At 41.0% G+C, this 144179-nt stretch overlaps 1 protein-coding gene across 9 annotated transcripts; it reads left to right on the plus strand.

Moving 5' to 3' along the window:
- The first annotated feature begins 1457 nt into the window (after positions 1 to 1457).
- On the plus strand, positions 1458 to 70575 carry CTBP1 (C-terminal binding protein 1). Of its 9 annotated transcripts, none has more exons than XM_080343916.1 (10): positions 2846 to 2903; positions 28067 to 28283; positions 31627 to 31781; positions 44120 to 44264; positions 47985 to 48191; positions 54233 to 54447; positions 58342 to 58472; positions 60584 to 60711; positions 62810 to 62927; positions 69109 to 70574. In XM_080343916.1, the coding sequence occupies exons 2-10, from the start codon at positions 28277 to 28279 to the stop codon at positions 69293 to 69295; spliced, it is 1293 nt and encodes a 430-aa protein (XP_080200042.1). In that variant the 5' UTR covers positions 2846 to 2903; positions 28067 to 28276; the 3' UTR covers positions 69296 to 70574. The 9 variants fall into 9 exon arrangements, with proteins under 9 accessions (XP_080200039.1, XP_080200038.1, XP_080200042.1 ...); XM_080343914.1 differs by lacking the exon at positions 28067 to 28283 and adding an exon at positions 26628 to 26718 and having other exon boundaries at positions 2877 to 2903; XM_080343918.1 differs by lacking the exon at positions 28067 to 28283 and adding an exon at positions 3645 to 3726 and having other exon boundaries at positions 2888 to 2903.
- Positions 70576 to 144179: the final 73604 nt, after the last annotated feature.

The following is a 144179-nucleotide window of genomic DNA, read 5'->3' on the forward strand; positions in this document are numbered from 1 at the left end:
GGGAGCTGGAGGTGAGTTGGAAAAGGCTGCCTGTGAGCTAAAGTCCTTTACTTGGGCTCTGAAGGGATTCCTGAAATCCATGCGATTTGGAGGCTGAAACCACCATTTATAACCTTTTGGTTCAAATATTCCCCAAACAAACAAAACACCTCAAAAAACACAGGAAAATCTGCAGGTAGAAGCACAGAAGAGATGATGTGCGCCTAGTATTAGCCATGTCATTTATCAAAGTGAATTACTAATGAATGCTGCGCAGAAGCCCCTGTAACTATTTGTATTAGCTACCTCTAGTATACCAATCACCACAGGTAGCGTAGGTATTGCAAACCGATCCTGCAGAATCCAAAGAAACCCTCTAAAAATCTTATTCTCTACCCCTTCCCTTTCCACACGCTAGTTTTTAAAAATCACCTGAATTAACTCTGGGATTGTCCCGCAAAACAATTAAAAATGTGCAAGAGGAGGTGCTGAAACTTGGCATGGGGAGCTTGGAGCTTCCAAGGTGTGGACAGACAGACACCAAGCCGCGGACAGATGGACGTCAGCCTCACTCCCCTCAGCGAGGACACCCCAAAATCCTCTGGCGGACCCGGCACCTCAGCCACCCGCTTGTCCTCGCCTCAAAGTCACAGAATCACAGAATGTCAGGGATTGGAAGGGACATTGAAAGCTCATCCAGTCCAATCCCCCCATGGAGCAGGAACACCCAGATGAGGTTACAAGTCAGCAGGAGCTTTGCCATTTCCCTCCACCTGAAGAGAACCAGGCCCGATATACCGCCGAGCTCAGGAAATTGCACCAGTATTTTACTATTACCAGAGGTTGACCTGTCCTTCCCCCCCCCAGTCGTTATCTGAGGGGTCCCTGGCACCTCTGAGGGGTCCCTGGCACCTCTGAGGTGCTGCTCTGGCAGCGCGGGCTTTGGGGCTGTTTGCAGCTGACAGAAACCGCGCGTTTTATTTGTGGAAAAAAAGCAAGAAACGGTGTTTTCGCTCGGCGGGTTCCTCTGTGGGGAGGGGACGGAACGAGCGAACGCCCCGTGTGCTTCCCGCCGCGGCTCCGCTTCCCGAAGGAGGACGAGGCGGGGCGGCTGTACGAGAGGCGGAAAAGTTTGTCAGATGGATGGAGCCGGATCTGCCGGCGCTGAGGAGCAGGAAAACTCGCGGCCATGGCGGCGCCGCCCTCACCCGCTCCGCACCCGGGCGGGGCCGCCATCAGCTGAGCCAGCCGGCCGCGGGGGGCGCCGCCATGACTTTGGTTGTCGTCCGCCGCCGCCACCGCTGCTTCGGCGGGGAGGCCAATGGCGGGCTGTGGGGGGGACCCCCGTGACCGCTGACCTCGGCGCTTCAGCACAGCCGCTGCTTCCCGGCCTTTCTTGTCACCGAAAAGGCGTCTGTTGGTTCCAGCAGCCTTAAGCATGATACAAATTGTGATTAATTTGGTGCCGCCAACAGTATTGGCCCTTTTTGTTGCCCGTGGGGCTTCCCAAGGGAGTGGGTCCCAGCGTTGCGTCCCGGGGACCCGCCGTGCGGGGACGGGGACGTGAGCTGCGGATGGGGACACCCAGGGGCGCTGTGCTGCGGGACAGCGGCAGCTGACATTAATAAATCGGTGCTTTTTCATTGAGGGACTGAGGGTGAGGAGGGTCCAGCTATGATTGCCCAGCGCTTTGGGCTTGATGGGAGTTGGCAAGAACATCCCCGATGCAGAAGAATATTGGTGTTTAGCTGATTTGCTGCTTTATGTTTCTTTAAACTCATCCCTGTTGGCCACTGAGTGACACAGGAGGCACTACAGCTCCACTACACTCACTAGAAGCAAAACTAGAGTGTTCATTCTTTCTTTTTTCCTTTCTTTCTCTTTCTCTCTCCCCTTTCTTCCTTTCTTTCTCTTTCTTTTTTTTCTTTCTTTTTTTCTCTCTCTCTCCCTTTTCTTCCTTTTTTTTTCTTTCTCTCTTTTCTTCCTTTCTTTTTCTTTCTCTCCCTTTTCTTCCTTTCTTTTTCTTTCTCTCCCTTTTCTTCCTTTTTCTTTCTCTCTCTCCCTTTTCTTCCTTTCTTTTTCTTTCTCTCTCTCCCTTTTCTTCCTTTTTTTTTCTTTCTCTCTCCCTTTTCTTCCTTTCTTTTTCTTTCTCTCTCTCCCTTTTCTTCCTTTCGTTTTCTTTCTCTCTCTCCCTTTTCTTTCTCTCTCTCCCTTTTCTTCCTTTTCTTTCTCTCTCTCCCTTTTCTTCCTTTCTTTTTCTCTCTCCCTTTTCTTCCTTTTCTTTCTTTTTTTTTCTCTCTCTCTCCCTTTTCTTCCTTTTTCATCCCTGTTCATCTATAAGGGGGGAAAGCCTGAGCTGAATCACACACAATAATGGAACACCAGAAGCACTGGTGCTTTTGGGAGGGTGTCGCACACATGTGCCCTTAACTTCGCTGAAGTTTTAAACGAAACAAACCCGGGTACACCAAGCCCTTAAAATCAGCTTCAGCTTTCGGTGCTCGTGGGCCCGCTTCCGCCCGCCCCGCTCTCTTCCTCCCTTTCCCTGCCTTTCCTAGAACCAGCAGATCGAGTCGGGGCGCGGCGGAGAAAGAGGCGGCGGCGGCCGCCGCCCCCTCCTTTACGCGCTCCCCGCCCAGCGGAGGCGCGCGTGCGCGCGGCGGGCGGAGGGGGGGACGCGCGGGGCGGGCATGCGCGCGGGCGCGCGCCCAGGCGCCTCAGTTCAGGGGCGCCCACGGAGCGGCCGCCATATGCCGCGGCGGCTGGAGCGCGGCCCGCCAGCCTCGCCGTCGCGGAGCGGCCGAGCCCCTTCTCCCGGCCTCCTCCTCCTCCTCCTCCTCCTCCTCCTCCTCCTCCCAGCGGCGGGCCCGGCCGGAGCGTTTCAATGGGAAGTTCTCACTTACTAAACAAGGGCTTGCCTCTAGGTAACCGCCTCGCGTCGCGCCGCGCCGGCCTGGTCGCGGCGGTGGGGACCGGGGGGGGGGCGGTGAGGGGAGGGAAGAGGCGGGTGGGGGGTGTGTGCGAGGGGGAGGGGGGCGCGATCGGCCCCCGGCGCGCTTTGTGTGCCCGGCAGCGGCCCCTCCGCGCAGCCCCCGCGCTGCCCTGGCGGCGAAACTTTGCCCGGGAGCTGCTGGGGGAGGCGAATAAATAAATAGAAATAAATAAAGAGGAATAAAAATTAAAAGCGCAGTCGGAGGATTAGAATTCGGCTGAGGGTACAATCATTTTTAAATTAAAAAAAAAAAAAAAGTGAAACGGCGCTAAAACTGAACTCAGAATATTAATTTGGGGTGGGTTTTGGTTTTTTTCGGGTTTTTTTGCTCTTTTTCCCCCGGTCCCGTTCGCCCTTGGGGTGAGCAGTGCCCTGGCGTTGAACTGCGGGGAGACGCTGGTGAAGTGCCATGGAGGGAAGAAAAAAACCCCAAACAACAACCAAAAAAAGCTGTGCTAATATTTCAATAAACAGGAAGTTTAAAAGCAGCGTTTTATTGCTGTAAAAAAGTGCTTAAGGGCCTGGTTGTTGAAATGATTTTGCTGAATGTGTGGACGGGTTATGTGTCTGAGAGGTAAGGTTCTTTGTAAATTTCTCTTTTCCTTTTTTTCCTTTATTTTATCTTAAATATTGTGCTAGCAAACGCGTTTATGGATTGCTGCTATTTTTTAAGGTAGCATGAATAATACGCGTGGGGTGATGTTACAGATATGCCTCCAGAACTGCTTGGCATAAATTATCATGCTAATCTGAAGGTAATTTTTTTTTTTAATTTCCTTTCTTCCACCAGACATAAGGAGACAGAATGTCGATTGTGTTTATAAACATTATCATTTTGTAAGCAAATGATACCGAAATAAGGCTACAAAGCAGAGAATGAGCCTGTTTACCATGTAGTTATGAGTCAGTCTGCTGTGCTGCTTTGTCTTCCTCTAAAAAATTAAATTTGAAAGTCAGGATTTCAGTTGTACCGATCTGGACAGAATAGTGGTAGAAAACACTGTTACCAGCAGTGATTTTAAGAATTTCACCTGTTGTAGCTTAAATTTAACATCACTTTATATTTTAATAACTGTTGTGCTTACGAGGAAGAATGTTTGCTTTTAGGCCATGATGGAACAGCTAAAGATAATTATCCCTTTAGCCTCATTGGAAATAATGAGGCCTAATAAACTAAAGTGAATGTGTACTTTTTTCCCAGTGCATTAAAATTATCACATTGGTGATGTACATATGTGTTTCAAGTGCATCACACTGATTCCTTCTCCTGGGTCTTAGAAGATGTAAATATTCTTATTTATTAGCATTCGAGCCCCTTGGCAAGTAGCCTGGTGCCCTTATTAAAATATTTTAAATCTCATTATTTAACCCCACTAGGAGGGGAACAAGAAGATACTAAGAAAAATAAAATCTATATTTCATTCATTTTAGCTGAAATCCCATTTTAAGAGTCTATATCCTTTATAAATAAAAAGGGTTCAAAGGCTCACAGTAGTAGGAAGATAATTGTCCAGTGCATCTCTTTGTTCTGTGTTCTTATCTGTTTTATCTATTTTTAGCTGTGCGTTGGTGAAGCAGGCATGTAAAATTAGCAGCCCAAACAGCTAACTTTAGTACGATATTTTATAACGTTGCTCTTTATTGACCTCCAAAGGCAGCAAGGTTTCAGTATTGGAGTTCCTTAATGTTTGACAAATAATATCCCCTTTGGTTTATTATTATGTCAGCCTTCCCGAGAGTAAGGTAGTAACAGCATATTTTGTCCATTTCGATTTTACTGGTGTATTTCAAACCAAAATGAAATAAAGAACCCGCTGCCTCCAACCTGCCAAATTTTTTTGTTCTGAACAAGAAATTGGTGGTTTTGGGGTGGCTGCAATTCATAAACAGAAAAGAGAAATCAGGAGATTTGAACTATTCTCTCATTTTTGTCATTGTTCATGTAAAATAGTACTTGGGATATGAATGGAGTTTCTCTTTTTATTTTGTGGCATCGAGGGCATAAATTGGTGTGGGGTCAGTGATGTGTTCTCTGTCTTTCTGTAAACCCCCCCATAACATAGATCCAGTATTTCTCCATCAAGTTATGTGTTATTTTATTACTGAATTGGTAAAAAAAATAGTAATTATCCTGAGAATTGCTGTAGTCACACTCAGTAGAAGAGTTTAGTCAATGAAACTGCTATTTTGTAATGAAACTACTACAGTCACCTTTGAATTTTTCAGTTCGGTGTTGTCATGTAATAAGGATTAGCTGGAGCATGCAGCTTTTGAGCATGCAGTATACGACCTGTAAAAAAGCTCATCATTGTAAATATTGTATCTTCTGTGATGCTTTATCATAATGTGGAGTTCCTGATAGCGTGACAAAACAAATTGCAAGTGTCCTTACGTTTGTCAGTTTGGTTAGCTCTTAACCCGTCCTTCTGTATCATAAAGATAAACGGCATGTGCCCTTTGTTAAAAATGTGCAGTGCTTCAGTTTACTAATCTCTCTGTTTCTAAGAGTTATTGTTTTATTTACAATGTAAACAGAGCGGTCGCAGTACTTAGCCAGGAGCGTGATCCGAGAGATTAGGATTGGGCTGGATACTGTGAAGTGTTATTATACAAATACAGCAGCACGCTTGCCAACGTTTTTAAATGTAGGATCAGTCCCTCCTTAGCGAAGAACATCTACTGCTGATCGGTGACTAAACTGGCTTGTCTCTTTTGGGGAGAAAGTTGACATTATCCTGAACTATCTGTTTACATGAATACCATAAGAATTTAAAAAAAAAAAACAAAACCAAAACCCAACTTATTTTACAAGAAAGTAGTTTAAACAGGGCTAAGTGTATGGCAAGGCACAGATTTAAATGGCTGTTAAGTAAAGATGCTGAGAAGCAACATGATCTCTAATTTGCTTATGTGAAATATAACACTGAAACCACGCAAATGTTTTGCACTACAATTGCTTGTTGCCATTTCGTCTTTTCTTAGCTGTGATGAATTGCTAATAACTAGGGTTTCCTGAAGCTTATCTGGAGAAGTTGGCTACTTTTGTGTTAGAGACCTGACTTTTAGAGTAATATTCAGGTTTTTGCCTCCCGAGCCAGCGGGGAGCATTGATGAGGTGATACTCTCCAGCATGTGTCAAGCTTTCAAATCCCTGAGCAGTTGGCAGGAGAGCAGCAGAGCAGCCTCGTCTGGGGCTCCCTGACCTTCTGGCCCCATAATTATTTATTTAGTGAGAGAGTGGAGATGGAGTTACACGTTTAATGCATGTCCTAAAACTTAAGGTGAGGATAAAAGTTGTAGTACATAGCCCTTTAGCCTTAGCTGCTCTGCAGCACGTGCTTTCTCTCTACCAGACAGTGTAGCAGCGGATTTACTGTTTGGGAAGAGGGAAGTTCCAGCTGTGTTTTGGGGTCTCTTTCTCCCCTACAGCCTTGAGAGCAAAGATGATGATTCATCTTAATCTACGTTTTGATCAGGAAAAGATAGCAAATGTGCATTGCAGATAAATCTAAAATTAACATTTCCTGCTGAAATATCAGCCTTTGCTCCCTCACCAGCATTCCTCTGGGAAGACTGGAGAAACATAGCAGCAGCATTTCCAGTTCTGGTGGGCGTTATAGGATCTCTGAGCTGTGATTACGACACGATCTTTTGTGAGGCACAGGAATCCTCAGCCCATCTCCCCAAAAGATTAGTGTGCTCAGAAATGTTTTGGGAATCTGGTAGCATGAATGCATTGCCTGAAATTGATGTGCGACCTTATGTGGTTGTGTTGTGGGGAGGGGGAAGAGGAGTAAGTGTTTCAGAAATTGTTTATGGTGTGAAAAATGGTTCAGTGAGTTCCTGGATTAGGCTTTTTTAACTGCTTCTTGGGCTCCGTCCTTTGATGCTCAGCTTTGGTTTGGTGGTTGAAATGAGTGAAAACTTCAAATTGTTTTTAAACCCAATCAGAGACCTATCCAGTTCCTCAAGGAACACGAGACAGTCCCTGGGTTGGTCTAGTTTGTGCTGCCTTGTAGGTGATATCACAGCCCGGGCAGGGAGCGTTTGGGGCTCATGTTGGGGACAGTTAGCGTTTGGGGTGCGTTGAGCCTCTGTCACACCCCAGATGTGGGACAGGAGCTGGCAGAGGGATGGCCACCCAGACCGAGGGCTCTGCCTCTGTGGGTGCTGCAACAGGCAGTGCCTTTAAAAAGAAAAAAAGTTAAGTAATAACAATTAAGAAAAGCTCACAAGGTAAATTTGTATTCCAAATAAAAAGAAATCACTCGAAAGAAACATCTGGAAAATATCTCTATATTAGATGAACAGGTTAATTTTTTTTGATGCGCAAAACGTAGCATGTTTTTATTTGCCATAGCATAACCATTTAATTTTTGAGGGAGATGATTATAAATTAACTTGTCTCTTCTGTGAAATATTTTTGTCATTTCATCACAAACATATCATGTTTCCTATATTATTATTCTGTTTACTAATTATCTAGTTTGTGTCTAATCAACGAAATTGGAAATTGACATTGTCTTGGGTTTGTGGTTTTTTTTTTTCCTTTTAAACTAAACATTGTTACTGCTATAGTGTGTTTCATGTTGGTCTTTATTTTGGGTGACCATTGCTTAGCTCTGCATTTTCATCTTTTATTATACCTGCCTTTTTCAAGGGGTTTTTGGAGGATCCTTTGTGCAGTGTAGGAAGCCAGAAGGGATTGTCTACAGAAGTCAGAAAAAAACTGCCCTTGGGGCTGGGGACAGTCATTCAAAGTTGTTGAAAGCTGGGAGGTTTTTTAGTATAAAGCTTTTTATTTCTGTGACATACGAAAGCTTTGTAGCTCCAGTATTAAAACATGAGGTAATATGATTACATAATTTTGCTTTATGTTAGGTATCTGAAGGCTTATTTTAATAGTTGTATTACAGGCCAGTGGACATCCCTTACCCGAGCCCAAATCACTTTCAACGAGTAGTGTCACCACCGTTACATAAGTCTGGAATGAAAGTCGCTCATGCTTTCTGACTCTGTGTGTGTGCCAGAACTTGCCACGTTACCCCTCCTCTCTTTCAGTCTTTTTTAGGGGAGCCCTGATGCCAACTTAGCAAAAAAAAAAAAAGAAACAGAAGCAGATAAATGTTTCTTACTTGAGTCACAATTCCAAATTCCTTTTTGCAGTCCAAACTTCTGATTGTTGGATGTGCACTAATGCTTTTCCTGAACAGCCCTTATATTTTTTGACAGATTCCATGTTCTGCTGTTGTATGTGGACACACCCTGTGATAAGGTCTGTCCCAGCGGGGTGTGCTAGGAGCTTTGCAATTCATTCTCACAATGAATGCAACCTGAATGCGCAACCTGACAAGAGCATAACTATTTTGCTGCCTTTTAAAGCAAACGTTGCTTTTGCCACCTTCTGCGCTCGGTTGATGCGTGACCTTCAGAAGCAAGTGGTGTCTGTAGCTGGGAAACCGTGCTGGGCAGTCCAGTGTTCTGCATGTTTGCCTGAATGTGTCTGGTCTTCTGCAAAAGCGATGTAGGCTGGATGGTCAGAGCAGGGCCTAAACACAAGTAGGTAGTGGTTTAGAAAAGCCTGGTTGTAAGGGCAGCAGAAGAGTGGTCCTGCTTTCTGTTCTGCTTATGTCAGAGCCATGTGGGGGATTGTCCCTCCCACCCTCCAAACAAGATCAATAGGAATTAATTAGCCTGCGTCTGCCTTCTGATGACAGCAGGAGTGGCAAATCCGACTCTCCCGGGCTCTCCCTGCTGCCGTATCCCTTTCCTATGGCAGGAACACGCGCTGTGTGCCGCAAAGCCTTGAACATGCCCAAGGTGCTGTCGTGCATCACGCTCAGCCAGTGCACTAGGGAGCCAGAACACAGAAGAAACCCGGGAGAGAAGCAGCAGCGTGGGTTATTTTCATCATCTTCTACTACATGCATTTATTTTTTTTTCACTCTGCAGAATGTCATCGTAGCCCCTGGGTGAGTCAGAAGTTGAGAGAAGGAGCCAGAAAGGAGCTGTAGTGAGCTGAGCGCTGCCAGTCCCATTGGGCTGATCTGCAGGAGGGTTTGCTGGCGGGAGCGCTGCCTCGGGCAGCTATTACTCACACGGACAGTCAGCGAGAGGTGCCACTGGGGGCTGGCACACAGTCGTATCTTTGCCATTGGTGCGCATCCCGGTATCTTTAATTCATAATTGCAGAATTGCTGTTGGCTTCTGTAAGATTTTTACCTGAACATGGATTCTCAGAATTAGGCTTCTGTTTAAGCCAAACTGTCCAAAATTACCATTGCTGCTTTCATATTTTCAGCACGGCACTCTCAGCCCTATAAAGAAAATGTATAGCTTAGCAGAAACAGTGGCGTGGAGCACTTCATCAAAATTCCCAGATGAGTCAAGTTTCATTAGATGGTGGCAGCCAGTTTGTCTCTCGCTGAGTACAGAGCTTTAGTCTTTGCACAGTCACGCAGGACAAAAGTGTTTAGTAGAGATAACCACAAGCCAGTCTCCAAACTCTTAAACTGATATTTAAATGTTTTTTTTCTCTTTAATGTGTTCTACCAGATACGTTGAGCTGTTTATTTTCAACCAGATAATGAGCGTTTTTGCATTTGTGGTCTACCAACCATCTTAATGTGTCTAGTGCTCCACTGAATAGTATTAATGTGTATCACAACCTTTCTCATGCTTATTTTCCTGTTCATACAATTGGCATTCCTAAGAAGTGATCTTCAGTAACTCAGTGTTTTGTGTGTACTGTTCCCAGTGTTAACGTACTATTTATTGACTTAGAAAGGTCATTAAGATACTGACCAAAGCCACTGTGGTGTTTTAGATTTTATTTTGTGTTCTCAACGAAATTCTCTCCAGCGTGTTACATACAAGTCAGCCTCTGCTGGTTGTGCTTCTTTCCTAGACTGCCTTGTGCCAAGGTTACTGTCTTTCATTTCTCCTGACACTTTTTGGTGGGGAAAGTCTTGGTCATTTTGGTTTGTTTGCATTAGCTTTCAGCATCCTTTAAGATGAAAAAAATGCAATATCAATTTTCAGTGTGTCTGTAAACCAGCTACTTGCACCCTCAATCAGGATTTGTAGTTAAAACTGCAGTCAGTTTATTCCTTGGTTCTGTCAAATTTTCATTGTCTTTTCTGCTTCTGTGAGACTGTCAAAAGCCCATTTGACTTGTGTTGAATTTGCAGATAGTTCTTAACGTGGAACCTTTTCTTGTTATCCTGAAACTAAAGTGGCTTCCTACATCTATTCTGGATGAGATTCAAGGTCAGCAGTTTAGCCACCAAAGCACAACTTAATCCTTTGTGAACTGGGAATGCAGCACAACCAGACAGCAGATTTTTATTTTTATTTTTTACAAGCAAAAGCATCATCTAAGAAAATAACCTTTTATCTGTTCAGAGCTGGATGTATTTTGGCCACGTCAGTCTAGATAAAAAGCATGTCTTGCATTTTTTAAAAGCTTGTGGGAGGAGGCTCGCAATAGAGGCTCCATTGTGCTCTGGGTACTGAGAGTACAGGAAATCACAAATTAGCTATGACGAGAGTATTGCAGGGGAGTTTTAAGTTTACTTAATTCTCATAGTATTGTATGGTTTTCAAAGAGTTTCACAATACATTGCCTTTTGGGTTTGGTGGTGTGTGTTGTTTGTGTTTGGCAGTTCAAGGCTTTCTTACCACGTCTTTGTTCAGAAGGTTTCATGTTTTGAACCCTTGAATCCAGATGACTTTCCTTCTTACTGTAAATACAGAGGCACACAAATACACTTGGTATTTATCTCATGACCACCCTGCAGCCATCTAAAATTTAAATCTAGCATTATGTATTCAGCAGTGAGAACTTTCTCCTTAGAGCAAGCAATAGAAAAGGATTTAAAATAGGAATTTGAAGTAAGCTGTGGGCACAACTCTTCCTTTCCTAGCAGATTTTGATCCTGTGCAATATTAGTTATTCAGGTTCCAGTTGATGTAGAAGAAAATTGGAATAGGCTTAGAAATCTGTAGGATCCTGTCTGCATCCTGCATACTAAGCCAAAGTTATTCCAGGATAGCACTTCTGCTAAAAATTTGCCCAACGATTAGTTTGGCTCAGTACTTGTAGTTGAGGAACAAGTTCTGTCACTCAGATGGAAGAACTAGGATTATGAGGACTCTCCAAAATAATGGATCTTATGTTCTTAGTCCAGTGGATAAAGAAAGTACAGTGTACTGCATTGAATTGCTAATTTAGAACCTGAAGTACTGTGAATATTACAGTTTCGCATTTATTTTCATAACTTTGCTAGCATCTTTCCTCTGGACTTGTTAAATTTTATTAGTGATTTCTCTGAGCTTTGTGGCTTTGTTTTAAAAAAATAGAGTAAAAAAACCCAATCTGTTAACAAATACATAAATAGTAAATGTTTTCTTATACCCATAAAGAAATAAACCAAACCCCACAACAACCCAAGAAGTTGAAAATAAAGTCTAGGGGTTTTTTTACTGTCTTGGGGCTGCTATCTTATAGAAATGATAGATTTTTTTAAACTGTGGTTTACACAAGTCTGGCAACAATTGAAATGCCCTAAAGATGTATTGGCAGGATTGCATTTTTTTGTGCAGAAAGAAAAAGAGCCTCAAAAAATTATCTAATTCTCTCTCAGATTTTCAAAGAGAATTAGTGAAGGTTAGTTTTCATTTTAGAAGACTAATTCCAGAAAGAGCATTAGAAAGTGATTATTTTTATAAATAGTAAATAACATAATCTGTTATATCTAAGATTTCTTTGATCACAGAAATGCATAGTGAAAGAAGCAGTCCATGAATAAACCATATGATACCTGGGAAATTGCTCACATTTAATTAACTCCAATTTTAAATCAAGTTAGTTAAGCTAGTGCAAGCATGTCTGAACTCTTGTTCAAGTGTAAATTAGGCTTATTTCACATTTGCATTAAGATATTTAGGAATCAGCAAAACCAAATCAAAATGTGGTACTTTGCAACACCTTTGTATTGCGTATTTGTGTTCTGGTTTCCAAGCGTACTTTAGCATAAATACAAGTTCTTTGTGTGGGATTCGTAGCTCTCTGCAGAAGGAACTGTGCTGAAGCACCTGTGTTGGGAAATTAATGCCCTATATGAGAACTAAATCGCCTTGAAGTCCTTCTCTTTTTTAATTTGATTGTACAAGAAGTTTCACTTTACTTAAAATGTAAGTATTGAAGTTAAATGAGGTGCAGTGTGTCTGACTCAGAGGGCAAATTTGGTCTGATTGTTGACAGGAGAATTGAAGGAGCAGGGAGCAGAGACAACAATGCTGGCAAATGTACTACATGGTGGTAGAATGTCCCACGTGGTCTTGTTGGTCATCCCACACTTGCGAGTAGCATCAGGAGTGACCTGGGATAATTCACTTTATTTCTCTGTGCATTCAGTGCGGGTGGTGACGGTCGGGTTACTTGGGAAAGCTCTCTGGGATCTGCTGGAAATGGCATCAAATTAAAGTAGGATTCTGTTGTTAATGGTGCTCTGAGTATGTGTTTGGTAGGTCTTGTTTAACATGGGGAAATGGTTTGGGGAGGCAGGGTGTTTTCCATTGTGAACTGAGTTAAGGTAAATGCACTTAGTAAAAAAGAAACAGCTTGTGGCTTGACCAAACACTGCACTGGACAAAACGTTCTGCTGTGATCGAATGGCTTTTTTCAAATTAAAAATGTACTTTACAGCATTAAAGCTCTTCCTCTTTAAACAGCAAAAAAACCCACTCCTGTGTATTTGAATTGGGAAGTTGTATTTCACCAGTTAGCTTAAGAAAACACATGTGCAAACAAACCAGCAAAATGCTGTTAAGTGATGGGGCTACAGCTCCATGCACTGTGCACTGAGATATGGAGATGTTATACACTGAGTGCTCGTGCTCCTGCTGAGATACGAAGCTTGGAGCAGAGACATGATTGTAGAGCTATTTTTACTTAACAGTTGAACTTTGGAAGAGAAGTAGTAGGGGATAATTTCTTTCAGTTTGGGTTTGCACATTGTACAACTATTAAAAACTTCAAGACGACTGTTGAGTAAAGAGAGCTACTTGAAGTGCCAGATGGAAAAGAGCAAGAAAAATGCCTTCTGTTTAAAACAGAAGAATTTTGCTCGTTTGTTTTGGGGTCTTCTCCAGTCCGCAGAGTTGCCCTGCCCAGCAGGCAACTGCTGTGTTGCAGTTGCTGTCATGGGGTCCATTCGGATATTAGATACGTAGCAAGATGTGTTTCTCTCTCATTAATTGTCTGACAGAACGCAGGCTCCAGGTGGCATCCAGGTCTGCACCACGGCTTCAGGCTGCGTTGCTGAAATTAGGACGCCACTTTTTTTAGTTCCTGCTTGCATTATCCAGTAAGTGCCTTTACGGACACTGCAAACATTTCTGCTATTCTAGAAATGCCCTGGCTTTCTCGAAAGCTGTCGTGGTTTTGTGAAATATGATATTAGCTGTTTGGTTTGGATGCAAGACCCCTCGATTCATTCTTTTGCAGAGTAGTCGAGCATATTATGTCCATTTTATATGGATTTAGTTCAAGGCCTGTGTTAGTTTCTACATAACTTGGTATAATTGGAAAATGTGAAAAATGAGGAGTATTCTTCAGTTGGCTAAAATTTTTAAAGGGCGTTTTTTCCTGCCTGCATCTGGAAGCCAGCCAGGTGAAAGTTAACATTCCCACAATACCTTTTCTGTGGGATAATGGGCAAGTTCAGGGCAGCATTCTTTCTTTCATTTATATAAACAGCCTGTGCTGGCCAATGCTATGGGAGAAGTGTTGCCGAACATGAAATTGTTGCTGTTTGCCCTTGCATTTGTTGCTTTGTTGACAGTGATTTTTTTCTTTTAATTTCATTATTGTTCTCTTGTTTATATTTAAATAATATGGAGTCTAATGCTCTGTTACCATTTAGGATCTTGCCTAAGGCAATGCTGTATGAAAAATTGATGTTCTCTACGGACGATTTCATACACAGTAGAGAAGCGATACAGCTCTTACAAAACCAACTTTCAGAAGCTTTCAAAAAGTAAAAAGGTGTTTGTCAAAGAGATTCTACTGTTGTACAATAGATGAAAAGAAGTGAAGGTCTCAGAAGCTGAACTGACCTTTCATCTTACTCAGCTTTGCCACTTCTGCTCCTTCCACAACATTGCAGGAATAAATTGTCAGGGCAGCACGGGGTTGGCTGTGTGGGTACTGGCTGCTTTGTGCCTGCATGGCAGCTTTCAGCTGCCACTACTGTTTGCAGGAGGGGTAATTTTTGTAATAGTAAGGATTGATATGAGTTATGAATTCTGACGGGGAAAAAATCTATTTTAATATCTTTATACTTGCAGAGTTGCTGAACAGTTTATGTACTGCAAAGGTTATTGTGAAGTGCATAACTTTGCATATATAGTTTTACCAGTTAGGGATATTCAATGTGTCCTAAGTGTATGTGTAGATAGATATAGATATTGTTTGGGGTTTTTTTGAGGATCCCAAACAGAGATATAGTGTGTTCTGCTTCAAAGTACTACTTTACACATGAAGAACTCTGCAGAAATACCCTGTTTCCCTGAAAAGAAGACCTAGCATGATTTTTCAGGATGTTCAAAATATAAGCCCTACTCCAAAAATAAGCCATGGTTATAGTTAATAAAAATGTCTTTAAATAGTGTCCAGGCAGCTATACCTGTAAAAAAGCAAGCATCTTTTGGAGCAAAAATTAGGTAACAACTTGGCTTATTTTGGGGGAAACAGAGTAGTGGCCTCTCCACTCAGATGAATTATAATTTTTTAGCTTTGACAAAAACTACAGTAATGCTGGGTCAGTTAGCTGCGGCCAAACTGAGATAACGGTTGAGGAAAGGTAAGCAGAAACATAGAATTTCAGAAATGCTAAATATTTACAGCTTTCTTGGACTGTGCTATAAACACTGTTATTATTTAAAAGTCTTAAGAGGTTTTCAGTGTAGGTTTTTTCTACCAGATTTTTTTTTCCTTTTACCTTTAAATGGCAGTGTCTTTCCTAGAAAATATATGGCTTTAATTATCAATGCTTGTTTGAAAGAGCAGCAAGCAACAGTCACATCTAAACATTCAATTCTTAGTGAATTCTCAGTTGTCAGAGGAAGACAGTCTTGTGAAACCTTCAATCTTTCATGCTCTGTGGAAAGGCTGGGACATAGCCATATAATTATTTTGTTTCATCCACTGATGTCATTGAGGTCCCTACAGAGACTGAAACTGGTAAGTGAACCTGGAAAGCATTTTATGTGAACTCTGCATTTTTCCATGTCACACGATCTGTCTGTTCACAGAAACATGAGGTCTGGAGGATTAGTACAAGGATGGATATTTCCAATTTTCTGTTCTCTATTCATGCAAAATGCAGTAAAACAGTAAAATGCAAAGGCACTAACATGCATTAGTCGTGGGATTTCCAACTTCCAGTTCTGTGCCCGTAATTTTTCATCCATTTTAAACCTCTAATGTCTTTTAATACATTTTCAAGAACTAAATAGGAAGAAAAGCAGTGTTGCTTACTTGATAAAGACATACTAAGAAGCAGAAATTTATTGGCCTGTCTACAGTTTCTATTTGTTTGGAACACTGTTTTTATGGACCTTTGAGTTGGAAGTTATTTATTTCTCTAGGTTTTAAAGAACAAGTACTTGAACTGCTGGTTTTATTGCATGTAAATGTCAGTATCTTGGAACTGCCTGCATTTAGATCTGGAACATTCTTTTTTATTTAATATTCCTAAGCTTCCTTGCTTAAAATAAGTCTTTTATTCCCATGTATAGATGAATACATGTATGGCCCATATATGTTAACTTAGTTGTTTACTACAGAAAGCGGTAGCATGTTTTTATGAGTTGTGAAGCTGAAGTCGCTTATACACATTCAAAATTTTGATTAAATTAGATTTGTATGTTCATATTGTTATTGGAGCTCCTTGTGTGCAGATACGTATCTGTTCATTCTCAATGTGCTTGGGTTTGCAACCAGACCTCCTCAGATAAAGACAAAAATTAAAATCCTAATGAAAGATACTCAATAGTAACTTGCGCTTTCGTGTCTACCAACTGTGAAACCTCCGTAAGAATTGCTACTATTGTACGAGTGTTCCCTCCTTCTTAATAGAGGTGTTCTGTATCCCATTTTTCTTGTTGACTAGAGAATGACAGCTTTTACAAGTATTGTAATGATGAAGTTCCATTAGCTGTGTACCATTCGCGTCTTAAATTGCATCCTTTGTTGTGTTCTTTGCTATTTTTGTAAAATAGTTGGGTATGGTCAGGATCTCAATTTCCAGCACTTCTGCTTTCTTTTTATTTTCTTATTTTGTAGGTTATTCATTTTTTTTTTTTTTTTTTGGTTGAATTATATGTATTTCTGTGATCAGTTGGCATGGAAACATGGATGCTTTATAGACCAGTTGCTTTTAGCATTAATTTGCAGGTACTTGTTTGCGAATGTGAAAATGGAAACCATTTATGTTCTTCATCATTCCCCATCATTAATACTTGCATGCTTTCCAATGCAACGTAAATTATCTTTCCTTCTGTCTTAAGAGTGGAAAATGTACTTTTTTTTAGAACAGGAAAAAAAAATACTCTGTATATTGAACTAGATGATCTTTTGAGATCCCTTCCAATCCCTAACGTTCTGTGATTCTGTGATGTGCACAGTAATAAAAAGACTGTACTATGTATAAAAATTTGTATATGTATAACTCAACAGCACTAGTGAAACAAAGATTAACACCAAATCTTAGTTGAAGCCCAGAAGGCACGTTAACACTTTTCAACAATGTGAAGTCACACCAGTCATTTTCTTTTTTATTAATGCATTTATTGATGTTACCCTTCCTTTTTTATTTGAAGAGTGCAATATTTCCTTGTAGAGTTTTGCTGAATTCCGCTTGAAAAAGGTTGGTGGTTTGCTTTGATTAGTACTGATGAAATTAGGGAAATAATTTCCCTGATAATTTGTGACTTCAGTGGAGTTTGCAACTTCTGAAATGCCTCAATACTGGCAGAGGTGAACTCATAGACTTGTGTGTAGTGACTGCAGCCGTGTTCATGGGGACACGATGCTGTGCTGCAACGACTGCTGCTTGGAGAACACACAGTGCTACTGCAAGTCTTCACCCTGAAGAACAGTTATACTGTGAGCATTTGTCCACATTTATAGACATTTGAAACTGTACCTGAATACATACTATTTTAAGTATAGATAACTCAGTATCTAATTTAAGACTTGCTATAACCAGGTGCAGACTGTCTGCTTTCAGTGTATTAATAGTTGCTTTCAAGTTCTTTAGGGTGAGATTTAATCTCGTTCCAATTCCCAATAGCTACAGACTGTTGTCTGAACAGCATTATGCAGACTGAATATGCAGAATAAAAATAAGATTTGAGTTAATTTACTTTGGCTCATAGTTCTCCATGCAAAAACCAAATTAAATTGATACTACTCATTTTACATATTTGATAAACAATCAGTTTGTCTGGCCTATTTGAGTCCATTGTGGCACTGCTTTTTCTTTATTCCCTAAGATTCACACAGTTCAATTTCAAAAGCATAAGTCTATGCAGGATTTGACAAATTTCAGTGCAAAACCAGCAGATCTGCAGATTAGGAATACATTCTTTGTGCCACTGGTCCTCTTTTATGAATTTCCTGGTGTTACTCAGCAACTGTATGGCTCATTCCCTCTGGACAATTGAAAAAAACCCAGAAAACAAACCCTATAGGTATAAACCCTATGGTTTCATATTTAGTATTGTCTTTAAATAACTTCAGTGGAAAAATAAATAGTTTGCTTCATGCCAAACCCTTTTACTGAAACTGTTCAGACCTTTCTTGTAGTTACTTGCAAGTGGTTTTCTCTGAGGTTAATAAGGAGAGTTGAGTACAGAAGATGAGGGCTTTTTGTCTTGCTTTCAGCAGCTTGCAGATCAGATTTTTACCGACCATGACGCAGCTGTGAGATGGTGTTGGGCTGTGCCTCTTCCTGTGGGACGGTATCTCATGATATGCACCGAATAAAAACGTTTCTCTCCTCTCCCCGTTTCCCCTCCATTCTCTCTGTTAACACAGAAGAGTGAAAAACAAACAGGTCCCACCCTTTTGTCATCTCGGTGTCCTTGTCAGAGTAACTGGAGACAAGATGCACTTCTGTGGCTGTTGTAAATGACTTTTTCCTCCCCACCCTTCCCTGCACTCCTGGTCCGGGAAAGGCAGCAAGGAGAACCGCACTGAGGGCAGGAGGTGGATCCAAGACACTTCTAATTAACTTAATCCCCATATAGAACTGTAACTTTTCTGGCTTAGATTGATTTCTTCTTTCATGTTCTCTCTGGAACTAAATCTTCAGTAATCCACATAGCCTACATGTTTCTAATTCTTTAACCAGGTTGTTGTCCATGCTGCAGCACTCACAACTCATTTGTCCTGACTGATGCTAAATGTAAGTTCACGCAGCGCTTGCCAGTTGCGTTGTATTGTTTTGTGATATGGTGGCCCCAAAATTCAGGACAAAGCGAATAATTTGAGTGAATCTCTCCCAGGTAGCATGGACAAGAGGAAATGACCTGAAGTTGTGCCAGGGAGGTTTAGATTGGAGATTAGGAAAAAATTCTTCACAGAAGGGGTTGTGAGGCATTGGAACAGACTGCCCAGGGCAGTGGTGGAGTCACCATCCCTGGAGGGGTTTAGAAGGCATTTAGACCAGGTTTTTAGGGATATGGTTTAGTGCTAGAGTTAGTTTAGGTTATGGTTGGACTCGATGATCCTGAGGATCTCCCAACCAAAATGATTCTATACTTGCGTGGTCCTCACAGTGTTGGAAGAGATTCTTTCTTGAATTCATTTATCTGCAGGTTGGGTGCAGAACTCATGGAAAGAAAAGGTTTCCCTGCTGTTGGGAAGCCCTCCCATAGTCTGCTTGTCAAGTCTACCGAGAGAATTATGCTACTAGTTGTGTTGTCCTTTAAATACTTCTGACACTGCTGCTGTTTAATTATCCTTACGTGAGATAGTTACCGTGTTTTAAGGAACAAATAGTCCAGCTTAAGTTTGGTATTCTTATCTAACCATTCTGGAAAGTACCTGTAGAAGAAATATGAAAAGAAATGTTATCAAAACATAGGTGTCAAAGTGTCACTAGAAGAAGTTTGTATCCTTAAAGGAAAATAAACAACCAAAACTTTTATTAACTGTGCAGTTGTCTGTAACTCCGTTCGCTTTGCAGGACATTTGGCTACTGTGAGATTGTTATAGGCATTGGATGAAGTCAGAGAACAACCAAGTCATCTGCAAGGTAGCAATGCAATAAAAGGTATCTTAATGATATTTTGTCAAAAAGTTGATGTGTTGCAACTTGCTGCAAGGTAGTTTTATAGTCATGAGCATTTAAAAGCATTTGGAAAGCAAATTTCTGATAAAAATCCTGATGGGAAGCCTGGATGCTCTTGGTATTCTTAACTTTGAGTTGCAGCTCAGAAAAGCCTCTGAGGGTCACATTTTACAGTATTGTGGTGATGTAGACGTGATAAGAAATAATGCTAATTATTTTTCAAAAAATATGAGAACATACAGGTGGAGTTGCCTCTTGAAGCATGGAGCTCTTTGACCAGCTCCAGCTTATTCGCTATTATGTACCTTATTTTAATCCTGTTTAGGGTGCAGACCTAATAAATGACCCTCACCTGGGCTACTTGAGGGTGTGGAATTTCTGCTACAGTGTTATTTTACAGATTTCATCTGCTATTCTCAGCACTTATTTTTTGGGGTTTGGGGTTTTTTTGTCTTCCTTTTGTACCTGGATTGACTCTCCTGATTCAGGAGAGGTAGAAGGAATGAAGAGATTGCTCTGAAGAAAACGCTGTAAGAGATACCATTTCCTCTGAAATTAGTTTTGCTATCGAAGTACCTAATAAGAAAAAGAGAGTGGTAGTAACCAAAGTTAGGGAGCAGAAATAATCACTCGTTTTTTGCAGTGATATGCCTGTGCTGGTTTGGTTTGCTTTACACCCATAAACCAGGGAAGATGAATCTGTTATGAAGCCCTGTTGCTCTGTTGTTATTTCTTGATCTCGAGAGCAAGGATCAGCTTGATGTTCTCCCATCTCATTCTGGAAAACAGTCATAATGCTGTCTCTGTTTCTGGAAGCGATCCGAGAGCTGCTGTCTCACACTGGGCAAGCACTGAGCTGTCATTCCCTCCCAGTTTTTCAGAAATTACAGCCAGCAGGAAGCAGTTGGACTTGCTTTCCAGTATCTTTCTCTTTGCCATGCCTGTTTTCTGAATAACAGAATGAATTCTAAGATCTTCATTGAGTTTACTTGCATGAAGTCAGTGATCCTTTGATTGTCTTTGGTTGATAAAATTCCAAATCACTTGAGTGTTTCTGGTGACTCTGTGCTTTTAGAAATAGAATGCTTCTGCAGGCGTTTCAGCACGCTGCTGTTTATCCTGCTACTGACATCCCTCCTGTTCCTAGTTTCAAAAAAATGTAGAAAAAACACAGACTGAGGTTTCTTATTTTGGAAATTCTTTATTACCTCTAGTACGCTGGTCTGGTTTCCATTTCAATTGTTTCTCAGTCAGTTGTCAATCTTTATTTTGTTTTGAAAGGGAGTTGCCAGGGTCCATTTTTCTTCTAACTGTCCATTTTTCACAAGCTGCGAGGCTGCAAAGTCTGATGCTGTCACTGCGAGAGGGGGAGATGACATTTGTGTGACGCACATATGCGCCGTGGGCAGATTTTGTAAATGTCTCTGCCTGCAGATTGGGGGGGACATGGGAACTGTAACAAGTTTATTTTTTTTTTAAGATAAAGCATACATGAAAAGGGCTAGAATAAAACCACAAACCGCCAACTTCATTTGCTGAGAAATGTAATCGTGAATTCATTTTCCAAAATACAGTGCTCAATCAAACCGAGAATGTGCAGTTGGAGAGAGAACCTGTTAAGAAATCTCCCGTGTGTGAAGAATGAAGGGTACCCATTTGCCTTAAGATTTTATAACTCTTAATAATGGAGTCAATAATTCTTTCTAGAATACTTTCTCAACTGATGTTTTTAGCATCGATAAATATTTTACGCAATTTACAGAGAGAATGTGATTTGTGCCCTGAAAAATTAATAATTTGAAGCCTTTATCTGCAGACAAAGCATTTTTATGCGCCTGAGTAGACCCTTTTCAAGTTGAAAATGGTTAAACTACAGAGATGAAAAGAAACATTATGAAGCCTAGTGAAAAATGCAAATATGGGTCTTTTTTAAACACTTCGACTTTTCACCAGTTCAGTGACAACAACTTTAAAGTGTTCAAAAACCTTCTCTAAACCCCTTTAGTATGTGGTATGTGTGGGAAGAAATATTTTGCTTCTCTCGTCAAGTCCTTGCGAATAACTCCTGATTTTAACTGTATTTTTCAGTAGAGCTTTAACTGCGATATTGGGACCAGAGCCTTTGTAATTGAAACTCAAAACTCCACTTGAAGAAAAGCTCAGTAGAATGGTTCTCTTGCATCATATGCTTTTATTATATTATGATTAAATGTAACATGATAATATAAACCCAGCTTTTGCCTTAAACTGCCTGTTTTATTTGGCACTTTGACTGTTGTTACTGGCCCGTTCTCAGTGAGCTTGTCATTTTTATACATCCTATTTACTTACCTTCAAAATTAACATGTTTTCAGAAAGTTCTATTTATTCAAGTTTGGTTCAGCTGCAGACGACCCAGGATGGGAGGAACAGGACTTTGATATGAGTATGTTCCTGGCTTTCCAGTTTTCTTCTTTGTACAACAAAATTGTTCTCTAGTTTGTAATCATTGTCAACTGTTTTGTTTGCATGGACAGAGAACAGCAGAGGTTGGTGAGTGGCTGTGGGAGGAACCCTGAAGGAAAAGGGGGGAAAAAAGAGCTTTCAGGAGCCCTTTGTGCTGGTTCAGAGTTGCTTTGGTTTTCAGAACAACATAATGGAGCGTAACTCAAGAGAGAGTTTATTATTCTCATTTATCAGAAACCTTAAAATTATGTTGAATGAACCCTGGTCTTAAAAGTCTGGTGTGTGTATATATATATATGTATATCCAGCATATAAACGTGTATATATATATATATATATATATATGTTTATTTGTTTTTTAGAAAGTGTTTTTGCTGTGTATCTTAGAGAAGTTTTTAGCTCTCCTCCCCTCTTCCTATCCCTAAGCAAAAGAGTCATAGTATCATTTTTTTCAGTATAAGGATTACCGACACATAGAGCACTGTGATGTTCACCTGAGAGGAGGGTGAATCACATTACATGCTTTCCCAAAATTAAAAAAAAATATTAAAAAAATCAGAAGTTGCAAATAAAATGGAGAGGTCAGTGTTCAATATGTAAAATACTTCCATACTGTTATTTTTGTTGTCATTTGAGTGTGTTCTGGCCTTAAAAAAAATAAAAACTTTTGGAACTAATTTCATTATCCAAGGCCCCACATTTGTGTATCTTCAGACTTTTTGATAAGGAAAATAAGGAGTGCCGCAGGTAATAGTTTAACGTTCTTGGGTCAAAGTACAGGTGTGCTGTTGGAGAAATTGCTTTCAGTGTTTGGGTTCAGAATGAATGAAGCCTTTGATGTTGGCTCCACTTGAGTAATTTGGTTTCTTTCCCTGAGACAGCATCCTGATCAACATCTAAAATATGAGAAAAGCAGCACAGAGCGTAGCCATTAGAACAGGCTGCATTCAGAGATTGTATTCTGTAATAAATCTGAGGCAGTGTCTTTAAAACATAATGTGGAATTAGTACTCAGAAAGCAGTTGTATTGACAGTGCTAAAAAGTAATATATTTTTTCCCAAAGCTATACTTAGAGCTCAGGCGGTGGTTTAAAACAAACAAAAAAAACCCCAAACCTGCTGTAATAAAATAACTTGCTGTAGGAGAAACACTTTTGGAAGAGAGGAAAAAAAATTACTCTTTTTTTCTTTCTTTATTCATAGTTCAAATAAATAATATTTTACAGGCAAATCAAGAGTCATTGCTTGAGTGTACTACATTTTAAATTAACGTTATGTGTCTGTTCAGCTTTTATCAAAATCGCAGCCAAGATGCCAGTTCTGATAACATTTAAAAAAGAAAAAGTGATGTTTGCGTGCTTTTCTACATTGAATCCATGGGTAAAAGAGCAAGGATAAGGGCTGCTGATGTACTTCATAGGGCAGCACAGCCCTGTTTCACCAGCCCCTTCTGGACTTGCATTCTGTATCCTGCAGTATCGTCCTCAAAATCTCCAGGGCTGTGTCTTCCGTGGAAAGAGTTTTAGTAAGTCTTGGCATGATATGTGTTGTTACTGGAATGGCTCGGGGAGTTAATCATTCTGCTCTTATTACAATTGCTGAAGCGGATTGTTTTTCTGGTTCCTGTCAGTAGGAGTTTTCTGGCTTTTTTTTTTTTGAAGTCACACCCACCAACCCATAAAGTTTATGGGCTGAAATATAAGCTCAATTGCATTTTGAAGTAGAGTTTGGGCATATATTAAGGTGGATTTCCCCCTGTTGCTGTTATCCGCCTATTCCATGGTTGCTTTCCTGGGAGAAGATGACAGTGGACGTATACCCAGATGTATATCCAGCATATGGTGCTCTGTGGGAAAGTCTTTGCAGGCTTGGTTGATGCCGTCAGTTCTGTAGTTTAGATACTACTCTATCAGGGAGACTGATGTCTGTACTTACGGGCAAGTGTGGCTGCTGGAGTGTCATAATTCTCAAGTTCTCTGAGTCTTAATTTGTAGGTGCTGTCCTGAGCTTCACTGCGGTGATTCTGTGAGTTCTGTCGTCGGTGGTTGTGCCGGAGTGTCAGCAGGCAGGGACATTTCACAGCTCAAAGAAACTTGTGGGATAAGTAGCAAAGTTGGCAGCCTTAGCCAGAATTTCTCTGGAGCTGGGATTGATGGGAGTGTACTCGACTAGGACAGCTCCACCATTGCTGATGCATTTATTTCCTACCCCCTTCCTTATTACTCAATAAAGCTGTACGTACTTGAGACAGAGCGACGTATTTACTGTGGACAGGCACTGAAATGCTGCATATCCAAGGAAAGCTCGTCTTACAAAATCTTTTCCCTTTCTCTGGAGTTTGCTTTCATGTAACCCTTCCTTGAAAACAGCACTTCTGCACCATTGTATTCTGTGTATGTGTTATTGCTGATACTTCAGCTTTCTCCTTGTCTTACCTGACATAGCAGTTACTGAATATTGTCCTTTGGTTTGCTTTTTGAAATACGATAGTCAACTAAAACACTTTACAGCCATGCATTATGCTACTACTGCTTGTTCCTTTGACACTGAGTGTGATTCATATTGTTTTCAGTCTTATTTTGAAAAATATTAGTTAAGATTAGGCATACCATAATAGCATGTTCCGACTGTGTAATTTGAGTAATTTTTTGACAGATGTGAAATACTTCCAGTTTTCATTTGGATATTTGAAATACATGAGTAGTAACAGAAAAAGTTGCTAGGTGATTTTGTTTCCTCTCCATAGAATTTATTTCCGATCATAGGCTTTCAAGATGTGCCTTGTGGGACCTCCTTTTTTTTGTACCCTAACAGCCATTTAGGAATTTGTGTGCATGCTCACAGATGTTAGACAAATAACAGCAGAGTTACTAGGTGTTTAAAAGAGACTGCATAGGAATCACTATTTAAAATCACAATGGAAATCCATTTAGTTGTATTTATCAGACTAATATCTGAGAATAGTAAGTTTGCTTGCTATGTGAATATGGAAAAGTAATGAGGAATCGTCACTGCCAGGTTCCAGTAATGGCAAGGAAATGTGGGGTTTTCTAACTGGAAATCATTGACTTACTTTGTTTCAATTGTACCAAAAGGGAGAATCGAGTAAGACAGTTGTCTCAAAATAGTCTGCATTGAGGCGTTTGTGTTTTATGCTGTAGCAATCGCTTGGATACCCAGGCTCATTTCTCACAGGTGGTAAAATAATGATGTGATATGTGCATAAATCTAAGTACACTGGAAGTCTATGGAGCAGGGTGGTAATTACATACTAGTGGTGTTAGTTATATATTTTGTGTAAGGGAATGAGCTGTGAATGTCCTGGAGAGCGGCTGGGTGTATTTCAGCCTTTGCTGTTAGGCAGAGGATATCGGTGGGTGTGACAGCTTTGCACATCGTTGGGCTCACACAGTGCCGGAAACCACTTTTATTTTTCTTGGTTTCTTGCAAATAGAAAAGAAAAGAAGGAAGGTGACTTGTTTTTACTGCATATGGGTAAATAGAAAGGATGGAGTGCAATAGTGTTCATCAGCTCTGCTCTTCCAGTAACATTTCACTGTTTGTCATTAATCTCTGAGCCTTGTGGACTTAACAAAGACTACACATACACTCTAGGTGAAGCTTATGCTTAGTTTTCTCTTGTATGTATACCGTGAAGTCCAGATCTTATTACTTTGAAAATCAACTTGGGATTGTTCCTGTTAATTTCAGTAAGACCTGTAGCAGGTTCCTAAAATCTTAGGAAGCACATTTTTTACGTTAAATGAGAAAAGAACAAAATTAAATGTAATCTTCTGAGTAATTCAGGCTTCTGAGGGTAGCTGTCTCCTTTTTGTACATACCTCTTGTTGGCGTTCTTTATTTAAAAATATTCTCTCCTGTGCCCCCTCCCCCCCCCCAAATCCCACATCCAAAATCATAGGAGATTGCATCCCGCTCTTACTGAATGCAGTGACAAAAGATCTTGGCTCTGATTCTGGTGGAATCAGGAGATTTTTGTATTGCATATTCTAAATATGCTCAATGTCAAGGTTGGTAAGCACACTTTGCATGCATCCTTTTTACTGATCCGTGCACCTGCATTGTACTTTAAACTTTATTTCTACTTGACTGCTTTTAGAGTTTTGCTCCACCTTGAATCTAAATGTTGCTTGAGGTCATGGTGCACAAAACAATGAGGCTCCCAAAACAAAGTCTGAAATTTGAACTGTCAGGGACATTAAAATATGTTTTTAAAGGACGTCATTTCTGGGAATTTTGATAGTGCATATTGGCAAATCTAATTTATGACAGCTTCTGTGTTCATGTTATGAGTGGGATATTTTTTGTTTGTTTTGACAACTCGTTCTTTTCTTGAATTAATATTAGCATTTATTTTAAAAAAAAAAACAACATGTAAATTTTGTTGAGGGTTTATGGTAAATAACTGACAGCTCTGACTGAATTTGCAGCCTAGGTAAGAATATAAAGTTAAAGCAAATGCCATACGGAATTAGTCTCATGTTACATGCGCAAGATTGTAAATCAGTTGCATGTCCAGCCTGTCATTTTCATGTCTTATTTTTGTAAATACTGATCAGGTATCTCAGTAGTTCGCGTTTTGTTAAAATCTTAAATCACTTTGTTCTACAGTGTGCAAGTGAAGTTTTGTAGGACATTTTGTAAAAGGACATTGTCAAGGGAGTTTTCCTGCTTTTTTAATCTTTGCCCTTGTGGGAATCCACAGAAACGTGGAAACAAAAACTGTCCTTTTCCAGGCTGCTGCCCTCCGGTTCATGTGCGTATTGGTTTGTCATTATAGGGTTACTGATAAGTGTTGTGCTTTTTGGCATTGATGTATTTTTCAGAAAAAAGGATTGAAGCATTTGTTTTGAAAAAAAAGAAAAACACATTTAAAGAAATACATGGACTTTGCAAACAGATTTAAGAAAATGAAAGGTAGGTCAAATTTGGGGCCTACAAACCTGACAGTGTCCTTTACTTTTAACATGTACATCTTATATGAGAGACAATCGTGATCCTAATGATGTTATATTAATCAGCAGAAACAAAAAAAAAAAAGTGAAAATGACATTGTTAAATAGCTTACCTTGTTGCTTTTTGCTATGTTTTCTAGTGTTAGCAGATAGTCACAGCCAACTTCAAGGTCTCTGTTATTTGTGCTATGTGATCAGTTACTGTCCATTCATAACCCAAAAGGTTCGAAATACAGGGTGTTTCAAAAAGATGGACCCCGTTTTAAAGATACAGTGATTTCAAATTGGGTCCTTCTTTTTGAAACATCATAACAGGCTAGTAAGGGAGAGCTTTTTTGTCCTCCGGTTGTGAGGATGTCGAATGGTTTTGACCTCAGTTGTCCCCCTTGGAGCATGGCACACAGAGATGAATCTCTGTTTCAGGAACACCAGGAGGTGCAGTTGGGATTTGGGAGGAGGGAGGAAACTAGCCTGCTTAAGGACGACTCTTTTTTTTCTTTAAAGTTCAAAAAAAATACATTTTATGCTGAGGTTGGTGTGATAATTTGTAAGTCCCTGTGCTGCCAGAGGTATGGAGGTAAATAACTCAAGAGCTGCCCTCTGCAGTTTTGGTTACAAAGCTGGGTGATAAGTTCATTAAAGAGCAGCTACTCCAAATTGTTTCTGAAACGGCAGTCTTCTGTAGTGTGTATGTAGCGGGTAACTGCTCTGTCTGTGTGTGCACATTATACCTTGTACTGCTTTAGAAAAATTCCAGCAGTCACTGGCACAGTAGCTGTTGGTGGGGCAGGAGCTTCACCTGCCAGATTATCTCCGTATTGCAGGGAAAACAAACAAACAAACAAACCCACCCCACTAATAACTGGATTAGAGCTGTCAGGGGAAACAATGTTGTTTTTGTTAAAATACATTTAGATAACCTTAAGGGCCTGACTTACACCCCAGAAAACCCCAGCAAGCTCAGAGTTAAGGCTTCTCACTCCATCTGGGGTACTCGCTGGAGCACTTGGCTCTTCAGCACGGGTGGTGGTGGAGATCACACACTGTCCTCAGATCCTTGCTCACCTGTGCAAAACATGTGCAGATCGTTCCAGGTACGTCCATTCAGTCACCTGCAGTCCTGCGCCCTGTCACCCTCCACTGCTGTCCCCGCTGTGGTGACAGCGCAGCCGGCGTGGTGGAAAGCCAGCTGCAAAAGGGGAAGGGTGTAGATGCAGTGAGAAGCTTTAACTTTAGAGTTTCCTGGCTTCTGTGAGCACCAGTCAGACCCTTAATGTTGTTTTAATGTATTGTTTGTGTTTAATTTTTAGTAAAAATTTGAACGCCATCCAGGCTACAGAGGTTGCAGTGGATAAGAAGTTTAAAAGCTTTGATTCAAGATTACAGGAGGCTGCAAGAAAAATTAAAGACATGGAAATGAGGATGGAATGACAGGCTGCTATTTTGCCTCAGAATACTGAAGATTGTAAAGCATTGAGAAATCGAATTCATGACCCTGGAAATCAAGCTCAGATTAAGAAATGTCAGGTTGGTAGGGGTTCCTGAAAGTCTGAAGTTAGGATAAACTGAGATTGTTTTCCCATAACACAAGTTCTAGGGTGTGGGGGTGGATGGTATAATTTTTATTATCTGTGTTATGTGAAATGCTATACCATATACTTCAATAAGCCAGCTAAGTGAAATTATTTTTTTAAATCAGTTTCACATTTGTGGTGTTGAATGTCACTTTTGACCGGTTTACAGTTATTCCTTTCTGGCACTGGGTTGCATGATTTACTGTTAATGCAGGCAGGGAAAATACTGCTCTTAAATACACATTGCTTTATCCTGCCACTCCAAGGGCCTGCTGCAAAGCCAAACACATGGTGCAGTATGACATTTCTAGATAAGAAACAGGCAGAACATATCTAAATGGGGGAAGAAGAAGTTTTTTGTTCAAAGGGTTCTGATTCATAGTGAAAATGTGTCTTTCCAAATGTGAACTTTGAATAGTGGCTGCCACTGATTAAATTACTGTAAGTTTACATAAGTGTTGAGTTATTGTCTGCGATTCAGTGATACGGTATTTAGGCAGAAAGATTGTGCAACAGGAAATATGCTGAAGTTCAGAAAGGATTTTGGTAAGCAAAGGTTTGTAGGGGTTTCATGGTCAAGGTCACTGTGGGTGTGTTTGAGTTCTGGGGATTTAAAGCCTGAGATTTGGGGAGGGTTTATTCTTCTAGTTGGTGTTGACTGTCTGGGCTCCATCTGGCCCATGCCATAGCACCAACATTAGACACGAGAACCCAGAGTGAAATCAATAGATACACTGGCATGAGGGGAAAACCAGACGACACCTTTATGTATTTGAGAGAAATCAGTATTTTGGAGGCTTGTGTTTTGTGATACTGTGCTTCATGGTTTTCTGAGATAACTCTAGTCAGAAAACTGTTTCTTAAAAGTGGCAGGTTTTCGTCTCATGTTCTGTTATCTGTTTGGACTGTGCGCTCTTCTGTTGACAGAGGTGCTTTAGTTGTCACACTGAGGGAATAATCTGTGCCATATTTGTCCTCATTCATCTTCAACAATTTTAATATCGAAGTTCTGGGTTTGTTGTGTTTTTGTTGTTTTGTTTTTTTCTTTTTTTTTTAAATTTTATTTTAGCTAGAATTCAGACTTGTTAAAATCCTGACTTTGCTGGACTGACTATTAAGACAATGACCAAAACATTTCCGTAGCAAAAATGAGCACGGTTATTCTATGAAATATGAATAGGACTTGCAGTGTCATTTTTACATTTGCTTCAAGGCATAATTGCATTTTACTGATGCTATTACATATACTATTTTGAAAGAAACATGAATGAGTCTAAAGCATGCTTTATTTTAGGATGTTCCTAAGTAAATTTAATGTGGGGTTTTATAGTTCAGTTCCCATTAAAGGATAGTAGTTATTCTCTGGATAACTATGTAGCTTTGCATTGTGTATTCATATAGCATTTGTGTCCTGTACCACATTATAAGTGTGTGGTTTATTCACTAAAAATGACTATGAGGGTTATGTGGCCATTTCTGGTTCAAACAGGTAACAGTTGTAAGTTAGGAAGGTGCATGATTTTCAAAAATTGTATTAAGGCGGCTTCCATTTAATTACTGAAAGAATCTGTGTGCCACAATTATTTCTCAGCATGTCTATCTCAGAGGTTAGGAATTGATGGTTTTAAGAGAGAGAATAGTTTTCATGGAAGTTGTACCCATGGAAATCTTTGAATACCTTTCCCGTCTGCTGTGGTGAGAGCTGCAGGGTCAGTCCGTTGGCACCATCACTTGTTGCGAGATGCTGGGACTAGAACAAAAAAGAACCAAATGTAGTGACTCTGCTTTGGTCTTCAAGTATAGCAAACTGTTTGAATAGGTAAAGAACTTAAATGCCCGATTGCAGGAGGGCTTGGCCATCACCCTGACTTAGAGATGGATGTGACATTTATCGGGTGAAGGCTGGATGGCTGAAACCAGGAGGGTGAGAGTCTCCTCAGCTGTATTTCTCTGGCCCCAGACCTGAGCTTGGTCCAGGTGGGGAAGGTATATGTTGCATCTCTTGTGAATGTCTCTTTTCCCAGCAGCTGTTTTTGTTCACCAGCTATCTTGTACAGCTGGGATTTCCCATCCACTTAAATGCAGATGACGGTCTTTCAGAGCTTGCTTTCTGACATAGGCTGGGACTTGAAATGCAGGGATTTCTTACAGAAGGTAGCTCAGTCTTTTACATTAGTGCTGGACTAACTTGTATTATCAAGCAATAAGCAATGTTTTTAAATTCACGCTGCACCAAAAACGTTGAAATTTGCATACAAGAAATATCTAGCCTGCTTCACTTTGCAGTGTTTAAAACTACTTATTTGAAAAGAGGAAAAAAATCGTGTACTTTTTTTTTGTTTTGCTTTTCCTTATCTCTTCAGGAAGTCCCTTTTTTCCCACCCACGCTTAACTACTTTAGTGTAAATGTAATGGTTTAATACTATTCCCTTGAGTACTTTTGTGTATTTATAGCATCTATACCGTTAAAAAGATGCTAAGTATCTTGTTATAAGGGTTACTTTTCATTTTAAGACTCCATAAAGAGGATATAAATTAAGTCTGCACTTCCAACTGATTTTTTCCTTCCCCCAGATATCCAAAATGTATTTTTTGGTCACTCTGCAATGTTTCAAGCATGATGTTGATTTAGGGAGGGACATTTTGTTCATATTTTGTAAGAGTTTTCAATTGTGAATTAAGTTTGATGTGTTTGTTTGTCTGAGCTGGACAGAATAGTTTTGTAAAACTTTTAAGTCTAAGCAGACCTACATAGATCAGCAGTTTAGCCTGTACACTTGGACAGTAAATTCAAAATGTTGCTGTTGTAGGCTTTTTTCCAGTTAAGTTTTAGTTTCAGCAGAGCATCATTGTGTATGTAAATTGAATACTGAAACCCTCACTGACTGGCTTATGATATTCCATAAGCTACACTCCTACAAGCCTGGACAAGCTATTTGTCACTCTGTCTAGAGCTCACAAAGGTGTGGAATCCAATCAAAACATAAGCCTTGGCTAAGATTGCACAGACACTTCTTACTAATGCAGTAAGGATGTCTCTTTAAAAAAATATAAATATATACTTTTCCCATAGTGGTTTTATCCCTCTTGCACTGCTCAGCATTCTGAGCCTCCATGGCATTTTTTTTTAGGTCTTCTGTGTTTGGTTGATTGCTAACGATAAACTCGTTCCTGATTTACTAGCTTCAGTCCTTGAAATCCTTTTCTGCCATCAGAATGAACAGACTAGCTATAACCTATGTTTGTAAGGTACGTTTGCGTGGCATGAATAACAAGTCTTCTCTGTTTCTTTGTAGGCATTCGACCTCCGATCATGAATGGGCCCATGCACCCGCGCCCTTTGGTAGCTTTGCTGGATGGCAGGGATTGTACAGTAGAAATGCCTATTCTGAAGGATGTAGCCACAGTGGCATTTTGTGATGCTCAGTCAACACAAGAAATTCATGAAAAGGTAATATTTACAGGTATAATTCAAATATTTTAGGAAACAGACATTAAAGAGTATGAACAGAGACAGTGTTGTGTTAGCCATGACGATGTGTTTAGCTATTACGTCTTAGTTAATGGTTGATTACCTTAGTGAGTGAGTTACTGGTCATTGTGATTAAACAAAGATGAAAGTATCTGTGTTGAAATGCACTTTTGTGCAGTGTATCTTTCTCTGGATGTTGTCCATATGCTTACCTACTGAATTAGATTCATGGAGAGAGTTACCTCTGGGAAAACTGCATTTTTACATGGTATTTTGAAATGCTTCCCGGAAACACTGTTGCTCAGCCTTCAGCTGGAAAGTCAGATCTCGGGGTTGGATTGGCCATGTGGAGAGCTTCAGACTTCTCTGTTTAGCCAAGGAATTGTGCAAACCAGGTTAGGAGGCCTTGTACACGGAGAATTGCCACCACAGGAGAGTTTCAAAATAAATGCTAACCCAAAGTGTATCTAGTAAATTAATTTAAAAATGTGTTTTAACTGTGTGGTATTCCAGAAGTTCACACCCATAGTGGTGGTTTGGGAGCTCTAAAACAGCCAGTGGTTCTTACTGTTGTCAAAGGTTTCCTCATTTACTTAGAGGGAAACCCATTTTTTGTGATGATAGCTGAGGGAGCCAGCTGGCCCAGACGCATACATTTTTCTCGTTCAAAACTTCTTCTCAGCATGAAGGCCTCATACCTACCTCAAATCCTTTCTACTGTCCTGACAGCAATAGACCATTTTCACATCCATATTTCTGTAGAGGTAGAATTAATTTTGGTGAAGTTGTTGGCTAGCAGAGGAAGCTTCGTATGCCAAATATTCTTTCACCTGATAAAAGATGAAACCAGCCTTGCAGCTCCTATAGAGGTAAAAAATGTAATAAATACGACAGCAGGGGAGGAGCCAAATGCAGGGGAGGGCAATCGGGGGACCCTTCCGTGGGAATTTATTTTCTTGTTCTCCAGCAAAGATCAGGATAGACAACTACAGATCCAGGTATTATCATAAAGGCTTGTTAGGTCACTATCTGTATCCAGTTTTGTGCATGTGGCACTAGCAAGTGTGATTCTGGAGTTAGAGTTGTGTCAACCAATCTGAATTGCATCAGTATTTGTGTTTACTGATACCTTGTTAGACTTGTCTTGCACTAAATAGCAGCTCTTGGGCTCATGACAGGTTTTCAGAAGCTTTTCATTATTTTGAATTCTCAACTGTTTAAATTGTTTATTTACTTTTTATGTTCTTGTAATACATAGCAGTGTTAAACATTATAAAGTCTCTGTCTATGATGAAAGATTTAATCTTTTCTGTAAATGCATTCTTACAAAGGCAGCTACTTGAAAATAATACCAATACTAACTTTTGTTATCAGGTAAATCAATCCCATCTTCTGTAGACCACTTCATGTTAACACCTTCCTGGTGAGAATCCATCAACCAACTATTCTGCTTCTTATTTCTTAAGAAAAATATTTCTTTTCTGCAAAAATAATTTTTGTTGTTAAAACTTCCAAATTGTGTAAGTGGTAGGTAGTAGGGGAGGTTTGTGTGTGTGTTTTGGGTTATGGTTGGTTCTCTCTCTTTTTAGAAAATAAAGAGAAGGCTAAAGAGTTGTGCTGTATCAACACAGTGAACTGGAACTGCCGATTCTCACGGTTCAGGCAAACACCAGACATGAGTCCCCCCTCTTGAAGTCCTGTCTATAGATCCTTGGTCAATATCTCTGCAGGCTTTCAGGTTTCCTCTCTTACCTCTCGGCACAAGAATAAGCTGCTGCCAAGAATGATATTTAAGGTCGTTTTCTGCTGCATCAGTACTGGCTTAATGTCACTACCTTGTTTTGTTGAGCTGCGTTTTAGATAGAATAAAATTCTAATGTGAATAGGAAAATGGAAAAAAATAATTCCTACTAGGGAATAATCTGCATTCCAAACACCCTTTTTCTCTGTTCATTAGTTTTTTCTCACAGGATAGTTGAAACTAGACTTCTTAGATGATTCTTGAAATATAGGCCAGATTGAGTTGACAGTATTACAGGTCTGATCTCATGGGGTTTTTTAATGTGTTTATACTGTCACATAGAAGACCATCTTCACAGTGGATTGTCAATGGGGTTGCATAAAAACCTGAACTTCTAGTTTGTTGTGACACTATATTTTGAAACAGAAGGATTTTACCAAAATGTAATGCTAATTTCAACCTTCTCTTTAACGTGTTGAAAAAGACCAGTGTTTTTGCTGTGCATCCAGTAAAGACTCATCAATGTTGTGGCAGTGAATGAGAACCAAGCAGTAACTAACGTGAGAACAAATGCAAAGATGTGAAAACTTCTCCATCTTCATTGGTAACTGGAGATTCATAGAAATGGATACAGTTTCAGGGTGGGGTTTTTTTGTTTGTTTGTTTTTTAATAATAATTTTTAAAAAGTAAAGTTCAAAGACAATCATAAGTATTACACTGGAGAAATACTCAACCCAAGCTTTTTTCTCTCACTTCCCTTTTATCTTTTTACATATCAAAAGCAAATATGTGATATAATGCCTTATTTTTGAGTATTTATTTGAATTATGTAGAAAAGTTGCTTTTATCTTACGGTTTTCCTATCTCACACCACTGCCAGAAGCTCAATACACGAAATAGCTGGATTCCTTTTACAAGGACTAAATAGCATGCAGAGAATAAGTAACATCAATGCTGTTGCACTTTTTTTAGTAGATAACAGCAGTCGGCTCTTCAGGTGAACATTGACAACTGCACCACCTGAGTAGTTTTATGATTTGCTTACTGAAATAAACATAATTTATGTCTGATATGTCAAGACTGGGGAATTCCTGTGTAGCACAAATGCTTTGCCTTGGCAACACGCAGTGTTCTGTGTTATCAGTGAGGTGCGGTAAATGAACTTTGCAGATCTCGAGACTGAGAGTCAGTCTGTGTATCTGTAATTGTAGCTTCAGAAAAGCGTTGAAATAAGTGCTGAGTAACAGAGGGAATCTGTTGTTGATCTTCACAAGAGTGTGTGTATTTAGCTGGTGATACTAAAGCTTGCGTCCTTTGAATTATTTTGATATAATAAAAACCATTCTTAATGAGCTAAGTAATACATCTGGAAAATATATTTTTACTGGCTGCCAGTACCTTGCCATAATACAGATTTTTGACTAATCCAAATGGTGGTGCAGTCCTAAACAAGTTGGGTTTGCAAAGTACTGCTGTTCTACCAGGTAATACATTTCTGGAAAAAAAAGTTACAGACCTTAATTTGTTATCTTGTTGTATTACTGTAACATAGGTTGGCTGATCAGTTTTATGAAGTGCTGAGCACCATTCACTTCCATGTGAAAAGTGTTCATTTCCATTGTTCATCTCCAGTGAAGAATGTCTGTTTTCCATATACCTTTTCAGTTATAGTAAAGAAACATCCGTGTTTTAGTACTGCTTGTGTAATACCTTATTTGGGAATGGGGCTTTACTAAATACAAAATTGTTTTCAAGGGAAATTTTAAATTTAGATGTCGCATATTTAAAGCAACATCTAAAATATTCATGTATTTATGAATGCACATTCCTGGCCACACCAAGTGATGTTGTCCTGTTAATTAAAATACACATTTTGATAATGGATGTTAATTTGCAAGAGGCTGGTCCCCATTATAAAAGATGACTGAAAAATCAGGAAAAGGTTTAGTGTTGAGATGAGCTTGCTAAAAGCAGAAGGTGGAATTGGATTTTTTTCTTTCATATATGTCCTGTCTTTAAGAGGAGACACCAAATTTGATAGGATAGCAGAGAAATAGATATTAAGGTGGTCTGAAGCTGCAGGAGGCAGGCTGGGAAATTTGAGGTGGAATTTGTTGCTGATGCTGTTTTTTCATAGAGAAACAAGGAGACTGAGAGATTTTAACACATACAGAAAGGAAAAGAAATTATTATATGAATGCCACTTGTATACAGGGTCAGAACCATTTGCTGACGTCCTGCTTATACCTTATTGTGTATGCTCATTAAATAAAGTGTTCTCCAAATTGGTTAATGCACAAGTTGCAGTTCTGTAGCGATTTTCTTATGCCCTAGAAAAACTGGTTTGTTTTCAAGCCAGTCTGAAAGGATGCAATGTATATGTTTGTGCTTTGGCTCCTCAGGCCTGTTTTAGTGTAGATGTTATACGTGGCTGTGTGAAGTTGGGCATTACGTTTGTCAAACTAAGTTCACTGCACCCTGTCAGGAAACTTGTATCATTTAAGGTGAAAATTACTTTAAGAATTTGGTGGTTAAATTTCTTTCTTAGAGATCACGTTACTGTCAATACAAGTTACCGTGTTTAAATATTTTTTATCTTACGGTTAATTGTGTGTAAATCAGTCTTTCCAGTAACCATCTCAGACCACCTCCAAATGTACATGGTGTTTTGGTTTGTTCTGCCAAATATATGTGTTCATACATAAAAAATTTGCTTACTTCCATCCTCATTCTAGGTCGAATTACAGTTTTTGGTCTTATGTCTTTTCCCCCCTCTTTTTTCCCCAATGCCTTTTCTTTTCAGTGCTGTTCACAGTTTTCTGCTTTTTCCTGGCTCCTTGGCACCCTACCCAGTACTTGTGATTTCTTCAGTATTGCTCCTTCCTTCCGCTTTTGTACCTTCATCACTGACTCCAGCACAGCCTTCAGGTCTTTGTGCTGCCTAAGGTTTTTGGAGTTCAGATTCTCTACTCTTCAGGCTTCCTGACTTCTGTATATTCTGTAACACGGAGCACACTGAATGTAAACATCATATGCAGGATCTGGTAATAGACATCTTGACCAGGCAGAGAGAAAATGAAGTGATCCTTGCAAACCCAAAGGAAAAAGCCAAGAAGCACAGCTGATTAGGGATGGTCTATAATTAAAACTCACAGGCTAGGCAGAAGTTTGTTTGAAGTTGTGTATGTTTTCTTTTTTTTTCTATGTACTTATTTGGCTTCTTACATCTTGTTTCAAATGGTCTAGAAGACAAAAATGTGTGTGTTTTTGACTGTATTTGCTGCTTTATGCAGATACACAGTTTACCAGAACATGAAAGAGAATGGGATACTCTGATGAAAATGGGAATCTATCTATCTGGTAAACCTGTGCTCTGGCCTTACAAGTGATTGGGTTAAGTTAGAGTGTATTGGATCCTTTGACTCTTGTTATGAAAGCACAAAATAGGTTAATCTTCACAGGAATACTACATGTCCATATTTTTAGTTAAAAAAAAAAGTTCCTATTCAGCTGTGTAGGACTTGAAATTTTTCCAATCACACTTTTATATAGGAATTAAACATAGAAACATTTCAAGTCATTGCAGTTTTATTGAGGACTGCTTGAAAGAAGAGCTGAAGACCTTTTATAGTGCAACAAATGTTTTTTGAAACTGATACAAACAAATCGAGAATGGTGCTGTTGTTCAGCTGAGGCTTTGATTTGTTCCTATTATATCAATGGTTAAGTAAGATAATTCTTCCAGCTTCAGATTCTTCTTTGTTTAGGAGTAAAGCTGCAATCTTGCATTTATATCATCAGTGCTGTTTATACTCATCATGCAGTTGCAGCATTTTAGTTTTCCATCAAAATTAAATTATCAAAGAATATAGATTGGAAGGAAGCTGCCTTGTTCTAAACAGTAGTATATACTTGGGAATAAGTTGTTGCCTCAGGGCTCATCCAAAACCTCGTAATTTTACTGAAGTGTTTGAATGAGCCTTGGATAAGTTTCCTTATGACTTTACAAAAGGAAACCCTAAATGCTTTTACTGCACCTCATTATACATCCAAGTAGTTAACATACAGTGTCTCCTCAGAACTGGTACCCTTTAAAAACCAGACTGGGGGTGCTGCTGTACCCTGAAAGCACTGTGGATCAGTCATACAGACACATTAGGGTCTAACATTTGTGGTTATCAACAAGCTTTTTACTTTATTTCCCGCTACCAGGTGTTACTAAGGATCTTTGAGGCTTGAAAATTGCTGGTGATTATTAACAGGTTTTTTGAGACAGAGTTGCGTGGGTTGCTGCATTGTCATCAGTGACTTTCACGGCACAATGAGCCTTCAGTTATTGAATCCGTCATAGCACCTTGAGCTGGAATGGTACATAATTCTGCCTCGTTAATAGATCGTGCAAGTTGACACACAGAACTGCTGTTAAAAACAAAGGTTTTTCATTTTCATTCATTTTCATTTACTAAATCTTATTTAGTAAAATTGTTTTCAGAGTCTATATTCTGAAATGGACTTCTGTCAGAAAACTACTGCGTATAATCCTCAGTAAGTCCTGGCTTGAAAGACTGAGTATAGTTTTTAAAAGGAAGCTTGCTATAGGGTATGCAGGTTATATGTATAGAGTCATGTGTATGTATTTTCCAACAGTGTGTAATAATAAAGCTAGAAATACACAGTTACATGTCCTGCGTGTACATATGTAGGCTATCCTGTGTGTGTGTGTATGGTTTTTTATAGCGCTTTTTTGGGGACCATGCAAGGAAGTTTTGTTTATGTTTGTGTCAAATGTTTATACTTTTTGTATCTACGTACAGTATAAACCTAAGTATTAATATTTAAGGTCTACACTAGACAGTATCCTGGCTGAATAAAGTGCGTATCATCAAATGGGCAGGTTACTGGCAGCACCGCAGATCATGGGAACCTAGCGTGGAGCTGATAGTCTTGTAAAGAGAAACAAGAGCTCATAAAGCACAGCACAAACTAGAGAGATTTGGATTCCTATTAAATACCCTTTGAACACACTGGCTTTTCTTTTGACTTTTAGCGCCATTAGTTTCACATAGAGCCTCTGTAATGTTGTACTGAGGCTTTGAGAGCAGCTACATTCTGCAGCAGCGTTCCTGGCTGTTGATTACAGATTCGTTGTGTAGCTGCTTCTTGCAAGTCAAATAATGCTCAGTTCAGGTAAAGTACATTTTTTTTTTTCTCTAATCCAATATGCAAAATATCTCAAGTCTGTTGATGATACTGGAACTTTTTTTTTTTTTTGAGATGACACATCAAGCTCCCAAGTGCAAGAAATGTAATACCCTGTAGCTGCTAGAACCAGATGAAGTATGGCACTTTCTAGTGATGATTTTCTAGAAATATTTTTTTAAAAAATGCAATATTGTCATATGCAATATGTAATTTATAAATGTTTTATCTCTGCATTGAAGTAGTTTGGCATTTTACATACTACGTTGTGTTGCTGTACTCTAGATTTGATCTGTAAGCCTCTGAGATTAATCTCTCATAGTAACATCTAGTAGTGTATGTTTAGATGACCAAAGGGGAGGCCTGGTTGTTCTGTACTTAGCATGTTATGATATGTTTATGCTTTTTTGTAAAAATCACAGAATCACAGAATCGACTGGGTTGGAAGAGACCTCAGAGGTCATCGAGTCCAACCCTTGGTCCAACTCCAGTCCATTTACTAGATCATGGCACTGAGTGCCATGTCCAATCTCAGTTTAAAAACCTCCAGGGACGGTGAGTCCAGCACCTCCCTGGGCAGCCATTCCAATGCCTGACCACTCTCTCTGTAAAGAATTGCTTTCTAATATCCAGCCTAAATTTCCCCTGGCAGAGTTGAAGCCCATGGCCCCTTGTCCTATTGCTGACTGCCTGGGAGAAGAGACCAGTCCCACCTGGCTAGAACTGCCCTTCAGGTAGTTATAGAGAGTGATGAGGTCATGAGATGCTAAGAGTTTTTCCACAAATAATGTGAGGCGCGTGTATCACGATGACTATGTGATAGTTGGCATGATGGCTAAAGGAGCTGGTGCAGAAAGACCAGTCTGAGCAGTTGAGATGGGAAGGGATGTCACCTCGTTGAGGAGGGTATGAAAAAGGCTTTCAGCAAGCAGTGGGCTGTAGCTTCACCTGGAAGTAAGTCTGAACGTATTCAAATTATGCAGAGGGGCCATATAATAATTTGGTAACAGAAGGAAGCCAGCTCGTGCCCTTTGTTTCAACTTTTTATCTCAGATCCTTTCTTCTTCAAAAGCCCAAGTGTAGCCTGATGAAAGCAGGAGTGGCTGGTGACGGTATGCAGCAAACTCTGCTTATTCTCTCAGATTTTGCCTCTTGCCTTTCCTCGTCTGACTGCCATGTATATGGGCTCATCTGAAATTTCTAGCTTGCTCGTTAAATGTTATGTCACTCAAATTATAAGAGTTGATCCTCTTTGCAATAAAACTGAGCTAGGATTTGGTGAATGTTGTATCAATCAAGTTCATTAAAGAAAATGATTTTTAAAATGCATATATTTATTACTCTTTAGCAACCCATGACAGAACCCAAGGGAATGGTAGGAAGATGTGCCAGGGGAGGTTTAGGTTGGACATCAGATAAATGTTCTTCACCCAGAGGTGCTGGATACTGAACAGGCTCCCCAGGGAGGTGTCACAGCCCCAAGCCTGACAGTGTTCAGGAAGAGACTGGACAACACCCTCAGACACATGGTGTGAACTGCGGGGTTGTCACACGCAGGGACAGGAGCTGGACTCGATGATCCTTGTGGGCCCCTTCCAACTCAGAACATTCTATGAATCTATGATATTCCCTGTTTCTCTCATGCGTCCACCACTGGGTGTGTTTCTGTAAGGGATCAGTAAATTACTCTTAGGCAGTTATTTCTTCTAAAGATTATTTCATTTTCCAGAACTGCTCACATTTATGATGGATTTTGATTTCATGTGTTACACTTGGTTTTAGTTCAAGTTTTGATTTTACTCATTGACAAGCTTGTCAGAGTTGCTTGTGTGCTTTTAATGTATGAGAATATGCTTTATATGAATAATTCCAAAATACAGAAACTTTCACTATTAATATTTTTAATCTGTAAGCGGCATTATTGACAGTCATCAGTGATGAATGTTTTGAACCTCAGATTTTCTGCTATAATTTTGTCTTTTTGGCCAGTTGCAGAAAGCAGTAACATAATTTAATTATCAAATTTATGTGAAATAATACATAGTCACAGAAGATTACATTTTTGGCAGTGCATTTCCTTGCTAACTGGTCCATAATCCTAGAAGAGGCTCAAACACTGAAAAGAAAATTCAGAAAGATTTTTCATTTGCATCTGATTGTTCCATATCCCATACAATAGGTAAATAACTGCCTGTGGAAATGACCAGTGTCAGCATTCAGCCACGGCTGAGAAATATGTTTCCTTTCATGGAACACATTCCCAGGCTCCCCAGTATTTTTCTGTCTCCTCCTAGTGCCAAGCCATAACAGAGATGGACCCAAAAATGTAGCAAAATGGATCCAGATCAGTGCTCTTAGAGTCTGAATTACAATCTTGACTGGCCGGGTTAATAAAATATGCATGACTGTGAAGGGAAAAGCTGCTTCCCAAATGAAATAATGTGATTTTAAAACACAAATGTCTGAGCTACTTAAGCTGTCCTTTAGCTCTGATTAATGCAGTCCTTAACGTAGTAGCCGCTTTTTGTTTGCACATCTAAAACTACACAACATTAGCCTTTTCCAGTCTTGGAGAAGAGGGAAACAAGGGTCTGGCTGTGATATGAGCCTCAGGTGGGTCATCGTGAGCTCTGAGCTACTTTAGGTTTTGCCCTTCTGACAGCTAAACAGAGGACGTTTTCTTCTGCATCACGACCGTGTACAGCAACCCTGGCAGGAACAGAGGAGATGTATGGAATGAAGCTCAGAAGAGAGGACATGGCTAATTGAAGAGGACCAGGATATCCTAAAGAATTTGAGGACCTTGAGGCTTGAAGTAACAAATGTTGTGACCCAGAGGAAGAAGTGTCAGAAACACATCCTTTAGGGAGAAGGAATAAGATTTACGTGTTAGTCAAGGGATCAGCTGGTAGTGCGACAGTGGTCACGCAGAAGTGTCGCACATCATATGAGACTTCATGGGATTTCTAGTACAGAGAAAGCTGCTGACACTGGTAGTGTTGGTGTAACACAGTGGGGAGACCTTTAGTAGCACAGTGGCTGCCAATGTGATCACGCACACGAGTGCACAGAATCACTGGATCATTTTGGCTGGAAAAGACCCTTAAGATCCTTAAGTCCAACCATTAACCTGCCAAGTCCACCTCTAGACCATGTCCATGAGAACCTCATCTACCTTAGACTTCTTTAACAGCAGTGGGAAAGTGTTAGACTGATCAATGGGGTGGAAGGACATCATCCTAGACCAGACTAGAAGGACTAGGCTTGTGAAGTCTGGTCAGGCAAATGCTGAGAGGGGGATATGATCATTAATTAAAAATACATTTGGATTATGAACACCAAGGATGGAAGGTATGGTTAAAAAAGGGCAACAGTGGTGCCAGAACAAATTGGTACAAACTAGGTAGTGAATGACTTTAGGCTGGAAATCAGAAGTAGCTTCCATATCATTGGAGCTGTGAGATTTTGGAAAATCTTCTTTTAGGAATGAACAGGACAAAACCTAAGAGCATTTTAGTTGGACGATGAGGTTATAAGAGGGACTGTTTCTTCTGTAGACTGACTGTAATGTTGCTATAGAAGCAAAACCAATAAAGTTTTGTTTTGTTTTGTTTTTAACCCTACATAACAGCTCAAGGAAACAGGTTTTGAAGAGCGCAGTTTTTCTGATTGGTGACTGCTAGATGTAATCTCCAAAGGAATTGTTACTACCATTAGAATCAAGGAGTTTTGTGTGTGTTTAATTGTTTAGAAGATCAGAGCCCACAGCTGTTCTTTGAATTAGGTTGTAACCACATTCTTTAAGGATGATTAATTTCTTTTTTTTTTTTTTTTTTTCAGTTCTTACAAGTAAATCCAAATTGTACTCAAAGGGTTCTGGTCTTTATCTGACTTAGAACTGGGGTTTCCAGTCCAGAAACACCTTATGAAATAGTATAAATTATTTTGTGAAGTATTCAGTAAGGTTTCCTTTCATTTTTATGGAGTTTATTTTTCTTTTAACATTTTTCTTTGTGTATTTTAAGTTTAAAAATTACTGCCGTAGATCTTGGGTTCCAACAGTTGCAGTCCTCTGTGCCTGGGACTGGTTTGCTGCAATGCAATACATTGATGCCAATTATTGTTACTGATCTTTCAGTACCCTCGAAAATGCTCGTATGAGCAGAAATAACTCAGATGACAGAGTCTGTACATGTACTTAAAGTCTGTTGAATAAGAAATTTAGTGTCTGCAGAACTTCCATGTGAAGTCATGGGAACCTCTTGAAGTCATCACAGCCAGCTTAGATGTTGAAATGAATTGTGCTTGTTTTGTGTCGTGTAGAACGATTTGGATGTTAAGTAGTGCCTTGAAGGTGGAAACACAGTGTTTTGAAGAAGTGAAATCATACAGTTTGCATATAGAGGAAAATATTTTCTGCTTTCTGAACAATAAACTCGGCTCAACTGTGTGGGGCGCAGCGTCACGGCTTGTTTGGCAGCAGAATTCAAAACTGCTGGGTTCTCTCCACACCCCGTCCTCTTAACCTCTCTTGGGTAGGCTGGGTGGACTCTGACATAATTTGAAAGATATTTAGACCTTTCAGATCCTGTCCGTTTATTTTTGCTATTTTGGCTCTTTCTCTCTCACAAGGGTTTGTTTTGTTGTTTTTCCTTTTGTAACAGTGTTGCTTTGGTACAACTTGTTATTTCTTACAGACACTGTTTTTTCTGGATGATGCCTAGTTGAGCATCTCAGTTGAACCAATTCATACGACATCTAGTTTTCCATCAGTGCGAGCCTAGACAGTTGCAGTACCAATAAACTGAGGGACAAACACTTTGTCTTTTTATATGAATCGTCAGATTTCAGTCGCTGTTGTCTGAGGGTTTTGTCATGATCGCTGAATGTTTTCTATTCAGGTACTGAGTGGTTCAACAGCGCAGTGAGCGCTCGTACCACTGCGTGTGGGGTGAAGAGATGTTGCTCTGTGACTCCATTCAAACCGGAATGTCAGCTGCCGGAGCATAAAAATATTGCCTGTGTAAAGGGAATGCTCGCTCCCATGTTGTGTTTCATCTGCAGGTGCAGTCTGGCGATGCTTGTATTTAGGGTGAAATATTGCAGAGCATCTCCTGTGAAATTAGAAGAGTTTTCCCTCTTAATAAGAACACAAATATAGGTCACTTAGTTCTTTTAAAGCTAATGTCATCACGCTGGAATGGTTACATCAGACGAAAAAGACTAACAAGAGCCTGGAAGATATTTGAAGAAATAACCTTTAAAACAAAAGACCTGGATTTAATGCTTATACAGTCTTTTTATACCTGAAAATATGTATAAGTGATTAACCTGAGGTCCTATTAAAAAAATAAATTATTTTCTTCCATTTTATAGGTACTAAATGAAGCAGTGGGTGCACTGATGTATCACACTATTACTTTAACACGAGAAGACCTGGAGAAATTTAAAGCACTTCGAATAATCGTCCGAATTGGCAGTGGTTTTGATAATATTGACATCAAATCTGCTGGAGATTTAGGTATGACTATCAAAGACATTATTTTACATCTTTTACTTGCCTTCAGAAACCTGATAGCATCCAAGTCTTTTCATTAATGTTTTGTGTAGAATTTATACTAACATAGTATGTAAGCTGTATAATTTTCTCATCAAAGTGTTTAAAAGTCGTTATGGAGATACTGTCATTAGTTAATTAAGTGATAATATTAACAGCTTTGTGACACGATGACAATCCACCTGTTCAATATTAATCCATGGAGTGGGGCCATAATTTTTTCATCTCTTTCTTTTTTACCCCAGTTGTATATTTTAACTACTACTGCTGTAATCCAGTCACAAAATATAATTCCATCACTATAGCATACTCCTTCTGTTTGAATAAAAAATGAGATCATTATCAACTGTCTGAGCCTTATTTATGATGCATGAGATTTAGTACTAAACCACTCCATAAAACAGAAATATGGATTTTATAGGAGATTTAGTTGTAGCTGCTTCAGAATAAATTCAGATACTGGAACTATGCGGAGATGGTGCTTAGTGTTTCACTGTAAAAAAGCAACAGTCTGGTTTGTACTTTTCTTACTTAAAGGTGAGAAACCATCTCTTACCTATAATCTACAGGTCAAACTACCACTCGGAATAAATGTCTGCGTATTCTTCATTTCTAAGATTGAGATCACCAAGTATGTTTCTCATTATGCTCTGCAAAGATCTTGGAAACATTTATTTTAATGTGACAGTGCTGCATTCCTACATATTGTAACTAGTGCCACCATTCAGCACCTGTGTCCTGAACCCCAGAAAACCTCTCTATATATGTAGAGATTGGCCTAGGGTAAAATCTGGATCAAAAACCAAAACCTAGTTCCAGCTCAAAGGCCCCAAGCAGTCAGAAGTCTGGTTTGTGCGGGGAATCCCTGGTAACAGGAACATCTTGGCAGGTTTATTGGCTGTTTCTGCAAGTCTTCGTGCTGGATTGTAATCCAAGTTTATGATTTAAATACATCCACATTAATGCTTCAAGGCGGAGTGCAGCAGATTTGGGAAACTGTCATTCACATGAAATGCTAAATGGCCACATTCCCAATCATTCATTTCCTATTTTGTGATTAGACTGAATTGCACATTTAGGATCCATCCTGTTTGTGCATTCCAGTACTTATGAAATAAAATTGTCCACTCTTTTAACAGCCAATAAATGCTGGAAGGTTTACTGTGAAAAACTTCTGATTTTAATAGGGTGAAATGGTTGGAATTAAATACCAACTCACCACTACTGGGACAAATCACTTTGTATTTTCTGAACTAGTACAAATAATGTACATCTCAAGGAGGTAATATGAGAGTTAATCGCTCTTTGTAAAAAGCTTTGATTCACTCTTGAATTATAGAGTTAGACCGTGAAGTCCAACATATTCCTGAACTTGGTAGTAAGTTTTGAGTTATTTTTCAAGGAGCTGTCTCAGGGGCTTTTTACCAGCTTTTCCTATTATCTTCAAGCTCACACTTTTCTTAAAATGCATGAAAACATACGTTGCTTGGATAAAATCTTTAAGATCTGGTCTCCTTTTTCTCCAGTTTATTAACTGTTGACTAGAAAATCTGTACAAGCTGTGAGTGTAGCTGGATGCAGGTGAAGTGGGAGTCAAGGTGATGCCCGTAGACTCCTGAGTTTTCCATCACTGAGCTTCACACAAGATCACAGAGAGCACTGGGAAAAGGGGAGAGGAAAGGCGAGCTAGAAGCAACGGATATGATAATGTGCCATGTTCTTCTATGTGAAATGTCTCTTCTTCATATCCTTGCCTCTTGCTGCCTTTTGTGCTTCACCATGTGTCTGCCTTTCAGAAATTAGCTGGTTTTAAAGTTGAGGGAAAACAGGGAAAAGGAAATTCCTACAGTTCAGGGGAGATATTTATCTAATTCTTCTCCAGTTTTCCTAAGGAAACCTATTAGGGAGGAAGTTATAAGGTGAGTTTAATTCCTTATTTCTCTTCCCACATACGTTATATAAGTCTTTAAGCTCCCTTTAAACAAAAGCATTATGTTTAAAGAATTATATTGAAGCATTATTTTGTTGCTGCCAGCTATCAGAAGATACTCTTGTTAAATTTGTTTTGCCATCTAAAACCTGCATTTGTGCTCCATTAAAGACTTGTATAAGTAAATGCGGCTGTTTTAAATGATGCACTTAAAGGAATGTTATTTTTCAGTCTTGTACATTTACCCCCACTCATGCTTTTTTCCCGTTTTTATAAAAAGGTGAGTTTCATACTAGCATTGATGTTAACAGGATGCCAAGATTAATATCCCAGCCAATTATGCTGTTTTATCTTTGTCAGTCTAAGAGCAGTGACTCAGCAGACACTGTATCTCAAAAGCAAAGACAAATAGTTCTGCAGGTTCCTTATGTTGTTGTTTACTGATCTGAAGAAAGCTGTAAAAGAGTGCTGGGCAGCAGAATAAAGGCATTTGAATGTAAAACATAGATAAATATGGTATAAACTTATTATTTGTCAGATTATTGATATTACTATTATTTAAGATAATTTTTTTCTTCCTTGCTTCGCAAGATATACTGGTGTCATTGAATATTTATTTATGTAAAAACCTAAACAACTAGACAGCAAAAACAGTAGTAGGGTGTTTTCTAGTCTACAGAACACTTTTTTATACTGCGTACTGATTGTGATCTCGATCAGCAAAACCGAGACACAGACATTGGTGGAAGCTTATGATTAGAGCAAGAACATGAAGTAAACAGAAAGAATGAAGAGAAACAAGTCAAAAAGGACATAAACAGTTTCAAGGAAACATTTTGCTTAACTGCTGTATATTGAGTAGCAGAAGGTAAAGAGCAGAATGGGATAACTTGCATGCAATTATAATCACTTGTTCCTTTTTTGAAGTAATATTGTGAGTCTTGAATCAATCCAATGTGGAAATCTGTAACAGTCTTTTAGCTGCTTGGTGTTAAGCCCTTTTCAACTAGGAACTTTTCAGCTCTTAGGAACACAGCCGTAATTTTACATTATCTTTACATGCCATGAAGAAGTAGATTTTATTTTTCCCTATTGACCATGAAATAGGTTATCTCGTTAATTTGAAGGTCCAGGAAACGACTTGGATTCGTTGTGTTGTTATTCTACAAACCCATGTGCAGCATGAAACAAATTGTCGTGATTACCCATACATGAATTGGAAATACTAAGTGTCATTCTGTGAGGGCTTTGAGGAGTTTCTGGTATTATAAATTATTTTATCTCTTTTATAGCTTGTATAGATGGCTTTGGGGAGGGTATCTGCTCAGTGGTGGAAGGCTAACTCACGCAATTAAATCTAAACAATGGTCATTAAGGGCACTGTTGAGAGCCAGGAGGATTTCTCTTTGTTATTCAAAACATCAAGCTCAGTGTGCATGTGAAACATTTACCAGGACTACTTTAATATCTGACATCTTCAGTGCTTTCCTTTTATGGTTTCAGTGATTGATTTATTGTTTGCCTTAGTTTGCAAATACCATACATTGTAATAAAAAGCCAGAAAAAAAGTTTGTACATATTTATCAACTAATGTCAAGTATTCTCTCTGCCATTACAATCAGAAACTTAGTATTTGTGCAAAACAAGTGTTGAAATACCTGTAAATTTAAACATCATACTCCTCAATTGCTGTTAAATGGGAAGAAGTAAGAAACATTTGGCAACTGGTGTCCTTTCCCCCCGGTTCGTTGCAGGGATCGCAGTATGTAACGTGCCAGCTGCCTCAGTGGAAGAAACAGCAGATTCTACCATGTGCCACATTCTGAACCTGTACAGGCGAACCACCTGGCTGCACCAGGCTCTGCGAGAAGGGACGAGAGTACAGAGCGTCGAACAGATCCGGGAAGTGGCTTCTGGAGCTGCCAGGATCAGAGGGGAGACCTTGGGCATTATTGGATTAGGTACGTTGGCTTGAGAGGTGGTTTAATCCTCCTCGCCTTCCATTGCTTTAAAAAAATTGCGAAGATTTGAGCTGTAGAAGTGGAACGCCTAGTTCGCTCCTCTGGGTAATAGCACCTCTTTCCTGGTGTTTATATGATAGGTCTCAAATGTTTTCCCCTTAGACAACACTATTTCCCTTAGAAAACTTTCTGTTGCTGATACCCTCTCAGTTCTTTGAATTCCTGTACATCTTTCTGTTGCTGTATTGTCTGCTGTCAGGAACACGGGTTGTAAGAGGAGACACCGTCGCTTCTCTTTTCTGTGACAAGGATCTTGCTTCTTCAGCCCAGTGTCACATGGATATGTTGTATTTCTTGTCTGTTGTCACATCTGGTTCTGAGTGCGCTTTTTTCCCTCTACTGTTTTTAACATATCTGAAGAGTCTTTGCTGCAGTAACAGCCTGCAGAGCAGTTATTCTGTGCATTTGGTTGAGCTGCAGCTTCAATTGTACTCCAGCTCAAATGAGAGGAAAAATACAGGCAAGAAAGTTTGAAATGTTTCCAGACCTAATAAAATCACCTACTTACCTCTCTGAATGGCCCTGAATGTGTTTCAGCATCTAACAGATGGATGGGCTTGCTTGAGATGAATTAATTACTGTCTGTTACACAAGTAGAGAAGAAAAACAAGCAAGTCAGATTCTATATAAAAATTATTCAGTCATGTGCTTGTCTTATCAAAGATCTGATAGATTGTGGATATAATTGCTGTGGTATTCATCCACAGGAATTAATAATACGATTTTGACAACAAGGCATCATACTTAAATGACTGTTCCTGTTACACATTGCTGTCAAATAACTCAAGTCACGAACTCTTAGTTTTGGAAGCTGAAAATAGCTTAGTGTTACATGGTACTCATTTAAATGAGTATGCAGCACACCAAAAACATCTTCGCAGTCAAAGAACTGCCTTTAAAATATGACTTTCAAGAAGACAGTAACGAAGTTGGCTTTTTCAAATCTATACCCATGTAATCATGCACCTCATGATTATTGCACTTACAGTTGCAGCATCTGTACATAAATAATCGACAGTCACCTGCAGTGTCTTTAAAAATGGAAATGCTTACCTGCTTTTTGGAATTTCATCCTTGCTCACGTGCTATGTGCATATTTGCTGGAGATATCTGTCCTGTTGGCAGTGCATTTTTTTTAATGCACAAATTCCAGACTGAGATTATAAGTGAATTTTGTGTGTGTTGGTTTTGTTGTGAATAACAGAAAAGCATCCAGAAACAAATGGATAGTCAGGTTGTCAATATGTGTATAAAGCTACATAAATTCTAGGTTTTAGTTTTAAAAAGCAAGGGTTTATGTGCATGATACACTAAAACGCTACTAAAATCTGATTTTAAAGGTGCACATCTGTTACAGTTCTTAACTAGCCATCTTCTTTAGCCTTTTATTGTTCCTATTTATTTTCATACAAGAGAGTATTCAGAACATGAAGGACAATTAAGTTCAAACTCAGTTTTGAACACTTCCACTGTTTCTTTTTGTGCAGGTGTGTGAATAGGCGTAACATTTTGATTTTGACCTGTTCTAGCAAACTCCTATGTAACTACCTTGTTTCCCTGAAAATAAGACAGGGTCTTATATTAATTTTTGCTCCAAAACTTACTACTTTCTTAAATGTATAGCTGCATGGACACTATTTAAATTGACCTTTTTTTCAAATGAACTATAACTAGGGCTTATTTTTTGAATAGGGCTTATATTTCGAGCATCCTCAAAAATCCTGAAAAAGCATGCTAGGGCTTATTTTTCGGGAAACAGGGTATGTTTTAATGAAGAATAAAAATGTTGTCTTAGAAGATATGGAAATAGGGCTGCACTGGACTTGGCATTTGAGCAATCCAGGCACTCAGGCTGTGATATACTCATTTTCCTATTACTGATCATTGCAAGAGGCCACCTGTCTCTAGTTTAAAACTAAAATGTGTATTTGCAACCGCCTTCAAAAGACTGTTGCCCTTAGGTTATGTTTCTTTAATAGTGGCTTCTTCCCACATCTGTAGTTTTACCTCAGTTTATTATTTTATTATGTCGACGCGTCAACATCAGAAGTGATGAACCACTGGGAGGCTATGAAGTGAATGTATTGTGCACAAAATAAACTTTTTGTTTGGTTGGTTTTATTTCTTAAAGGACTTTTCCAACCTGAATGATTCTGTGATTCTAATTTTCATCATCTGGAACTAAGTCCTCCTTTAGTTCTGTGTAGTATCGTTGTTTCTGTCTTTTCTCATTAATTTGCGTCCGAGATCACATCATATCTGAACCATAGCTATATTTCTCTGTTGTTCTCTTCAACTTGCGGTCTCTTCAGCAGTGAGTTGCTTAAATGTATCACTTTGCTGCTGAGCTAACTCCAGACCTTCCTCATGTCTGTTCTGGGCTTTTCTTGTGGTTTGCCAAAGAGAAACACCCCAGCTCTTGCCTGTCTCTGTTTCATTCCCTCCAAAGCTTCTCTACTCCCTTCCTTATCCACTGGTCTGGCCAAGTTTCATGACTCGTTTTCCTTTTTCTTTCCATCCCCAACTCTCTTTTCTTTGCCTTGTCTCATGCATATTCCTCCTTCGACACTTGATCTAGCCTACTTAATCCTATTACGCGGTGCTCCTCCTTTAAAGTTAACCCCGTCTCTCATCCGCTGCTTGTACTGAGCTGGCAGATAAGCAGAGACTCAACAGCGTGATGCCTCCTTCATGTGCTCGTTGGTACCATCCGTCATTGTTGTGTTGTTTGGTTTGTCTCTGAGCTCCTTAGGGCAGAGCCTGTGATTCTTGCTGTCTTTAGGAAGTGCGTGATTCTTTGAGCCTTACATAAATAATAATATCACATCATTAAACATCTGTCTTTGTCACTTTTAATCTTTATTATTATCCAGTGTCCTATATTTCAAGTGATGCATCACAAGCTTGGATAGTAAGCCCTGCTACCTTTTCACCTTATATCTACACATTTAGGGTTTTTTTAAAGGAGAATATTTATGAACAGCAGCAAGTACTTGAATGAATAGATAGCTGAACCTGCTTCTGCTGTAATGATGATTTTACAGCAGCGAAGGCAGTGAAGTCACACTCCCTTCCCCTTCCTTCCCAGCTACAAATGCTGATGACTAATAGCTAATGCATTTCCGCACTCGAGAGAGGTGAAATTCCGCCAAATACATTTGTCTCCGTATCGTAATGAATGTCATCACTCATTTTGTCTTTCCTCACCTGCTGTATTCTCTCAACAGTCCCACAGTCCTGACTAGATGTTGCCAAGAGTACTGATCTGCATTGTCAGACAATATTAAGGCTTAAGAGTTGGGTGGTATTACCATGCAATAAGTGATGTACCCTTAGCGGTCTCACTCGCTCTCTTCATGTGCTCAGCAGCAAATAGAATAAAGCGGCACTCTCTGCATTCCAGAGTTTTCCAGGAGGAAGTAAAAATTACCCAGATTCTCCATTAGTGTTACATAGACAGGAAGGAGCTGCTATACGTGAAAGTGCCTTTTCTTTACATGGAAGTCTGCGGGCAGGTAGTCAACATTTCCACAGTATCAACTTGGTAATATCAGCGTAGGATGCACGTTCTTTGCCCAGAGGCTGGGTGGGACATTGGCAACTGCAGCTACTCTGCTGTCACGCTCAAATCAGCAAGGTCAAGGTCAGAGACACCTGTGAACTGGGTGAGTCAGAAGACTTTGAGGGAGTCGATGGGTCAGACTGTAGCAGGAGACCTGGTTGGTTTTGATGAGTCTCTCCTAACGCTTCTGCTGTCACTGAAATGACGCACAGGCTTTGAATAAATCTCCGAATTTTAAAATAGGCTTTTACTACTTTCTGCTTTTTTTTGCAATTGTATGCAACATTAATTTTCTGCATTCTTCCATACTACAGACCAAGAAGTTCATTTAATATTTTGAACTTCGGAATTTGCCTTCCCTGGAAACAGCCATGAATATTCATAGCAATCACACATGCTTTTGAGATAGAGTTGTCCCAAAGATGGGATGCTTTGTGTGCTGTTCTGTTGCTCTTGATCTGCTGTGGTAGGTTTTGAGCCACCCTCATATCCAGGAGAGTCTTTTTATTTCCTGAAAAACTCTTATATAATAAGTAATAGGTTTGTGTTTGTACTTTATTGTCAGACTGTAGTTTAAAAAGGAATTGGCAAATTATGTATGTCCACCTGTATATTTGTCTAACGACTGAGACTAATTATGAATTGTCAGTTGCAGAAGAGTTTTATCCCACAAAATAATTGTAAAAAGACAATTCTGGCTGGAAATACACGTGTGTGATTCCCAAGTGTTTCAGAAGGAAACTTTGCACACAATGGGGAAGGCTGTGGTTTATTAGCCTGGTTGCAATGAATGGAAAGTGTAGCTTTAACTGGAGAGTCTGTTGTAAGAGATTTCACTGTCATGAATCCCCTCAGGTATTAGTGTTGTAAAGAGTGTAAAAAAGAACAGATGACAGAATGTTGCATGTGAAAATGACTGGAGCTGGAGTAGAAGCCCTACGTTTCCTTTAAAAAAAAGAAATAAATTGTTTACAATTGTGTGACCGATTCCTTGAGCTGTGAACATGCCAAAATTTGAAAATAATTCAGTGTCTGTGCTGAAAATAGTCTAATTCAAGTTTATAAAAAAAACAGCTTAGAAAGCAAACAAATAACCTGTACACAAGTATTGAAATAATGCATTTAGAAGAATATTTTAACTTGGTGTCCCCAAAGAAAAGCAGACAGCCCCCATCAGATTGACACGCTGTTTAATATTCCAAGCACATCTATCGCTAAGCACTGCAGAACTGCTGCGTTCAGGTTAAATGATCAACAAAAAAACCTTTCTTCCTGTGGCTTCTTAAGTTTATTCAAAGAGAAACTGAAAAGCAGAGGGAAATCCCTTCAAGGCAATTGGAAAGAGACGGGATTTCCCTATGTTAATTTGATGCTTTTTTGAACAAACTCAGATGTTACAAAAGAAAACTTGTTGACTTTTTTTTTTTTAAAGGATACATGATGATTATGGCGTGCCTACTGATGCTTTTGAAATGCCTTTTTCTGACATTCGTAATACAGTAACGTGTCTAGTGTATAGTCTTGTAACCTGAAAAGTGTGTCATTTCTTGTTCTTCCAAGTATCCTTAGTCATGAGATGTATTCACTGTTTTTTCTCAGTGTTTTACTGGTAGTGTGTCAAAAGGAAATACGTACCTCCTGATAGAAATACGTACCTCCTGATACATGTGATGCCTAAAGGCAATTTCAGGCACAACCGGGAAAAATGACAGTCAGGAAAGTGGAACAGAGAGAAATGAAGGTCCATGTGAATAGCAAATGGTACCACACTCTTCTGAACTAGGTGCCATATGATGGACTGTATTTATTCATCATTTAGGTAGATGGTTGCAAAATTTCTGAAAGACCTTAGATGACAGGATTCTAGCAGGCATTTTAATGCCAAGAGGATGTTATTCAAAATGAAAGAAAATACCAGTTCAGAAAGGAGATTCCGTGCATTGAGAGTGGTTGAGCTTCAGATTAAACAAATTGTCTTTTATTGCATCCATTTTTGAGGATTAATTTTATAGCTTTTTATTAAAGCCAGCTGGTCCGTCATGGGTAAGAATAAGTCCTTGGCGGGATGTGTTCACAAGCAGTCGTGTTTTGCCATAAACAGGCCCAGCAGACGAACCCTTGCATTACACAGATTATTGCAGATTACGTGACATCTTCTGGCCTTTCAGATCTCTGATTGCAAAGGGTGCAAACCTGCTGCTTTATTTCAAACAAAGGTGGCGTGAAACAGCCTATATGTAACATTCCTGATCATAACGATGATTTCAAGTGAGATGGGAACCGCTTCTTCATTTTTATCTTCTTCCCGTTGCTGTACCAAACATCACGGTTTGGTACAAGCGTTTGCAATAGACAGGAGGAGGCTACCTTACACCAGCTGCTTCGCATCTGTTCTCATCGCGTATTTATCTTGTTCTAGGGCGTGTTGGACAAGCAGTAGCGCTACGTGCCAAAGCCTTTGGCTTCAGCGTGATTTTCTATGACCCGTACCTGTCGGACGGCATGGAACGCGCGCTGGGGCTGCAGCGGGTGAGCACTTTGCAGGACCTGCTGTTCCACAGTGACTGTGTTACCCTGCACTGCAACTTGAATGAACACAATCATCATCTTATTAACGACTTCACCATAAAGCAGGTAATAATCTCTGTGGACACCCTCCACACACTGGTGCTGGTTGCTGACACTGCATAGCATTTATCTGCGTAAACAGGCAGATTCTTATTTGAAAGGAATTTCTCTTTTGCTGCTTTGAGATCAAGCAGGTGTATAAGTGATTAAGAAATAGGTGGTGGCTTATTATTATTGCTTTTATTGTCTTTTTTTACTCAGTAACATTGCACTTGTGGAAAATAATTTGCTCTTCTTAATTTTGCTCAGATTTAATAAAGTTGCGTTTATGTAAAAGCACTTTTCCTATGTCTTCTAGTAGCTACTTCCTTGACCTGTGTACTTTCAGGTAGTAGTTCTACCTCTCACTCTTGTTCCTCAGTTTCAGTTCTTTAGATGCATTTTAAGGATTATGACTAAATGGCTCCCCCCTGTGCGCAGTCCTGATGCTTGCAGAGCGCTTCTTGGATGGATCACATTCACAGCATTCCATTATTTGGAAAAATAATGTTTCTTGGAATTAATACTAACCTCTCTCTAAAGTTTTAAGTAATATTAAAATAATTTCAAAATCTAGGTGTAGGAACTAGTCCATTATTGACTAATTTGATAGTAAGCATTTTCATTAAATGTCTAGATTCTGACTCCAAATTCAGTGTAGGTAACAGCAAGAAATATAACATGGAGATGTAAGAATGTAGGTATTGTGCAGAAAAGTTGATTTTGCTGTTCTTTACACCTGCAGTGTCTGTATGTGTTGGTAACAATGACAGCAGCACTCTTGCAGTAAAATCGTTGCTTGACTTCTGAGAAGTAGTTTGTACCTACTACTCTTGAATTTTAGGAGAACTTAAGTAGTTACTGAATGTGCTCCACAGTCATGGGATCACAGCAGAACAGTGCCCATGTAACACACTTATTGATTCGACAGTTTGGGGATTTTGCAGATCCATCTCAACATAAAATCAGGGTTTGGGATTTAAACTCTAAAAAAAGCTAAGTAGTTTAAAATGCAAATCTCTAAGAGGACACAGGTCTGTCACCCTGCCCTGAACATTCTCTTTTGTTGTGTGCTCAGGTACATTTAATGGTTATTACATGGCTAGATGCCTTTGCAAACAGACATCTAGACCCAAACAGAATCATGCTGAATTCAGGGACCACCTGGAGGCTTAGCAGCGGTCACTTCGTGTACTATGAAACTTGGGCCAGTGTCTCAGGAGGTGTTTCAGTGGAGGTGGATAAATGTGATGAGCTTTGGAGAGGGCTTAGTGCATTAATCAGAGAAATAAACCAACTAAAAGAGGTTAAAACTGAGTGATAGCATGAAATGCCTATGATAAAGTCTGTACTGGAAAGGATATCGTAAGCATTTATCTCTCTATTCGTTATCCTTCATGAGTAAAGCAAAGACTAAAATGGCAGAAGATAGTTCTTGCTTTGGATAAAGTTTGAATGGAGCAGTCTGTGCTGTAACAGCTGATGTGAAAGACATAAAGTTGTAACACCTCTGACTGCTTGTTTTTGTAGAACACATCTTCTGAGTATGTGTCAAAGAGACGAAAAGCTTTTTTTAGGCTGACAGATGTTAGAGTTGGCCTAAAATTTTCAGAGAGCATGGCATGCCACTGTTGTCCAATATTGCATGCTCATGTAATAACCAGTTTTTAAACAGAGAAGTGTGGCTCATCTCATTTCACTGAAGTATCACCCTGAATTTTGTCTGGAATCTGAAAGTATGTAACCTTAAAATGTCTTTGAAAATTTGGTGTCAGTCTTTTCTTTGAGTAGCTTTTCCCTTTAATTAGGGAGCATTGTGCCCAACCATCATGCTTGGCCTTGTACTCTCAGCATAGCTCACAGAAGTGTTTCAGGCTTGTGTTTATTGAACCCAGGGCAGTCGAGTGCTCTTAAGAGAAGCTGAGGTCATCTTTAGTTTTGCAAATATGAGAAAAAGACGCTGCAGTTTAAACGCTCTACATTTTTACAGCAGCTGTGCAGGTTTGGTGTAGGTGAATTTACCAGATCTCAGCAGTTCTAGCTGTGAAGCTCTTTCAAGTTTCCACCCATTAAGGGTCATCTCCAGCTGCATCCATCCACCCTTGTAGTTTTGTCATGAGTCACGTAATTCATTCCCATTAGAGTGCGTTTATGCAGCCATGTTCTGTTTGATTTGGACTTGCCTTAGTACTAGCTTCAGAGTTTTGTAAATAAGTCTTAAAATGAAAACTCAAGCAAGGTTATTAAGATTGGACAGACGATTTTAGCAAGGTTCACTTTGATTAAAGTTTTCAAGTCCTTCAAAGGGCATATAAATACACTAGGCTATACTTAAAACTCAAATTATCTATTTGAAGAGCACAGAAATAGGAAGGGTGTATAAACTCCCACAAGCCTCTGTGGTGATTGTCACTTGGGCGAGCCTTCCTGCGCTAGTTTTGATCTAGTTCTCAGCTGACTTAAGCAGTGGAGATGCTATGGTAGTTCCCATCAGGAATGTCTTGTAGTAGCAACTACAAGATCATTCCTTAAGATCAGGCCACCGTTTCCTCACTGCTCTAATTGCCAAGTTAATTACAGAAAACTAAAAGAAGTGTCCCTTAGTTCTGCTCCTGGAGGTGGACTTTGGTTTTGCTGTAGAGACCAGTAGATGGTTCTCTTGCAAGCCCAGGAATTTGCAAATGGAGAGAGGCAGGGCCACCCTAAACCTAGTGAGATGGCCACCAAAATATGGTGGTGTTTTTTCTTACAAGCTTACTGCAAGCATAAACATGTTAATTGTTTAATATTCCCTGTGATCTCATGTAAAAAAATCTCGTAGCAGACTTTAATCCAAACCTCCTTGTTGTGCATGAATTTGGCATTTCAAATCAGTCTTTCAGAGTAAGGATCCATTTACATAAGCTTGAGTTTGATGTGTAGGTTTCAAGTAGTTGACTTGGCGTCAAAATGTTGGGGTTTTCTTGTTCTTATGGTGAGAGATGGAGTCAGTATGAAATGAGGTTTCTATCGTTCATCTTGGCTATGGTTCCTGCTCTTCGTATGCTCACCTTCCCACACAGAAATGCTTCTGAGACCAGAAGCTGTTTGAGACATCTGGTAAAAGATGAAGTATTAGGGTGGCTGCAAGCAGGATATAGTAATTTATCTTTTTTTTCCGTACCATCTCTCTTATTTAAACCACCACTTTGTTTTCATGTTGTGGATATATTATGGTGTAAATTCTTGTAGTTCTCCCCACACAGTGTCATCTACAATGTTAATGTGTACAAAGCACAGCACAGCTTCTCTCCTGGGCACACAGCGTTCTCAACCAAATTCATTTTCATGCCTTGTAATTGAATAATATAAGAATTCTTTAGACCTTTATTTGAAAAGTCTCACAGGGAGGAGGAAGCTGAAGAAACAAAAATGAATAAAACATAGATGTACTGTGTTTGGCAACTGAAGGGAAAAGTGTTTGAAAATCCAAAAGCATTGGTTTTTCTGAAAAAATCATGTAGGCTTTTACTTGTGTGAAAGTTGAAAATCACAAAATATGAATTTGTTTAAGAATGTGTTGTAGTTTCTATCTCATGCAATTTCACAGTGAAACAAAAAGGCATAAAATGATCTGTCACTTTCATATGCACAGTTGCGTCTTTTGATCATGTTACTGCACAATATCTGAAACAACGCTTCTGTTAAAAGACACTACTTACAAGAAACAAAAGGTTATTGAGTGCTGTGAAATAGCATTTTACGTTAGAAGCATCACATTTTGTGGTACTTTCTAATGGAAAGGGAAGACAAACTGTTACAGGTTAAACCAGCTGAATAGCCTTTGTTGTAATGGATGCTTCGTTTGAGTAAAAAATAATGCCACAACTATTTTATTTCATTTATTTTTATTTCATCATTCTTGTTTTTAACTTTCCCTAGATGAGACAAGGGGCTTTCCTGGTCAACACAGCTCGAGGTGGGTTAGTAGACGAAAAAGCACTTGCACAGGCCCTGAAGGAAGGAAGGATACGAGGGGCAGCCTTAGATGTACATGAGTCAGAACCATTCAGGTGCTTTTCCTTTTCTTTTTATTTTGTTCACTTTCTTATTTTTAAGTCTTAGTGCATGATACAATCAACAGCAACAAGTAAATGGAGTTTTCCCTTCATTTGGTAGCTAAATACTCCTTAGCAAAGCAACGCGAATCTGTGCAGCACTGGACTAATGAAAATGTAGATATGGAGCTTGTGTATATGGTCAGAAGTGAAAACAGTGACTTCCAAGATCTAATTCCTTTTAAAAAAATGTAAAAATCCAGTGGGTTTATATAGTGGAAATAGAAGGGACTTGGGTTCAAATCCCAAGCATGGCTTTGAGTAGAGTGTTCCTTTGTCATTGGTGCAACACTGGAGGCAACTAATGTTGATGTCCGAACAGACTTTTTCAGAAGGCAAAATGTTGAGATTTGGTGTGAGAAATAACTACTTCAGGACACTTTACTGCAGGTAAAGCCATGTTTTTGTCCAGATTGCCTCTGCAGGAAAGCCATAAATGTAATAGGTTGCAAAAAAAGTTAAGGAAGTTAGAGCGCAGATTTGGGTTTGTTTTGCCCTTTATCGGGGGAGTAGTAACTCTGCTGTCGTGAGCAGAGCTGGTGGCACAAGCTTTGGTTTTTGGATGGCACCGAGAAGTCCAGCATTTTAGGCAGAAATACACCACTCGCCATAGTGGCGTTGGTATTACGATATCAACGCTCCTAGTCAGAAATGAGCCTGTTTGATATGTCCTTGGGTCTTGAGCCTGATTTCTGAGTTACGAGTCATGAGAACAGAATGATGTAGCTCAGTTTTAGTGTGTAACAAGGTATTTTTCAGTTGTTCACCCTGGGCAGGGAGAAATGTTAATTTTAATTGGAATGATCCACATAAGTTTTTGAAAAAGAACAGATTCAGTACTTGACAACAGGTTGTAAAGACTGTAGAGAGGACAATCTCTCTCGTATCAGCTTGGGGGAGTAATAGAAGCTTTAAAAAAAAAGAATAGTATTATTTTAGGGTAGAATTTTTATATATCTACTGAGACACAATACCACATCACAGAAATTTATGTATGCATACCTTTACTTCTAAATGTAGTCACAATGCAGTAATGCTATGCAATGCCAGAGCCCAACAGCTCGTGGGACTTTGGGCTACGGACGTTCTTCCAATTCAGAGCTCAGATCTGCACCAGCAGAACATTGCACCTCTAGGAAGCCACATTTACTGCATGGAGATGCCATCTGCAGAGATTCAGCTGCAGGATTACAGCCACAATTTCCTTTGGCTTCAGTGCTGCGTGTCTATCTGATCGCAGCGTGCAACTCTTTATTCAAGAGTTTTGCCAGATATTCTGATGTTTATTGAACTACAGATGAAATCTGTTGGTTTATGAGTTCTGACCAACTCTGAAAACACACTTTTGTCTTAAAATATTCTCCTCTTGTTACAATTGACTAAGTTTATTAAAACTGGAAATAAATAGGAGGAGTAAGTTTCAGTTACTTTCAGATTTTTTACTCTGTGACAGCACTTTTACACAGGTTTATTGCTTTGCCTGAAAATCAATGTGTAAAGTAATTTTCCTTCTTTCTGTGAAGTTTCTGTAAATGAACAGGAAAGAAAAAATAGTTAAAAAGAACAAAAAACAACAGTTGCCAAAAAAAAGTTGAGGCTGCTGAGAGTAAGATTTTTATTTAAGTGACTAAACGTCACATTGACAGTGACTCTTGAGAGGACAGAGCTTTGTTGGCTAATGCAGTAAAGCTGTGATGCAGTGGACAAATAGAATGGCATCCTGAATTGATTTGGGTCTTGCTTCATGCATTTCTGCACCAGAACTGCAGCGGCAGTGGTTGTAGTGAGGAATAAGTGCATAGGACAGAAGCTAATGTTGCTACTTTATTTAATTCTACCCTTTTGAGTCTATGAGAAGTGATTGTTGCTTATTTATACCATGAATAGTGTATTAAATTAACTGACAGATTAAACCCAACAACGAGTAGAAATACAGTTCTGTTGTAGAAATTAATCTGTGTATGTACAAATCCATCTGGCCCCCCCCTTTTTTCCCTCCCCTTTTCTCCCTCTTCCCCAGCCCCCAATATTTTTGTCATTTAATCCTGTTTTAAATCTTCATTTAGCTTTAGTCAGGGCCCCTTGAAGGATGCACCAAACCTGATCTGTACCCCACACGCAGCCTGGTATAGCGAACAAGCCTCAATTGAGATGCGGGAGGAAGCAGCACGGGAGATCCGAAGGGCGATCACAGGTACTAACTCACCTCAGTAGCTCCTTCACTGTGTTTTTCTTTTTTTTTGACAAACTTTTTCATTCTTTAGTCTTGAAAGATGCTGAAAAGAACCAACCTTAGGTTTTGTTGGCCACTTCTGATACTTGGAATATAGAAACTAACAGATCCCCACCAAGTGTGTTCTCAGAACGGATCATTTTTGGAGGTTCATTGCAATTACAGCGAAGGCAGGCGCTGCAAAATAAGTACTTTTTCCATACAACATAAATGTACTTATATGTGAAAAACTTGCATGTGTTTCGTTGTTGCTTGTAAATATTACACATTTGATGGGTTTGACTGCAAGTAACCCAGATATTGCTGATAATATTTCATAGGTTTCCCTAGGTGCCCCCTTGTATTTGTCTTGAGCAGTTCAATTTCCTTTAATTTTCTCCCTTTGGCTCCTTTGTATTTTCCGAAGTTCATCCAAATTTGTCTTGGAGGATGATGTGGAATTTCTGTGTATTTAAAGCTGTGATGCTCAGAGATAAAGCATCTAGAGCTTTATGCTGTTCCTAGTAATTCTCATATCCCAACAACTCGTTCTCTATGTCAAAACAAAGTTTTCCGTGTTTTGTTTGGAGGGTGCTCTAGTTTAGATGTTCCTCTCTTTAAAGCATTTCTAAAGAAGTCTGGCATTTTAAAGAGCAAAGTCTCTTTGTTATATAACTACCATGTAATTGTAAACTGTTCACATAAGAGAAAACAGTTATGTCTTGAACATGCACTGCTAATAAATAAAATGAGAAGAGGGAGCCATTTGGCATTAGTTTGAATCCCTTGTAGCCTGAAATAAAAGGGAGGATTTTCATAGTGGAAAATGATTCATTAAGCACTAATGTTCTTTCTTTAGTGGAACTTCGCTGTTTCCCCCCTGGCGATATAGGCTGAATGCTCTGCGGACATGAGGGGCCATCTGTGTCACCTTGAGAGCAGTTCAGTGCCAGCACATTCTCTGTTACACAAAAAGCACCCGCAGTGGCCTTTTCTAGAGGAGCTGGGCAATTTAGTTTCATTTATAGCCTGTGCAGACAGAAGATGCTCCTCGGGATGGTGATTAAAGGCACCTCCTGAACTCCTGATCTGAGTTGCCCTTTACAGGACTATTTATTGGTGTTTTAGGGGTAATCTGAGGAGTCGGACCATCCCTTTGCTGTAATTGGTCCTTGTGCTTATACTCCAGAAGAGCTCTCATATTAATAGTATATTCATTAAGTTCTTGTGTAACTATTACCTGCTCCCAAACAGCTCTGGGAGTCATTGCAGACACCAGCGTACGATACATACTTGAGTGATAATCGATGCGCAAATAAGCATTAACAGGCTAAGATCTGAAAACTAAATAAAAGTCAGCTATACGGAGCTATTTTTGTGTTCAATACTGTGCAATAGCCCAAACATCTGTGCCTAGGAAGACAGTTCTATACATTCTTGAAGTGTGTGATTGTGCTATCAGCCTTCTAAATCGTTGATTTGTATTGAAGCTGTCAGCACTTCAGTGTTTGCACGTGGTTTGTAGTTAAGATTAAACCGAGGCCAACAGTAGGGAGGTGAGGGTGACATTGAATTGTGGTGAAACAAACGCAGGAAAGATAAAGGAAATGTGGAATAAAGCTGAATATGTGAAAGCCATAGGGAAACACAGAGGGGAAAGGGTGTGGAGAGAGAGAAGCTAATTGGAAAAAGGTGTACAAGGAAGGAATGCAGGCTGTGACCACCATCTGACAATAAATATGTTGTTCTGCTTTTCCAAAAAAAAGTCAGTGATATTCTGCTCTATAAAATAGAAAGTAAATATCTTTGAATATATTTTTGGGCACCAAAACATTCAAAGTATTAAATAAGGAGAACTGCAGAAAATGGTAATGGAACAAATGGGAAGGCAAGCGTGGCAAGTGAAAAGATCTTCATGAAATAAGCTTAACATAAATACTCTTTTGTAAGGGGAGACTAGTAGCACATGCCTACAGAAGTTAGCAAATATTTATAACTATTTTTAGCGTAAATACTTTGAGAGCAGAAGGCACGCAATTATTTTTAATATTTTAATTTCCTCTCCCTCACTGCATCCCAGGTCGTATTCCAGACAGCCTGAAAAACTGTGTTAACAAAGATCATTTGACTGCAGCTACACATTGGGCCAGCATGGATCCTGGAGTGGTTCATCCAGAGCTTAATGGTGCTGCATACAGGTAAGCTTGCTGCCGGTGTGAAAGAAATACCTCCTTAATTTGGAGGTAGGTGTTCCAGAGTAAATAAAAGACCTTCCTATTAATAAATGAAGTGGTTTGAGATTAGACCCCAGTATTCACAATTGTTGCATTGGGGAGAATGATCTCATTTTGCTAGTCGAAGTCAGTCATGCAGTGCCTAAGTATGTTTCCTTTTCTTATCTTTTTTCTGTGTAGCTAGTAATATCTGAACAATGTACAGTTTTCTGTATATTCCAGTAAAACAATTCTGGTCATGTCCAGTGAGTGCAGTGGAAGTTTATGTTCCTTTTGCTGGAGGTAATGATGCAGCAGTAGCTTACAGAAGGACTTGCAATAATAAACTATTGTTCCGTGGTTTTGTGGCCTCCAGATATGAGAGAACAAATAATTCAGTAGTGGATACAGTGGAATAGCCTATGGTGATTATGAAAATACGTTCAAAGTAGTGTTTTCTAAATTATGCATTTAATTTTTAAACAAAAGCATTTGAGGGACTTGATCTGTGTATTCTCAATCAACTGTGAAAGCAGCTCTTAATAATTAATAGAAAGGGGCAGTTTTTTTACATGTAATATGTAGGGTCAGTAGTTTGTTTGCTTGAGAGTCTTTCTTTGTCCCTTTATCCCTAGCAGCTGTTCTAGTAGCAGATTTTTCCTCATAGCCAGCTTCACGCAATTTTTATTTACAAAAAACATCCGCAATTTTGTATCTTCCAGTACGGTATTTACTCCTAAGTAGGATGAAGGTGGCTGACAAAGCCCCGGTCAGCTGCTTCCCTCAGTGCTTTGAGGGAAGGGACAGTGCAAGTCCTTTTGTTATTTTTTTTAATACTGCTTTGTCCCAATCTTTCTGCTGTCCTTCATACATTTCTTTGTCCTTCTTCAGGAGACCCACCCCAAACTTTCAATAGATGTAGGATTTTTTATGCATGTGTTACCCCGTATGAGAACCCAGCCGTGCAATGCCAAGAAGTGACACAAAGCTCTTGTGTCCCAGTGACTTCTAACAGAAAGGGACAGAGAGGTGACAGGAGAGCATCACCACCCTCTGCTGTCATCTCCTTATCAGCAGCTCTAAGCACACCAGAGGAAAAGAACAACTCGGATTTATCAGCGTGTGTGTATCTTGAATCGCATCGAGATCTTTATTTTTTGAAAAAGCCCCCCTAGCCCTAAATATCTGCAGAAGGGTGGTTTTTATTTGCTTAAATGTAAAGTTCAGGCGCGTGTGTTCTCTTCAACACAGTGTGTTGTATTAACGCCCTCAATTTTTGGAGAGCTGGGGCAGGAGCACAACTGGCCACTCCAACCCTCTCGTGGTGCTTGGGAACGGGGCTGCGTGCCCCAAATAAAATGCAGTTGTTTGTGCTCATTTTGGGGGGTCAGAAGGCCAGGAGAAGCAGGCTTCACCGCTAGAGAGGGATTTTAACTTAGGAATGATTTGGAAATTAATGGTTTACAAGGTGAAGACAGTATGTATTTAATTTAAGGAGGATAAGCACAGAACTGAATGCCTTTTTCAGACATTGTTTCAATCAATTTTTTTCAACAAAGGAAGTTCATCTTAAATAATTTTCAACTTGAAAATTATTTTCAAGTACAAAATAAAACTCATTTTGGGAACTTTGAGAGAGAAGTTATACAACAAATGTTAAACATCTTTTTGGAGAGATGGTAGAATAGTGGTTGAGTGTGACCAAAGGCAGTTAATGTTTTGTGCAGTATAAAATACGCAGAACTTGAAGCTCAGGCTTTATGAAGAAATTGGTTTCAGTAGCAGTGTTTGATGATGCTTAATTTCTACCTGGATTAAGTACAGAATGTGAATTGATTGTTCAAAACAAATTTTTCTGTCTTTGCAATCCAAGATTACGTTCAACTAACACAGTTGTGGAGTCTTTTACAGGCAGTGTGATGTTTCAGATGTGCTAATACCTGTATCATACTCATGTAACTGCACTAGAAGATAAGACCCGGATAATTTTTTATATGGTAAAAAATGCAAATTGCTCATTTGGTGAACTAAGGACACTATTTTATTCTGGATATGTCATTTACTTGTGTTTTGATGTAGGTCAGAGCTCTTTAAATTATCAGATATTATCACGAGCAAAGAACACTGAGTATCCATCAGCAGAATATAATCTAGATCTTCTGAATATCGTGGTATTCTGTGGAAAACAAAACCATTGATGTGTGACATGCAATACGCTGTCCCAACACGAAAGGTGAAGTGAACAGGACCTATCCCAAGAGTGAAGATGAACAGTATTCCTTAGAAGGAACTATTTGTAGTAGTCTTGGTGAAGCAGTGTAACATACCTGCTCTGGTGTTATCGCTGTTTATTTGTTCCTGAGCTGCCTGTTAAAGAACCCCGATCCATGACCTGTGTCACAGAGCCTGCAGGTTGTAGGCAAAATAAAACCCCACAGCCAGAAAACAGTGATTGTGCAATTTCTAGATGCGTCGACCTATCTCTCTGCCTTCTAACAGTCAGAAGATGAGAATATCCAGGTACTGGAAAGGTGCTTGGGTGAGAATAGTCAGATGTTGGTAATTCAGGAGTTGTTTCATGTTGAGGTGTTTCACTGGTGATTTTCCAACCGTCTTGTAAGATAAAAACATGCACTGTAACTTTTAAGCTCTTTTGGGACAGATTGAGTTTCTTGAACAGAGCTTAATGTGGTGAGTTCAAGATGCTTCTGTAGTTTAAAAAATACAATAGGTTAAAAAATACATAGAAATTCCAGTTGTCTTTCAGTTGTAATTAAGAGGGCTATAGGATTGTTCTTCATAATTGTGAGGGAAGGGGAAGGAACAGTAAGAATTAGCAGAGGAGTTGTGATCTCTCACTTCTGCTTTCACAAAAATTTAATTCAGTGGACGTTTTACCTGCAAAATGTTTCAGTTTATTGCTGCCAGAGGAGGAAGATTGGGAGCAACTTCATGAAGTGCTGGAGGGAATGTATTTGCTGGTTTAGAATAGAAAAGGAATGAGTAGCAGCATTAGGGAAGGTTATGTGGGGTAGAAATACCCACGTGTAAAGGCTGCTGAGTTTATGTGTTCTCATTTCGGAGGTACAATTTGAACAACGCTGATGATTAAATTAAAAAGGGACAAAAATTTCAAGAAGAGAATGGCAAAATAGGGTTAGGAGCTGTCAAGCACAATACAGTTTCTGTAGAGAGGAACGTTCTCTTTTTGGCTCCTGTCGCTGTGTAGCTTTAGGACAAGAAAAACAGTCGTGGGGCTTTTGGCTGTTACTAAAAGTCTGTAGGAAGGTGTGTCTGAGGATTTGGGCTGGCAGGTAGAATCCCAATTATTAAACCTCGGTGTCCAAGGGAAGTATTTTTATATACAGAAGGAGTATCTGGAGTCAAAACAGAATTGCAGATACGTACTTGAACTGCTTCATGTGCTCATAAGGTAACTGCTAATGCTCCTGACCCAGCACTGTCCATTTTCATGAGGGGCAGATCTCACTGTTCTTCCTGAGGGAAACACAGTTGTAGAATTGTCTGTCTCTCTGATTTCTGCTGGCTCTGGTGCGTTGATGCTCAGGGAATATGCTGTTAGAAAGTAGTGATGCTGTGTTGGAAACGATTGCCGTGTTGGGCTTTTAAATGGAAGCTTTTGTCACGTTGTGTTGTGGTTTTTGCAAAGCACCTAGAGTAACACATAAGCTGTTTCAAAATCAAATTTAAAGGAATAAAACAACACCAAATCCGACAGTTTTCATAGGAATTGAAGAAAATTTGATTAATAAAATTCAAATTGAGGTACTGAAACAAGCAACGAATTCCATTAGCAACCACAAATTAATTCTCTGGAGAATTAATTAGCATAGGAAACCCTGCAAATATGTGCACAGTTGGGAGCAGAGTTGTGTCCTACAGGTGGTGGGATCGTCCACAAGCTGGTTATCCATCCCAGGTACAGCCTGTGCTGTGATGTGTAGGAATCTTTCCCCGGATGACCAGCCCGGCGTACGGTATCTCAATGTGCCGCGTCGGACAGCCGTGCCGAGCCCCTTTGACATAATAAATGTGCTTTCCTGCAGCTTTTTGCCTCCTCTGAGTTTTGTGTAGGTTCTGAATTTATTTTCTATGAGTTTGAAGGAACTTAGGATGAGCACCACTGATACACTTTACATCAGAGAAGGTGCTACTGGAACGGGATGAAATTCCCTGATGCATTGAGCACCAGTGGGAAAGCAAAATAATGTGATATTTGAAAAAAGCTTGACTAGACTACAAGTGCCTTTTCTCCCATTTATTTCCAAGTAAATACTAGGCTAGCAAATGCCACAGTGAGTAAGTGGTAGTTTTGTGTGTTTAGGCTTTTAAATGGATAACGCTCTCATTAGGGTGCTTGTGTGAGCAGAATACAGCAGAGAACGGGGGATGAGTGTCCAGCGTTATGATGGGGAAGCAAAGGGACAGTGTGAGTGGCCAGCGTGAGATAACTTGCAAACTGATATTGAGGTACTTGGCTAAAAAAAACCCCTTATTTCCATTAAAAGCTGTGTTTATTAATCACATCTGAACTTCAGGACTGAAACAGTGTATTGGTTTCAGCCCAATAATATCAGAGTTGTCATAAAATCAAGCTGAATCAGAGGGTGATTTTCGTGTATTTAGGCCTTAATGTTCATCCAGGAGTAACAAATATTTAAAACGATGCGTAGTGGTTTGTGTTGGGATCTCTCCTTCGTGCAATCTGCCTAAAGCACTGGTCCTGTATACCTACTGCTGGTTCGCTTTCAAACAGGTACAGTGGCAAGTTTGGTGCTGAAAAAGTCACTTGGGTTTAATAGGCTTGAATTTGTTGTCTTAAGAATGTGTGGGTATGGTTGCTCTTTTGGGGCTACGATTGCAAGATCAGTTTAAAGAAATATTTCTTCAAACCACAACAATTTCTGTGTGAGAATGAAGGTGTGGTGGGGGGGTAAAATCCCTGGAAAAGTCATAGGACAGAGGTATTCCATGGACAAGTTTGCTGATGACACCAAGCTGGGAGGAGTGGCTGACACGCCAGAGGCTGTGCTGCCATCAGAGACCTGGACAGGCTGGAGAGTTGGGCTGGGAATAACCTAATGAAGTTTAACAAGGGAAAGTGTAAGAGTCCTGCATCTGGGCAGGAACAACCTCAGGTTCCAGTATAGGCTGGGAAATTACATATTAGAGAGCAGTGTAGGGGAAAGGGACCTGGGGGTCCTGGCGGACAGCAGGATGACCATGAGCCAGCACTGTGCCCTTGTGGCCAGGAAGGCCAATGGTACCTGGGGTGGATTAGAAGGGGGGTAGTCAGTAGATCGAGAGAGGTCCTCCTTCCCCTCTACTCTGCCCTGGGGAGACCACACCTGGAATATTGTGTCCAGTTCTGGGCCCCTCAGTTCCAGCAGGACAGGGAACTGCTGGAGAGAGTCCAGCGCAGGGCAACAAAGATGCTGAAGGGAGTGGAGCATCTGCCTTATGAGGAAAGGCTGAGGGAGCTGGGGCTCTGGAGCTTGGAGAAGAGGAGACTGAGGGGTGACCTTATTAATGTTTATAAATATATAAAGGGTGAGTGCCACGAGGATGGAGCCAGGCTCTTCTCGGTGGCAAACAATGATAGGACAAGGGGTAATGGGATCAAGCTGGAACACAAGAGGTTCCACTTAAATTTGAGAAGAAACTTCTTCATAGTGAGGGTGGCAGAGCCTGGAACAGGCTGCCCAGGGGGGTTGTGGAGTCTCCTTCTCTGCAGACATTCAAACCCGCCTGGATATGTTCCTGTGCGACCTCACCTAGGCGTTCCTGCTCCAGCAGGGGAGATTGGACTGGATGAGCTTTTGAGGTCCCTTCCAATCCCAAACATACTGTGATACTGTGACTGAGCCTTAATTACTTCTTGTTGAGGTTTACCGTGAGAGGAGCGATACTTCCAGGTCATTTCTGTTGCTATTTAATCTGAAGAAACAATCTAGGAAACCTTTCTCGTTTGGGTAAAATACAGCACCTCTTGCTTTATTTCGCAGCATCTGCATGTGGTATCTCATTTGGAGCTTAACCAGCGGGTCTGAGAACAAAAGCAGCATCTGTAGATGGAGGAGGAGGCCGGGTGGGCTTTCTGGCCGGTTGTCTCTTGGTTCTAACGTATGTTCTTGTCCTCTCTCAGCAGGTATCCCCCGGGCGTTGTCAGCGTGGCTTCCACTGGCATACCTGCGGCGGTAGAAGGAATAGTCCCCAACCCCATGTCCTTGTCACACGGCCTCCCTGCTGTCGCCCACCCGCCCCACGCTCCTTCCCCCGGCCAAACTGTCAAACCAGAAGCTGATAGAGACCACCCAAGCGACCAATTGTAGCCTACGACAACAGCATTCCCGACAGCGGAGATTTCAGCTTCAGCGTAAGGAAAACAAACAAAACAAAACCAAACCCTGGATTTTGATTAAAGGCAAAAACCATGAACTTACAGGAGGAGAGGATTCTTGGTTTAGAAACTGGTCCAATATACAGTATAAAAGGAAAAGGTGGGAGACAAAAAGAAGATTTGGAAACATTTTTTTCCTCCGTATAAATTGTAGTTTGTCCCTGTCCAGTGGACTGATTCACTGTTTCTGTGTCCTATGGGTTCTTTGTTAAGCAAGAGAAGTTAGTAGTTAATTATATCATGAATGTACTTGTCTGTGTACAGTTTTTAGAACATTAAAAAAGGTTTGTTTGCTTAGCTGTCAACAAGGCAAAACATAAGGGAGGCATTCAGCAAACCAATTTTGAGATTAAAAATCCTTTCTATTCTATGTTAAAACATGCCCAAAAACGAGGCAGTTGGCAAACTTCTCAGGACAATGAATTTTTCCCATTTTTCTTTCTACGCCACACAGTGCATTGTTTTTTCTACCTGCTTGTCTTATTTTTTAGAATAATTTAGTAAACAAAAGAAAACCAGTTTCTCCTGATTTTGGCATGAATTCACTTCTTTCAAAACGAAGACAACCTTGCAAAGAGATTTTGAGGAAAAAAACAGGTTTTGTATAAACGAGCGTTGTGCTTTTTGTCACCAGTTAAAGTATATATTATTGGTGGTATGCGAAAAAGGCACTAGACTACTGAAAAGTAGCAGCATTTCATTGCCTACATTGATTCCTTCCTGGTAATGTGGTAGGCTAGCAATATTTTTGGTTAAAATCATGTTTGTGACTGTAACCATTTGTATGAATTATTTTAAAGAAATAAAAATCCCAGACAAATATCATATGTGTAAAAATTTTTATTTCTAGTAACTGTTTATTCAACTTTTATTAGGTTTCTTAGCTGTAATTTTTAAACAGATGCTGTCAAGTATTTCATTTCTAGCTTTACTTTGCTCTCTGTTGTTTGTAATACTGTCTTGGAAGCTTGAAAAATAATAAAAGAAAAACCTCTTTCCATACCATTTTCCCTTTACATTTTGTAAATGTTGATCCTTTTTTTCCTGTGTTTCTAATGGAGTTTGAAATTTAAGGTGGATTTTGATTTGTACACCGGCATCATCAGCTACAATATGGTAACAGCGTTTATGCCACCACTGTGGGCAGAGCAGAAGGAGGTACAACAGCAACACAACAGTAATAATAATAATAATAAACGTCTTTTGCCGAAGTCCAACATGAGAAGTGTCCATTGTTTTCTTTGCTTTTGTGCTGGTGGAAGCGTGCAGCAAGATGTAATTGTATTTGTTTTGTTGAAGGAGTTTGTTTCTTTGAATAGGAAAGTGGTTTTAAGGCAAGTTGGATTTCAGCTGGAAGCTGATTTGGCTGTTCCTGACATTTAATAAAAAATCAAATCAAATAAAATTAGCTGTTGCAAGAAGGAAATCCAGGATGGGCAGAAGTGAACCTGGACCCACATCCCCTTGGTAGTTTCTTATCTGTTTGTTCACTGTTAATCTGAACTAGTAATTGCACTGAAATTTGGTGAGTTGTTTTTGTGGGATCTCTGGCAAATCACTGTCCCCCATTCCCACGGGGCTCCCCTTCCATTAGGAAAATGTGCGGAGGCTGTGGAGTCGGGGAAACTCACAGCTCTGTGCCCAAGGAGCGCTAAAGAAGGTGAGATTTGGTCTCAGTGGAAGCGTTGGAAGGTTTTTGCCTTGAACATTTAGAGCCTGAACTGTCATCTATTACAATGTGGCGGTGAAACCATTCCTGTTCCCTCCATGAAACAGAACAGCAGCCCTCAAGCTTCAGGTTACCCCAGCACAGACACTTCTTGAAGCTCCATGGCCAAAAAACTTGCAAAACCCAAATGCAGCCTGCAGTTGAACTAGGCTTAATATTTCCTTGATAATTCGTGTTTTGACATGCTGCTTTGTCAGGCCAAAGATGGTGCTTTAACATATGTAGAACAAACACTGAACAGCTGGCTGCAAAGAATTGCCGACGGTCTCATTTGCAACCAGATTTCCCGAGGAAAACTAAGAGGTGTGTTTGTTGGTTTTGTTAGTGTTTGTTTTTTGGTCGGTTGGGGTTTTTTGGGGGGAGCTGGTGGTTGGTTGGTTTGTGTTTTATTCTCTTGCTTCAGTTTGGATGTAGCTCATGTGAGTAAGTGGTGTTGCCAGTGAATCAATACATTGATGACCTAGAAATGAAGACACCGGTATTTATTGTGTGCACTTCTTGCGCTCAGTTGTGTATTTCTGAGCTGTCGTCTGTGCTTGCTCAGGCACGTTTTCAGGATTTGAGCCTGAAATGCTGCAGCGCTGGGTGCAATAGGGCCGTGCTGATATATTTATGCTAGTGCTTGAGATTTTTCTGCGGATTGCACAGTCCAGTTTCCAGCTTCTGTTGGAGCAGAAAGGAAAAGCCACCCTGGCAATGAACGGACTGATGGGGAATAGTCTGAAAAGCTGAAAAAAAATTTAGAAAGGAAAGACTTTTGAGTAAATTTTAAATTGGAAAAGTGTGCTGTAATAAACAAAGGCTATTATGCCAGGCTAACCTTACATCTTATCACTGCTTTTCTGGGTAGCAGAGATGTGATACGATTTCCCCTGTCTGGTAAAGGATGTGCTGAATAGAGACATGAAAATGCCCTTGGTGGGAAGATACAAAGCGGGGAAGGCAGCGGCAGAAGAGACACAGGAGGTGACCCGAGACCTCAGGAGATGAGCTGAGAGGTGACCAAGGAGGTGGCCAAAGTGTTACTTCAACCAGTCGGGGGCTTTTGATGATATTCATTGAATTAAAGATGTTGGCCAAGAAAAAGTCCAACAATACTGAAGCCGGTGCTGCGTCAAGGGGTGTAGGTACCCCCAGTACATGGAGGGTCCGGAGCCTGTGCAAGAAGTGGATGATATCAAAGAAGGGGCTGTTAGAAGTGGAGAGATGCAAGTTGTGCCGACGCAAAGTCGGGTAGTTGAACGTTTAAAACTTGTTAGAAAAAGGAGCCATAAGTGATTTTTCCATGGTAGGATGGATTGATCACCACAGTGGGGGCAGCCCTGGGAAAGAACAGTGATGCAGATGTATCCAGAGCAGTATTTTTGGTAGGGGTGAGAATGGATCAGAGATGCTACACAGGACCTGGAGCATTTGACGTGTCAATGTGTTTTCACAAGGGTGAGCTTGAGCCCAAGTCACAGCCAAAGTCTCGACATGACCAAAGGTGCACAGGGCTTCTCATGCCAGGGGAAAATGGAGCAACGTGGCCTTTTCAGCTTAAAGCAAAGGCTGAGTCGGGGAAATTACTATAAATAGTAAATGCTGAGGGGGAAGGAGAAATGTTAAAAAATGCTGGTGTGTGAACAGACAAGCAGAAATGGGGGTTTGGACACGACCTCTGTCAGCAGGGAGGGCCGGGGACAGGTTTCCAGTTGGGGTGGCTGGGACTCAGTCCTGAAGTCCCTGCCGCTTGGGTTGGGTTATTTGTTCTGGTGTCGCGTTGTGTTTGGTTTGATTTTTTGTTGTGGGTTGTTTGTTTTTCTTTTCCCTTCATAACTTTGTTTTCACACTCCAAAATGTGAGAATGCTTGTTAAAGGTCATACAAGGTTACTACCAAGCCAACAACTAGAGGCCTTTTCCATTCAGGGTAAAACACTTCAGCTTCCTTTATAACAAGCCTCAAGGCTTTTTCCTTTAGTATATTTTGGGTTTTTTTTCTTTTTTAGAAAACGCTTTGTTATTTTCTGGTCCAGCCTCCCAACTCAGATGATCAGGGCTGGCTTTGCAGATGGCTCTGGCTGCTGTGCCGGCTGTTACCAGCTCACTCCTGGCCTCAGACTGAGAGAGTTTCTTCTCCTCTCGTTTAATCTCGGTGGATGCTTCGATACTGTCAGCTGTTCTGCTCGAAGGAGAAGGCGGCACTGCCGGTATTTCCTCTATTCGGTTCACTCCAACCTTTCTGCCTTTTGTAAATTGAAAAGCCAGGCATTGATTTTAAGGGCAGAGAGTAATATCAGATCATTTTATCTGGCCGCTTACTAAAGCTGTTAAATGTAATATGCTTCCTTAAACCTGATACTGTGTTTTGGCTTAGGTAAATCTGAAAAAAATCTCTGGTCTTTCTATTAAAATGTCAAGTGATGGGGTTTTTCCTATTTCCTTTGATTCTTTAAAAAGAGGGACACCACCACTATGATTTTTAAACTGCTTTATTTAATTTGGCTTTTATTTAATTTGGCTTTCCCTATGTGTAAATTCCAGCTATTGTCTCATGTTGAACATGAGGTCATGGAGGCTGACTTGAGTTCGGTGAGCATGTCACATTTTAGCCAGTTTGTCTTTGTACTGAGGTTGGTGACACATCTTCCAGGAAGGACCAAGCTCTGTTATTCATCTGTTTTCTTTCCCAGTTTCTTTTATTATACTGTACGTCCTTTCCTTCGTGGCTCAGTATGTTTGTCCTTTTGGATGACATAGTCCATTATGATTATCTTCTGCAGATGCAATTACAGGATTTCTGATGTTCTCTGAGACACTTCATCTCTTGTCTTCTTGCCTTCATTGACTTGCTGATTTCCTCAGTAGACTTTTCCTGCAGTCACAGGAGCTTGAAGAACTTGCTTAATCCTCCTCTTGGTCTTCAGATTGGGTTTGCCCAGGCAGAGCTAAGCACCTAATTAGTAGGGAACGTTCCGTTGAGTAGATGCTCAACACAATAGTCCTGCTCTCGTAGTCCAAGTGCTCACTTTCATCCCACCATCTACATCCATATCTAATATTCTATTTTTTATGTTCACCTTTGGGCTTGGGATGGCCCAGTTCATCTGTTTTTTTAAGCAGTTCCTCATCTGGAATCACCTTCCTGCATTTTCTGTGCTAGACAAACAATTATGGCTCTTCAAATCCAGCCCCAGCACTTTCCTTTGCCTTTACATTTCTGAGTAAGAGCCATAATGAAGTGTTCTCTTGAAGGAACATTGTTTTGGGGGGCGTCATGACACCATGTCAAGGCTGCCGTAAACAGACTGAACTGCATCCTTGGGATGGTTGGAGGCATTTGAGACATTTCCAAGACGATGTAGATCATCCTCTGAGCACGCCAATCCCTCGAAGACATTTTGTTACTTGTGCAGCCTTTGACTACATATCTATCCCCTTCTTTCATGTGCTGCCTAAAGAGGGTAAGCGGCTGCCAGTTGGAAGAGTTGATGGTCTGCTCAAGAAATAAAAGGAAGTTTTAAAAATATGCATTTAAATAGTTGGATACGTTTCGAGTTGGAAAGATTTAAAAAATAAAAATTAGTGAAATTGCTAATTTAAATTGCCACAAGAGCCCTTTTTTCATATCAGATCTGATGCATTAGGGGCAGGCAAGGACGTGCCAATGCGACGGTGCTATTTCTCTGTCTGTGCTGTGACAGCAGAGCCCTTGTGTAGTTTGGGAAAAGCTTCTAGCGCTGGTCCTCCCTGGATAAACCCCGCGAGTCAGGGCAGCAAATCGCCGTCTAAAAATAAACCCCCTGAGGAGCTGACATCGCAGACTCCCCTTTCCAGCCCCCTCCAGCCATTTGGAAACGTCCCACCCGATGCGGCCGATTGAATTCTCACGCCAGTTGCCTCCGGCACAGCTGTCGGCTCCACCGCGTGTTCGCCTTCCCAGGACCCAGCAGGACTCGCTCCCCGGCACCGAAAAGCACCACAATAAATCCCATTTAACTCTCCAGCGCTGTTCAGTAGGATTTTGTTTAAGCCCCCGTGTGAAGTTGAGTCCGTGCTGTATTTTACTGTTCTTAAACCACAACAGAGACTCTGCTTTTGGTGTTTTCCAGCCACATAGTTACTGTTCACAGTAGTAGTTTTCATATTAAAATGGAGACAGGGGACTTCCAACTTCTTTTTGCTATGGGTTTTCGGACATTTTGCTGCTTGCTTGCCCGTGTTTTTTAAAGGCTTAGCGCGTGTGAAATGTGTTCATCATGTTAGGAAGTTACGGTGATAGATTTATTTTAATCTCTAAGTTGTAGCTATTTGTAATTGGCTCCAAGGCCATCTCTTTCCATTCCAAGCGCCAAGTGGAAAGCCTGTCCTGTGAAACGGGTTGCTGAGACTGGAGGTTTTCGACAATTCATGTTCTGAACAGCGTTTTTTGTTTGTTTGGTTTGATTTCTGTTTCTTTTCCTCCTGCGGACCAGCCATTTTAAGCACAGGACACAGCCTCGTATCACAAGAGGCACAGGTAAGAGCTACAAAAATCTCCACTGTGACTCAAAGCCTCTGTAAATTCAAAAGAATTTTGTACTCCTAGTCAGTTCAACACAATTGGAACAAACATATAGTGAACAAGTCCTTCCTCTAAAAATTTAGTCATTTTTTTGAAGAAATAACAAACTTTTAAGGTGATGACAAGTATCTGTGCACTGGAATGCTTAATTTGTTCTTTGATTTTCTTATGCCACTACTAATTTTCCTTGCTTCTCCAGTCTATGCTACCTACTCGTACAAGGATAACTCTCCTTTCCTGAAGATTAGAATGAAATGATGTATTGGAAACACACCATGGATGAAAGAGAAAATAAGAGAAAAATAAAGGAATTATAATGTTTAAAAGGGTTTTTTTATGTTTCTTAGCTGTAAAATCATTATACCTATGCGTAACCTGTAACACCTACGTTGTACCATTAGAGCCTTCTATCAGTGATTCAAGTTTTGTGGTAGAAGTGACAAATTAAGCTAAGAAATGGGCATGCATCATGTAACTAGTAGAGAAGATCTGACCCCATTTTACAGAAAAATAAGTCTTTTTAAGCAAATTGTGACCCCTTGGACTGTGGCGTACATCCCGTTTGAATTCTTATGTGCGTCCCAGTGAAAGTCCTCCCTACTCAGAGGTTCTGGGACCAAACGTCACCATTCCAAGGAGTCTCTTTGTGTGTTCCATCCAACGCTGCGGGAAGTAGGATGAGGTTTCTGACGTTGCTGCGCTCCCCAAAGCATTGAAGTTTCTCATCTGCAATTAATAGTCAGCGGAGCTGCTGGTGACTCCCAGTCATTCGTGGTGTCTTTGGAAGGGCAATGAGCTCAGATCTCAGCACACACCAGGGGTTTCCCTGGAAAAAGCCCTTGACCAGCCATTAGATGGTGGCTATTCATCTTTCTGGGACCTCCTCTTCTGCTTGTCTTCAGTGACCTAAGCAAAAGCTTAAGAGGAATAAGCTCCTCATCTATGGTATTTCCAGTTTATTGCCTGAAGTTACGGTGGGATCAACCAGGGACAGTCTCAGCAGATCTGTGTGTGTCTGGTGTAAAGTCATGGCGATGAATCTAACTTCTTAGTTTCATTGCTTAGGAAATGCACACTATAGAAATGAAGCGCCACCCAGAAAAGATGCCTCTGTGTATTGCTTCTTATCTCTTCTGTCTCCAGATGCCCACAGCCCACCGAAAATCCATGCCCAGAAGACACAGAAAGATGAAACTTCACCAACCTGTGGTGCTGGTTTTGAAAAATCACTGTGATAATCCACATCTGATAATTCATCCCCAATATCTATCATTGTGAGGTTTAAAACTCCAAACGTTGGAAACACTCTTAAGCAGGTGCTTAGGCTCAGCTCCAACAGCCTCTGGAATCCCTTGAGAGCGGTAGATTCCTGGGTGGAAAGGGTGATGTTCTGTTGTTTGTGAGAATTTGTTTTTAAATGATTTTTCAGTATGTTCATTCCAGGGCTCTGGACTTTCAGAAATGCTGTGTCTGCTCAGCCTAAGGAGAGCAGGTAAGTTAAATATATGAAAAAGTAATAGAAGAATGTGTTGTAATAATGTTCCTTCCCATCGGATGAGCCGGAGGTGCTGAGCGGCAGCTGCTGCGGTACCAACCCGAACCCTTGGCTTTGGTGAGACAAACGATCTAAGCTCATTTCATGCCAACCTCTGCATTTTGCAACAGAAATGAAGTCAAATGAACTGTTGTTTTCTCGAATTCCCTTCTCAGAAATCCTTTGCCGCTCCCTGATTCAAGCCAGGGCCGTATCCTGGCTCTGGAGCGCCCGGGCTGGGATACATGAGCTTCTCTACTGATTTCTCTGCTAAATTTAAGAACTGTTGGTGATCTGCTTTGTGATTGTTACAGATGCTCTATTTTATTTAATCGCTGATGTCTCCTTTTGCTATTTTCCTTCAGTATCTGGGAGCTGAGGGGCACTTTGGATGACAAAGGCACAGAAATACGGACGGTCTCTCGGCAATAGCCACTAGATGGCAAAACAGACACTTTGTGCATCAAAAATACGTAGTGACACCCTCGATAAAACAACGTGCCTGTGCTTTCCCTGCGGCTGTTATAAGCTGCTTCTATAAATATATACATTTTTATAAGCTGTTTTGGCATGTTTGGATACTACACGCGAAGAATCTTCAGTTTAAAAGTCTGTAAATGCTCCCATTCTCAATCACATATTGGTCATTCTGGGGCTAAGCCCACCCAGAGTATTTTAGCAGAAGAATTTGCCGTACCAGAGAGTTTGAAGAGAATAATGCACTAAACAGCCCTGTGAGAGTGTTAATAAAGCTGTGGCAGTCCCGACTCACCTGTTAATCACAGTTGGGATGTTGTTTCCCTTCTTAAATCACAGAAGGCTCAAAGACCTGGGACCTGTTCAGGACAGAGGCTTTGTAAATACTTTTTTGTATTTATAACCATGTAAATGAATATCTGAGAACAGTCTCTGCTTTAAATATTTTACAGGCACAAGCATGAAGTCTCGTTAATACACTGAGGGGAAGCACAGACACCCCGGGCATTTTCTGAAGCCTGAGCTTAGATTACGCTGTTTGTTGTGCTGACTCTATGAGATTTTGTCCTCTGTGGAATACGTCCCCGTGCTTTTCCCTACTGGAGACGTCTCAAGTTACAGATTTCCATCATGGTCTGGGTTTTCTTGTTTTCTCAATAGCTTTCGGGGGCCCTCGTAGGGATGTTTCCAGTTCGTTCTCTCTGGTGACAGTAAAGACCTTGGCTGGCTCCCTTCAGACAACGTTCACACATCCAAAACTGTCCTGCCTCTGTTGTCCTGTTCCCTGACAAAGATGTTTGCACCATACTGCTCTGCTGGTCGTACCTTTTTGGGTTGTGGCATCTCTTCTTCATAGGTGCTGCAGGTGGAACTGCACACCTGGGTCCTACCATGGGCCTTCAGTGGCACGTGCGTTCCCTCTCCCAAGATTGTGCTTGGAAGAGCAGATAACCTCTTTTTCCCCAAAACTGTGATCTAAAATATCATTTTTTGGAATGTAGTGGGAACCTTCTGTTCTGGAATGATGAGAAACATGGGCAGTATTAAGTTTCCTCTGCTTCTCTGTGTCTCTGGCAGACTAGACATTAAAGTCTACATGTTAAACTTAGGCACGAAACCAATGACAATAAGTCAGGTCTAAGCAGAAATGGGGGATGTGAATCAGATTTTTGAGCAGTCATTTATTATCATTTATTATATTTATTAAATTATCATTTATTATATCACTGGCCTTCTGAATGGAAGGCTATACATAATGCTATGGAAAATACAGCATGATGCTGGCCACTTCAGCATCATAATGTTCATATGGCCACACAGAGATGTCACAAAATATCGGAAGTCTTGAATTTGCTAAATTTAAGTACTTGCCTTCAGAATCTCAGTGCTGATATTCTAATATTTGTATTCATTATGCCATTTGTAACTCTTGTGGCTTCGAGCAGTTCAATGGCGATGGATGTGGTGAAGGTGGGTCTCCCATTGCTGCTGTCTGGAGGCTTTGCTAGGGGTGGAAGGAGAGCTGGAGGTCTGGAAAGTGCTGCTGGGCACCATCCTGATTTCTGAACAGAAAGCACAGGGTGCTCAGAGCTCAGTTTAAGCTGCTCATCATGGTCCCTTGGGTGCCTGCTCAGGTCAGGCCTGGAGCTACTGGGTCCTTTTCCCATAAACAATCTGACTATGATTAGAAAAAACATATGTCCCCAAGCCCTTCTTGTGACACGACAGTTTTGAGCTGTAAAAGTTGACTTCCTGGGATGTCCTTTGTTTGCAACGATTTCCCATGAGGCAAAAGAAAAACAAAAACCTACAAACCTGCTAATGGAGTAACAACATATATTCCCAAGAATGTTAAATATATAATAATAGAGCTGGAATTACAACAGTTTGGCAACATGTCTTTGATAGACATGAGATACATGAATAGCCGTGTAATACAACTTGCTGGTCCCAGTTTACAGCAAGGGTAATGTATTTGTTATTTTATAAAGGGTTAATCAATGATTAGCAGACATTACAATTACTGGTTAATTGATTGTTGTAGACAGTTCACACATGGCTTGCAGCTATCTATAACATTGCATTCATACTGTAACGTATTTATAGCAGTTATTAATCATGCACTAGTGTTTTTTAAATGTTCTCATTTTATTAGGTGTAACCAAATTTTCAATAGCACATCAGTGAACTTGGGTTCTGCCTTCACATTAGCAAAAGGGAAAATATAGAAAGGCAGTTAACTCGGCCTTGCTTTCTTTAATTTGAGGAAACCATCAGCTGCATGAATTGGAGGCACTATCACATTATGAAAGCAATTTTAAGTAAAACATGCCATTTATGGAAGGAGCACACTTAAAGATTTTTGTAATTACAAATATTTGTACTGTTAAGTGAATTGCATTACAGTACTTGTTGTTGTTGCTTTATTTCCCTGGAGGACTCTTCTGTAGTGGGAGCTTTGTTATGCTGATAAATGTGCCTGAAAGCTTTATAATGTACTGATGCATTGTAATGATAAATAGAACCGGTTAAGTAGTAAAGATCAAACACACAATTAAACAGACTGTAATATACATCTTGCTGAGCAAGGGAAAACAATAGTGGAATCAGTAAAGATGGATACAAATGGTTTTATTGAACTAAGCAAAAAATATTCTCTTATGCCTACAAAATGAGGAAATCTGGCCCGATACTTGCATGAGCAGACTTATAAAGTGCTTAATCAGATATGAAATATTTTTGAGATGTTCAGCATTTCTAATCAATGGACAGGGCTTTCTCAGACTGTCCAGAGTAATAGAGATGTGCAACAAAGCAGAGGTGAAGCAAATCAGCGCAGCGTGGGGTTGCTGGGAGAGGAGCAGGCACAGCAGGCAGGGCTCGCAGCTCTGGCCCAGCAGGAAAGGAACAAAAACATGTTGCACTTGACAAAAATAATAGAACGGAATATTGGCAGCACCTGCTTCCATTGTCCAGAATGCCCTTTCCTAGAACCTTTCCCAGCAGGGAGGCTGGTTTGCACTTGGCGAGGCCACAAAGGTTTCACACTTCTTAGTGCTGTTTGCTCTTCCAAATACCAGGAGAAAATGTGATTCGGAAGGGGCATGCTGGAAGAAGGAAAAACGGCTGTGCATTACTTGAGAGTCACAAAAATAAACCTCTAAAGTGAAGGCACCGAGGGGGACTTTCATTCAAAACCCAGAGCAGTATCTGTGCAACCTGCTTGCAGATTATCCTTGTGCATTCCGACTTTGAATTACTCTGAAGGGTGTTCTAAGTGAATTTCCTTTACAGGGGTTACCCATAGCCAAGCCAGCGCAAGAAGAATTTCATAGCTCATTGTACAGACGCTATGGTGAAATAACTCCTAGAGGAGTTAGAATTAGGCAGGGTGTAACAGCCAGAAGAAACGCTAATTCTCCTGGATCGACTTTATATGAGCTCTTACCCTACACAGTGCTTTGCCCACCTGGAATAGCATAAGCTGTTTAGATTCCTTTGCAGGATCTCGGTATTAGCAAGGCTCAGGGGAGAGACCAAATCCTGCTTCACTGGTGCCAACTGCCAAAACCCTTAAGCCTCGTGCACACTGGCCAATTATCATGTAAAATCCCCCTAGTGCTCACCAAGTTCTGCTGTACCACCAGGAACCACCTAGCAGACAAAAAGCATCCACTTGCGACGTGGCAAATGTATTTCCCAAGGATGTACAGCATGAAGCGTTCCGGCCAGCAAACCCGTTATTTCTAATTTACCATGTGTTGTTAACTACGAAAAGATTTGCGTGCCCTCCAGGAAGTTGGGCTTATTTAACGAGAAGCAGGGGAGCTGTAAATGCTTCCAGCTTCTGGAGTTTAAGAGAAAAACGAGTGGCCAGAGGAAGTGGTGTCCCCCCATGCATCTGGCTTCTCACAACCTGGGCTACAAGTGTTGCTCGATGCAAAGAGGAATATATAGGAGTGTTCAGGAATATACACAGTAAAAGAGCTGGTTTCTTCTTCGTAAGAAAACTTATTTCTGCCTCAAGAACTGCATGTCACTCCGCCAAGATATTTAGATGTCTAACTGCCACTTAGGCACCTAAATACCTTTACAGATTTGGGCTTTGGTCTTAATTGTGTTGCTGCAGTCCACGATGTCCCCAGGTTTGCACGACAGGCACCAGATTGGAATAGACTGCAGAGAGAAGCACAGCCCAGCAGCCACTGGCTTTGATTTAATTGGGTTGAGCTGGTTTATGGTCCCTCGATATACGTATTTTTTTCCTCGTTGAAAAAACGATGTGTCTGCCAAGGCCGGAACGAAAGCGGGAGCTGTCTGGAGGTGAAATTGCAGACTGACGGGGACAACCCTGCTCGATGGGAAGTAGACTCCGAAGGGTTTTGTGATGTCTGTCGGTTTATGCCATTTCTCCGTCACCGAGTTTGCAGTCCAAAGATTATTTTGGATGCCTGCCTATTCCCAGAAGCTCCGCGTGCTCGGAACAATTTCAGCTCTGCATTAAGACAATAATTATAATCGAATCTCATGCTCCGCTGCCTCGGCCAGTCACCTCCATGGAGCAGATGGGAAGGGGACTTGGATCAGCAAGGGTTTTCCCTCTTGGTGTACAACGGGTCTGATGTCTTCAGAAAAGGCTTTTTTGTTTTTCCCTTTGGCTCCCCTATGCTTCCCTCATGGCATCAGGGACCAGCTGCAGCTGGAAAATCATGGACAGGGTTTGAAGTACGGCGAAGGAGACAATTATTTTGTCTGCTGCCTGTCTGCTTTGCCTTGTTCAGACACTCGGGCTGCAGAGAAATCCAGGCTGGGAGCAGGCAGGGAAAGCAAAATGGTTTTCTGGTAGCCCCTTCTGCATCTGCAGACCTTCAGTGTCAGGTCTGAGACCTGCCTCTGAGCTCAGCCTGGTTGGTTAGTCCTGGTTCTACACTCCCAGAAAGCTTAGGTCAGTCGTTAAAAGATTAGCCATTGACTTGCAAATAGGTGTCATGATGTCCTGCCTTTGCAGACGGGGTTGTGAGAACGCGTGGAAGTTGCTGCGGGTGTTGACGGTGCAATGGTAAACTGTTTGATCGCCTGGGTAAACTGTTCAGTTACCTTGTTCAGCATGAACGCAGGGGCAGACATAGGTGGTGAGTTCACCACGTTGGAAAGCTGTTCCTCAAAGCATCCATCCCTCCAGCTTCCTCTGCAAGCCACGTTTAAGGTGAGATGTGATTAAATCTCTTTTGTTGGATGATCCCTCTGTGCTTTGCCACCTCAATCCAAAAAGTAGGAGCGTGCTTGCTCAGCTCTGGTGCCATCTTGACCCCCTAAATGGTGTGTTAGGTCTCTAGAAAATTACAAACTGAGGAAAGAGCTGTCTTTGGGAAAACTTTCCTGGAACAGGGACAAAGCTGCTGAATTGACTGTGTGCCTGTTTTAAAACACACACCTCCACTGTGTGTTGGGTGGTTCCATTAACAGCCAGTCCTGTGTCACTGGGGTGTAGTGGTTGCTGCAACGCTTGAGCTAGAGGAGCATCTCGCAATACCCCTGTGCATTCGTGCTCCTGAAACAGGCCTGGAGCAAGGAGCCACTGCTTCAACGGCGTGTGTTTGTTTATTTTGTTGTTGTTGTTGTTTTGTTTGTTTATTTTTAATTTATTTTCGGCAATGTCTGATGATTTCTCATTGGTACTGTAGCTGTTCTAGATTTTTTTTCTCCATTTTGGCTTATTAGAGCAGGAAATTACATGTAAACGTTATGTGGAATAGCTGCTGAATGTTTGAATTTTTACTGCGCTCTCATGCTACATCTTTAGACGTCACTGATTTTTCTTTCCCCTGCTTTTTTTTTCCTTAAAGGCCGATGAGGTTGACTGTGGCTTTCTGCGTTTCAGTGGATACAGAGATTGTTACCACATCCTGTTTTATCCCGTGACTGCTATTAAAGAGATAGTTGTTCTCCCGAAGGTGATTGCAGTGATTGCTGTTAAAAAAAACAAGCTCTATGCAGACTCTTTTCCCAGATTTGGGTTCTTCACCAAATTTATGATGGTGTTTTAGATCTGGACCCTCGCCTTGTTCACATGGCCGGCTGATTCACACAGGTGCCTCTGGGGAGTATTTAAGAACTGTTGTGCGTTCACAGGAAAGGGATCGGCAGCACCCACATGACAGCAGAGAACTCTATTTATCCAGTGACTCAAAAGCCCTGACTGGGCAAAGTCTTTGGAGATTTTGCAAGACCTTCAGGGATGAGATTCCCTCTTAGAAACGCAGAGAATTCAGTTCAAGAAGGACAGTGAACTGCTGGAGAGAGACCAGTGCAGAGCAATGAAGATGATGGAGTGGAGCATCTCCTGTGTGAGGAAAGGCTGAGGGAGCTGGGGCTCTTAGCTTGGAGAGGAGGAGAATGAGGGGTGACCTCAATAATGTGTATAAATATATAAATGGTGAGTGTCAGGAGGATGGAGCCAGGCTTTTCTTGGTGACAACCAATGGTAGGACAAGGGGTAATGGGTATAAACTGGAACACAAGAGTTTCCACTTAAATTTGAGAAGAAACTTCTCAGTGAGGGTGACAGAGCCTGGAAGAGGCTGCCCAGGGGGTTGTGGAGTCTCCTTCTCTGGAGACAATCAAAACCCGCCTGGACACCTTCCTGTGTAACCTCATCTGGGTGTTCCTGCTCCATGGGGGGATTGGACTGGATGAGCTTTCGAGGTCCCTTCCAATCGCCAGGTTGCACCCTGCAATCCCAAAGAGGTGACCAGTGAGCTGTGCCCCAGGGATGGAGCTGATGCAGACACCTCCAGGAGCTGTTTACGGAGGTCTATACAATTATTATGCTGTTAGTTTTCTTGGCTTTGTCGGCCAGGCAAAGCTCGTGGGATCCCGTGTTTATTCCAGCGAGGAGAATAAAATGATGACACCAAGGAGGAATGCAGCTCTCGGCCAAGGCAATGGACAAGCTCCCTTGCTGCTCATCTTCAGCATGTCATCGCAACGCGTGGTCACACCGGCCCGCCAGCCTCCTCCTCCTCTCCCAAATTCTCCCATTGTCTCTGTGCTCCTCCTTTTCCACAGCCCCCCAGGCTCCCCACGTGTGCTCCCTATGTGTTTGCGGTGCTGCCGTGGGGATGTGGGGAGAGGAAACAGCTAAACCAGCAGCATCCCTTCATGGAGGAGATCAGCTATTTCTTGCTCTTTTCTTAAGCAGCGTGCAGCAGGCTCACATCCACGCTCGCAGAAGCAGCTGTCTTGATGAATATTTGCCCAAATCATTATGCTATCTAGCAGTTAGCCTGCAAAAGGGCCCAGCACCATTTGTATGGTAATGGAAGGCTTTCTCAGAAATGTTTTGGAAGCAATCAGCTAAACTAATAGGATTTTATGTAAACCAATCTCTTCTTTTAGATCAGGGTTGGGTTTTTTCTTTTTCTGGAGAGGAGGGTAAGGGCTTTTTAATAAATGCAAATTGATATTCCAATGAAAATGGAAATGAGAGAAAAAGTTCATCGCCGGGGTAAAACGCTGTGACTTCAGCAGCAGAGTCGCGTGTGATTCTCTGCACATCCCCCAGCAGCCACATCGAATTTCTGACGTGCTGAGGCAAGGTGCAATGAGGAGAAAAGCTTTCTTCCACTTTCAGACTATTACAAGACATAGACCAGCTTGGACTTTCCATCTTTACATCAAAGCTGCACTGTAGGAGGTTTTTCCAGTCCTGAACCTCTGCAAGAAGGTCATGGCAAGTGTTCACAGAGAGGATGAGCAGGCTCAGACTGTTGTTATTTCTCATTTCTGCTGTGAATCAGCAGCTCTGGTGCTCTGTAACTTGAGCTTTTTGTACCTCTCCAGCAGGATCTAAGAAAAGTAAAGGATGAGAAGCACTCAGAAATCTGATTTATGACGTGTGTTCGAAGCTCTGCTTTTAAGATAAGTGCTTTGCACTGAGAAGTTGCTGACTGCATCCACCTACTACCAAGGGCTTTTGCTGCAAACCCCAAATGTTTTTTGCACTTGGGACACAGCTGAGGTGACTTTCTTGGCCCTGCTCCCACTTGTCGTGCTGTAAAAGGGCCTGACACGTGACAGCAGATCATCTGCGTGGAGCATGGGCTGGCAGGGATTGCTGCAGTCAATCCTAAACTCTGACCAACCTGTAGACATGATGGTGGTGTTCGAAGTGCTGTTTGGGGAGACTCAGGCCAGTGAGGGTCAGGCATCTGGAAGGGTTTCAGTTGAGAAACTCTCACCTTACAATGATGAACCTTTATTTGGAGCAGCAGGATTTGGTGTTTGTCAATGTTGTGTAGCAAAGGACAGCAAAGAGACCTTGGAGAGGCGATGGAGAGCACCCTCCAGCAGCACGTGGACAGCATGGACAGGCCAAGCATCAGCCGGGTGGGGTTGTACACCCACGAGCCGTGTCGCAGGATGCTGTTTGAACTTGTTAACAGTGTAAACGTGTCAAACAAACAAGTATGCAGGAAGTGGTGCAGTGCATACTTGTTTTACTCATTTATTGTTAGGTGACATGAGCAAGGTATGCATGCAGCAACGGGGAATGGCAAATGCGCCGAGATGGCATGCGGTCCCTTGGAAAGTCCCAAATGTTTTGCACAGGAGGTGGAGAAAAACAGTGATTTTCTACTGTTCTAGGCTTGATCTTGTGTCATGCTGTGACAGGAACAGGAGGCAGTCTGGTGTCATCGGGAGCAATGTGTTTTGATTAAGGGAGTGGAGCATTTCCCTTATGAGGAAAGGCTGAGGGAGCTGGGGCTCTGGAGCTTGGAGAAGAGGAGACTGAGGGGTGACCTCATTAATGTTTACAAATATATAAAGGATGAGTGTCAGGAGGACAGAGCCAGGCTCTTCTCGGTGACAACCAATGACAGGACAAGGGGTAATGAGTTCAAACTGGAACACAAGAGGTTCCACTTAAATTTGAGAAGAAACTTCTCAGTGAGGGTGACAGAGCCTGGACCAGGCTGCCCAGGCGGGTTGTGGAGTCTCCTTCTCTGCAGACATTCAAACCCGCCTGGACACCTTCCTGTGTAACCTCATCTGGGTGTTCCTGCTCCATGGGGGGATTGGACTGGATGAGCTTTTGAGGTCCCTTCCAATCCCTGACATTCTGTGATTCTTTAATTCTGCGATTCTGTAATTCTTTGATTCTGTGATGGGGCAGTGGTGGCTGAGGAAAGCAAGTAGCAGTTGCTACTTTATCGCACTAACACTGAGCTCAATCTCCTGCCCTGCCCTACCAGCCTCTTCAATCAAGTTCTTGTCCTGCTGTCATGTCTGGAAGTCGGTACCCAAGGTTCAGCTCGAGGTGTGCTCCTAAACCACCCGGAGAGAAAAAGATGGGTGTTCATCCACAATGTCCTGGCTTTTATAGCTTCTTGGCTGAAAAATACCTTCCTCTCCACAGCCACTTTTTCCTGACTCTTCATCGGTGCTAAGACAGCTATTGGTGGTGCTACTCTGCAACCAGACTGCTGAAATGATTTGGGGTAAAAATTCTTCAAAGAAATAATTTTGAGGGTCTATTTTTTAGCATGTGCCACATCAGTGTCAAAGGCTGGTATAGAATTCCTTCATAGTAATTCCTCCTTTGGGATGGATTCACAGAATGTGACAGAAAGACCTTGCCCAAGTTTCAGCCGTATGCAAAAAGACAAGGTCTAATCAGTGTCCTATAACATGAAAACAAAGATCTGACCTATAAATATGCCCGGTGAGTTATTATTAGGCTTACCTGAAAATAGTCTAGTTTTCCAACAATAGAACCCAACTTTTCAACAAGAAGAGTTAAATCTAAGATATTAAATACGCATTTATTCAAATATGTTTTCATATTTGAAAGCATGTGGATCAGTATAAGTAGCTTCAGAGGAAAGAATATGTGTTTTTACAGAGTGTGACCTTTATTGAAACTCCCTAACTGAGGACTGTCCCAAAGGAGCAAGAGAAGAGTGTGGGGCTTTGGTATTCCACATTCTTGGTTAGATGCTTTCCAGATATAATACTACATTTCCAGACATTGCAGCTAACGTCAACTAGGTTATTAAACTGAATATTTAAATTGTTACATGGTTTAAATACTTTGTGAGTTTGGGCTACGTTAAGTTTATATGTGTAAAAAAGTCATTCTTAAATTACAAAATCAAGTAGCTTTTGCTTGCATGACATCTCAGTCCATTCCTGGAGATCTATTAACCAGGGCCTTGGAAAGTTTGTTTAAACAATTCAGTCTCTGATTTATGGAATTTATTGAATGCTATAATCTCTGCATTCAATAAAAATACTACTGAAGTTTCAAACTATATCAGATTTTATGTCTCCTAAGAAAGAAAATGAACAGAGTATATCCAGAAATAAATCCTGATACTTACAGGGAACATTAAAAGCAATTTAAAAACCAATCAGCAATGTTCAGTTGAAAAATTCTTCGATGGAAAATGCAGTTTCTGCAAAAAATAATATTCCAGCTTTTATTTATAAAATTGAAACAAGATCTTTCACTGTGGTTTGGATCTACCATAATAATAATAAAAATCTCTTTTTGAAAATGAATCCAAACTCTTTTGGGGGTGGTTGCCTTCAGTTTAAGCTCTTGTGCTTCAGTTGGCTCCTGTCAGCTGTGGATCAATGCCATTTATAAATGGGGTTTGCCAGCAATGCAGGGACAGTCCTGGAAACTTCCCTTCCTGCTGCTTTTCCCTTACATCTCTAACTCCCTGCTCTCAGTTGTGTGAATGGGGGATGTGGAGAAGGAATTTTCTGTTAATCAGTCGGTCACTGGTAGAAACACCTGAGGTGTTTGTGCTTTTCATCATGGCAGGAATTTTGGAGGAAAAAAGTCAACCACAAGTCTTCCCAGCGGAAGGGAGAACCAAGGAAGGGGTGATGTTCTCCAAGTGTAATAAGCTGCTTACACACTAGTAAGGTTTTGTATTTGATATTAAGTTTTAAAACTTTAATCCAGGTATGGTTGTGCCGAAGACCCACAATAATAAGAATGTGTGTTGCTCAGAACATCCATCTTTAGAAATGTTGAGATCTTTTTCCTACTTGATTCAGCATTTGTTTCCCTTTGAATTTTCAAGGTGTTGAGTTGTCCTTGTCTAGTCTGACCACCTCCCAGCATAAAAGACATCTCTCCTGGTGCATGATGGTTACAGAACTCCCAATATAACCTGAAGTCATTCCTCTGACTGGAAGGAACCTGCACAGTCCACACAGAGAACCTGGCCAGCAGACACAGCCGGAGATGTGAAGCATCCTCTCCTTGCTTCTCCCTTCCAATGCGAAGGCTTTTGTCATAGTTTAGATGAAAAAAGGTACAAGATGCTCCTACAGGCTGGAAAGGCTCCTTTTTAATGAAGGAATTACTCCAATCAGCACATCCTGCTGACCATGAGACAAGCTTCTCTTCCCTTCTTTCTTCATGTGATATTGAAGCAATTTATAGAATGGAATGGAATGGAATGGAATGGAATGGAATGGAATGGAATGGAATGGAATAGAATAGAATAGAATAGAATAGAATAGAATAGAATAGAATAGAATAGAATAGAATAGAATAGAATAGAATAGAATAGAATCATTTTAGTTGGAAGAGACCCTCAGGATCAACCATAACCTAACCTAACTCTGTCACTAAACCATGTCCCTAAGAACTTCACCTATACGTCTTTTAAACACATCCAGGGATGGTGACTCCATCACTTCCCTGGGCAGCCTGTTCCAATGCCTGACAACCCTTTCTGTGAATAATTGTTTCCTAATATTCAATCTAAACCTCCCCTGGCACAATTTGAGGCCATTTCTTCTTGTCCTATCACTTGCTACTTGGGAGAAGAGACCAACGCCATTATCCCAAAGGTTGCAATTGCAATATGTTTGAATTCACTTACCTCCTACCTAACTTTCTTCTGCCATAGTATAAGTTGCTCATACTCGTGACAGATCTAGTTCCTGGCCATGTAAACTCCCTTGATGATCGATGGAGATGGAATCACGTCATGTCAGAGCACTTCATCCCATTCTTAGTGGGAACCTGAGAGTGTCATGTACAGCCAGACATCTACACTGCAGATGTTGATGTCTGCTGAGATGGAGATACTCTGTTCCATGGTGTCTTTTTATCCCAGCTATAGCTGATTAAAAGAGGGTTGAACAAGTCTTTTAAATTATCCACCCCCAAATTACACAGTAAAGTTACAAATTTCATAACACTTTCCTGCTTTTTTTTCTTGTAAAGCAATTATTATCCTCTCTTAATTAAGTTGCCACAGATTCCAAGGTGTGTTGATAACAATTTTTCGGGTTGTCATTCATGCTCTGATCATGTATTAATGACTTTCTCAGCTGTCTGAAGAGCTTGCCTATTTAAAGTATTTTGGAATCCATCCACTCCAGCTTTTCTCTAGATTTTTCATGGCATTCAAAAGCACAGTTGGACACTTACCCTGCTTAGTGGAGCCCTCAATTTTGTTTCCATCTGGAATCACACACCAGTACTTGTGGGGCAGTTAACTGGGCCAAAGACAGTATTATGGAATTGATCCTCCAAACTTGGTGAAAATCTGCTTAAGGGGGTAAGTTGCAGTTGAACACATTTTCAGAATTTCTGTCTTTTTGGGTTGCTTTTTTTTGCAGGAACACTAGATTTTATTTCAACAGTTTCCACTTCATTCATGCATAATATTTATCTTGCATAGAGGACACATTCTACCAGTCTCCAAGTGCATCTCTAAGCAGGTAAATGTGATTAATTTAATATAACAGTAGACAGCAAGTTGATGCTATGGTCCACAGCCAGCCCTGACTGATTAGTTGAGTTTGTACAGGGTTGTATAATGTCATGTTTCACTTTATGTAAGTATTAAGCGCTGATACATGTGTTGCATTCCCAATAGTGCCTTATTTTTAACCTGTATTTTAAACATCTTTTATTTTATTGATCTTGATAGTAGTGTTTCATGGAATCATAGAATAGTCTGGGTTGGAGGGGGCCTTCAAAGGTCATCTAGTCCAACCCCCTGCAATGAGCAGGGACATCTTCAACTAGATCATGTTGCTCAGATGTTGGGATCTTGTTTTTTTTAGTGCATTTATTGAAGTAAGTCCAGTATGAAGATAGCTGATAAAACAAGCAGCCATTAAGTGGGAAAAACCATAATGTCTGTCTAACCTCAAGTGCTTTTACGACAATTAACACCAGAGGCCATATCTATCAGATGTGATGTGCAGGAGCTGTAGACAGTGGGACCAGAAACCTGGGTCCAGACTGTCTCTTTGTGTTGCACAAGTGTGCTCCTACTTACGGTATAAGACAGGATCAAGGACCTGACTTAGGTTGGCTGCTATATGTCTGATGGTATCATGTTAACAAAACAGCCTTAGTTCTTTCCTAAAGGCTTTGGCACAGGGAGTAGAGAAGATGTGGGATATCTCTGCAACGGAGGCACAATAGCTTGAGGGCTACAGGTGATATGGGGGCACAGAGTACACTGGACTTCAGGCCACCTGTTTGAGTGGTTAGATACAGCTGTGTTGTAGAAATGAAGCCAAGGTGGCTGGACCATACAACAACAGCTCATCCTACAGCACCTTTGGGAGTCAGGGAATTGCTGCTCCCCGAATGAGTATAAATGACTTTCTGCAGGGTCATCTAGAGATGTGAATTCTGTTTTCTCAAGTCATCAGTATCAGCAGGACCCCAAGAGTGTTTGACCTCATTCAATGCACATAACACTTAAGGCCATCATCTGTATTATGCCCCAAGAGATGGTGTAAATGTTCTATTGGCAGGTGTGTTGCCACAATCTATTAGGGCTGGGTTGTATTTGTGAGGCTTTATAGAAAATGTGTCTGCTGTGGATTTTTTGGCCTTTATTGTATTCACCCACCCCATCTGTTATTTTCCTGAAGGAGAAACTTGCATGAATCATCTGATGACCATTTTAGAAAGATTCAGCTGTGGGGCTGATATTCCAGTTTGCAGAGCAGGGCTGGTACTGCAGGGATATATCATTTCACTATTTCAAACAGCTGCAGCCTTCTCCACTGACTCGGATTTATAGGAGTGATGAAATGCTCTAGCATTTCTATGCACTTCTAGGCTGAATCAGAAACACTAAACACTAAAATCTGCCCTTCGTGCTATTGACATTTACAGCACAAGTTCCCACACAGCCAAACCCCAAGCCTAAATTTCAGAGTGGTTTGTTAAATTTAAAGAGACATCGAGGAGCTGAGTGGATTGGGAATGGGAAGTAGAAGTTGTCTGGGGTTTGGTAAGTTGTCTGCTGTGGACCATTGTGCATGGGACGGTCCCTTGTGTACAGGGTGGTCCCTTGTGTACAGGGTGGCCCCTTGTGCATTGGATGGCCCCTTGTGCATGGGACGGTCCCCTGTGCATTGGGTGGCCCCTCGTGTATGGTGGGTAGTCCCTTCTGCAGAGGATGGCCCCTTGTGCATGCAACAGTCCCTTGTGCACAGGATGGTCCCTTGTGCATGGGGTGGCCCCTTGTGTATGGTGGGTGGCCCCTTGTGCATGGGATGGCCCCTTGTGCATGGGGTGGCCCCTTGTGTACGGTGGGTGGCCCCTTGTGCATGTGATGGCCCATTGTGCATGGGGTGGTCCCTTGTGCACGGGGTGGTCCCTTGTGCAGAGGATGACCCCTTGTGCATGCAACAGTCCCTGGTGCACAGGATGGTCCCCTGTGTATGGGGCGGTCCCTTGTGCACAGGATGGTCCCTTTTGCATGGGGTGGCCTCTTCTGCACAGCAGAGCTGTGCTGTGGCCGACAGGAGCAGCTCCAGCTGGGCAGCAGGTGTGCAGCAGTGGTGACCTGGTTTGGGAGCGACCTCCGCTAACCTCCCCTGCATGCCAAGATAAAGATTTGCCATATGTCCCAACACACCCTTTCGTGCCGTAAGGTCATCTTGCAAGTGGTCTTAGAGGGAAGCTGCACGCCTGTGGAAAAAAAAAAAAACTTTAAATTTCCTAGAGAAAAACCACTGCTCAAACACTTTTCTACATGGATAGATAATGTTAAAAAAGAAGGACTTCAAACATCAGCGGTAATTCAGTGCTGCTTGCTTCCTAGCTGTGTCATTAAAAAGCACTTGGACACAAAGGGAGGAAAATGAAGCATATAGCTGAAGGTCCCATGAATGCTGAATAAACCAAGAGACAAGATGTCCTGTGCTCTCACGGCCCTGCTTGAAGCACCATCATAGGGTTTTGGAGCACTGAGATGTGGGTCCTGAGAGGCTGTTAAGAAGTCCTGACTGCAGCGGCAGAAGCAGGAAGGTCAGTCTGAACCCCATGGTGACTATTTGTGGCTCTATTTTTGGAAATAAGTTTTGGCTCTTCAGTGCCCTTTTCAAACGGAAGAGCATTGGGACTTAGACTCCTAAACCCCTGGTACTGAAAGATTCTTAATATCTTTTTCCTGTTTAATCATCCCAGTTTGATTTTCCGTAATGTTGGTTAAAGTTGAATGCCTACCAGAACATAACTGCCTAAATACCCTGCAGATTGAGAACCAAGTCACACCTGAAAAGCAAACCATTTCTCCCTGACTTACATGCCTTCCTCATCTGAGGAATAAAATATTCTACAGGCACTTGAAAATTGCACGTGGGAAAGGACCTCACATTGTATAAGTCCCAGTTTCTGCATAGCTGAGAGACCAGGTGATATCTAATTGCAGCTAGAAAGAAAAGCCACATGATTACAAAGGCAGCTAAACATTCTTTTCTATTCACTCTTTGGAAGTGGGAACATCTTTTCAGTGCTGCCATTCATCCTCACTTATCACATTTCTATCAATAAACCTTTCAGTCAAGTCCTTATCTGCAGCTTATAAAGCACTCTTCTCTGCCTCACCTTTCCTGCATGAGAAATCTCCAAGTGTGAGTGCACCGAAGCAGTCTGAAAAGAATTTATAGGCTTACTGCATATTTATGTGCTTACTCACACAACCTTAAACAGTTTTATTATTCTATCTGTGCTTTTTGGGCTTGTGGGACTGTGTACACACTATTTGCTGTGCTCACATAAGCCCTTGCTGTGGTCCCCAGGGGAACATCAGCAGTGCCTGCCCCAGCTCCAGGGGCACAGGGACCTGAGCTGCTGGCATTGGTGTGTACAATATGCTTCTTGCCTACCTAGTCTGGTGGAAAAAGGCTCTGACGACTCATTTCTCACATGGTCATTTTTATTTAGCAATCCCAGTCATCCTGAATGAAAAAAAGTGCCTACAAGCTTCTGGAGTTGCAGAAATCTCCCCCCTTGCAACCTCTGGCCTGGTGAAAGGAGGACGTGTGTCTGGTGGGAAATAGGAGGGGACAGCTGTTGCCTGATGTGCCTTGGTGACCCTGTGTCCGAGGGGAGCGGGGGTCTGCTGCAGGGTAAGGAACAGCACTCTTGGCTGATGGATCTGCCTGCAGGCTTGTGGCAAAAAAAAAGGGAGACTTTGGCAAAAGACGTTTCTGAGATGTGTCTGTCTCTGTTGGTGGAACAACTGAGCGTGTTATTCTAGTGGTATAAATGAAAGCTGCATGTTGTGGCTTTAGCTTGTACCAAAGCCAGGCAGAGCATGATGGGGAGAGCTTTGAGTTAAGCACTTGATCAGTCACATTGTAAAACCTCAAAACTAAGCCAAAAAGTGACCTCGGTTCAAGCTCCAGAAGGGAAGCAGGAGTACACATCATCTCTTGGCCGGTCTTTGTTGGACTCCAGGTTTCATTCATGTGCTCTGGACGCAGCACTGCATGACAGCTCCTCCACCAACAGATAATTCAAGCTTGTTTTCCCCAAAGTGCAGAGCTGAATGTGCTGATCTGAGGTAACAGCCAGCAGTGGGAAGCACATGGGCCCTGACACACTGAGTGTGCTTTTTAAATGTTAATATTAGATTCATAGAATGTCCTGAGTTGGAAGGGACCCACAAGGATCATCGAGTCCAACTCCTGTCCCTGCATGTGACAACCCCACAGTTCACACCATGTGTCTGAGGGTGTTGTCCAGTCTCTTGTTGAACACTGTCAGGCTTGGGGCTGTGACACCTCCCTGGGAAGCCTGTTCCAGTGTCCAGCACCCTCTGGGTGAAGAACCTTTTCCTCACGTCCAACCTAAACCTCCCTCTTGGCACTTGGCACTATACTTCGAGTTGCAATGGAAACCTGGAGTCATAGTTTCTACAAGTCCATGTAAATCTGTAACTTTCATATCTGCAGATTTATCTGTGGCCTCAAGTACTTGATATGAAGGTGTGTTGCACATGGATCTGAACACCTCCAGGTGAGGTAAAATGACCCTCATTTCACTGTTGCATAAAGCCATATTATGTACTCAGCTTAAATGCTTCCTGCAAATCTGGCCATACTCTCTCAAGAGTACCAAGTAGAACTGGAAATGGTCCAGGGATTGGTAATGGCTATGGAGGTTCGCTCTAGGGTTAGGGCTTGCTCAGCTGAGTGTGATGATCTTGACTCATTGCTATTTTGCAGAAAGCAAGAACTAGTAGCAGTGAAAAAATCTGAGTGAAGTACTTTTTACCCAGAATATAACTGAGGTCACTGACCTTTCCTGGCGCAAGCTGTTACAAAAGCAAAGGTGGATTCACAAAGGGCTTCGACAAATTGTGAAGAGGTCAGTTCATGGTGGCAACTGAACAAAACAGGGGTCCAGATGCAAACTCCTGCTTGAGCTGTTGCTAAATTCCTGGTTTGCCAGAAGCTTGGTGGTTTGGCCAAGAGTTCTGCCTTCTCCTTCCCCGTGCAAGTCACAAGACACTGGGCTCTGGATGGACCTTTGCTCTGACTAATGTTCAGCCTCTAACACTTGGAGTTTACCTGGCAGCAAGTGACAATGACCTAAGTTAAAATTCAAGTGCTAGCACTTCTCTGGGATGTGACATTCGTTTGGATTGTCTTGGTTAGTGTAATTTTTCTTCTGTATATTGAGTTATACACGCTAGTATTGTTCCTACAGTAAAACAGTCACACCCTGCTAGCATTTTTGTGGCCTACAGATCTTGTATTTCCTTGATTCTTGTTCATATATGGTCATGAGACTGAGCAGCGGCAGCTGGGGTTTGAAAAAGCAAGTAGTGATTTTCTGTACGCGCAGGAGGATACCTTCAGTGAGTTTCAATTTCAGAAAGTTCTGACCTTTGAAGCCTTTTTAAGGTCAGGTCAGGCTGGACAGCTCAGAACAGAAGGGTCCAAAATCACCAGCTGCTTGAAAAACTGGCACTAAAACCGCCAGAAATAAGTCAACCTTCGCACAAAAGTTGCAGATAATTATTACCTGAGTAATAATGTGATTCACAAGTTTGCTTTAATCATTATGCAAATGAACGTTAAGCCCTTAATTATGGTGTGATAGATTTGATGTCATTTATCCTGTACAACAAAACCGATTCATTAAAGTTTCCCGGCTTTTGGCAAACAGCAGAGGCCTGATTTTGCCTCTGTGAGGGAACGACTCAATGCTTATACACAGTGTTTCTCAGTGTGCATAATAATGCTGGTGCATGGTTCATGTTTTCTAATTGGACAGAAGTAAAATGAGAAAACCTACAAACTTTATACCTTTGTTGTTGAAGATAGGCTAAGCAGAGTTATGGTTCCTCTGTGACTACTGGGACACCATTTTCAGCTGTAGCTGCCTGGGTTGGGCATCCAGACCATGCGCATGGTGTGGAGAGCGGAAACTGAGGTGTGTGTTAAGGGTTCTGGGACACAACCCCCTCCATTTCCAACCTGCCCATTCGCTCACGATGCTGCCAGCAGCTGCTGAGCTCTGCTGGTAGTGCCAGGTCCTGGTCAGCAGTGTCTCTCCTGGGCTGCTTTGTGCCTTCATCCCCACCTCTGTGGGACAGGGTTTCATTTTGGGGTGCTGTTGCCTGCACCAGCAAGCGCCCACCAGATCTCTAAAGTGAGATCTGCTCTGGACATGCAGAAGTAGAGAGATCAGCTTTCCCAGGGATGGGGAGAAGGAGAATATTTGCAAGCAGAACTGCCCATTGCCTTTGAGGGAGACTCTGCTGAGCAAGTTTGCCGGCTCTTGGGGCAGACACAGCTTTACGTCCATCTGGGTATGCCTGCATTGCCCATATCGGAGCTGCAAGGACTAAGTCAGCAGACAGGCTTCTTCCCTGCTGCAAAACTACAACGATTTAGAGCGGCATGTATCACTTGTGATCAAATACTACCCTTAGGTATCACCTGTTGCCACTCACTAAACAGATAGCTTGGTGTCCTCAGGCTTTCTTCTTGCTGGTCACTCTTGGTGGTACCCAAAGGTCTGGAGAAGGTCAGAATGAACCTCAGGCAACACATAGGTGCAACACTTTGTCCTTGGGCTGTGTTTTCTCCCTGCTGATGTCCTGTCTTGCAGGGCTATGAATGCTTCCCAGAGGTATTTCCGTTAGTGAGCAGTGCATGCCTAAATTAGATGCCTAAGATCGGAACTTGATTAACTTTCAGGGCTCTCAAGGTACGCAGTGTGTATGTCCCTCCATTGCGAGGGAGATTTTCCTTTCCTGTGCATACACATGACGTCTGGCACAGTAGCGCCCCAGCCTCCTGAAGGGCTGTGACACGTGCCTGGATGCTGACTCGGAGCTGAAAGGCCAGGTTAGACGGGAGCACCGGCAACACCTTCTGAGGGACATGTGGCTGCTCCAACAGTATTCACTGAACATATTGAAAAATACCATTTCCAGCCGTGAAACAGTGCAGCTCCAGTCGGCTGCAATCCTGACAGCGTTTGCAATGATCCGATCGATTTGCTAGTGTTGTTTGTTTGAACGAGAAACTCTTTTGTTGCTCTATCCAAGTCTCGCTGACATAGCCTGCAGCTACGAGCAAATGTTGTGTGGCTGCAAGCTGGAGCATTGAAGAGACAGGGAGCGTGTTCAATATTGATAAAGAGCAGAATGAGGGCTTGTTTAAATTGTGCACAGACAACTTTTCCATAATTAAGGGAGCAACAGACACGATCCCTTGCCTACAAATGAAATTACTAACAAAAGCAGGAGACGCACATGGTGTGCAGCCTGTGAGTAGATGTGATGGTGAAAGGGACCCGAGATGATTCCTAAGAATGAGCTGTACGTGCCCATCATTCCTTTGTTTCTAGCTGGGCTATATGGAAAGCTCGTGCTATGTTCTTAGCTACTAAACAGTGCGTGCCTTGAGCCCTAACTGGGAGTAGTGCCCCCTCATATGAGGCCCTGAACTCTTTCTTATGCTCTTGTTCATGCTGGAATGATATCAGTCTGCAAATGGAGCAGATGTGAGTAAGGGCTTGAATCAACCTGTGTGCACAGTTCCTATTCATAGGGTCTAAAGCATGTATGTGATTGTATCCTTCCCATCTGCAGCTTTATCCTGCATTTGTTCTTGGGACTATGAGCCTGTGAAGGGTCCAGTGCTGTGCCTTAATACTTTGTAAAATGAAGACTGCTGCTGGGCAGCAAAACATGAGATTAGGGTAACTGCTGGGGGAGGCAGCTTGGATGCTGCTGGAGTTGAGTGTGTGATTTATTTCCTATGAGTGCCTGATGCACATAGGTTACAACTGCAGCATTAGAGATGTGTTCACTCGCTAACCATCCTCTCTCAGATGCTGCTTGCTCTGTATTCCCTTCTGTCTAAGTTTTGGGTGCTTTTCCCCTAGCAGAAACTTTAAAAGGAATTTGAAGACCACTCTAATTGCACCACGTCATTTGAAGTCCATGTACACTACATTGTAATTTTCAGCTCTGAAGTCCAAAAATGATTTTGTTGCTCAATCAGTGTCATGAGCTCCTTCTGCAGCTCCACATAGTAAGCTTCAGTTTTGATTACTCTTAATAATTTTGTGCCATCAGCAAACTTAATTACTTTATTATTCAGCCCTTTTGATCTTTGTTGGCACCTGCTGATACCTTCACTCTGCTGTCATCACTGTTAACTTACTCCACCACTTTGTTCCATCCTGTGAGTTAAGTCTCTCTCTCTTACACCATGAGAATGCAGTTTATTTTCTACCATGAGGATGGTGAAACCGTGGCCCAGGTTTCCCAGGGAGGTGGTGGATGAATCATCCCTGGAGACATCCCAGGCCAGGCTGGACAGGGCTCTGAGCAACCTGAGCTGGTGAAGATGTCCCTGCTCATGGCAGGGGTGGTTGGAGTGGATGAGCTTCCAACCCAAACCATTCCATGATTCTAAGTCACAATCCCATGGTCCAGGCCTTACTAATGCATACTTGTCTCATCCTGGTGTCCCTGTGAAGTCATGGGCATTCTGCTTCAATGTTCTTCTGGTCGCTGAGGGTTCAAGCAAGCTGATCTGCTCACAGGACCAGGGCCAGCATGGGCAGCCTCTTATCCACACAGATCTCATTGAGCACTGTTTAAAATGGGCACAGGTCTGTGCCAATGTTGTAATTTAGCAGCTGGCATATTTAAATGCTTGCAAGTGGGATCAATCTTTTTTTAATCATTTATGTTTAATTATTGTTTCCAGCTAGCTCTCTCGTGTTTTATTGCTAACAAGTTTCTAAAGAACATTTTTTAAGCTTGAACTGAAAAGCCTAATATCACCCAGCAAGGAAGAGCTTCTAGTACTTCAGTGAGGAGACTTTTCCCATGTTTGAAGCTCTTAAGCAGGACAAAGTTTGAATTTACTCAATTATTTTTGTTGAAAGATATCTGGTCTGACTTATACTTACAGCTAGAACATCCTCAGAGCAGGCTGAGGTTGCTCAAGCCTTGGCCAGTCAAATTTCATCTGTTTCCAAAGAAGATTTTCCAGCCCTAGTTACAGTACCAGTCGCTGCCCATGTTGTACTGCTTTAGAGCATCATCCCAACCCAGATGCAGGACTTGGTTTTTGCTGTGTTGAACTCTACAGGGTTTTCATCAGCCTGTTTCTCCAGCCTGTCCAGGTCACTCCGAATAGAGCCCTGTCCTCCAAAGTGACATCCACTTAATCCAGTTTGGTGGTATTGTGAACTTAATGAGAGTGTGCAGAGAGCTGGCCAAGCAGGGATGGTGGTAGGATACAGTGTGTTTCTGCTTCAGGTAATGAGTCTGACTTAAAGAACACACAGAGAAGTAAAGATCTAGGTCCTCCAGAACCCTTTCCTGGAAGAAAAGGAGCTGGTGAGCTTTGGTGTTCTAAGAAGTTCAGGGTGGCACCTCTCTCTGGGTATTAAGACGTGTTGCTTTGCTGTTGTCCTGGGAGAAGAATGTTCACCAGGGTCACTGTTCAAAGAACCCTGCTGTTGTATGCTATTGTATGTGGCCAAAAGGAAACACCGGGGACTCTCAGAGATTTACGGCACCCATGTATTCCCTAATAATCCTTTATTTTCTCATTAAGTAACTGGTATTTAATTGTTATTGCTCAGTGTAATTACTTTTTCTGAACTCTGTATTCACCTGGTCTATGGTGAGAACAAACATTAAAGACCCAGCTGATTTCTGCTGCCTGATGTAAGCCGTTCCCTTCCATTTTATAGCATAATTCAGGTTGGAGGGGGCCTCAGAAGGGTCTGCTCCAAACAGGGTCAGCTGTGAGATCAGACCAGATTATTGCATGTTCTATGTTGAAGAACATGTTTTTATCACAAGTGTTGTATTTGCTCGTGGTACAAACATGTCCAGAATGTTTGCATGCCTTCCCACACACACCCACAGAATACAGGGCTAAAAGGATGGAGCAGGCTCCTTGCTCTCACCACAACATCCCCACAGATTGTGTAATGTGGCATTTTGTTTATAAATTGCTTTGTATATCAGCGCGTTCAGTTGCAACATGCATTACTGTATCAGCCTCCATCTCTTGAGAAATGAAAAATTATGGATGCCAACCCCTCCTTCACTATTCAAAGCGTGAAGGAAGATGATGCTGGTAATTGGGTATTTGCTGTCTCAAGGAGGAAGTTTGTAATCCATTGCTATCGCTGACATGATGCCTCTGTAAAGCCCTAAGCCACAATTTATCTCAGCCATTTAATATCTGTGTGGAGGGACAGAATGGCACATTCAGGATGAACCATTATGATCTGTCTGTTTGGGAATACAGAGCGTTTTATAATCTTCTGTGGGTGCTTTTTACTTTAAATGAAGGAAATTGATGGCTAAATTCTGCAGAGAAATAATGCCCGATGTGAAGCACTGTCTGAAGGACAGTGCTACATGAAAGCTGAAATTGTCTTTCTCTTTCAGCATGATATTTGTTTTCTTTTAATCACAGGAATGAAGGACTAGAGTTTCAGCCTTAACTGTTAATTTCCTGTCTATTGTCTATTCAAACAAGATCCTGCTGTATCTCTTATAATAAATACATTTAGAGACAGGGCTGAAACCTGCGCCTGCCCTCTACCCCTCTCCAAGGGCAGCTAATTCCTGCAATCTGGGCCACCCTTTCCACGCAATGCAAGAGCTAACACAGCCTGCTGAGTGCAGACAAAATAGGGGCTGAAGAACCGAAAAATGGGCACTAGAGAAGAAAAATGGCCAACAGAGCCCTGTGGAAATTCAGGTGTCAGAAAGATGCCCAAACACATTCAGCAATCAGGCCAGCGGCCACGGGAGAGGACACATCCAAGCGGTGATGCAGAGCCCTGGGCACAATCGCAGGAATAAGTATTTTGGAGCAGGTCCCACACATTCAAGAAGGAATTGCCTGAGACTGTTAGAAAAAAGGGTATTTATAGTAACCAGAGGGTGCCCTGGGCTAGCACAGCACTCTGCCCTTGTCCCACATTTATGGCAGTGGTTAATGGTAGAGCAGGGCAGAAATATTTAGGGCAAATTGTTAAAAATAATAATAAAAAAAAAAAAAGAGTGATAACTATTTTTTATTTCTCATCAGAAGTTTTGCTGCCTCGTGGTTAGAAAATATTTCTGAAAACTATATCTTAAGAAAGTACTGATTTTGGCCTGATGCCTACTTCTACTCTTAGCAGTCATGGGGAGCTACTGGGAGAGTAATACTTTTTGTAAATGAGCTAAATAAGTGTACAAGGCTTGATGGGATTGGTTTTTTTTTAAGCTGAAAATTCTGATAAAAAAAACCAGTGGTCTTATAGGAACACAAAACTGTGATGCTGAAGCTCTTGAATTATTCATATGATCTGATTCAGTGCACTGTGATTATTTCTGATGCTTCAAACTCCTGGATAGCTTTTGATGCCTGTATGATTTCTATGTAAATTCCAGCCATTAGCTGGTTTTATCAATAAGGTTCAGGTTGAATCATGCCTCCCCTGCAAATTAATGCAGGCTTGACAAACGGGAAAGAAGATTCAAACTATCAAACCACAGACTGTTAGACGTGGGTTTAGAACAAAAACATATATATAAGTTATTTCAAGCTTTAGAAGGCGGTACCTGAAAATATTAGCACGTATAGGGACATTCAGCAGATCAGTACACATGGAAGAGTGAGCTAAACTGCGGGCTTGAAAGGCTTTTAAGATGTGTAGATAGAGTCCTGCCACAGACTCAGTACTTCACTGTTTCCAGGCTGGAGACCAGAAAACGTTAGACTGGCTATTGACTTATTGTCACTATATCTAATTAAACCACAAAAATTGTTTTCAAACAATGTTAAAGATCAGATTTAAAGCCATAAAAGCAGGAAAATCAGGATAGGGCTGAAATTGTCTCTCTAATTCACCCCAGTGTGCCTTTGGGCTGTCTTTTGCAGAGATGGCATGTGTCATTGATTAGAACCCACTGGGAACGGCATGGTACTCCAAACACTCAATTCTCATGCCCTTTTTGCATGAAGACTCTGCCTTCAATGCAGTTTTATTTCATTATTGTAGCATTAATTTATTTCAGACTACTTTTTTTTAAATCACTCTTTCTTATCTCCGCAAAAGGGGGGAAAGGATATGATCAGCTTTAATGGATGAAAAATTCTCTGGGCAGAGCGCAGTCTGTGCAGGGACTGATTCAAGCCTGCAGGCACACACAGTTGTACCTGCAAATCTGGTCAATCAATTTGTTCCCCTAAAACAGTGATGAAACTGGTTTAATTTCTAATGAAAACTTACAGCTGGCGCGGCCCAGGAAACTGTGGAAGAAGCTGTTACGGAAAGCAGAGGAAACCTAATTTCCCCTGGTATTGACCACTACAATGTGTCAAAAACAAGCAGTAGAAGATATTAAATGAAGGCTGGAGCAGCAAGGCCAGTATGGACTGCCAGAAGAGCAGTTTTCAGCAAGATCCAGACACCAATCTGGTCTCCTCTAAAGCAGAGGAGACATTTGGATCCATCTGTACTGCAGAGACAAGTTCCACCTACCAGGTGGCAGAACCAGAGGCATCTGTAAGCCTGTTCTCCCCTTTAAACATAATCCTCCTTCTCCCTTACCCTCCCTCCGTCTACCTATCTTTTAATCAGATATTTAAATCTCCTTATTAATTCTTCAGTACACTTCTTCCCCAGCTGGAACGAGAGCTGTTGTGTGGAGCCCGTGGTAATGAGAACACGGGGTTTCTGGAATTTTGGTGGAGCAGCGACCCCTCGGCGCTGCCAAGGCTGAGCACGGATCCTGCAGGCTGGGCTCGATGTCAGTCCTGTAAACAGGCAGTTTTTCAACAGACTCCCACCAACAGATGCCTACAAGACCTAATCCCACTGCATTACACAGGATTGTGCTGTTGACAAGCACATTAGGAAAAAGGAGGTGGGATAGGGAAAGTTGCTTCCAAGCTGCTTATGCTGTTTTTCAGGGATTTAACAGAGTCCCACAGGCAAATACTGCACAGTTTGCGGAAGATGGGGCTTGAGCTATCTCGGGTTGATTTAGGATTTATACCCAAGTCTCAACTGAGTAATTTATCCAGAGATGACTGAGTAAAGGGAGTCACCCTCTCCCCTGGCTGGACTTTGTTCAAGAGAATACCAGTTGCTGTGTAAATGCTGGGACAGAGTCAGTGGATTCCACGGTATGTGTTGCTGGGAAGGAGAAGAGGGGTTTAACCCAACTCTTCCCTTGATATTCCCCCATGGTCCCTGCAGGCAGCTCTCCCTGGAAGGCCTCAGGTTTGTTGTCCTTTTAACATCTGCTGTTTCCCTTCCTGGGAAATGCACACTGGTGTGCGGATGCTGCTGGACCACACAGCAGACAGGGGCTAGAGATGCAAAATATCAGCTTACATTTGCTTGCTGTGGACTGCTGGGACTTGTCTCACCCCATGCACTTTTCTTTTTCTGCTCACTGCTGCCTGGAAACAGACTCCCGCATTTCTTTGGTCCAGCGGGGAAAATTCTTGGCTGCAATGCCAACTCTCTCAATCTGGTGCACAGGCCAGCACGCCCTGACCAGCTTCCAGTCACAGGATCTTTCCAATGTGAGGATTTTCCATTGAGAGTATTCTGCTGCCTCTTCAAATATTGAGAGAGATACATTTCGAAAGTGGATCCTGCTGATAATAACCCCAAAAACAGAGAAAAAAAAGCATATGCTTTCCTACAGAGGCTGCTCCCAAGCCCTGTGGAAGGCTGGGGACTGAGATCAGCCCCTGGACTCCCGCCCAGAAATAAATGGCCATTGCTGTGCCTACAGGGTTTTGGGCTTGCCTGTCCAGCCAAAAGGGCAGCTGTTCCCTGTATTTCCACAGGCCAGAGAGTAAAATGTCTAACTGAACAAAAGAGCCAAAAAAAGGAGAGATTTTCTCTTAATATGTTTTTAGGCATATTGAAGAGAAAAGCTAATGCTGTTTGGTTCTTCCCAACTTGATTATTATTTTATAGGCATCTGGAACACCCCTATCCCTATTTGTTCCTCTTTCTCAAATGTCATAAGCCTTGTGTTATGAGGGAAAGGGCTGACACTGGCATTCATCTTCTGCGGTGATGAGGGCACTCAAAGAAACACCTCTACACGTGTGCAGTGTGTTGTTGGAGCACGATGTGTGCTGCAGTCAGCTCTGCTGGCAGGCACCATCTCCAGGGATATCAGCTGTCACACTCCATGCCCCATCCTTGACAGCCTCCAAAAGGCACGTCCCTCCCCCACCAGCCAAAAAGGGGGCTCGTTTCTCTCTCAGCAGCATCAGGAGGAGAGGCAACTACATGCAAGAGAACAGGGTCAAGCCCACAGGTAGCAAGGGATGTGCAGAACAGCCAGAGGGTTGCTCTTTCTCAGTTGTCCATCTGTGCTTTGTCTTTCTAGGAATGAAACCTCAACAAGGAGCTCTTTAGCTACCATGAAGTCTGCGTGTCCCACCTCCTTGTGAAGATGATGAGGCTCTAGTTCTTTCTGTCCATGGAGAAGTGGCAGCAGGTCCAGGAAGGGAAGGCTGGTATGGAGTAAGTAGTGCAGAATGAAGGGGTAAGTGGCAGTGCTGTTTTCTATATCAAAAGGTCTTGCTGGGTCATTTTAAGCACTGTGGGATGCTATTCCAAAACCACAGTTGTTCAAATGTCTACTTCTGGATAGTGGATAAACACTTGTGAGTCAAAGCCTTATATGGACTAATTGCCATGTTTTCTGAAGTTATTGCATTTGGGGTTAAATGGCCCATCAGAGGAAGCTGTGTCTTCAAGCAAGTGCTTAAAATCTTACATGTCTACCCATGAAGACATGTCACTCATGTCACATCAGAAGAGATCCAGATGAGCTCCCTTTCTGTGCTAGAGCATACAGAAGTGCTTTGTTGCATACATGAGTCTTAAGAAGTTCAAGGTTAAGAACTTGGGCTTTGTCCACAGAAGAAATTGAAAGCTGTCAATGTAAATGGGTATCAAGAGTGTGTTTTAATATGGCTGTCACTGCTCAAGTGCCATTCTCGTGCTTTTGGTATTGACTGCACTATGAAATTTATTACTTTGATTTTTTTAAGGGTAATCACAAGAACAGAATTTTATGAGAGCTCTTAATGAGAGCACGGCTTACTGAAATGAGGATCAGAAAAATTCTCACTGTTTTGGATGGAAACAATCTCCAAGGCTCTCTGAATCTCCAGGTCACTTTGACACTACATGAGAACATACTGGTAGATTCCCATTTCTCTTAAAGCTTCCCCTCCTAACTACTGTTTCTTCCCACTTGGCAGATGAAGGGCTACATTTTGTTCCCATCATTAAATGATGGGGAGGCGGTTATACTTACTGGATTTTTTTTTTTTTTTAATCAATTGCCTCAGGATTTCTGTATCAGAAGGAGAAGGTGGGTGAAATAGTGATAAAAGCAATGGGTTTCAAAAAGGCAGGTATCAATAAACTCAGATTTGGTAAATAAGTATGTTTACCTCCTAAGAGGTAAAGCTAATGGAAGATAAAGTTATCAGTTCTTCAGAGTAAGGTAAGGGCACAATTCAGACTGTCCAAATGCAAGAATAGGAAGTTCAGTAGGTGCCAAGCTGGGTAGATGATGAAAGGCTTTTCTGTAACTTCAACACAGACAGAAACACACAGGAAAAAAAGAGGAGGTCAGATTTCTAAGAATAAATCTGAAAGAACAGCACAAGTATTCAGGGATAAAACCAGAAAGGCCAAGGCACGAAATGAGACCTCAAAGATAACCAGAAATAATTCTATAAGAATCATTAATAGAATGAGGAAGATCAAAGGGGGGATTGGTCTGCTACTCGATGGAGAATGAAAACTGTCTGCAGATAATTACAATAAGCTTGAAGAATATTGGAGAAGGATATTTTTTTTGTTGTTTTTTATTTTTTTTTTCCCCAGAGTAGTTTGGGAATTATAGTCCACTCAGATTAACAACAGTTCTAGAGGAAAAAAAACCAAAACCCAATCATAACAAATTGTCTGTAACATTTACAAAAATAATTGGATGATGAATAGCAGTCAACATAAATTGGTCAAAAATAAGTTGCGTCAAACCGTTTTAATTTCCTTGCTGCAAAGCAAACCCTTGCAGATTGGGTTAGGAACAAAGGCCACTTAGCTTGCTTTAAAATAATGAAAGTTTGCTCGGTAATTTTTGCAGCAGGCATAAAGCTGAGAGGGACTGAAAGCATGTTGGAGGAGGAGGTTAGATTTGTGTGATAAATTAAGAAATGTCTGAAAAAGTAGGGTTAAATTCAGCAGGGTACAAGTGCAAAGACACATTTTGCTAAGCAAATAGGCTTGGAAACAACTAGCCAGAAAGCCATTTTCCAGAAAAGTATCTTTTGTTATAAGAGATCAAAAGTTAACTGAAAGTAGGCAATGGCACACTGCTGGGAGAGAGATGTTCCACTATCAAGTTCAGACAGGAGTGGTCTCTGCTCTGCTCAGCACCGGAATACTATGGCAAGTTCTGATTAACGAATTTTTAACAGAGTTGTACATGGACAGGACAGAGTTCAATGTCCCCTTCTGATAAAATGTCACGGTTTAACCCCAGCCAGCAATGAAGCATCACACAGCCGCTCGCTCATTCCCCTCTAGTGGGATGGGGGAGAGAATCAGAAAAGTGAGAAAACTCCTGGGCTGAGATAAAGACAATTGAAGAAGTGAGCAGAGCAGAGCAAAACAAGGAATTCATTCACTACTTTCCATGGGCAGGCAGGTGCAGGAGTTCAGCCACGTACACGAAAGCCGGGCTCCATCACACATAGTGGTTACTGGGGAAGACAAATGCCATCATTCCGAATGTCCCCTGTTCCTCCTCCTTTGGCCAGCTTTATATACTGAGCATGATGTCATGTGCTGTGGGACATCCCTGGGGTCAGCTGTCCCAGCTATGTCCCCTCCCAGTGTCTCATGCCCCCCCCAGCCCAGTATTCATTGGAGGAGCGGGAAAGGCCTTGGGTCTGTGTAAGTGCTGCTCAGCGATAACTAAAACACCCCTGTGGTATCAACGCTGTTTGCAGCACAGATACAGAACACAGCCCCGTACCAGCTGCTATGAAGAAAATGATCTCTATTGCAGTCAAAATCAGCACATAAACGATAGGGGGTTTTTACCTTTATTTTTTTAACTATTATTTTTAACAATTTTTTTTTTCTGTTCTGTGAGTAATGATTGAAAGACCTGGGGTTATGTAGTGGCAGAAAAAAAGACTGAAACGAGGTCTGACAACAGCCTTCAGATACATAAAAGGCCATTTCAAAGAGGAGGAGAGGGTTTTCTGTCCCTGATGGTTAGGACAAACAGTAATGTGCTTAAATTAACGTAAGTGAAATTTAAACTGGGCATTAGGAAAACCTCTTGAAGGGCAAGGACATTGAAGCACTGGAATAGGTTGCTTGGAGAGGTTGTGAAGTTCCTATGGTTGTGGGTACTTCAGGAACAGATTGGACAAACATCTGTCAGGAATGACACACGCCAATACCACCCTCAAGTAAAGGCATCTTTGATTCCTTCCAGAGCTATTGTTTTGATGACTCTGTGCAAATCTAGAGATGTAAGTGACTTACTGGGAGAAATTCTCCTGGCCATGTCATTATCTCCTTCCTGGGAGGGTACTGCTTTGCATAATTCAGTTCATTTATTCTTATTCACTTACGTGTAATTAAATACCTAAGGAGAGCAGGGGGAGGGCAGTTGTCAGACCCTGTTATGGGAGGGCTTGGCTCCAACTGATCAAAGATGACATCGTTTGGATGATAAACCTTCTGTTAAGGCAACATGATGCTGTCCGTTACTCTCTCTTACTTGCCGTTCCCTTCTTTATATATGTTGTCTTTATCTGAGAGAGCCTGGGGAGCTGTAAATCTCTGAAGAAATTCTCCATATGCTGGTGATTTTCAGGGAACTCTGCCATACATAATTTCTGATAGGCATGTTTGAATAGAGAATTAATTTACTTTAGGTCCTTGATTATTCTGTCTCGCAATAAGAAGAGTATTGGCATCAGGCTGGAAGTTAAACAAGGCGCTAGTTTCCCTTTTCCTTCTCTCTGATCTTCACAAGAGGACTGTTAGAGTCAGAAAGAAATGCAGATAGGATGTACAGTGATCACAGAAAATCAGCATTGTATAGCTGAAGTAATCTCTTTATTCCAGGAGCTTCTAATGAGTATCGAGACCATGTTTCATATAACTCCTGTTAGCATGGCAACATATGAACACGTGTCCATCTACAAGCAAACACACTTTAATAACACACAAGTAAATTACCTCACGCATTTCTCTGTGAAACAGCAGGCTTCTCTTAGGAGAGATAAAAGGATCAGGAAAGAGCCCTGTGAATTGCTTAAAAGTGTCATAAAGAGAGGAGAGGGATGAATTAATCAAACTCAGGAACTTGAAAAGATTTAGATTCATGGATTTTCCATCCAAAACATATCATCAAATTATAAAAAATCACAGTCCTGGCCATGGACCTTCACCCAATGAATCCTTCCTCCATAACTTTTGTTTGATTTCTGACCAATATCTGTCTTCACTAGGGCACTGAAGGAAGCAGAATTTATCATAACTGGGAAACTTTTTCCAGCTGTTTGAAGACACATGTTTATAATGATGACAATTATTTTGATTTGACTTGTCTTCAGTTTCTGAGTAGTGAATCTTGCCATGTTGCAGTGAAAAGCTCTGCTCTAAGTCCTGTGGATGTATGCAGATTGTATCTCTGCTGAAGTAACATAAGATACTATAGCAAATTATGGGCCAATTTCTGTGCTTTCTTTTGGGAAAAGGCTTACATGAAGCAAATGGGATATCACCTGAGAACACAGATTGACAAGTGGTGGCCCTGTATGATACAATGGCCTGTTCACAGGCACAGTCTGTTCCTGCATGGTAGTGGTTTATTGGTGTAAGAATTTGATGCAGGAATTGGGAAGCTGTCTAGGTAGTAGGCTTATAGTATGTTCTCCAAGGAATGATGAAAACTCCAGAGCTTGTGTTTTAACATTCCTATTTTGTCCCTTCCCTTCCCTTCCCTTCCCTTCCCTTCCCTTCCCTTCCCTTCCCTTCCCTTCCCTTCCCTTCCCTTCCCTTCCCTTCCCTTCCCTTCCCTTCCCTTCCCTTCCCTTCCCTTCCCTTCCCTTCCCTTCCCTTCCCTTCCCTTCCTTCTTTCTCTTTTTCTCTCCCTTCCGCCCTTCCTTTTAAAGCAAATGGCTACAAAGGGACTTAGTTAAATCCCACATTCACATTTTCATTAGGATTTGGGATTCTGCAGAACTAAATATTTTCTGAGCTTCTCTTACGATTACCTCTACAGTCTCTTAAGCAGGAGTATAATGTCACATCTCAGTCTGTCAGACTTGATTTAGCTTTGAACACTCAGGCCAGCAGCAGAAATACAACCACATGTAGATGAACCAGAGGTATTAGCCACATCTGAAGTTTAAACACATGAAGTAAAATTTATTTGAAGTCAGTGATGTCAGTTGTTGCCATAATTTAGCATGTAATGTGGCCAACTATATTCAGCAAGTATTACAGCACCTTTAAAGACAAAGCAGCCCAAGGATTGCTTTCCAAGGCAGTATAGAATTTGCAAGCAGTTCACTAAAATAGATCAGAGTGATCTCTTAGCTATGTTAGAAAATATTTAGATAAAATTTTAAAGGAGCTGCTGTATTTGGTGATTCATTAAACGTATAAACCCATGTGATCTGTCCTGGCCCATCTGGAGACTGTGATGTTAATGAGTTAAGTGCCTGAACATAGTCTCTACAGAGTCACTTGGATAATTTGAAGCAGTGTCATTTCAAACTAAGGATAAATACAGCTTTGTATAAAATGAGTTCTTGTTCCAGCAGTAATTGCTTGTGCACTATATAAGATGGTCTTCAATCACCCCATCGGACTTATTCCCAGAGCAGTAAGCGATACGAGTTTCCATAAAGGGGCATCTACTAGTAGATTCACTAATTTTGTGGGGGTGTTGGCACATGGAATCAATTTACTTTAGCAGTCAGAGACTCTTTTTATGGCAGAGAAAGCAGTTAGTGGGAAAAGAAAATGTACACAATTTATGTTGCACTTGCAAGTTTAGGGTACCAGCACAGCACATTTCCCAACACATACAAGGTAATCTGTGGTTATTTTTATATCATTGTTAATGATAACACTCCACGAGAAATAATTTGTTCCTGTTGAAATGAACTGTAAGTTACCGCGCCTATTCTTCATGCTCATAACAGGACAATTTTTATAAGTCTCAAGGTTCAAATATGCAAGTCCAGATTCACCAAGGATGAATTTGACCAAAAATAAATGCCATCACTTCAGATGCTGTGCTCATTGTCAACAGGGAGTAAGAGGTACTTTAGGGTATGAGATGTCTGATCTGTTTGTGAACGAGCAAGGAAAATATTAATATTTAACATTTCAAATAATGTTATAAGAAATGAATAATTTCCTATTAGTAATATTAAGAAAACCTATGAATTAAGAAGGCAAATGTAACTGATTGGTCACCAGCTGGCATTTAAATCTGGTCAGGTGAATTGGGTTACCTCAGTTAATCCGTATAGAAGAACTCCTGTGCTTGCAAATTCCTGCATGGAGGAATCTTATGTAAAAGGAGGTTTGATACAGTGGGATCTGGCAGTCAGTAAATTCCTCCTATGAGAGAGGGAAAAACTGAAAGGTCTTCCTTAGTGGAAAGGATCTTTGCTTTATAATTAAGGAGAAAAGTCAAATATATTCTGGAGATGAGATCTGGCATTGAACCTTCCAAGGTAAATTCAGATACAGTGCCACTTTGCAGTCTAATCAGTGTTGTTTCAGATAGCTGAACCACTGTTTTGATATAGTCCGGGGTAGTTGGGGAGCAAGAAGATTTCTCTTTCACATTGCTGCTTCATCCCTTTTCATTACTAATAATTACAAAAATAAAACAAGGAAATCTCTTGCCTATAAGAATTAGGGCTAGAAGAATCTGTTCTTCAAGGCAGACATCTTAAAATACCAGAAGAAGTCGATGAAGACAAAATTCAGATGGTGACTAATGCTCTTCTAGGTTGGAGTCTCTCCAGAAGTCTTGAAATCAAAGCTCCTTGTCAGTCAGTGCATGTTATGGCAAAATGCAACTAGTAAGTGAACAAGACAACCAATGTATTTAATGTGACAGCACCACTTGAGGCACTTATGTCTGTCTTAAAAGAGTTCAGTCAAGATTGGATCAAGCATTTAAATCACAGGCAAACCTGCAAAACATTTCCATAACCTGCCAGAATAACCCTTTTGTCTCCAGCTAAAAAACACCATTTATTGAGCCCAAAGTGAAATAAGCAAAACCACTTTCCATCAAAAGTAACCATGATGCAAATGGTTTTATCTGCATGTAACCAAGGCAAGAAAACATTAACCAGCTGGTCCCCGTTCAGAGGCATCTGTAACCATCTGGAGGGAGCCCCGGACTGCAGCGCAATGGCTCAGTGTGGGACCAAGCATGACTCAGTTTGTGCCTGCCAGAATCAACACTCAGCAACTGGAACATGTTCAGAATCCCTTTTAACAATTCTCCAAGCAGTCTTTACCAGGCATTAACATAGCCTTGCTTCCATGAGCCAAATGGGAGTCGTATGGTTCTTGCTGGCAAAGGCTGGTGTTGGGTGGGCCTGTGATGCTGGTGGTCTTGGCACATGAATGTCGGTTCTGGGAAGAAGTGATCTTGGTATCTGCTCTGCATGGTGGCTGTTCTTGCTGAGGTTGGGCGATTACTGATTTTGTGGGGTCAGAATTGCCTATTTGCCTATTGGTAGTTGCACTTTCACACTTCCATGCTCTGCCAGCTTTGTATTATCATTTGGAATACTGTGTCCAGTTCTGGGCCCCTCAGTTCCAGCAGGACAGGGAACTGCTGGAGAGAGTCCAGTGCAGAGCAACGAAGATGATGAAGGGAGTTGAGCATCTCCCTTATGAGGAAAGGCTGAGGGAGCTGGGGCTGTTTAGCTTGGAGGAGACTGAGGGGTGACCTCATTAATGTTTATAAATATATAAAGGGTGAGTGTCAGGAGGATGGAGCCAGGCTCTTCTTGGTGACAACCAATAGTAGGACAAGGGGTAATGGGTATAAACTGGAACACAAGAGGTTCCACTTAAATATGGGAAGAAACTTTTCCTCAGTAAGGGTGACAGAGCCTGGAACAGGCTGCCCAGGGGGGTTGTGGAGTCTCCTTCTCTGCAGACATTCAAACCCACCTGGACACCTTCCTGTGTAACCTCATCTGGGTGCTCCTGCTCCAGCAGGGGGATTGGGCTGGGTGAGCTTTCGAGGTCCCTTCCAATCCCTAATGTTCTGTGATTCTGTGATCATTGTTGATGTTTCAGAATAGGTCTGAGGTTTAACTACACGTGGCTCCTGTTACTTCTGTTTTCATGAGGGTGATGAAGGTATTTTGCTTTAGCTTTACTATTTGGTAAAAGTTTTCTTATTTCTCTTTACGAATGGAGTTTGTTCATCAAATTAATTAAAATGCGAATCAGACATTAGCAGATACGTTGAAGTTCACCCAAACATGCGCCAAGTGATTCAGCTAAAGTACTGTATGAGATCTGCCTGCTGTCTGATGTGAGTGCATGGAGCCTTACAAAGCATGTGCTAACCCTCGAGGACTTAAACAGCTTTCAATGCACCTTACCATTTATCCTATTGGTTTTGTACCTGTAATTAAACTGAGGATGGAGAACAGGTGATGGAAGGTGCAACTTAGTTATTCATCTACACTTAATTTTCATGTTATATTGCTTTTTGATATCTCTAAAAAGGAGCCTTCAAATGTATCTCTAAAATGTCGGCATGGAGAACGGCAAAAAGAACAGTTCTGCCTGGGACTTATCTGTTACATCAAGCAAACTGAATTAGGCTAAATCAGACCTGAAGAAATTTAGTTCAAATGATTAAACCTTTACTCACTTTGCTGACCAGTTGCTCACATGAGATCTAGATTCCTATGAATCCAGTGGTGCTGCTTGTAAGAGTAACTGGTGATCAATATGATTGAGAGGTTGTCTTGCCTGACTTCAGAGAGTTTCTGTTTTCTCCAGAAATACACACCTTTATGTATGTTATGGTCACTTTTCTCAGTGAATTAATAATCTTTGTGTATCTTCTCCTAACTCCCCTCTTACTTAAGTGAAGTTGAAAAGACATACTACACCCTAAATAGTCATAAGACTGTGGTAGAAGACAATTTTATTCAAGAACAAAACCCTGTGCTGAGATCTTTTTAACTCAAAAGGAACTGAATGAACTACAAATTGTTGGGTTTTAGTCATTAAATATCCTGCTTACCTCCTTCCACATCCAATTATTCAAGACTTCCGTGTGAAGGACTGCATAAAAGATTGCTATATGAATGTTGTTTTCATTGTGCCACAGACTTTAAACAGGAAAACGATTGTTCCTAAACTGTTTGTTCCCTTTTGGATTTTTGAGTCATCAACTCAAATTTGCTCTGGTTTTGCATTAGTTTGAAATAATAAGGTCCAATTTATCTGTTGTTTGCAAGGGCTTCTGTAAACCAAATCACTAGACCTCTTAGAAAATCTACAAAAAGCCTGCTGCAACCTGTAATCATAGAAGAATTTGTATTATAACAGAGTAGGATTAATAATGCGTGTAATTATAGTATACAATTTTCTTTAGACTTTTCTAATTATAAAAAAAATTACAGATAATATCAACAATGTGATTCTAAAATGCCTCTCATTTATTATGTAGCTCTCTTAATCAATGCTCTGCCACTGGAAATCAAGTCAGAATGTTATTATCGTCTCTCCTTCTGGATTTAATTACAGCAGTAACTCATGGCTCAAAGTCTGAGCAAACATGCCATGCAGTTTATAGCGTTGAGGAACAACTATTAATCCTGCCGTCTACCTACCAGTGCAAGCCAATGAAAGTATTTTAAAAATCTTTATGCCTGAAAAGAAACACAAGCTTACACACAGGCTTAAGGCGGAGGAGCAGAGGATCCAGCCGCCGTGTCTATTTTGCGCACGTGCAGCAGAGCATCCACTCCTGGGAAATGATTTCAAGGTGTACAAATCTCTGAACGTTTTGCCACCCAGACTGAGAAATTATCTTGCACCATTAACATTTGAGAGGATGATTTCAGGATGCCAGCTGATAGCCTGGAGTCAGGACAGGGATTTTGCTGTGTAAATAGGCTTGCTGAAGATGTGCATCTATGCCTCTTGTGTTATTTTGGAATCAGTTACCATCATGAATCTCTAACCTGACAATTAGCTGCAACTGGGAATAATGCACTCTTCCAAGAACCTGAATTAGTATCAGGAACTACTTTTAGTTTTGGCAGCAGCCAGGGAGGATGTCTCTCTGTCCAAAGCAAAAACATGCTGAGCCACATGCTAGAGGTTGGGAGCACAGAGCTGCCAGGGAGGGCTGGGGAAGGGTGAGGTGGAGCACGTGGAAGAGTGAACATCAATGCTTGTTTTTTGAAGAGAAGTCTTTTTAAGAAAGTCTTGTCATCCAAAAGGACAGTTAAAATATTCTAGACTAGTATCCACCAGTACCTATGTCTTTCAAAAAAGAATCTAAACCATAATTAAAGAAGATTCACTTGTCTTCTCAGCTTTCTATAGGCTAAATGTTTTGACAAAGAGCCTGGTTTGTTTTATTTTTTTGTGTGGTTTATTTGAACTCACCAGAGGTCCAAGGGCCCCAAAGTCATTTCTTCGTTTTCCTGACTGGCTGGAAGGACCAAGAGCCACTTGATATGTGTCACTTGGGAAGTTGTGGAAAGAAACCAAGGAAACATTTGTACTTGACTGATGTAGATTATATCCACACTGCAGCCTGCTCTGCGAGGTTCTTGGAACCGTCAGAAATGTTTTTCTTTACCTAAATATTCTTTAATCAGGACCTGCCAATTGTTTGAAGTGGAAAGGACTGGCAGGAAAGGCCAAGCTTCAGCAGATTGGTCTGTTTGAAAGACAGTGACATTTCAAAGTTGATTTTCTGAATTTGCCACATGCCTTCTGGAAATGAAAATAAGTAAGAGACTGGTATTTCACTGAAACTTCTCAAAAACATAGAGATTTAATACTGTGACTGACCAGCCTGAGTTTCGTGTGTTTTTGGCTTGCTTGCCCTTTCCACATTGCAACATTTTGGCCTTCGTGGAACAAGCTTCTTTGGCGCTTTTTTTTCCTGTAATTTCTGAGACTTGTCTGGGACAGCAATTTTTTTCCCAACCCTGTGTTCGAGCTTATTTTCCAGCAGAACCAGGGATCCTTCTCACCCCAATAAGCCAGACAGGAAAGGCCGAAGGCAAAGCAGGACTGGGTACAAGATGTTTTGGTCAAACAGGAGAGGATAAGAGTAGAAAAAAGCACTTGGGTAGGAGCTCAGGCTAAAGTCTGCAGCAAAAACATCCCTTCACTCCCCTCTTGTCTAACACTACCCTTCCAAAAGCAAATTCTCTTGTCAAGCACCTAAGGTGGTGATGAAATCTCCCAATGCGCTGCCCAGGGAGAGCTGACTGTCCATCGCAGCAGTGGGCTCTGTGCTGCCCTTTAGAATGTCTCCTTTGGCTACAGGAGGGGCTCTAAGAAGACTAAATATCAAGGATGTTTAAATGCCATGAAATGAGGTGGTAGGAGCACTTTTGTGCTCTTTCCTCTTGGCAGTCTATTAATCTAAGGGAAAAGCCGGAGAAAATAAGGCTAATTAATCCCAGCTACTGTGGACAGTGTAATTTAAATTTTTACGAAGTTTGACATTGCTTAGGCTGAAACCTGCCTCAAAACCCCCTCAGCTCTTATACCTAAGCACAAGGGTATTCCATGTTTTGTACAACGAAATACAAAGTCAATTGTGTTTTCTAAATTCGCTTTCAAAGTCATCACAGGAAATAAGCCTTACAGGAAACAAAGGAAATCAATAACTGCCATATTCCCCCAAAAACGCTGTGGGAAAAGCCTCCTGTTTTATGAATTGGATTCGCTCTGCTGCCTGGCACTGGGGATAAGGTTACAAAAAAAAGGCAACCTCCCCAGCCAGTGTTCAGATCTGCTGCTGTGTCCTTGATGGCAACGAGCTATGGTGTCTGCTTGGAGCAGAAGAAGGAGAGGGCTTCTGCCTGGAATAGTGTGACGCTGACACATGAGGGTTTCATTTCAAGAGAGGAAGCGGAGTAACAAGAATTGTGAAATCGGGTTCCATAGCGGTCTGTGACTCTGCTTGCTGAGCTCAGTGTCATATTTGTGGTCCCGGAGGAAATGTCAGCTGGTCCTCCTTGGTTCAAAGCAAGATGAGGAGGTGGGTGGAGTGCAGTGTTAAAGTCAGAACAGAGAAAGTGGGGATTCCTGATGGATCAGCAGGGACACGAAGAGACCTTTGCTCTCTTCCTGATGGAGAAGAACCAGAAAAGCCATTCTTTGCACATTATTTCATTTTTTTAAGGCTGCTCTATGTTTGTCTGTGCGTACTGAAAACTTTTCGACATTTGTTTTGCAATATGCACACGAAGACTTACACACGCCCCAGGTCGCATGTCTCCAGGTTCCTTGCAGACCCCAGCATTGAGTCGCTTTGTTCCAGGGTATCCCAAAACTGCCTGATCAGGTGGCTCACAGGCTGCGGGAGGTAACTTGCTTTGGGAACTGAGAGGAGAGCAATGCATGCAGCATCCTTAGAGCAAAGCGACACAAAGAGAAAGTATTGCAGAAAGTAATTACTCTATTGTAATCCTCCAGGCCGTGAGATGTGTATGGAGGTTTCTATTTGCCATTTGCTGATATGGAGGGGAAGGTTGTTTTCATACCAAGGCAATCACTTACCCTTTATTTACTGTGAACGATGAGGATGGGGGACTCAGACTCCCAAAGCTTTTCACAGTTGGTTTTGTTGTCTAATTATTCTGCGGAAGAGCTTTTCCCGGCAGCGCAGGGCTGTGTCCTCCACAGCAGAGCCTGGGGGACTCCTGCCCTTGCAGAAGGTCTCTCCAGAAATGAGTCTTAATAAACGAGCAGTGGGATAATATTGCGGCCCACGTGCCTTTTTCACTTTATTTCTTTATAATGGCATCACATGAACAAAGAAAGGCGCCTTCCATATTGTCTTTTGAAGGCAGATAATTGTTTTGCTGTTGCGTTTGCTATTGGCTTGTCATGCCCAAATGAATTTACGTATATCTGTCTTTCCTTTCAAAAAGCAGTCCTGCTGAGTTTTCCCAGTTGTTCAGTTAGTCACAAAATGCTGTTGTAAAGCAAGCGCTGCTTTATGTTGTCTGAATAGATGTGGCTCTTCTCTTGTTCCTGCTGTCAGTCTTATTGTTAAAAGGCTTTGAATTTGCAGTGAATTGAAATTCTCCATTCTAAGGAGAAAGAAGTTATTACTTGTAATTAGGATTATTGGGTAGTAGAACCTTTCACTCTGGAGTTAATGAGGTACAATCAGAACATATTCTTTCAGTAGTTTAAAATATCCGCATCATTATTCTGATATTGTGATTTGTTTTTTTAAAAAAATCAAATAGCAGTCCACTTAAAACAGCAGAAACACGCAAGGCTTCCCAGGCTACACTAAAGTTCTGGATGGCTAAATGTGAGCCTATGTCACCATTAGGGCTGAGAAAGAGTCCCACCATGATGGGTTGCACCAAGGTAAAAAAATACACTGTAATGTCAATTATCATGTAGGATGTCAGAGACCGAGCTTCACATGAGACTTCCACTTGGAGCTGACAGCGAGCAGGCCATCAGTGTGGCGAACTATGTTTCCATCTTATCTTCCTCTCCCTGAAACGAAAACCCTCTCCTTCAGAAAATTTTCTGGCACCAGCCAAAGTTTTCCACTCGATGAGGAGACTGTAGAGGCATCACGGCATATAGAAATAGTGCTGGAGAATGTTGGGTGCTACAGCCTGGAGAAACTCTTCCTTGCCCCACCTGCTTTTGCATTGCAGGGTTCCAGTGGGGTGATTTCTGCAAACAAGAAGATGGGCACCAAATTTCATCAACTGCATTTAGTCCATGGTGAGAATAAGGTGGGCACTGGGCTGCTGTGGGTCATGGAGAGACGCTTTGAAAAGCAGAATAGGGTGAGGACGTTGAAGAAACTCTTCCCAGTAATTTGGAAGGTAGATTTTGAAGTGTTGGGCTTCAAAGGCTGGAAATGATTCTTTGATCTTCCCAAGCCTGTAAATGAGAGCAGTGTCTGCAAGACACACCACATGTCCAAACAATCATGAGAGATCTAAATGGAGCTTTGAACCTTATGAAAGAAAGGAAAAGGGATATAATTCAGACAGCCTGAACAACGACATGGTCATCTCAGGTACTTTTCATAGACATGGTACAATAACTTATTAACTCAAAAAGAAACTGTTTGCATTGCTAGGTGAGTTATAGAAAAATTAAGGATATTATTATTATTGTTATTATTGTTGTTGTTGTTATTATTATTATTATTATTATTATTATTATTAATTTTTAAAGAGATGTGGACCTGGAATAAGAAAGTGTGTGCAAGTTTCTGAAAAGATCACAGCCTCAAAAACAGAGGAACATTTTTAGGTGGGAGGAAGTAATGAAAAACATTCTGAAATGTTTTTGTTGTGGTTTTCTGACCTTTTACCAAGTGCTCCAGGCCTGCATGAAATGTCGAGCTATGAGGCAGATTTCTTTGCTCTTAGGTAAAGCATGCTCGGAGAACAACTTTATGATCACAACCATGGGCAAACAACACTGGGAGTCCTTAGCTGGGCTCTGCCATGTCCAACCAAGCTTGGGAAGGTCTTCAGGCTAATATTTGACTTGATAGATAAATCTGGGCTCAGCTCTGCAGTGGTGCTTAGCTACCTGGTTCACAATGGAAGAGAGTTAAAACTTTAATACCTCGGTAGTTTTGGTCCTCAATTACTGAAAAAGTGGGAAGGAGAGTATGTATGAGTTCATATGTATACTCATATTCTTTCCAGACATGTTTTTGGTGCATAAAAAATCAAATTGCTGAATTACCTATCTGCTTAGAGTGCAGTACACGACTGAAGGATATATCCTAGTCTGTGCAGCTTTCCTTTCTAATGTCTTACCATCAACTGCAGCATTAGTTACCTATGTTTTTTGTTTCTAAATACATCTGGAGTTTTGTTTTTAATTACTCATTGAGACAGATATGTATTTTTTTTAACCAGAGTTTCTGAATGTGCTCTTAAAAATCTTTGAGCTAACCTGTGACAGCCAGAGGAAAAACAGGACTGGACAAGAGAGTTTGTGGTGTCAAGGCAGTCATGTAAAGAAATGAGGTAAGATTCAGCGTTTGCTTCTAATGCACTGTCTCGGGGTATCCTATTGGAATTTTGTAAGACAATTGCTTTTTATAAATGGGTTGTGACAAGCAATTACACACTACTCCACACATCTTAAAGAAAGGAAGAACAGAATAATTGAAAATAGGGCTGGGAGAGCTCTTGGGAGGTCAGCCAGTCCATCTCCTCACCCAGGCAAGATGGGCTTCACGTTAAATACTCCCGGCATATGTTTGCCTCAAGTGTTTTCAAAAACCTCCAGCGACAGAGGTCCTGCAGCCTCTCTAGGAAAAGCTTTCAGGTCTTGACGTTAAAAACTCCTTTCCCACCGCCTTGCTCGTGCTCCCCTCTAGGCCAACAGGACACTGATGCTTCTTGCCAGGTTCCCCGGGAGTGCCAGGGATGGTCATTTCCTTTCTTCTCCATCTGTTTAGAGACTGCTATCACAATTCCTCTCCGTTTTCTCCTTGCTAGACTAAACAAATCCCATCCTTTTAATCTTTCCTCATAACTGATGGGGTTTAAACCTTCCCTCATTTTCGCTATTTTCCTCTGGACTCAGACTAATTGATCTGTGTGCTTCCTGAAAGCATTGGCCCAAACCTACATTTCAGTGGCTGTGTTTTCTCATTCTGATATTTGTTTTGCAAGGGGTGTGTTGCTCATTGCAGCGAAGAGATTTGGGAGCCTTTCTTGAAAGACTCTTTGGTAAATTTCCAGTCTTGATGTGATCTGGTGTTTGGATAGGCAGCACAGACAAGAGGAGATTCAACGTCTTTGCTGAACTCTGGTGCCCCATGGAGTGCTAAACTTTGAATGGAAAGATGAGGTTAAAGGACGATGGTAAAAATACATAGCAGCACCATTCTCAAAGATGTCTAATTCTTAGAAACGCCTTTTACTGATCTATATTGGTCTCCAACTATGTCAGCTGAAATTTCTCAAGCTGTGCATCCACAGAACTGACTTCCCAAGTGTGAGCCTCCGAGCATGAGAGCAGGTAAGGAGAGCCAGCTACGATGAACATTTCAGCTAAACAGCCTAACAAAATTTGTGATGTATGCATTTTGTGGTTTGGTCAAGAGGATCCTCCCATCCTGGAAGAAATACTAACATTTTTGGCTTGTATTACACAACTTTAATCCTAAAACCTCCCTTGGTCTTGGTGGCAAAACATCTACTAGAGGTCATGGCCAATGTGTCTTATGCTATGTTTCTAGCCCAGTTAAGTAAGATTAGGATGGAAAAGGGTTTCTCTTCGCAGGCTGCCGAAGGATTAGGTGACTCTTCCAATTATATAGCTCTCAAAAGAGCCTCCCAAACCCTTGGTGCTGGGCAGTGCAAACATCTGAAGTATTTTTGGGAAAAAAAATCAGCAGATAATGATTTGATTTGAGTTAGTAGAAAGTCAGGCCTTTGTAATTTGAAGAGAAAAATAGAGTTGTTGCTGGCTATTCTTGCCATTTATAATACTAACTGGGAGATAAGATCCCTTCAAAAATAAGCAATTATAATAGTATATTTTTTTAGGTTCCTTTGCTGGGAACTGAGCTGATACTGTAGCTTGTGCTGGGTATCTGGACTCCAAAATGTAAGGAAATACCCTTGCTTTGAGAATGTGCGTTTAAACTTATTGCCACCTTTCTCCGTTTGGGATTTCTGCATCCAACAGATTGCACACTCTATTAAGTAAGCAGGGTTTCAGTGTTTTCTGCCATATAGTGTAATACCACGTAAAGCAAGAGAAAGAAAAGGAAGTTGACTAACACTGGAATTGTTCTAGTGTTTTCTCATACAACAGAATGGTAAATTGTTTTCCTTGGCTTTCTGGAAAATATCTGACCTTGATACTTCATATTCAATTTATGTAAACAATTACAAAAGCATCTGAGCCAAACAGAAAAGGCTATTTCTTGAAAACCTGCAGGGAACACACATGGGAATTTCCCACATGCTGTGGCAATCTTGAAAATACCTCCTTGTAACCTCACAATATTAATGATTAACTCCGGAACTGTGAGTTTTTCCAGACTTCAGTGAACTCAGTGATTTGTGTGTTCAGCTGCATGGATCAGGGAGAGGTAGTAAAAAAAAAGTCATTTACCACTTTTAGTAAGTTGCATTTGACAAACAATCTGCCACATTTTCTTCTTGAAATTCAGGGATTTCTACAAATTGCATGGCAGATAAATGTCACAGTACGGGAAATGATGTTTTGTGGCTAAGCTGTGTGCTGAGATGTTCTTGCAAGAGCGAGCTGGAACCAGTTTTGTTCTTCACAGATTACTCAAAGGCAGAGCTGCTTTGCTCAGGACATTCACCCACACATTGCAGCACAAACCTTCAGAGATGTGCTGAACATCATTGATATCTTGTTTACATACATCTGAAATTCAGCATCAGTTTTAGCTTTATGAATTGTTTCCGTTATATTTGCTGAAGAGGATGCCCCTTGAGAGTTATTTCCCAGAACAAGCAGAGCTTCTTGTGCAAGGAAATTCACATCACACAAAGTCTGTTCAGCTTGTGGCATGGCGGGCAGCACTGTTAACAACAGTCTGCAAGTGCAAGCTACTACGTCAAGCTTTCAAATGATGCTGAGTGCCAAACCTCACCTATTTACACCAACAGCCCTGTCCCACATCAGCTAAGAATACTGAGCCTCTTGGATCACTTTTCTTTATCTTTTACTGGCCTTGTTTGCTTTAGCAGTGTGGTCTATCAACCATCCCACCGCCCTGCTTGTGAGGTGATAATATTTTTATCATTAAAATTTCTAGAGCGCAGCTTTTTAATTAATTCAGCTTGAGAGACTGGAACATGGCTGCTAAGGGTGCCAAGTCAGTACTCATCTTTACTGGGTTGTGGAGAGCCAGAATAAAAGTGTTTTGGGGTACCTTATGAACCAACACACCTCTACTTCAGTCTGGTTTTAATATCAATATGCATACATCATTTTCTCGTTATCTATTTATTTGTATGGTGGCTCATCTGGGTGCTTCTAGGTGAATATAAGTCTCTTTGTATCAAGGCAGCCCCAATATCCCAGTGACACAATCCACAATCAGACCATTAGAGCTTTGCTGCAGTGGATGTTGGGGACTCACCTGCCTGCAGTCACAAAAATTAAGTATCTCTACAAACTGGACTGGGAACCCAGGCACCTGGAAGCAGATTATAGCAAAAAAAATATCAAGCTTTAGCTGCATAGAGAAGAGGAACTTGTTTTTCTTTCCAGATGGAAAGATGCATGTGTGTGTGCACACGTGAAAGGCAGGAATGATGAAGAGATGGATTTCTTTCCTGTGGTTATCTTCTTTTGGGCTAGCACAGAAATGAAACAGCAGGCACAGCCTTGCTAGACCTTCAGTGGGTAAAATTGTTCGTGTTTCTAAGGAAATAGTTAACAGAGAGTCTCTCTAAACAGGCAGGGTGCTGGGTTTGTACCCACAGATTGGGTCACCAGCAAGCTGCACTAAAAGCTGTGTCTGACAGTATCAAAGTGAATAAAATAACTCAATCTGATGAAGTATTTCTAAGCAATTATTCTAGTTATTAATCTTGCATTATTTAATGACTATTCTTTAAACTTTAGCTCTTATGAGCAGCTCATTTAATGAAAACATATTGGTTTCTAAAATTGACGTTGACTCCCGTTCCTTCCAGTCATGAGAAGTGACCTGGAAATCAGAACTGTGTACACCTGAAAGATTCAAAACTTGGAAAGTCATGTAGAAAGAGTAGACACCAAATCTTTTAAACCAGGATGTTTCAAAAACCCCCTCACAACACCTTTTAAACAAAAAGTGGGGATGTTCTTATCTTTTGTAATGTTTAAAAACTGTGTTAATATGAAGCTACAGTGGTTGTTGAAAGGAAGAACATGTAGAGATGGCAGGCAATGAAACCTCACCTGGGAAGATGACAATCCTTTCAAACTTTATTATTCTTAGGCTCATAACGTTGTGGGCGTAACTGAGTGCTCAACATCTATCTGCACGCATACAGCTATATATATGTGCCTAATATACAGAGGATGTGGTTTTAACTCTGCTATGTCACTTACCTTTCCATCTGGCTGCAGATGGCTCACGTGTTCAGTTTGAGATGTCCCGGCTTCAGTTGTTGTTTTCAAGATAGATGTTGGTTATAATTTTTGTGAGGTTTGGTTTTGAGTTCAGCCTGTGCTGGGGCCGATGTGGTCGGGACATCTTGCCTCTGCAGACAGGAAGCAGATAACCAGCTGGTCAGGACGGTACATCTCTCAGTATCTGCTTGATTAATGCAGGATATGGGTCTGCCGCAGCTTTTACTTCAGATCTTGGCTCTTCACTCAGGCTTTTATCCTCAGAGAGCTTAATTTTCCTCCCAGATATGATTTATTTAGCTGCCTTATTTTTTCTTTTTTTTTTAAAAAAAACCCAACAAAACTCACATAGGCTTAGAAGCATCCAATTACTGGGACCAAACTCATGAACTTTTGCCCCATTCAGTGTTTTCCATTTCCCATTACGTTTGGTTTGACTGGAGCCACATGCTGTCCCCATTCCTATGCTGACCATTTCCTGCTGGAAAAGGCAGGGACAGTCTGCACTGACTGGGAGAGAAATAATACCTGCAGTTCTCCCTGTAACCTGTATGAATATTATACTACTGTATTTGTTATTAACATCTGTAACCCCCTGAATTTTGAAAAGGCTTAAAAAAACTTCTTTACATATGGCACTCAGTGTACTATTGAACTATGGCTTATTATTATGGCAGCATAAGAGCTTCACCTTACTGTCGGCTGATATGATAAAACGGTATCATATGGAGCTTGGAGTTCAGCAACTGGCTTTTGTTCTGTACCCTGCTACAGAGTGATCTCCATATGTTTTACTTCAGTTAAGATAATTGCAGATATAAATTTAAATGTCTGCCCTCTTTAAAAGCTGTTGACTCCTTGTTTCCTCCAACATTTTCACAGCAGTCAGGCACTGTAGAAAATATATCTATGACTCATTTAAGAATTTCATGATATAACTGCACTGACCTATAGGGAAACCTCTAGGAAAAACTAAACACCTGATTTTACCCTGTTTTTCCCAACTTGTGCTTTGTATTTCACACCTCTGTTCTGCCACCTTTTACCTGCTTCCCTCTAAATCCAAGGCTGTTATACTGCTTTAAATCTCTCTGCCGATGGGAGCCTTTTTAGGCTGCTGAACATTGTAATTAACCACTTTGGACTTTCCAGGCTTTACTGCATGTTCGCTCTGCTAAAATTCAAGCCCAGGTATGGCAAACAGAGTTCCAGATGAAAGCCTGCTGTGAACTAACATAATGGCATTATTCATCCAACAATGCTCCCTTTTAATGACTTTTCTCTTTACTGCTGCTGTGCAGCAGTCAAACACACCTTTTTTCCTATGCGTTTTGGCAAACAACAGGCATTAACTTTGAAGCTCGAGGCACTTGAGCTTTTAAGGTTGAGCGTCCATATTTTATGAAAACCCTTCTACTTACCTGGCTGTAAGTCTTGCAAGGACTGAGGAACCTCTAAATCACCTTTTAAATTCTTGAGCTATGCCTGTTATTCCTGTGGGAAACTCTTGGCTAATGTGACTGGGGTGGCCTTGGACCTCCTCCTGCTGGCAGTGGGTGCAGGTGAGCCTGGTTTCAACCAGTGCCACCAACCTGAAGGTGACACTGGCTGTATCACAGCACCACCTGCAAAAGTACGCTGTATTACACAGACACTGGAGCAGAATTATGCGAAGGTGTTGCAAATGGTGATAAGGTACACATTAAACACACAATGCTCTGGGAAGGAATCTAGCAGTTCTTGCTGAAGGACTCTCAAAATGATCCACCCAGTTCAGGGTTGCGATAAAAACACGCAGATAAGACAGTGGTATATCACACCAGGTGGGTAGAATATGGATTTGAAGAGTGGTGCTGTGCCTGAACACGAAGCACGGGCTTGCCAGGACTTATGAAAGCACTGTGGGTTTGCCTCTCTGTGGTTTGGTCATGACCATGGATGAGACAGCTCAGCCAAGGGGTGCCACAGAGATTTCAATGCTGACAATATTAACTAGGGAGAAAACCTGAAATGATGCTGATATTAGTCATACAGAAATCTCTGATGATGCACAGTTACAACATATGAAATTACAAGTGTTATGGAGTAATCAGCATTAGTATGAGAAGGTGATCCTCTAAGATGGAGCAACCACCAGATGTAAAATGAAAGCTTTGATGATGAATGGTCAGCCAGATCTATACTTGCATTACAGTTCTCATCTGTCCAGTTTTATGGTGAAAGATATCGCTGCCCTTGAACGAGTCTGGAGGGGCTGTGCAACATCTGAAAGTTCATGATCTGTATCTGTCAGAAGTGGCTCTGACTTTTATATAAGCCAGCTGGTGATCAGATGCTGGGACTTGCTATTTATTTTGCAAATCATACCTGCAGACATGTTTCCTTAGCAAAGCCACTGATTGTGACAAATGTGTATAACAAGTGCAGTCTTCTATTGATTCTCACATTCTATTTTCTGCTTTTGGTGGAAACAGATGGAATTCCATTTTCTCACAATTACTATTAGCCAAGAATAACATCACTTAAATCAGTGCGGGGGAGGTGGAAAGTTGCAACTACAAAAATGTACAGCCTGAAAAGCTGGATATTGAAATGTGACTTGCAAATAACCATAACTGATGTGTTATCCAGGCCCCAGATCAGAAACACACTTAACCGTTTTCTGGACTCAAAGTGTTATGTCCTACTGACATTATACATGTGGCCTTCTGAAAAAAGGATGATCTAGATTCTTCTTGTATGTTAGTCTCATGGCATGACTGATGCTTTAATGGTGAAGTCTCAGGATATTTTCCACTAAAAATAAACCCAGGGTAAGGCTGGATGTAGCTAATGCTAATGTAAGGATATATAACTGTACAAAATCGTTGCTTACCTTGCAAATCATCAAAGGAAATGATTAAGAAATTAAAATATTAATCCATAATTAGAAAGTAAGTCAAACATTAGACAAGCAATATATCAACAATTCCCAAATGTTCAGGCTATTTTAGATCAGAATGCTGTGAATTTGGAGGGGGTGTATTGCATAGCTAATGTATGAATACAAGAAAAAAATTCTATACTCATGAATGTTAAGTGTAAACCAAGTGCTTAAAGTTAAGAAATACTGTAATTAAAGATTTTCTTGAAATCACAGTTTGGCAGATGATGTGATCACAGGTATTTTAATCCTGTTATTTAGTATAGCCTCTGGGTTTGTTTAGTAACTAATATGGGATTATTAGTTTCATAGTAGACTTCTTTCTGTCCTTTTAATTGTTACAGGATCTTGATAATAGCCCCAAACTATTACATTTCTGTTCACATTGACTTTGTAAAGAGGCACTATTAGATCTATCATACAGTTACTGAATGGAGCCAGACACTTCTGCATCAAAATGGCACCAGGATGATTATGATCCTGTATTTCAGAGCCTTTCATATTTTATCGTGCTTAAATATCCTACAGTTAGTGTCTGTAGTAAAGCATCTAAAAAATAAGATTACCTGCCAGTGGTCAACTGTGAAAGACTTGCCCCGTAATACACGTGAAACCTTTGGCCTAACGCCCAATGAACCCATTTTTAAGGTCAGCCTGCAATATCTGGCAGAAGAAGCCTGAGAAACTCCAGTTCTGCTCCTGCGTCTATGGTTGGACTTGACGATCTTGAGGGTCTCTTGCAAACAAAATGATTCTATGATTCTATGACTGGAGCTACATTTCCATGGGTTTTCGGAAGTTGCACTTTTAAACTTTAACGAGTTGACTGAAACTGTGTAAGATGAAGTGCCTGTTCTGGCCAAGATTGGGCAAATATTCGTAACAGCAGCAAAATGCCTCTGCTATCCCTGAAATGATGCTTCTGTCATATTTCAAGCCCCAGAAGCATTAGGCCAAGCTGGAATGTTTCACTTTGCTTTTTCACATGGTCAGAACAACATTTTTCCTTAAGAAACAGAAGAAGCAGAGCAGCTTTGGTGAAAGTCTTTCCCCAGAGATGTTAAGGTAAGAAAAAAAAAGACAACAAAAACCCACAAAACTTAACAAAAATTTTAAAAAAGTGAATATACTTGTGAATTGTGAAGTGCTAATCAAGCCACCTCTGTCCGAGCAGTCACGTCTTCCTCACAGCCTGAATGCAGAATAGTTAAAGGATGGAAATCTGTTCTTCTCGGTGCAGCATTTATAATTTCTAAAGGCACTCGGACAATACGAGTGATTCCTTTTTCAAATCAGGGAAGGAAAGCATGAATGAGATGGCTGCTCAAAACATACAGGTACGTCTGAGTGGATGATTTGTGGCATGGGAAGGCAGGGTGATACGACAGAACCTGGATGCCCGTCCGTGTGGGGCAAGGGTTGCATTTGGCTGCGGACACCAAGCTCTTGCTCATGGCCAAGTTTGCCGCATTGCGGGAAATGACGAGTTAGGCTCTTCACACCTGATCTACCACTGCTAGTTCACCCAGTAAAGGAACATCTCCATCCCCAGCTCCCATCTGGCATGGATATTTTTTCCATCCCTTTGCACAGTCATTGGTACCAGAGCGAGGTGGCTGCATTGCCAATGGGGTTCTGGGGCCACCAAAGCTGGTGTCTGCAGGTGCGAGGTGACATTTCTCCTGCAGCCTTCCTGCACCCTCCTTGCTCCTGTGGTTGTTGTGGTGACACATTTTCCCTCTTGCAGCAACAAAGGCTTTGTTTTATCTGAGATTGCATCTTTGCTCTCCCCACTGTTTTCTCTCATTTGAATGTTTATCAAGAAATTACTTTGTGGGCTTAAATTTCTCACGTTAAAACCTCACAATTTATCAGCATTTGAGACATATTTAAATAACTTTCCAGTGCCCTTGTTTAATCCACAGGACTGAATATTCACTGAAGGCAAATTATGAAGCACATTGGCATCAGGATATTTCTATACCTCCTTTTTTTCCCCTTCCTCTTATAGCTTCCAATTCTAACATCCTTGTTAGAAGAAGCAAGTAAGGACAAAATAGTTTGAGCAGTTCTTCCTGGGGAGGTATTTTTAAGCAATGAGGTAACAAGCTTAGGATCTAAGTACACAAGACCTGCAAAAATGGGGATGTTACAATAATTGCAAACCTTACAAATGAGACAGAAGCATAACTTTTTTACGGCTCTTGGCATTGGTTAAATCTACAGAGGAAATTGAAGATTTTTATGATTCTATTAAAATTACTGTTCAAGACATTCGAAGGGATGATAGTGAAACATAAAGGGCAGTGTCTCATATGTTAATGTTAACCTGGCAATATCATTTATACTAAAATTTGACTTGACTTTCAAGCACCATTTGAAAGGTTATTGCATGTGAAGCTGAATTAAGCAATACAGCTGAGGTTTGTCCTTTTATAATTTAAAATGAGAACTGCATTTTTCTTTCCTTAAGTCCCCAAAGAAAACAAGTGCCCTGGGACTATGCCTTGCCCTACCTCCCACCAGCAAAATCCCAAGTTTGTTAGGGGGGAGTTAAAACAAAAGCAGGTGAAAAAGGTAAATCCTTACAGCAAGACTCTGACGCCAAAACTGGCTTATGCCAGAGTGCACATTAATGAGGCTGTTTCACCTTTACACTAGAGTGCCTGAAATTAGATACTCCTCCACTCTCTTTACTTTCTAAGTCTTGTATTTCCCTCCCCGTCTTTATTAATTTCAGGCTGATGAAATCCTTTCCCATGCTGTCCCAACCTTTACCTCTTAAGACTGCTCTAGTTATTTGAAGCACAATGCCTTGTTTAGCCAAGCTAGCCGGCTACGTATGTATGAGCTGGATCAAGTAACACTGCTTTAGTCACCTCTCCAACTTTTCCAGGAGTTATATTAAAAAACTAACACCCCTCTCCCCAAAGGTTTGTAGTTCAGAGTTTAAGCAGGTCTACGTAATTTGGGTAGATAGCTTGGAAATTTTAGTATTTGCATGAAAACATCTTTAAACTGAGTGGGACCCCAAGAAATAATTAAAAAAATAATAATAATAAAGAAAATCCTAGTCATCCTCATCCTCAGATGACCCCGGCAAATGCAACTTTTTAATGAAACGAGCTAGTTCAACAGAAATGGTCAGACTTTTCTGAGAATCTCGCTGCTGCGCTCCTGCCAACTCTGCCACTTTGGGCATTAATCTACCAGATTTCCAAGCAGCCGAGAACTGTAGACACACGGTCTCTGTGCACGCAGCGAGGAGCCAGCCCGTGCCTCTGCACAACCGCGACTTCAGACCCGTGAATATGGGCAGGTTTGTCCCTGCTGTCACTAACAGGGGAGGCGGGAACGTGCCAAGCAACCAGAATCTCTGACTCTGGCAGAGAAAATGGTGCCTTCGACACAATGCAAAGACGGGACGGAGGTAAACACAGGGATTTATGGTCACTACAGCCAGACTGTTTAATGGAACAGGGAGGAGCTGTCAGGAGGTGTCTTTGTGAAGAATGATTTCTATTAAACCGGGAATGGATTTTCCTAGTTGAGGTGCTCAGCAAGAGTGGAGGGAAGATTTGGAAAGAGGAAAGATTTCCCTGAGGTTTATTTCGTTGCTTTGTGTATGGCAGTATTTTTCAAAGAATGTTTGGAGAGAAAATGAGGAGCAGGGAAGCCAGCTGGGGAAAGACTGTAAGAATTAGGTAAAATCTTCTTTTCCCCTAATACGTCCCTCATAATTAAAATATTTGGATTTGCTACTGCAAGATTATTCATATTTTTGAAAATAAAGTATAGGTGGATTGTATGTATTAAACTGCCCACTTTCCATCTCAAATAACCCTGTTCCCATTGTGTATTTTTATAACTGCAAGTGTGTATAAACTCATCTATCTCTATTCAACACATTTTTTTCATGGTGAACAGTCCTGTCTCCACTCCCACCAAAGTCATGCTTCCTGCGATTCCAGAAGTAAACAAGTTCAGAGGAGATGAATGGCAGCAAAAAATGTAAACAGGAATTCTCATGCTAATTGTAGCCGTGCTCTGCTATACTTAGAAGTGGAAGTCAAGTCAGTGTTTGGTGAAGACAATCTTCTGCAACCAAGGAGGAAGCAGAAAAATAATCGACATGTGGGTCGCTCGGACCGCAGAGGAAATCCGAGGTGCTGTTTCACAATACATTGAGTCCACAACAATATCGGTTCAAAAGTTCTCCTCTTGCCTGACCTTGGCCTTTTGGGAAGGGTTAGGAAGAGGAAAGGGTGTTTTAAAACCAAATAGACTAGTAAACTGATTTGTAATTTGGCCTTACAAAAACACGTACTCATACAATTGAGGAAGTGATACAGAGAGGAAACAAGCCTCGGCATGGAAAGGTCTCCGTGATGGAGTAATGTGGTCAGAGTCTGCTGTCAGGGACAGAAAAGTGTTGAGGTACATACCAAGACTACAAAGAGGACATAGCTATTAGCATGCTCTTTGATTCTGGGTATCGTATTTAGCAAGACTCGGTAGACTCAGAGTTCCTGGACAGCCTAATTTCTGGTGGGACAGACTAATTTCTTCATGATGAAAAAGCTCTGGTGTCATCTCTCGTTACTCCCTTCCAAGTGACATCATTGTGCAAGAACCATGTGCCGAGTTCAAGTGTTTTATGAGTTGCTCTGGGACTTGTGAAAAGACACAAGGATTTGCATGTTAGGAGAAGGTGGCAGCAATAACCATGCAGTTCAACTTTTATCATGGTTAATGCCAAATTGCACTTTTCCATGCAGGTTTTTATTGTTTTAGTTGTCTGTGGTTTGTGTTTTTTTTTTTTTTAAAATGAGACTATTGAATACAACCCAGTGTCCATAGCTACCCTCAGCAACATCTGTAGATGCTTCTCAGGTAAGGATGTATAAGAATAATAACATTCAGCAACACTGACATCTTGTGGCTGATGAGAAATGGCTCAGACTTGCCAGGTTAGCCACAAACATAACTTCGTCAGTTGTGTATTCAGCATGTACTAAAATATGGTGGTGCCTAAAAGGATAAGTACTATAAGTATGGGAACCAGGAGGTTAAAAGGCAAAAAAAACCATAAAGGTGCTGGATTATGAGTTGACTGAGCTGTGTTTGTGGATAATCCAGCGGCAGGATAATCCTTTTGGGTAATCTTTGTGTGAATGATTCCCTCCAGAGGACAGGGATAGAGTCTGGGATGCTTGACATGACAAACAGAAGCTGTCGCTCCCTGCAGATATCTTGTGTTTTCCTCCTCCTTTGGGAAGCTGGGAGAGAAAATACCTCTGGAATAGCCCTCAGGAGGAATTTTTCTTATTACCTATTGTTGCTGCCAGAAATAAGACCACAAAAGCCAGGCTGTGAGTCTCTGCCTCTCAGCTGGCGAGGATTTTCGGAAAAACGTGTGGTAGGGAAGACTATTTGTATGGAAAGATTTGTAGGAGCATAAACCTGACTGGCTGGGAAGTTGCAAACTCTTCTGCATGTTTAGACCACTGAGCCTTCAATAATACAACCTGTATGAAATGGCCTTACCCTTGAAGTACGGGTAGGATGAGAAGTTCTGATTTGGACTCCTATAGATGGTGGAAGGGTCAGATTTTTTGGTCTAAAGATAGATGTTTGTGACTCCGCAGCATGTGATGGTCAGCCTTGGACTTTTCAGTCACTAGCAGCTTCTTGGCTTGCTTCTTTGTTTGCATATGTTTTTGTTGCTAATGAACAACTGTATCCACTTTATCATCTGAACCCCGTGACGAAATGATTACTGAACACAAAATTAAATGCTATGCAATGGTCTTCTGCAAGTATCTAGAGAACTTCCACGCTTCCTTGTGGGTGCTAGGTCTGGGATTGCAAGGAGCAATGACCGTGAGCTCTGCATACAGCTTGTGCTCCTTGAAATCAAAGCAGTTGTCTGATTTGGGGCCCATATTGTGTAAAATCTGTTAAGAAACCTGGGGGAAGAACTGTAAAAGGCCACGCATAGCTGGTGGTTGGGATTAAATCGTTAAGGAAAATCTTAAAAATCCAAGACAGACTGAAGCTGGTTCAGACTTGAGGTCATATTTACTAAATGTCCTGGGAGGTGGGGAATAACATCCTTTTCCTAGTCCCAGAATGAATTTACTTGTGTTTTTTTTTCTCCTTGCTCTTGTTTAGAACTGCTTTGAGTAACTTTACACAGTGGAAGTGTGAAAACAAACAATATTAAAAGTGAATGATACTGTGACATGTAGTCTGCTTGGCTCTACTGCATATTGTGCCTTGGCACCTTGTAATTCAGTGCATTCAGTCACCTTAAACCACTGACACGCACAAATGCTGTAGTTCAGTATATGATGTAAAAATTCCAATTTAAAATGTTTGATATGATGTTTTGGGGAAAAATGCCCTTTTGTCTGCTCTGTTGACTTCACTTAATTAAAAAAAAATATTCTTAGTTGAAAGGAGTAATCTGGAGAGAAATCTATTATTCAATAAATTTAAAAGTGGGTATTGTGGAGCTTGCAAGAACCATTCATTCACACTAATGTTTTTCTTGAAAACACATCTTGTTCTATTGTCTGACTACATTAAAATCTATCACACTGAATCACAGATGTTTGTTTCAAAGACTAAAAAGTGCTCGATTCAGCAGAAACTTGCAGCAGTATGCTGAGTTAGCACCTCTCAAAATGCCAACCAACTGATGTGAATTTTGTTTACTTAGTCTCTGGAATGTATTATACTGACTTCAAGAGTAAAGATCTCTAATCTGCATCCCTCATTTCTTGAGTACAATTTTCATATATGATTCTTTTTCATTGATCACTAACGAAAATGAAAGATACGCTACTGTGTAGCATTTGGTGTTATGTAAAGCAACAATATTTTTTTTTTTCTAAACCAGTAAAGATATTGCTGTTTCAACTGCCCACACTGCAAGCTGGGCCTATAAAATTCATATGTCTTTTTGTGAGCTCAAATGAGGAACAGCACAAGCAAATTATGTTAAGCTTATGACTGCCTCTCTGATATTAGTTGAAACTTGGTGAAACAGCTGAAGATACGGACAAAACACAGTTTTGGTAAGCTGTGGGCATTTGTAATGTCAACTATTCTTCTCCTCATCATTGGGGAAGGTGAAGCAGAGACATCCATGAGGTTTTCATAGATACTAAATTGTCTGCTTAACTATGTGTTGGACACCAAGTCAGCAACATTTCTGCCTTGCCCAGCAATCCAACATCATTCACCCCTTGTTGGAACAACACTGGTGACAGGATTGGATTTCTCTGAGCTTTGACCTCTGCTTATGTGTTCAGTGTACAACTATGTGTTCCCCTCTCACGCTACCTTTTTTTATAACATATGCTCTTTCATCTGTAGGGCTAGAAAGCCAGATGTCCACGGCTCTTTTGGTCAATACAATCAGTTATAGTGCCAATCATAAGCCCTTTAAATAATGCTACAGAAAATTACAGAGAGTTTGTTTTCGTATCCATAGTCTAAACCCATTTACCAGACTCATAATGATGCTCTAAAACAATATCTGTACATTGCCTAGTCATACACAAACTGCTGTATTTCAGTTGTTAAGTAATGGACAAGCAATGAAGCAGCTGTTGAAACACTGCACTGGGCTTTTCTCTCTCCCAGCTGAATGACAGAATTTGCCAGGTCATTTAATCAATTTCATACTGATTTAAACTAGATAAAAATCAATCATCTTAGCTCATAGATTTAGTAGCTGGAAAGACTATGTCATCTACATTGCAATGCCATACTTGTAACAATTTTCAAATTAAAAAGGAAAAGATCCTTCCCAGTGTCTATAACATAGTAACCCAAAACCTGCTCAACTGTTGCATATGAGACAACTGAAAAGTATAATCCTGAAAGGACCAATTTGTAAGCTAAGAGTTCTTGTGGAATAATTAATCAAAATATGGATGTGAATGGTCAGTTGTCCTCAAAAGTGAGTTAAGATAATCTAATCAGTAACTTGATAAGTGGGGAAAAATCCATGCAATATTTAGAGCTGTTATCTTTTTGTGTCTGTTTTTTAATAAACCACCTGCTTTCTACATTTCACAGGCAACCCATGCATTGAGAAATTATAAAAAAAGGAGAGTTTCATTCTCTATCTACAGTGTAAGCCAAACTCACTATAGATTATATTTACAAAGAGATATAAAAACACTTGTTTCGAAGGCAAGTCGCAAACTTGAACTTTGATTTGCACAGCGGATTGTAAGAGTGTGAGGAGGAAGAGCCAATAACCAGTCTTCTTAATGTGACTTTTGTAAGACCCAGCCTCTGCAGACCTTCATTAAGCAGGGTTTCCTTTTGGATAGGGGGAATTTTGCCCAATTTGAGCACAGTCATTCTGAACCAGTGTGTGCCCTCACTAAAGGTCAGGCCCTGCTGACTGAAAGGGGTCCAGGCATCAGGGAGGTGTGGACTTGTCAGACATTTAAGCTTGAGAGTGCACTCAGGTACCTGGCCTGCTCGTACACGGTCAGCAGAAGTCATGTCTGGGTGCTTCAATTCCTTTTACAGTGGGAATTCATGGGGATTTGGGTGCCCCAGGGTCACCCCAGCAGCAACCAACAAGGTAACCAAGAACTGAGAACAAACGCTGAGACAGAGGTTGCACCGTGGATCCCACCTCCCAGGTGCCTTCGGGCTGCAGTGAGGTACCTACATCCATCCTCCAGGACCTGAACATACGTATGCTGCCCAAAAGTTTTGGATATTTCAGTTCTTTTGCGGTTGAAACCTGCTCTTTGTGTGTGCCTGTCTCAAGAACAACCTCAGTACTTCTGAAGATAAATTTGCTTCCAATGAGAAGAGTGGGACAACTTTTAGCTTTAAAACTCGTTCACTCAGAAGCTGAAATTTATTTTTTTTATATTATTATAAAATAGCTTGAGGTCAGAAGACACTTGCCTGGGAAGTGAGACACCCAAGTTCAATTCCTTCTTCATCCTCTGGGGTTCAATGACCTCCCACTTATCTCCTCTAAGAACAAATAACAGAGACAATCTTGGCTGATCTGAGAGATGGGATCATCACACCTCCTCCTTTTCACTTTTCCTCTTCCCCTGTCCTGCTGAAGTTGTGCCATGATGAAGAAAGACACTTAGTAATAAAAGGAAGATCTCAAAATCCATGGCTTTTTATTGCACTGATCAGGGCTTACATCCGAGAGAGGTTTCCTCTGCTGTGCCCTATTAGCCATGTCCCATAATAAGCATCTGGTTTTCAAGAGAAATTTATAATTTCTGTCAGAAGAATGAGATCTGCAGGAGAAACTCACAGAATAACAGTTTTACCAGTCGTGCTTTTCCCCTACATTGTACAGCTTTTTACCCAAGGATCCATACAAGTGACCACATACCACTATGCTGAAGATTTTTTTTCTACTAGTGTATTTCAATATCTGTTTTCTGGTTTGATTTTTTTTTCTAAAACAACTAGAATTAAGATTCCGAACACTTGAATATTAAAACAATTTCACAAATTAATAAAATATGCTCAAGACTTGTGTTTCGAGTGCAATCCTGTAGAACTGATGAAGCAGGAGCTTTCAGGGAGCAGATGGGCATGAGTTTCCAAGTCAAATATCAGGGCTTGGTGTGCTTTTTCCTACTTAATTTGACACTTCTCCTCAATGTGGACTTCATAAAGCGTGTATTGCCTCCTGCATGCTTCATGAAGTCCACATCAGGGCACCACTCTAGAACAATGCCACACATTGTAAAGTGCAAATTGGCTATGCAAACTTTATTAAGTATATGAAGCTGCTATTAATGTCTAATCACTCCCCGACAGATTTGCCAGACTGCTGCTCAAAGGCATTGCTTTTCATCACGTCCAGCAGCTTAAGATACTTTTTACTTTCCAATTCCAGCATTGCAACGTTCCCTGAGCCAAATAAAACTAGGAAAATGTCAATGAGGTGAGAATAATCTGTTGTTCAACTCCCTTGGTGCAAATATTCAAACACATGGCTTGGTTTACTTCAAACTGCGCAGAGAAGTCCCATCATGGTGACGAGATTGTATCTATGTAGAAGTTAACAGATTTTGATGAGTTGAACCAGGAGCTGGGAATTTTTCAGAACATACAGCTTTGTATTGAGGATGGTAATGCCCCTTTAAAGATCAGCCTCTGGCACTACATTCACAAGAGAACGTAAATCACATCAAAGCTCCTACTCTCAGCACCTTGAAGACCCATTTTGTTGTTGATGGATACGACTATAATACCTAATTTCATACAAAAAATTTCACAGACCTCCAGACATTCACTTGTAGACGTGCACAGAAGAAACACCTTAGTCTAGAAAGAGAGCCATGCAGTGAACAGAACTTAGCTTACTTAAACAGGGGCTTCCTCCATCTCAGACAAGTCCTCTAACCCACCTGGGTATGGAGTAGAAGTGAAAATGACACAATTCCTCCAAGATAATTTTGTGCTAAGCCCAGTGTGGCAGCTGCATGTGGAGAGTACCACCATATCTGGCTCTGAAGGCAAGTTAAGGGATCGGCTTCTTTGCAGGTCTTATGGTTGCAAGCTCTGTCCTGAGTTTCTTGGGATTTTTCAGACTTAGAAATTTATCTAAATGTTTGAAAATACCCAGATTTTTTTTAAGTCCTAGGAAGAACTGTGAGTGTTCCATATCTCAGCATAGGTCCCTTTGAGGCTCCACATAGTCTGCTAATGAAATTCTATTTTATATTTTTTGTCTGAATGTTATTATTTGTAAGACTGGATAATATATGGTGGCATTTTGTGGTTAGTGGCAGAGAAAATTTTCATTTTTTGAATATCTGTCAACTCTCCTTACTTTTGGTTTTCCATCCTACAGGACCATCTCACTGCTACGGCTGCCTGGAGATGTTCAAGTTGGCAGAGATGAGCAGCATCTAAAGCCATTGCCTGCTACCTGCTGCTTTTCTGTTCTTACAGTAAGTCTTAATTTCCATTTCCTCTGTCCTGCTATTGAGGATTTGGTGTATTCTTAGGATTTTATCTATGGGTATGGTCACCACATATTTACAGCAGCATTCCTGGTGCACAACTATGGTATTCATAATCAGCTCTGATTACAAATATCCCAAAAGGACAGGAAAACTTACAAGTAAAACATTAGAAGATTTTGAAAGCATCCTCTTACTGTGAAGTAGGATGTGGAGCAGGGTGTAGTTTTGGGATTCCCCAGTATGAGAAAGGCATGGACATAACAGAGTGAGTGGGGAGTCCAGGATGGCCAAGGGTCTGGAGAACATGTAGTATGAGCACAAACAGAGACAGCAAATGAGAGATCTTATTGCTGTGTCCATCACCTTATCGAGAGGATAGAGAGGACACAGCCAGACTCTTCTTGGAGAACTGTGGCAATGGACACAAGCTGAAACTGGAGAAGTTCTGATTAGATAAAAGAAGAAAGGTTTTAATCTTGAGGTTGATCACGCAGGAGCAGGGACCTAGAGAGGTTCTGCAAACTCCCTCGCGGGAGATACGTAAAACCCAACGAGTTCCTGTGTAGGCTGATCTAGCTGGACCTGCTCTGAAATGTGTTTTTGGGCTAAATGATGTCCAGGGCACCTTCCAACCCACAGTTCTGTGATTGTATAAGAAAAAAATCATTATTAATTTGGTATTTACCAAGTACAGAGTTACACAGAGTACTATACAAATATAGAGAAAGGTGTTGTCCAGCCTGAAGAGTTTACAGTTCAAGTAAAGCAAAGCCTTGTGTGATGAAGGGACTGGAGGTTCACTGAGGTAAAGTGATTTCCTGAGGTTCTGCTGCAGTTCAGTGATGGAAAAAGAAAAAGAATTATTTCAGCCTCATTCTTTCCACTGCCTCAGTTCAGACCATGGTGTATGCAGAAAGAATTGTGAGGTTACACAGGATGGAAGGATTGCCAAAGTAGGATTCATATTATTATTTTTCTTTTTCTTCTTCTTTTTTTTTTTTTTTTTTCACTTACAAAAGATATTTCTGTCTATGACATTTTGTAGCAGTTAAGGAAAAAGTCCCATTCGCAGCAGTGTAATATCCAGACAGATACCCTATCACTGTTGGACAAGCCTTTTCTGCTGAAGATGCAAAATCATTATTTCTATTTCTGCAGTTCCTGTGATTACTCCAGACCAGTTCCAGGCAATGGGCTCCCAGACAGTTAGATCTGAAATCCATAAATGGGTATATTTAGGCAGTTCCAGTATTACAAGATGTGAGAATAAGTTTGTTTGCAAAATTTTTTTGAACAAAATAAGTGTATCTGTATTCTCTCTCAATGGGCCTCAAGTTAAAAATATAGTGCAAATATTGAATAACTAATTTCCAAGGAGATTCACAGTGGCTTGCAAAAGAAGACAAATAAAAAATGACCCCTTTACATATATGATGCATTTGTATCCACTCTCCCTTTTAATAATTAGAAATATGGTTTCACTGATACACTTTAAAAAACCATTCTGGGGATTCATGAATTTAAAATAAAAAAAAATAAACTAGACGTGAATAATTCATACTTAAATAGCTCTGGGCCAAGGTATTGCTTCAGTATTTCCAAGTATGCAGGTTTTATTATTCTCTAAAAGCATGAATAAAAACAAGGTTGTTTTATCACACTTTGACTAATCAATGATATGCCCGAAGCACAGTTGGCAGTAAATGATCCGTTTTAGTTTAAAACATTCTTAAAATCAATGTGTATTGTAAGGGAGTAATAAAATTCTTCAAATTAAAGGTTTTTGAGCCATAAAAGCAAGTAATATATTTAAGGCTTTTTAAAGGCAGTAATGTTTCCAGGTAAACAGGAGATGGACCAACCAGTTCCCTCTGAATTACTGTTCATCAGGTTTTCACACTCTATTAAGGTAACCTTCATGAAATATTTCTACATTACACTTCATGATGTAATGTGAATGCATTAGAATTAATTTGCCAATAAACTGCAGGGAAAATATGGAATATGCTACCCCCAAAAGCTTATGAACACTGTTTAGCTTGGGTCACATTCACAAGGGTTTGCAGGCAAAACTGACTCCTGTGACCACAATGCTGTATTCAGGAGTGAGCTCCTTGCCCAGGGAGGGAAGTGATGTCCGTGGGTCTCTGCAATGGGTTCAGGGCTTTTAGTTCGCTCAGTGAATGAACTGAGAAACCAATGAGCCAGTGCTGACTTTGTAGGGTAAAGATAACTTCAAAACACCAACTTCTTGGCCACATAGCTTTCAGCAATGCATGTTGTGCTGCCAGCCCACCACTGAGCCCTCTTCCCTGCCTAAAGCATGGCTTATTCATTGGAGAAAGTCCAGACCTGGCTCTTGGCCACATGGGTGAGTTTTAGGCAATGTGAGCTCACCCAATGCCATCTGCAAAGGCAGGTGTGAAATAAGATTTACAGAGCAGTGCCCTTTAGGACAGGGATTTTTGCCTTGTCAAATTTTTATCCAAATGCTTAAGGTTGTTTCTAATCACTGCCACATAGCTTTGATGCTGAGTGTCTAACAGGACAGCCAGGGAATCACCCAGGAACACAGAAGAGAGAGGTTATGAAGCGCTCTGATTCTTTACTTCCAACTCTCATTCACATTGCTGGCAGCTTTGCCGTCTGCATGTCTGAAGAACGTCTCACCATAGTTTTTACTTTAAAGGCAATAGATTTTCCATATGCACTCACGTCAGACATGCTGTAGTGAGGTCTGGAGAAAATCCACCAAAGGCGAGACTCTGCGTCCAGTATTCATGCTCATTGCCTTTGGTTATAGTCAACGAGAGTGAATGGAAATACTGACAATGGGACGTATTTGGCAGTGGAAAAACTGGCATGTGATATCTCATAATCTTCATAATTATGATTTCCTTTTTAAAACTTACATAAAATATATGAGCTAAGCATGTCAAGAGCTGAGCTCTTCTCAAGAGCTGAGTTCTATTCCTCAGCATTTTACACAAACTAACTGAAAAAAAAACCAAACCAACAGCTCAGCAAGAAATCTTTCTCACTAAACAGGACCAGAACTGGACTTATCCAAATATCAGGAGACAACATTCTGTTTTGTACAACTGCTATACATTGGTGGAAATGAAAGCAGAGAGCACCTCAGAACCAGGACTATTTTCACAAGATTTCTGATTTACTTAGAGACCCAAGAGGTCTACATCACCAGAATGAAATGGAAGTCTCTTTTTCCTGCAGTGCTTTTTCTACTCTACTCTTTCTTCCTACAGCAATAACCAATTTCCACAGCATTGAGGTCAGGCAATCAAACTGTCACAATCTCCCATTTGTATGGAGATTGTGAAGACATGGCAAAGCTTTTGGGTAGCTGGCTGCCTCTCTGTTTGAGATCCAGCTTTGACATCCTCAAAGCCTAGATTTAGTCAGGACTACAGAGTTCTGGGGTGAGCTCACCCAACCAGAGCATGCTGACCTGTCTCATAGCTCTCTAAGGGTGCTACAATTTCCCAGTTTCCCTGGAAATCTGGGTTATACTCTTTGCCCAAGGTCCCACAGGAGACGGTGGTAGAATAGGCAGCTGGAACTTGAAGGAAATTAAGATTATGCTACCTCAGGCAGAACAAAGGTCTGGAAGCTGAAAGGCTAAAATTTGAGTGATGAGGTGACGGATGCCAAGAGTTACCCAGGCTACTGTTTTCTAGGATGGATTTGTGTGTACCATCTGTCATTTCACCAATAGGTCTAAGAAGCTAGAGGACCAAATTTTACTGTGTTTCTACAGTTCTTTCCTCCTGCTGAAGCCAGGAAGAGAATATAAGATGTGTTTCATGTAACATTTTAACAGGTAATGGGCCATGGAGTGAGGATCCGAGCTTTTAGTCAGGTCAGTGGGAAATGTCAAGGAAGCAGCTGGTGTGTATCTCCTGGTCAGTCTTACCCCAGTTTCTCTCCAGGGTTTGCCTCCTATTGCCTCCTCAACCCTAGCAGAACACTTTCTGATTTTCATATCGACAGTCCTTTCATCTAGAGGATGTTGTGCGATGTGAGATCTGTTTTATTTTGGATGATAATAAGTTTTAGATGAGGTTCTTAGGGACATGGTTTAGTGCTAGAGTTAGGTTAGGTTATGGTTGGACTTGATGATCCTGAGGGTCTCTTCCAACCAAAATGATTCTATGATTCTAAGTTTAAAAATAAAGAATGCTGTGTGATCAGAGGAGAGAGCTGATGCTCTTCTCCATTCTCTTCTTCCTCTGGCTGAAAAATCTTGGCGCTATCTTGAAGGAACATTATTATGTTTCCAGTGGAAGGAAATAATTCCAGTCATTCTCAAGTAATCCCCCTATCCACTACTGCATTCATACTACAGGTCCTTAAAAAGAGACCCATCTAGCTTTTTTTTTCTGGCTAAAATGTGGTTACTGAATAAAGAAGCAGGAAATAAGGGATTTTTTTGTTTCTTTGAATTTCAAGAGAGACTATCTCCTCACACCGACTGCCAGAAATCCTGAGAAAAATTTCAAATTAATAAATAACATTTACTTTTATTGAAAATTTTGCAGAAATATTTGGCAGTAAAGACAGACCAGTTGCAGATTCTTTACAGTAAGAAGTTTGAAATGGAAAATCCAACACATTCTTCAGCTATAATAACACAAATGGGATCACTATAATTTTCAGTTCTGATTACAGGTTATAAAAATCACTGCCAAATACCCATATATTCACAAGCCGACAGAAAACAATCTGCAAAATGAAAAATGGACAACTGCTAAAGGAAAGTACAGGCAGCTGTAAATGTAGGAGATATAATGATAAAGCCAAACCTAAAATCAAGATACTGTTGATAACTACTCAGAGAAATTTCACTCATACCCTATCAAATTGAATTTAATTACTGACAATTTCCATTATCTATGAATATAGTGATTTATTTGTACACATTTTAAGACAAAAAGCTTTTCTAAGATGGGATTAATTCTGAGAACATACATAAGGTACTAAACAGAAAAGAAATTATATGGGTTTCATATCCAAACTGAATAATATAAACCATGGAAATTCAGACTCAAGGTTACATCAAGGAGACAGAACCAAGATCTTAAAACTGTATGTGGAAATATTCATTAGTTTTGGTCGCATGAAATGTAGCAATTGTCTCATTGGAAAAGAACCGTTTTGTTGATAGTGAGGTCAGAATACTAGGATTAAACACACAAAGAAAAAGGAAAACTGAGAAGAGTTGGTTCAGCACAAATGTGCTACCACTGTTAGAGATAATACGAGCGTATCTACAGCTTCATACTGAAGTAGGTGAGACTGCAAGACGGATGAACAAATGGACCTCTGCCCACTAGATTTCATGTTCCTTTGTAATTGTGTGTAGTTTGAGTTTGCAAGAGGTTTGTTGAGACAAAAAGAAATAAAAGCATGGAGCTATTAAAAGATGAAGACCTGACCTCTCTGTGGGCAGAACAGCACAATACACCACTAACACAAATTTCTGGTTGAGACAACCTCCCAAATGCAAGAAGACACATAACAAAATGTAAGGACCAGAAATTTTTCCAGTATAAATTAACAGAAATTAAGAGTTTGAAATGCAGTAGGTATATTATTTTGAGCAAAACTCTTTCTGGATTGCAACTGTCCATGTCATGGTCTTAACTGAGTTTCCTCAAGATTGACACATTTGCATTTCTTATTCTTCTGTCAGTCTGTAATTTCATTTCAGTTTGTGATGGCTTGGCAATGAGCATCCTTAAAAAGTGATAGCTGCAGTAATATGGGCATAGAAATGTGACTCAAATCTTTAGGACACCGTAACTCCTCTGCTTAAGAAACTAAGCAGTTCAGGATCCAACAGCTAAGGAACTAAACCATTGTCTATGCATTGGTGGGCTTCTGAATTAGAATAAAAAATAGAAAATACAAACTTGGAAATAGTATGAGGACCATATGAGGTATGGTCAGGTGCTTCTCCCTATGTGATAGCTGTGTTGAGCTTTGTATAACTGAATTGAAATTAAGGTTGCTGTGGGCTAATTCTCCATGCATAGGTCCTGCACAGTGTCCTTTCACCAATATGAATTCCCCTTCTTGCACCTCCTCCCACCCTAAAAGCTCACTTCCAAAACTTCCATTTCTCCTTTCTGCATGACTGTTTGTAGACACACTATACAATCAAATTCATAAGCATGATACAGGGTGTTTCAAAAAAATGGATCCAATCCATAATTGCTGTGCTGTGCAAATTGGGTTAATCTTTTTGAAAGATCGTGCATGTGTTTGAATAGGTGTAATTATTACAGAGCTGTAAGCCTTGGTGGAGCTCTTCAGCCTAAAGTTTTACAGGTTTCCAAACACCCAAGTTAACCTCAAAATTTA

The sequence above is a fragment of the Nesoenas mayeri genome (assembly GCF_963082525.1).
Source record: "Nesoenas mayeri genome assembly, chromosome: 4".
NCBI lineage: Eukaryota > Metazoa > Chordata > Aves > Columbiformes > Columbidae > Nesoenas > Nesoenas mayeri.

What these genes read in the sequence shown, in the direction of transcription:
- CTBP1 (XM_080343912.1), top strand. Translation starts at nt 2,864, where the DNA reads ATGGGAAGTTCTCACTTACTAAACAAGGGCTTGCCTCTAG. An exon ending in CATGAGTCAGAACCATTCAG is followed by an intron (nt 58,473 to 60,583) that starts GTGCTTTTCCTT and finishes ATCTTCATTTAG; the next exon opens with CTTTAGTCAGGGCCCCTTGA. An exon ending in CTTAATGGTGCTGCATACAG is followed by an intron (nt 62,928 to 69,108) that starts GTAAGCTTGCTG and finishes GTCCTCTCTCAG; the next exon opens with CAGGTATCCCCCGGGCGTTG.